Source organism: Lepisma saccharinum, chromosome 14 (assembly GCF_977018435.1).
Source record: "Lepisma saccharinum chromosome 14, izLepSacc3.1, whole genome shotgun sequence".
Taxonomy (NCBI): Eukaryota; Metazoa; Arthropoda; class Insecta; order Zygentoma; family Lepismatidae; genus Lepisma; species Lepisma saccharinum.
Genome location: NC_139242.1, coordinates 24,855,486 through 24,963,946, shown reverse-complemented (window position 1 = coordinate 24,963,946; position 108,461 = coordinate 24,855,486). Strand labels below are relative to the sequence as shown.

The 108,461-nt window shown below is 37.4% G+C and overlaps 1 protein-coding gene across 1 annotated transcript; it reads right to left on the bottom strand.

The window, feature by feature from the left end:
* Window positions 1-44,838: 44,838 nt before the first annotated feature.
* MED24 (mediator complex subunit 24) lies at window positions 44,839-108,244 on the bottom strand. The gene is made up of 19 exons (XM_083135260.1): window positions 108,093-108,244; window positions 106,105-106,230; window positions 105,149-105,250; window positions 100,774-101,008; window positions 95,231-95,330; window positions 92,859-93,027; window positions 88,645-88,798; window positions 85,677-85,875; window positions 83,746-83,884; window positions 65,978-66,208; window positions 63,230-63,402; window positions 60,038-60,215; window positions 57,841-57,944; window positions 54,950-55,042; window positions 51,660-51,810; window positions 50,070-50,209; window positions 49,766-49,913; window positions 47,062-47,352; window positions 44,839-45,054 (listed from the first exon to the last, which is right to left on the bottom strand). Exons 1-19 carry the CDS (start codon window positions 108,201-108,203, stop codon window positions 44,890-44,892), a joined length of 3,009 nt encoding a protein of 1,002 aa, XP_082991386.1. The 5' UTR covers window positions 108,204-108,244; the 3' UTR covers window positions 44,839-44,889.
* Window positions 108,245-108,461: the final 217 nt, after the last annotated feature.

The following is a 108,461-nucleotide window of genomic DNA, read 5'->3' as shown; positions in this document are numbered from 1 at the left end:
CTTATCAAACGCACCACAGACATACTGGAGACATAGTATACACAACGTCATAGTAAAATTTACTTAACCCGTGAAACAATACTCCAATTTTGGCGCTAATCACCAGTAAGGTTTACTTAGGCCATGAAAGGCTACTCTAATCTTATCACTGATTTCGTCATAGCTAGGTTCCAACATGCCCTCCAAGAGTACGCCGCTCTTATCTTATCTCTCTTGATAAGATAACCTGTTCCGAAGAACCTCTTTACTACTTATGGGTTAACAGGCGGCAATAGTAGTCGCGCTCAGCGTTTGTACAGCGAGAGATAACCAGAACAACAGTGCCCAAACAGGAGATTGTTTCAGGCAATAAATACATCGTCGTCTGAGGTAACAAGGAACATTCACGCCTGCCACACGTGACAGGGGGAGGCCGAGATGGACGAGGACACCACAACCGGAGGCGAATCTGCATGCCGTTGAAGACGAACCGAGTGTCAGCACAAGACAATTAGCAGCCAGGCGTAATGTGGACCACATGACTAGCTGGAGAGCGTTGCGTGACAACCGGTTGTACCCGTACCGTTTACAACGCGTGCAAGCAATGTCAGCAGCCGATTTCCCCGCACGAGTAGTGCTCTGTGATTGGTTTCGCCAGCAATGTGCAAACCCTGACTTTAGTGCAACTGTGCTGTTTTCCGATGAGACCTCCTTCGAACACGACCAGATTGTGAATTTCCACAATCAGCACGTATGGGCCGACGCGATTGTGCAATCACGTCATCAACTCCGGTTCGCCATCAATGTGTGGGCTGGCATTGTGGGTGATTGCTTGGTGGGGCCCTATGTGCTCCCCCCCCCCCACCAGGCTTAACAGACGGACATACAAAGCGTTCTTACGGGACACCTTACCTGTGTGAATGTTCGTCGGTTTCTGCATCGACATTTCCGTGGTAGATGGATCGGTAGAGGTGGACTCATTACGTGGCCTACACGCTCTCCAGACCTCAACCTACTAGACTTTCATTTGTGGGGACATTTAAAGGCTCTTGTGTATGCAACATCGGTGCACGATGCTGAGAGTCTTCGTGTCCATATTATGGACGGATGCGATACGATACGGAATTCTCCAGGGATTCACGAGCTCATCCGGGAGTGTATGCAACGGCGGGTTGCTGCATGTATCTGTGCACATGGCGGACATTTTGAGCATTTCTTGTGAATCTGTTTGTCTGTTACCTACAGGTCTGGTGTGCTATGTTCTGCTATGGGGTGTTGTGTAATGTAGTAGCATACGAACTGTAACGTGTCAATAAAGCGTTTCCTGATTAGGATGAGTTTCTCGAACCCCACCCCCCCCCTCAATTTTACCCGGGGTCAAAGCCAATGTCTCCCACCATGTTTTCTGCCAGTTCAGATGTTGGGTATGTAGCATCTGACAGCTTTTTCGACATTCCACACTACACCGCTTTCGCCTCATACACAGTGTGCAGCGTTTTCGAAAATGCGCTCTAACGCGTCAATGACGCATTTCCGGACCCTTGTTCATATGACATTATTTCATCGTCTCCATGTGAGGAATATGTCCCCCAAGTATCCACATAGGTAGGTACCGGGTGTCCCAGAAGTCTTTCCCTGATTACAAACTTCATTCATATCCGCTATATGCAAGGTAGAGATGTGAAAGTGGTGCCAAAATGTTGGAAAACTAACCAAGTTTTTTGTTGCAGGTTTGAGTAACGTAGCTGTCGTGTCATAGGCGTAGCTACGGGGTGTGCCGGGTGTGCTAGGCGCACCCTAATGGGCTGCTTTATCAAAGAGAATTAAAGACAGATATTTCAATAAGAGAGAAAATAAGCGGCAGTTTGTAAGAAGTTAAAAATGTCATTACTTGGTACAAACGTGTGCATTATCGCTGATGAAACGAGTGTATGTAGTTTTTCGATATTTTGATGTCATTGGAGAAAGAAGATATTTACTGCATTCTACTCTGTACTACAGCGCTTTTCTTCTATACCTGTCACAAGCTGCACGTGTGAGAGAGCTTTCTCCAAGCTTACCCAAGTTAAAACTAAATTAAGAGCAACTCAGAAGCAGGATAGATTGGAAGCCCTGCTCTTGCTATTTGTGGAACAGGAAAAAGCCTCGTCTATTGATGTAAATGAAGTTATTGATGAGTTTAAGAACATTGTACATTTTTACAGACATCACTTGTTATAGATGACGTGTATTTTGATGTATTTTTTTGTAACATTTATGAACATTTTATGTGTGTGTGTAATTTCTATGCAATTTGATATTTTCTACTACATATATTCAGAAATTTTCAACACTGTCATTTAGTGAATTTATATTCCTTTACAAACATCAGTGCAGTTAAAGAGCCAAGTGATTGTGTTGCAAAATATGCTATTACAAAGGCACAAGACCTCAATTTTTTCTTTGTGCACACCCAAATATAAAGTTCTAGCTACGCCTATGTGTAGCAGTGTCAATGCCCAGAAAACCGGAAATGTTCACAAATCAGGAAAAAGCTCAGCATGTCCTCTGGTATCACGAGACCCTGGTCACCAATAACAGTGCAGAGGAACTTTCAAATGTACAGAATTCTTTCGTCTAGAATATCTGCCATCAATAAGTTGGTATTTAAAAAATGGAATTTATCTTCATTCCCAAATCCTGTCAAGTCCAAGAAACATTGTATGGAAAGATGCCACCCGATGTCAAGAGCATTAATTCCGGATTCCTTGGCACTGACACTTCTACACTACAGCCACATTACTGAAACCTGCAACAAATAAACTTGGTTAGTTTTCCAAGATTTTGGCACCACTTTCACATCTCTACTTTGCATATAGCGGATATGAATAAAGTTTGTGATCAGGGAAAGACTTCTGGGACACCCGGTATATTTATGTTACACCCTGTATATTACAATTAATTATAATTGATTGTGTGTAATATGCTTACAAGAAAATTCGCAGCAGAAAATAGCTGTAAAAGTAACTAATAGTTACTAACAATTACCAGTAACTGGATTTGAGTTACTTTGTCAGCCAAGTAAAGTAACTATAATTCTGTTACTTTTACAGAGTAACTTTCGGAACACTGATCCACGGTTTACAAATTAAAATAAACCAGATTTTCTTGAGTTGGATCTTGAGTTTGTCTTTTATAGCTCGGCTGTACCTTTGGCATGCTAATGGGCGATTTTTTTCAAATTTTCGTCTCAATTCGAAAAACCTCTTGGATATTTCAAAATATGAAAAATTGCATACGCTTAGAATTGCTTCTAGAGCATTGAAGTGAATTCTCGTGTAGTTTTCTTTCACTGTTGTCTAGATATTATCAATAGTTTCGTGATTATATAAGTCTATTAAACTATTGATAATATCTAGACAACAGTGAAAGAAAACTACACGAAAATTCACGTCAATGCTTTAGAAGCAATTCTAAGCGTATACAATTTTTCATATTTTGAAATATCCAAGAGGTTTTTTGAATTGAGACGAAAATTTGAAAAAGTTCGGCCATTCGCATGCCAAAGGTCCGCAGACATGAGCTAATCGGGATTAAACCTACAGTTCAAAGTGGAATTTGAAAAACTATGTGCCTCCACCCGGTATCAAACCTGGGACCCCTTGATTACAAGGCGACAACGTTACCACTACTTCATTGAGGAGACTGAAATTTACTATGCAACTTCTTCAGACATAAGCGGACATCTAATTGATAATTTATAGATTTATTTGGCTTAAAGTAATTGCAAAACCAATCAATTAGTGGCAGCGGCGTAGTGTCCACGTAAGGCTTGTAAGTCCAGCTTACAAGCTGAAATTATTGAAGAAAACGTATTTTATTCCCGTATTTATCGCTTGAACACACATAGCAATATCAGACTTCAAGTTTAACTTTTAACGAAACAATTGAGGACTTGTTTTGATTCGAGTTGTTTCTCTGTAAGGCTTCTTGAAAGGACTTACGTGCGAGTGCATGGAAGAAATGATTTTGACTCGCCCACGGCCGGTGTGTTTGCTTACGTAGTATCTTCTCAACCAATGACAGGGCGCCCCGATTCTGACGCACTGTAATGCGCATTACGAGTGGGTGCTGCTATCTGGTGAGATTTCTGTCCCCGCTGCGTCTGTTTGCACGGTCGGAAGAGAACCAAGAAAATCGACTCCCGTGTTGTTTCAACAAAGCTTGACGTGCGGTGTAGCTAACAAAACGGGTGTCATTTTAAACGTGTAAACTAACTATTAAGTTCACAAAGAGATGGTTTAATGTTGGATATTACCTTCATTAGAAGCAGCGAAGTTAAAGATAAAAGAGGAATGTCTGGCAATTCTAGATCCGGCAGCGCCCGCAAAGTTAGGTGCGTGCATCCCAGTTGCCCGTAATGTTAAAAGCATGCGCGTAATACTTAGCGTTATGATTTACAGATATTTTTTTTTTTACCTTTTCCTTTGTCTAAGTTGCTTGATATGCTTTTCAAAATGTGCGCAAATATCGTAACCATGATAATGAGTAATATTTTCGAATGCATTTGCATTTGCAAATTGTATCTTACGCATTTCCCACAAATGGCTTTTTAGTGAAAGAAAAAGAATAATAAGAATAAAAATATGACATGGCCTTTCCAGAAGAAGAGTTTGTGTGCTTAACTAAGCTGTATGCGAAATTTGTCAATTGCTACCAGTTGAAAGTTGAGCTATAGGTAATTTATTCTGAAGCCGAATATCGAGTAAAGACTGTGTTTGAACTTCATGAGTACCTGCATACTACCCATTTGAATGAAGCTGTTGAACAAGTGTACAAACTAACAGAATTCTTCCTCACTGTTCCTGCCTCAAGCTCGTCGGTGGAAAAGTAGTTTTCTACACTGAAGAGGATTCACACATTTCAACGCAGCACACAGACTCGGGCAAGGAAATCTGACTCCATTGAAAAGGAGCTGCTAAAGACATTGACCAGAAACTCCCGATTCTACGACGACGTGATTGAGGTGTTCAGGCTAAAGGATCGTCGGATCGAGTTACAGTATAAATGAGAATTTTCATTAAGTAATACATAGGCTATTATTGTTAACATAGAGTGTGTGCATTTTATCTTTGAAATTGAGTATGCCCATGCATGACTTACATTCAAATATATTCTATTTCGTTAAGATATCTTTGGGTTTTCTTTATCCAATATTCAGATCAGGTTTATCTAAGGAAGCCTTACACCTTTCATAGAATCACGCTACGCCACTGATTAGTGGCAAATGTGAACCTGTGCTCTGTGGTTGCATAAATATTCAGGATGAAAACCCGTTTTTCGTGGGTTCGTAGCATCGGAACTACGTGTCAAACAAAAAAAATATTAAGGAAAATTATGACCTTTATAAAACGTGCTATCAAAGTTTGTACAGTGACAAGTTGTACGTGTTGTTTTACTATAGGGTGTAGGTACGAATATCTGGATTTCAAATTATCCAATATCAGTTTCGGATGCAACGGATAATGTGGATAATTAGGATATCCGGATAATCCTAATTAATCGGATGATCTTGAATATCCGGATAGTACAGATATCCGGATAATTCTGATAGAAGAGATTTGATGAAGGATTTGTACAAAATCCGTACAATGAAATACGAAAAAAACGAATAAAAGAATACGTGGATAGCCCGCAAAAAGTTTAAACGATAAATCTGTCCGGATAAAGCACACATTCGGATATCCGGACATTTCGTATTGTCCGGATAATTCGGATATCAGAATATCCCATATCCGGATAGAAAATTATCCGATGTCCGGATGACATTTTATCCGGATTTGGCCATCCCTAGTCTCGACATTCTGGTGGAGCAAGCACGTTTAACATACCCTTCAATTTTATACATAAAATTATTTGAACTAAAATTACAATTTAATTTTCTAATTTTCTTGTTTTGGATTTAAACGTAACAGATCAACTACAGATCAAATTTTTCACATCAGACAGACACTTCCCGTCGGAAGAAGGCCAAGGCGGAAAAATTGTTGTTCCCTCCGGCAGGAATTCCTTGTGGATCATGCCATCACTGTCAAAGAAAGTGATAAGCATCGTCTTGATGCGTGATTTTTACGCCTTGACCTTCTTCCGACGGGGTGATGCAGGAAAACGCCATTCCATGCTTTGGCGTTTCGTTTCAGGGTCGTACCTCACACACCAGCTCTCATCCTCTGTAGCAATGCATTGCAAGAAATTTGGATCTGAATCCTCCAGATTTCTTTCTCTTCCCACGCCTCAAAATCGATTCGAAAGGTCAGAGATTTGAGGATATTCCGGACATCCAACGGAACGTGACGAGGGTCTTGAACACCATCCCGAAAGAAGACTTTTCTAAAAGTTTCCAGGACATGTACAGCCGTTCTCAACGGTGCATAGCCATGAGAGGGGACTACTTCGAAGGACAGTAAGGTAGGTTTCATTAAGAATTCGTCTACTTTCGATATTCAGTATAATTCACCGAACTTTATTGTCAGAGGTTGTATGTCCATCAGCTATTCATTGATTTCAAAAAAGCATATGATTCGGTCAAAAGAGATAAATTATATAATGTATTAGTCGAGTTTGGAATACCTAAGAAGCTTGTTAGTATGATAAAAGTATGCACCAGTGAAACAGAAAGTAAAATTCGTGTGGGTATTAATGTGTCTGAAAAAATTTACAATTCATGATGGGTTAAAACAAGGAGATGCATTATCTCCATTGCTCTTTAATTTTGCCTTAGAATATGCTGTTAGGAAAGTAAAAGAAACTAACGAAGGACTAGAATTAAACGGTGTGACTCAGATGTTAGCATATGCAGATGATGTAGACTTATTAGGGGATGATATAAATACAATTAAGAATAATGCTAAAATATTTTTCAAAACTGCTAAAGAGATAGGTTTCTAAGTTAACAAAGATAAAACTAAATATATGCTTACAGGCCGAAACCAAGTGTTAGGTAATAATCAAAATCTAATTATTGATAACAACTCGTTTGAACCAGTTTCCAAATTCAAATACTTAGGAGTAATATTAACAAATGAAAATTATATTAAAGAGGAAATAAAAAGTAGGCTTAATTTAGGAAATGCATGTTACTTCTCTCTTCATAAACTTTTGCTTCTCGTTTAATATCTAAGAAACTAAAAGTTAAAATATACAAAACAGTAATTTTGCCTGTAGTATTATATGGATGTGAAACTTGGTCCCTTACATTGTGAGAGGAACATAAATTGAGAGTATTTGAAAATAAGATCCTTAGGAAAATATTTGGTCTCGTTTGTCCAGCTCCCAAAACGTTTCCCACTGTACGATTAACGTAGTTATTCCGTTTTTCAGGAGTTATTTTACGTAAACTCTCGAACAGTAAGTGTTCCGTTTCATTCATAGTAAATTTGTTGTTAAAGGATGCCACGTAATGTTCACTTCACTCCATACTAACTCAATAGGATTAAATTCACAATTATAAAGAGGCAAACTAAGAGCGGTATGCACTGTTTCACGAGCCAGGCAGTCAACTCTATGCTCATTGAATCCATGTTTTACATTGTTCACGATTTGGTGCAACGTGTCCATGAAAATTTGTGTTTGCTTTCCTCCGATTTTTCACTAGCCTTCTGCGAAAGCTACTTTGCCACAAGGTCCTTCATTTCCAGACGTTGCCATTGTACCTTTTATTTTTTTGCGAATGCTTCATTTTCATTCTGAATAATAATAATAAATAATAAAATTGTCTTTTCTAGAGCGGGATTGTTTTGGCCTCTAGGGCCGTTCTTACAACAGACCCTTGTCTGAAAGATTAATACAATACAATGGAATTAATATAGCACGCTCACTAACACCGGTCATTTGCATAACATCTGCAATTTTTGTGACAATTGAACTTACAGATTCGGTCGCAAATACGAATAAACATTCAACACACACACACACCCTTCTCCATGACTATTCAAAGGTTTCTCCTTAACATGCACTTTAAACACCTGTTCAGACGTCGCTTGGTGAGGACGCCATGACAACCAGCAGACGAGTATGGACTTGCGTTTGACCTCGCTTTGACCTACAATCACCTGTATGATTCTGATCAATGAACCCACGCACATTTCTTTTAAGCTTTGACTTGCAACAAAATTATCGTACCGAATACTCTTCATTTCAGCATGTTTTTCAGTATCTAATATTTGTAATAAATTTCTATGCACTGTACACACTGTAATATGCTTTAAGTAAGGAACTATATTTCTATGCTCAAACTTCGAACTTGCAGTTCGAAGGTGCGTTGCCATCCCGTATTCATTATCCGATTCCAAGTAAATCACACTACTGGTTTACATATCGTGTTTGTTTTAATTATTATTTATTTCACATTATTATATTGTGCAAGAAACCTAGCAATGTGACATATCTTTATTCTTCTATTGAATTTCTATCTTTTTTTTCGAGTGCAGACAGACACTGAAAGAGTGAACGCTGAAAGTTTGCAATGCTGACTTACGCCTGACTCCGTTGTTTATTATGTTCTAAAAACATATATACGTAAAAGCATCTACAGTAGCGGCGATTAGGGGGGCCGAGGGGGGCAGTTGCCCCCCCTTTTCGCCACTTTTGCCCCCGCACTATGCTAAACCTTATCTCGAAAGGGAAATATACTGTTCTTGCCCCTGTTGGCGCTATTGTGGAATGGTATTGTATTTAAGAAATCATATGTCGCACTTCAAGAAAGCGGACGTAAAAGGAATAAAAAATATATTTCGACTAGTAACTTTCTATCATGTCATGTGTAACATTCCAAATATTATATATTCAATTTGGGAATATTACTCGTACTTTTGGTACGTCTATAAAGTTTATTTCGGAGAAAATAAACTTTCTTCCGCAAAATACGATAGCGCTACGACTTTTAGATGGTGTTGCCATCTGCCGTAGATAAGCAAAACTATACTCCCCTCCCCCTTTTTTTTTCTTGCACGATTCTTGATCGTCAGTAACACAGTTCGCATCCGGTCTTCGAAACAGGCACATACAGTCGACTAGCAGCGGAGCAGGGATCGCCTTGTCTATACGCAATTCCTTCGCCCACGCATTGCAATGGTGAGATGGGAATACAACTTTGGAAGCCACGATTTCTAGACTCGTGAAGAGGCGCACGAATGCAGTTACGTGATCCATACCATGTGTTTGCGATTGTGATAAGGACCATCCGAAGGATTGCATTAAGGTATAGTGGACGTTTATAGATTTCGATCCTGTTGCCGACTTGCCCTTTTTGAACTGTACAATTACTCTCCTTTTTGTGTGATTATTCAGAGAACTGTTTGTTTCGGAGTTCTTCTCCAACACATTACCCCCCCCCCCTTTTTGACTCTTGGACATAAATTAACGTGCCGAATATATTGGTACAGTGCTTTCGTATAGTGAACTCCAATAATTTAGGCGTGCATTTTTTGGAACTGATAATGATAAGAAGTGAAAGTACGCCCAGCACGAAGCCTTAGACATTTCTACTCTAATATTTTCGTATAACAGTCCAATCCCAAAGAAAGAGCGATTAGCTATCTATTCTCATGCTCTTTGAAGACTGAACTATCGATTGCGACAAAAGAAAACAATGTGTTTTCCTTACATAAGGAATTGTCGAGTAGTCCCGGTTGAAAGATAGGAAGCAACGGTTTAAAACCGTGTTAGTCAAACGACCTTGCCCATTTTATGTAATTCTTCCCCTTTTTCCCGCTTTAATAAGTCATATCCCTGGAACACCTTAAGCAGTAGCCTCAAAGCCATGCACAATAAATATATTTATATATGTAGGGTATTTATGCTTGATTGTATGTAGTTGTTGAGGATTCCTTGTTATTGAAGAATACCTCCGTGGATTGTTATCGGCATTGTGTTGCCTTTTGTTAAATAGTACAGTTACGGGAATGTAGATTTGCAATGGATTTGTTCCAGGTACTCGTTTTATAAAGAATATTTCCCCTCTTAAAAAAGGAAAGGTTGAGGGTCACGTAATAATATATTTCTCGTGTTATTAGGAAGCCAAGATAGTCAAAAATTGTTGAAATAAAAGGAGGTTAAAATTGAAGTTTTCTTTCCTTTATGTTTTCTTGTTTGCTTCTGTCCCGTTAGAGTTAAATCGAGCATATTGAAAGAATGCAATATATATATATATAAATACAAATGTATGTTTTTGAATAAGAACTAGGATACTTTCCTTGAATGATTAAAGTCATTTACACCTTTTTGACTGTTCTCTCCCCCCCCTTTTTTGCTTCTTTTGAAGATTACGCCGAATGTTAAATTATGCATGCCTGTTTGATCAATTAGTATTAAGAGGGTTAAGTGTGAATAAGAATTTATTGGTGATGTCATTTGTTACAGGAACATTTCTGTTGACATCAGAAATAAGCAAAGTAGTAATTGGGACGGAATCTTCGCGATTTTTGACCGTTCCTCGGATTCCTGCGTCTAGCGGAACGCGGCGTTGCCTTTCTGTTGACGGTTTATAGGTTTGGAACTTATTTGCTCAACGGAAACGTAGCGTCGGAAGGTGTTTGTGACCCTTGCTTGGAGCAGGCACTAACAAAGGGTATATTTACCACGCGCTTCCATTAACTATACATTAACGTACCGGGTTAGTTAGTTGCCTTATCCAGACAAGCGTCATAAAGTTTTGGTACCAGAGCAGGTTTAGTGATTTACTTTACCTTTTTCAAGTAACTTTGCAGAAAGAAGAAATTTTTACACAACCCCCTCCCACAAATTTTTTTCCCTACTTAATTATTCTTGTATTTTTTTTCTTTTTTGACATAATGACTATCGATGTACCATCCCCGTATGAACAATCAACGTTACCGCCCCCTTCTCCCTCTGTTTTGGATTTCCTTCAAGGTGTCATTCTTCCACAAAATTCCTCGCCTTTACGAGAAACAATTCGTTTCCAGACGGCATCCTTCCTGTTTAAGGGAGTGTCTCCCATCACCGGTGAGGATCTTACCCCATTATATATTTTTTTTTTTACGGAACCTTGACTCTCCTGTGTCACCTGGGGTCTTGGCACATACACAGGTGGGTCAGACACTACATAATTCTGCTGCCCCCTAGACCTACTTATGTATCAACATTTTGGTTTTTTTTTCTCAATTCTTAAAATTGTCAACATAAGAAGTGTCTTAGATGTAAGGGTATTATGGTAATTTTTATATGTATTATTGTTATTAAGTGTATTATCCATATAAATGGGTCTATTTTTCAATACAATGTTTATGGAGTGATATTATGTAAAATTATTATTGTATATAGTTTGGGTATTTTGGTTAATCACAAATATTTGTAATGCATGCGCTCTGTAATGATGCTACTTCCTTCTCTTCCTTCCTTTCGTAGGTTGTAGTCTTAACTTTCCTGTTTCTCTTTCTAACTTCTACCTTTATTATTCTTGATTTGATTCCTTTCCTTTTCTTTTTTTGCATATTTTCACGTGGCTACTTCTATACTACAATTACGCCATGGGAAAATTCCGTTGCATCCTTGCTAGTGTGACCATCTTGCGACGAGTGTGTACTACGCCTCGGAACATTTCGTAGTGTTGCGCATCGCTTTAATTATTGTGTAGGCCTTTGCCTGGTAGTGATTGTGTTCTGGCGTCGCTCAGTTTGAAAACATTTTTGCTATCTGTTTTATTATTTGATCTAAATGTGATGAAATTGGTAATTTTTGCCTGTGTATGATCTCTTTGCAATATTGGATCCGGGATGGCCAATATGAGTTCAATGTTAAATTATATGTCTTGTGGACTTTGATATATCATCTTTGTTGATATCTATGTAGGCATTTTTAACCGGTATGTTATTATACCTTGATGGATTTCTTTTTGCCACTATTAATATTAATTTAACTATTCTGAGTGTTATACTCTGAGTTTGATATTTATATTATGTCTTGGTTCTATTTATCATATGTAACCCTTTAGGAACTTTTCCCTGCAGGTTCATTTTGGGGGATTGTATATTGTTGGTGTGTGTTTCTATTTTAATTGTATTTCTCTGCTCACGCCTGTATTTTGCGTTAAAGCTGAGAAAATGGTCGTGTTATAAATTATATATATTAGGGTGTTTGTTTTATGCATATTTTCATAACTTAAGTGCAACTCTTGGCTTGTAAGACTTTGAAGCTACTTGGTCGTTTAGGCCATTATTTCCTTGTTACTTTATTTTGCGGGCAATTTTTTTTCTTTTCCCAGGGCCCGGGAGTTTGTAACATTCCAAATATTATATATTCAATTTGGGAATATTACTCGTACTTTTGGTACGTCTATAAAGTTTATTTCGGAGAAAATAAACTTTCTTCCGCAAAATACGATAGCGCTACGACTTTTAGATGGTGTTGCCATCTGCCGTAGATAAGCAAAACTATACTCCCCTCCCCCTTTTTTTTTCTTGCACGATTCTTGATCGTCAGTAACACAGTTCGCATCCGGTCTTCGAAACAGGCACATACAGTCGACTAGCAGCGGAGCAGGGATCGCCTTGTCTATACGCAATTCCTTCGCCCACGCATTGCAATGGTGAGATGGGAATACAACTTTGGAAGCCACGATTTCTAGACTCGTGAAGAGGCGCACGAATGCAGTTACGTGATCCATACCATGTGTTTGCGATTGTGATAAGGACCATCCGAAGGATTGCATTAAGGTATAGTGGACGTTTATAGATTTCGATCCTGTTGCCGACTTGCCCTTTTTGAACTGTACAATTACTCTCCTTTTTGTGTGATTATTCAGAGAACTGTTTGTTTCGGAGTTCTTCTCCAACACATTACCCCCCCCCCCCTTTTTGACTCTTGGACATAAATTAACGTGCCGAATATATTGGTACAGTGCTTTCGTATAGTGAACTCCAATAATTTAGGCGTGCATTTTTTGGAACTGATAATGATAAGAAGTGAAAGTACGCCCAGCACGAAGCCTTAGACATTTCTACTCTAATATTTTCGTATAACAGTCCAATCCCAAAGAAAGAGCGATTAGCTATCTATTCTCATGCTCTTTGAAGACTGAACTATCGATTGCGACAAAAGAAAACAATGTGTTTTCCTTACATAAGGAATTGTCGAGTAGTCCCGGTTGAAAGATAGGAAGCAACGGTTTAAAACCGTGTTAGTCAAACGACCTTGCCCATTTTATGTAATTCTTCCCCTTTTTCCCGCTTTAATAAGTCATATCCCTGGAACACCTTAAGCAGTAGCCTCAAAGCCATGCACAATAAATATATTTATATATGTAGGGTATTTATGCTTGATTGTATGTAGTTGTTGAGGATTCCTTGTTATTGAAGAATACCTCCGTGGATTGTTATCGGCATTGTGTTGCCTTTTGTTAAATAGTACAGTTACGGGAATGTAGATTTGCAATGGATTTGTTCCAGGTACTCGTTTTATAAAGAATATTTCCCCTCTTAAAAAAGGAAAGGTTGAGGGTCACGTAATAATATATTTCTCGTGTTATTAGGAAGCCAAGATAGTCAAAAATTGTTGAAATAAAAGGAGGTTAAAATTGAAGTTTTCTTTCCTTTATGTTTTCTTGTTTGCTTCTGTCCCGTTAGAGTTAAATCGAGCATATTGAAAGAATGCAATATATATATATATAAATACAAATGTATGTTTTTGAATAAGAACTAGGATACTTTCCTTGAATGATTAAAGTCATTTACACCTTTTTGACTGTTCTCTCCCCCCCCTTTTTTGCTTCTTTTGAAGATTACGCCGAATGTTAAATTATGCATGCCTGTTTGATCAATTAGTATTAAGAGGGTTAAGTGTGAATAAGAATTTATTGGTGATGTCATTTGTTACAGGAACATTTCTGTTGACATCAGAAATAAGCAAAGTAGTAATTGGGACGGAATCTTCGTGATTTTTGACCGTTCCTCGGATTCCTGCGTCTAGCGGAACGCGGCGTTGCCTTTCTGTTGACGGTTTATAGGTTTGGAACTTATTTGCTCAACGGAAACGTAGCGTCGGAAGGTGTTTGTGACCCTTGCTTGGAGCAGGCACTAACAAAGGGTATATTTACCACGCGCTTCCATTAACTATACATTAACGTACCGGGTTAGTTAGTTGCCTTATCCAGACAAGCGTCATACATGCAATTGTTTTCAAAACTCTTTCTATTACATTTCCGTAAAGAAATTATGTTACAAATTCTAGAAAATTACTGGGACTACAATTCTACAACAAAACCTAAAGCGTAATTTAGGACGGCGAATGTGGGTCGAAGTAGAACTTGAGTATTGGTCGGGTATTGCATTTGAGAAAAATAGGACAACTTGCAACATAGTGGACTTTACACCTTGAGAGAGAGAGGGAAAAAAAGGAAATAGATTTGATGCAGTTCAACCACCTTACAGCCGCGGTACGGTGTCTGACTGCCATGCGGGAGACCGGGTGGGTAATGTAAGGTCGGAATTTTATAGGCCTTCTCGCCACATAAAGCGGCTCTGGGGCTAACCCAGCCTCAACGAGTCCCTGGGGGGGGGGGGATAAAGGCGGACTGAATCACATCACCTCCAAAATGGCTGATATCGAGAATGTGTGGGGTCCTACCCCCATCCCCTACCCCACCCCATCCCCTACAATGTGCCTTCAAGACACGATGCTATATGCACGGGGAACTTTACCTTTACCTATCAACCACCTTAGAGATATTTTCCTTGCTTGTTTATTGTTGCAAAGACTCCAGTTTGAAAGAAAAAAATCTGCGTAAATTTCCCTTGGTAAAAGCGACAGATGCCTAATTTGGAACATTCTAAGAATAAAGAGAATGTAAGGGAAAAGCGAAAAGGTACTAACGGCCTTGAGTTATTACAGAGTGTTCCTTGTATCCCGGACCGACAGAACGAACGTATATAAGGATACTGTCCTTTAACTACCAAATCACAACCACATGTTCACTTTGTGTGTGACCTTGACATATTTACAAACGCATGTGGAAGCCGCCAGCCAGATAACTCTCAAATAACTCGGTGCTTTTGAAATCCCAAAGCATCTGGACTGAATAGAACAAACACTGGATGTGAGGAACAAATATTTAAGCGACTTCTCAAAATTCATTGTACTACTTCAAATAAATATAACATCCTAAATAGTAAACCTTGTATTTCACATGAAATAATTCAAACAACTACCAACACTACTTCATTTCCTCATTGTACGCATGTGTACGGGAGTGAAGCTAGAATTTACGCGTATATATATGCAGAAACTCGAGGCTGAAACATCATTAGATCTCTTACTTATATTTGCGTTTTTCTGCCACTTTTGGCTAATCGCGGCGATAAGGATGAGTGGTGATTAGATGCTTGAAGAAGGGACACTCAGAAAAAAAAACACCATGCCCACGCCGAGATTTGAACCCCGGAACTTTGGCAGGTCTCTTACTGCCAACGTCCTTCCTTACTTAAACACACACACATACACACACACAACTCTGCCGCCTTTTCATTTTACATCCTCATTGTACAATAAATGGGATGCGTAGATCAGTGGCGCAGCAAGGGGAGGTACAGGGGTACAATGTACACCTTCAAATTTTTGGGATAAGAACCGAGAACATCATTTCAACGAAGTGATGAACCTTTCGTAAATTGTAGTGTTATAAACACCCAATTCTTCGTAAAATACGATAATTAAAGAAAAGAATGCACACTGTCAGAGAACCCATAGTCTTCTGTGATCTCATAAAAGTGCTTCTAAACTTTCGAAGGTCTCTTCTGTTTAAAAACTGGATGGACATTCCATTACTCAGCGACACTAATAGCTTGTTATTTTAACTGGTAACATTGGACACTAAGCTCCTACAACTCTTTTTTTTTTTTTTTTTTTTTTTTTTTTTTTGCGTAATGACAATGTAGCATCTCATCATCTACAGTGAAAATATATAAATTTAGAGTTGGAAACACTTCCAGAATGCACGTGCGCATGTGTGGCATACCTGCATCCATGGAGAGTTGGGAGTAGGTAATTAGTATACCATGGAGAATTGGCCGGTGCAGACATTTTAGTTGTAACGAAATTACATATAGCATTCTGAGTTGGGTCAGTAGTCATTTAATTTTGTTGTCTTAAGCGCAGGGATTTATTTCTAAAATAAGATATAACAACAGGTAAATTAGTGGGTTGAGTCGAACCCCACAGACCTATGTAATTTGGCGCCACTGCCATTCCAGATTTCGAGGTATCTACCCCGTTCGTCTCACTGGCTGAGCACGTTGGAGGATTTTTGCCTCCGAAAAGTTGGGGTCTCTAGAAAAGCCAATCCATGACAGAAACAGAAATAAACAAATGTCCTTCATCTCAAACTTCGAAATGCATAATTGGCCTTCAGTGCTGTGTTCCAGACATGTGTTTGGAACGAAAGTTTTATCTCCATAATTACCTCAACGTGTGTATTGAACTGCTGAATTTATTTACGAAGTAACGAGAAACGATGTATTTGCTTGTAAATTTCACACAATTTGTTTTATTTAGGAGTGTATTAAGCTCCATTTTAAAATTTATTTTCTTTTTTATTTTAGGAAGGTAATGAATGGTTCGCGAACTTTTTCAAAGTTTCAGAACAAACAAATATTCGTGCCGCAATTGCAACGGTAAAGGGGTGGCAAGGTGGGCAATGGCCTCCCTCCCCCAGTTTTAAGAAAAATACTTTGAATACAGAAGGTGGTTCGCAATCTATGGTAACAAGTTGCAAAGTAAAAATAAAAGTATTTTTCAGGGTGGCCAACAAGGCACATTTTCCCCCTTAATTGTGTTGCCCTCTTAAAAAAAAACCTTTGCTTCAATTTGAAGTTATCATGATAAATCATGCAATGATTTGCTTTTATTTTCTTCCCTTTTGTGCCACTTTTGACTAATTTGCGACGATGGGGATGAGTGATGATATGATGACATTGATGAATGGACACTCACAAATATCCACATCCAGGCCGGGATTCAAACCCGGGATCCGTAGCGTCGTAGCGCGATGTGCTAACCACTCCGCCACAGGGGCCGGCTTGAAGTTATCATGTTCATGTATTAATTAACATATATTATTGTGCGTGAAATGTATAACTATTGATTTACTTTCATTGTCCAGGGGAAGAGCGTGGCCCCCTAGCCTCCCCCTCCTTTCGGGAGTCCATGCGCTTGTTCTTTGTCGCTCGTTGAAAGTCACGGCCTCCTTTACGCAGAATAAAGATTACCGAAATTTTTGCACGTTCTCATTATTAATATAATTTAATATTTCAGCCAACCCATGACAAAATGATCCTACCAATTCAAAAAGTAAAGTTAGTCCAAATACTATTTAAACAGCATTAAACTGAAGCTTAAATCTATATTTTGATGAGCTAATCGAAGAATGTTTTAAATTTACAATTATGTTTTAAATTTAAGTAAGTCTTTAGTAACGTACATCAAGGAGTTTACATGTACCATAAAAGTGGTTAGTTGGAAACACTAACAGGAACAGCTGAGCAGTTGTTTCCTGCCACAACAATATAGTGGCAAGGAGCAGCTGATGTGAAATTTAATTTCTCTTTATGTTTTGTCAAATTCATTGTAGTAATCTTTGAATAACAGCTCTTTGAAATGATTGATCTGTTTGTCACACCCGGAATTAAATTGCTCTCGAAATTTCATTTAAATGAAAATTAGTCATCAGTTTAATACCAAATTACAACGAATCAGTTTTATAACTGAAGACTAAAATTGGTAAACGCTGTAAGTGCCACAAGAATTCAAACACCGTTTTCCACGTTAAACTGTGAAATGTGCCATGCTTGATAATGTGGTAAACGTAAAAAGTGGCTGGTAGCCCTCTAAGTAGTTCAAAGGGCGTGTAAAAAGGCACTAGTGTGAACGTTCGTACGGGCTGATGTACTGAATGATGCGATTTCCCAACACTTTCGCTTTTGGCACTTACAACGTTTATCACTTTTAGTCCTCAACTAACTCCCTCTACATGACTGAAGGCCTGTCGTTTCTCTGCAGTTAATTTTAACTGTGAAATAAGGGTTTCGGGTGTGACCAAAATGCATGGTTCCGAGTGTGACTTAACTTTCTTCAGGTTGATTCAATGGCTATGCACAAAAATAATTTAAACTCTGACAGTTACATGATGACAGTAAGGCTAAGCTCAAAATTTAGACTAGCCTAGATAGCTATTGTTGAACCACCTTATTGACAGAACGGGGATATAGCAGTAGACCCCTCTCACTTACCTAACGCATTCAATTTATATTGATTTTGCTAAAGCATTTGATTGAATTAACCATAATCTTCTTTTACGTAAGTTATCAAGTTATGGGTTCACAATTAATTTAATAAACTTATTCAAATCGTATCTTCAGAGAAGAAAGCAATATGTATATGAACAATCAATATCTCGTGAGTATTATTGGAGGTCTGGTGTGCCCCAAGGATCAAATCTTGGGCCTCTATTACTTGTTGTTTATACAGTACTGGCCAAAAGAGTGTCAACTTCGTGTTTTTTTCACAAACCTCTTGCCAATGTTATCCGATGAGGATGAATGTCGCATGATATGTTGTTGAGGATGTTTCTGATGTTCAACCCATGTATTTTGGTCGAAGTGTACCATTTTCACCATAATATTAAGGAATTACAAACTCCGCCGAAAAATTACTATTGTTCCTATCCATGCTGGTCAATGATTGTAACAATGTGTACCAGTCATTGTCCACTTTGTGTTCAGCATGACACATTTCTATGTTTTCAGAGTATGGGTACTCGCCGTGGATGCACCAATCTGTCTCCGGACATGCAGAGAGGCATTGCTAACAGACGCGTACAAGAGCGAACACTGCAGGAACTGGCGATACAGTTTGGAATCACTAGAAGTGCAGTATCGGAATTTCTGAGGCGGTGGAAGCAACAGGGAGGTGTTGTGAAGGAATCCCATATAGTACGACCCAGGATCACATCGAGACACGTCGACAGGACCATCCTCCGCATCAGCAGAAGCAACCCCAGACAGACGTCAGCCGACATTGCTCGGGAGCTATCATTCCCAACCACCCCGTCGCCATCTGGAAGGACCATCAGACGTCGTCTCCAAGCGGCTGGTCTCAATGGACGTCGGCCTGTCAAGAAACCGCTGATTTCGGCGAAGAATAAGAAGGCCAGACTTGCATGGGTAAAGCTCATCTGGCGTGGACCAGGAGAGAATGGAAAGATGTGGTCTGGAGTGATGAATCAAAGTATTGCCTCTTTGGAACAGACGGAATAGTGTGGATTAGACGTCCTGTCGGCCAGAGATTTGATCCCAAGTTTCAACTTCCCACAGTCAAGCATGGAGGGGGATCTGTGATGGTGTGGGGGTGTATCACTGTCAATGGCGTCGGCCTACTATGCCGAATCAAAGGTATTATAAACAGTTTCCAGTACGAGGACATACTGGAGAACACAATGAGACCATTTGCTCTCCAAACCCTTGGCCGTAACTTCACCCTCCAACAAGATAACGACCCAAAACACACATCCAAGCACATCAGCAACTGGTTCCGCCGCCGTCGCCTTAATGTTCTCGAGTGGCCCAGCCAATCCCCGGATCTCAATCCGATTGAGCACATGTGGAAGGAGTTGGAGCGTTGTCTGGCAAGGAAGAGAGCACGAAATGTTGATGAGAAGGTTGCTCAGTTGGAGGAGGAATGGAAGAAGATACCAGTCTCTTTTATCCACAACCTTATCGACTCCATGCCGCGTCGTTGCCAAGCAGTTATTGACGCCAAAGGCTTTGCCACAAAGTACTAGATGCTGTTTGTTAATTTTGTGTTGATCAACACCAGTTTTGACCTGTCCCGGTGAACTGAAGTGCAATATTTCTTTATGTACGATGGTGTGTATTTTTTTCTATTTACATAAATTTGTTCTTTTTTAGACCTTTTCACAGTTTGCCGAACCACTCGGTTATCAGTCGAATGTAATCCATTTGAAGATGTTTTGGTGCAAATATTGTGTAATTCTTGCAATAAATACCTCAGTTACAGCAAAAAAACCAAAAGTTGACACTCTTTTGGCCAGTACTGTAAATGATTTGCCATCTTATGTTAAAAATTCAAAATGCCTTATTTACGCTGATGTAAAATTATATATAAAGAAATTACTAGTGTAGAAGATACATTAAAACTTGAAGATGATCTAAATACATTATATGAATGGAGTTGTATCAATGATTTTTGTTTTAATATAAATAAGTGTTGCTTTATGCAGTTAACAAATAAGATAAATACTATTCATTATGCATACTCTGTAAATGGTCAATTGCTTCCTCAGGTATACGCAGTAAAAGACCTTGGTGTTTTTATGGATTCTTCCTTGGCGTTCATATTTCACATGCTGTTAATAACGCATATAAATTACTAGCCTTCGTTATTAGAAACACTAAGAATTTCAGAAATATAAACTGTATCACAACCATATACAACAGTATAGTAAGAAGTAGACATGAATATGCTTCTATTATATGGTCACCAATGTACAAATCGCATTAAAATACCGTGGAGAGAACACAGAAGATTTTTTTGAGGTATTTATATTATATAAAATGTAATAAGCCATTACAACACAATATGGTATATCAAAATTTTCTGCAACAATTTAATTTTAAGAGCCATTGTGATAGGTGGAATATTCTGTATCACTTATACTTACATAAAACTGTAAACGGTATATTAGACAATAGTTATTTCCTCAGTCAACTGCAATTCAATACGACAAAAATCAATTTACGTGGGCGAAACTTCCTGATTCCGAAAATACCTAAAAGTCAAAAATATAAAAGCAGCCCATTAAGTAGAATGTGTGATTTGTATAATACGCTTTCAATTAATAACCAGGCGTTAGATCTATCATTGCCATTCAAACTATACAGGGTGTCGCAAAACTCTTTCAACAACGCTTGGGTGCTGGTAGATATCATAAAACGAGTAACTTTTCCCTATAAAGTTTACCTCGAAAGCGCTTAGTTTCTGCGCTATAAGCGCTTAAATTCTATCCTGTACGTATGCAACCCAACACAGCAAACGCTTCCTCTGACATAACTACCAGGGCGCGTGGCAGGGTTGCCACTAGCATTCCTCATTAAGACAGACGACTTGAAAACAACAACTTGGGAGTCTTGCCTGAGCAAAATCCAAAACATTAATGGTACTTGCGATGTTGTAAGAAGCATTGACAGTATTTACAAACTGACCAAAACAAATTCAAGATTACTCATTCTACAATATCTCCATAAATGATTGATTGATTGATTTGGTTTATTTTAATTCGCTTTTCTGCCACCTTTGGCTAATCGCGAAGATGAGGATGATATGATGAAATAACAAATGACACCATTGTCTAAGCCAGGATTTAAACCCGAGACACCTGGCGCCATAGCGAGCTGTGCTAACCACATCACCACGGAGTGTTTCGTGTGTCATGCAATATCAACAACTGAAAGGGACACGTGACAGGCGAAATCCACGAACGAACAAATGTAAACATGATGTGTTTGCTGCCTCGTTTCGAACACGCAGACTGTAATGTTATTACAATTTTTTATTAGAAAATTTGTGAACTAGCGCTATTGCGAATCGAGTTCGTTATAAAAAGCAGGCAACCTCTATACTGAAAAGAAACAAAAATCTCCGGCAGATGAATATTCTTGAGCCAATACGGTGACTGAGTACGTTTAGTTTTCAACACATGACCTCTCTACCGAATGTTCCGGACACGTGTTACGACCTGGACAAAGGTGCAACTGGATCTTTCGTCCTCGTATTTACTATTTTCCTGAAAGTGCAGCAAAATTACGTACAATGAGAAGAATAGAAATTCACAGGAATTATCCAGGAAATTCATTCTAAATGTCAGAATCTCGCACGTTTGCTACAAAACGTTGTTTCCAGGGTGAACTAAAAGTTGTTATTTTGGTGCCTTCCAAAAATGTTACTCTTACATTTCAATGTCGATATCAAGTTGCTACAATGAATGATGAATATGTACAATATGTGTACTCAATGGTTTCCTTTTGATTATTTTTTTTCCACGTTCGATGATAAGAATGCGAAACAAAAACAAAATGAGAAAACTAGTTCCCATACATGAAAAGAGTGTAAATTACGAGGATTTCTCTTGATGTATGTACCAATATCAAACGATATCGTGAAGTGCGGAACAAACTAGTACAGGCAGTATGCACCGAACTCAATGTAATTTCTTTCAATGAAATATTAATTTCTTCCTAGAACTTCTATAATAGAGCATTCAAGATGAACCAGTTTGAGTGGAGAGAAAGAGAGAGAGAGAGAGAGTTTTTAATTCGCAGCATGTTCCTAGTATTGCAAACAGGCGCGTCGCCTGATAATGTTCACATGAGCACGTGAACACTCATGTATATGTTCTAAATTTCGTACATATTAAATGCACACACATATATTTCTTCGAAATAATACTTTTTTGATGTTCGGGTATACACACACAATTTAGTCTGATACGACGTCTTTCACGTCTGATAACTTTTTTTAGATAGTTGGTAACACTGACTCCCACTGTGTTCCACGGTTGCGATGAACACAATGGCTGTGTTGTGTGTTGTGAACTGGCAGCTAAGGGGCTGTTGGCCACTATACTAGGGCTACCATACGTCCTGGTTTTCCCGGACATGTCCTCTTTTCGGACCCTGAAATTTGCGTCCGGGCGGGTTTTTACTTTTTGTTAAAATGTCCGGGTTTTTACACTTATCCAATCATCATAGGTCAGAGATCACGAAGTTACAACTTCTCGAATCATTAAACGTCTGATGTTGGCAGTACTGGACGATGCGCTAAGCGTTAGTCGTTTGTTGTTACAGTTTCAAGTTCCGGTCGATGTGATTTCAGCGTCATTCGTTTGTTCGTGTTTCGAAGTGGAAGTTAGAGTTTGCGAACACGGTGTAAGCTACTAAAGCCCCTATCACACGGAACTGGATTTCTAGTAGGAATGCCCTAGTTGGCGCTGAACTAACTTTCTAGGTAGCAGTTATGGCCGCCTGGCTGATTGCTTGACTGGTTTGGAGGAATAGGACATGTTCTAATTCCTACTAACTTTCTTCGACTAGATTCTCTGGAACAGCCAATCACAGTAAAGTTTGGCCATGTGAAGATAATCTGTGAGTTTACAAAGTAGCGTTTTTTGTCTGTGGTTTCCGAGTGCATACAGCACAAAAGGCATGTTTACAATTGAAAAAGCTAAAATATTATTCCATACGTGTATAGTAAACGTTGTAAAGTATGTATTTAATCAGCGCCATTCTTCTCTACATACAACCATTTAATACGCAGCGATATTCCTCTCGGTTGAATAGTTATCGTATTTTAAAAGTGTGAAGTGATACGATGTTTACATCTCGCGCGGCCGCCATTATGGGAACGAAAGACTATCGACAAGTACGGTGTAACAAGTACCGTGTGAGGCGAAAACTACCAAATGGGTAGCCAGTCCAGCGTCAACCAGAGCATTCCTACCAGTGGCGTGCGGTGCTAAATCAGGCAGGGGAACAGGTGACATGCACTTGCCCCCTCCCCTCCCATACCTATCGTAATATAATACAGTAGACCAATGAAAATTCAACCCTTGTTGAAATGAACGAAATAAACATACGAAACATATGCTAAGAAATTTCAGAAGTCACATACATGAAGCACGTTAAAATTATGAAAATACCAATGTTAAAGCAAATATGATATAATGTAAAGAAAACATTAAAAACAAAATTGTTGATGCGCAACATAGGAAACATTAATAAAAGCAATTTATGAGTGATCAGAGAAAAAAAAATGTTTTGTCGAAACCGGTTTCATCTGTCTATTTGTAGATTATGTTGACATTTTTTTTATAGTTGAGCATTGTAATTCAAACGTCCTCAATGCAATAATGGCAATCAGGTGGCCGCCTTTTTTCATGACGTCCACTCATGGGCGTCCGGAAGGGGGCAAGGGGGGCCGTGTCCCCCCCGGAAAATAAAAGTCAACCAAAAATTATATATTTGTCACATATAATTTCATTTCAGCCACAATAATATGTGTTAATTATTGCATGAATATGATAAATTCAAATTTAAGCAATGTTTTTTTTTGCGGGTACAACACTATTATTGGGGAAAAGGTACCTTGCTTGCCCCCCCTGGAAAAAAATGCCTTCCTTTGCTTTCCCTGGAAAAAATCCTGTGGACGTCCATGCGTCCACTAGATTTGTAGAAATTGTGACAAAACCCGAACTGTTCCAAACTCCCTTCTCGGGAACAAACAAGGACAACAATAATTTGCCACTGGAAGAGTATACAGTTACAGAGTTGTAGTAACTTGTTTGAAAATGCCTTGTGTACGATTTAGTTTTAGTTTTTAATTCGGTTAGGATAGGTGTTGGTTTGCTGTCTTTTCTGTAAAGTTCAATGAACTAAAATCTTTCGTCTTCAACCGGTCGATCATACAACACTCGCAACATTCGCTTTGTCCTGCCGCTGCGTGCGTCTTGGGGCTGGTGGAACAGGTGGATGCGAGCTGTTCCCTCGGAAGCCATTTCGCAGCGTTCAGCCAAGGCATTTAGCAGACGCTTAGACTGTAGAAGATTTTTCCAGTTCGTTATGAATGACAGACGCAATTTTGCAATGAGATTAGGAAACTATAGACTTACTACACTCAAAACCATCACTACGACGCAATTAAAATTTAGCACATAGCAAAAACTCGAAGGAAAACGAATTCGCTATGTCTCTCGTAGGGAACAGCTAGAGAGTTCAGCTTCCGCGGCACCATGAGGATCGTTTATCTTCGCGCGTGGTCGGAAATACTCGGCAACAGACAGCAGAGAATGGGACGACCAGGGTAGGTGAACTAAACAAACGTCCAGTCACGGTGAAAGTTTTTCTTCGGCGTGTTGATTTCGGAAGAAAGAAGTGTTCTTATTATGTAATTATAGATAATTTAAATAGCTAAAAAGGGCGATAAGTAGAAGGGAACAGCCTGTTCCCTCTGTTCCATGGAGGGACCGCCACTGATTCCTACTGGATATCCAGTTCCGTGTGATTCAGGCTTAATATGACTAAAATAAAGTTCAACTTTACTAATGAGTTACAAGAAAAGTATTCATGTTTTAGACGTGGTAGAGACTATTTTGAGGGCGAGTGTATGGTTTGTAAACCCGGTACATATGTGCCTGTGGCAAACAAAGAGGGCTAGACTTGCAAACACACGTGGAGTGCGAGAAGCACCAAAGAGCCGTCAGAGGTGAAGCTTCATCTACAAAACTGACTCAGTTTTTCACGAAACCTGGCAGTGAACATGAAGATAAAATAATTTTATTTAATGGTGACAAATTGTATTTATGTAATGTTTTCGTGTTTGTGAATAAACTGATGGTGTGTGTGTGGCTTTCGAAGAAAATGTCCTCTTTTTAGCATTTCAAAATATGGTAGCCCTACACTATACCCCGAAAATGTTCACTGACCTGTGCGAACATTGTGGTGCGAACCCTGATCCAAGCGGCAATACTTCTTACATTCGGCACCAGGGCGCAGCATATACGTACAAGGCACGTGTAGGAGGACTCGAAAAGATCGGCGCTACATAGTTGCAACCTTTAGTGAGAAGTCGCTAAACCTGGCGGATTTTAAATTCCAGTGGGCGCTAAAATTCACGGAATAGTGACGACCGACTTTTCTTTAGAACCTAGTCTGCAGGAGTTACATAATATCTTTCAAAGTTTATATGATTTGCGCATGTGCGTCTAAGGGCAATTCAGACTGTGCAACTTCCTTTAGTAATCGACGTTTTTCATGCCAAGGAAATAACTCTCACCAACTTAAATTGCAAAGGAAAGTGCTGACTACATTTACATCAATTCAACGCGCATTTTTCTGGTAACTATACTCAGAATAGTATGGGGTCGTATGGCCTAAATAGTTGTTACCGAAAAAAGTTATCAATTGATATTAGTAAATCATTTTTACTATTCTCTACGTTATTAGAATATGCTTATTGTAAATAATAAAATATAACTTTCAGAAAACTAGAGCTGTATTTTTGCTACACATACATTTTCTTTTTTGAAGTTAGAAAGTTGAAATAATATATGCATTTAAATTATCACAATTGAAATTAAATGCATTTTTAATGTGCATATAAACGCACATACATTCAATAAACCTGGTGTAAGTTGTTCCCCACAGCATTATTTAAAAATACATTTTGTATTTTTCACCAGCAAATTTGATTCAGCGATATTTAATTAGCGCTTGTTGAAGATTTAGAAACATCTGCGTTTCAATTGTTGGCAACACTGCTGCTGTGGAAGAACTGCAAGGGAGCACGTTTGTTTTGGAAAGATCAAGTAACGTTAGTTTTTCGTGGCAACAAAAAAACCTATGCTCTTTGGCGGCAATGGGTAAAAGGCGGTTAGTGTCGATGTCGAGAGCAAGATATCTATTGACAAGCGGTTGGGTGAATGCACTGGCTTTCAGACGTGCGTGTGTGTTGTGCCGTGTGTGTATAGTGTAGTATTGTGTTTTGTACACTATGAATACTGTTAGGAGTTTGAAAGAAAAGTCATTTTCGCGATTGAGCGAAACAGAACGAACTCAAGTAAAAAGGATGGGCCCTCACCAGCCGACCACTACATTGTACAAGAGGTAAGTACTCCCAAATGCGTTATTAAAAGAACATTAAAAAATTACTGGTACAAGAAGTACAATTGGTTATGTGGGTGCAATGTTGTGAACGCGCAATTTTGTTTTCCTTGTTTATTGTTTGGAGGCGGCAATTCATGGACAAACACAGGACACATCCTGGGCGTTTGTTACCATTTGCTCATAAGACTCGCTTAAAAAGAGACTGCATCTGGATTGGAAAGATTCGTTTCGTGCAATGTATAAGATCAAGGATAGTAAATATGTTTGATTGATTGATTTGGTGCTTTAAGTCCACTTTATGCACAGTAAGGCTAATCGGAACTGGACCTACAGTTTTAAGTGGGATCCGAACCACTGTGTGCCTCCACCGGGTTTCGAACCGGAACCCCTCGATTACAAGGCGACGACGGGTAAATATGTTAATGACAACGACGAACAGATGTTACTATACGCTTTAAAGTATGTGCTGCGGCGCCCTGGGGCACCGTGATTAGCTTACAGGGGCTCAACGAAATGTTCCGATATTTTCACTGAATCGTTAGTCAATGCATGAATGTTTTAAATATCTGCTTATTTAGTACTTTTTTTTACATATAAAATGTTTCTGAATTTGAAATACGTGTTTAATTTTTAACGTAAGACAAGCAATCTTACAAGTAACTGAGCGTTGCAAGTGTTAGAGAGGGCTACATTCTGGGCGCCGCGGTAAAGTCTTGAAAAACTAAGGGAGCCGTGAAGCAAACAAGTTCGGGAACCCTTGCTTTAAATGGTCGGAAATCAATCTCTCTCTAAACCATTGCTAGGAGGAAAAATACGGAACACTAGGAAAGAAGGAATACAAGCAATGTCACATTGACTGATACTTCAATCACAAGCATCACAACCGAGTTATTGTGGGCGGGGCGAGGGGACATTCTGTACAATACCCAAATATCTTATACTATATACAAAATATTTTTTTCTGGACTGGAGGCGTCCTCCCCTCTGCCCAGGCACGTATCCAGGAATTCCTTTCGGGGGGGGGCTCAACACCATTCTTTTAAGGAGTATAGTAAGAACCTCACAATTGTATGTTAAAGACCAGTGGTGGCAATTGGGTTCCAAAATGGGGGGGGGGGTGCGGAGGGCATTGCAAGGAAAGTTTACTTTCTCTTGGTATTAAGAGGCCATAATGTTGAGGCAAGAAAATAAAAAATGGGGAGCAATTATCCCTTAAATCGTCGCCACTCTAAGGCTGACATTTTTCAGAACGTGAAATCGGAAAAATTTTTACCACTCCATTCCTCTGTTTCCATGCATTAACATTGTGTGCCGGAACCATCTCAGTATGTGTGTTTGTCCATTTCTTCTCATCAGGCATAAAAACATCTATGGTGTCTTAGAGTGTTTTTACGAAGCTGTTACACATGCACGGGATGGACAATCCAATCGACAACTCGAGATTCAAATTGTGGGCTGCCAACTGGACGCAGACAGCTCTCGAATATGTATCTCTGATTCGAACCTGAACACCACTAACGTGTCTTGTCCTCCCATGTTTGCAGCTCTTATAAAAGCCGAAACCCACCAAATTGTTCAGATTCAGGCCTTAGCACTCACAAGGGTTCAAAAATGCCTGTCACAGCTTCCGCTGTCTTGTCATATATCGGCACGAAACAAAGGAAGTCTTCTCGAATACGGCTAGATCACGAAACAGTTAATGCACAGTGAAAACCCTTCCATTCCCAACACATCTAATGTTTCGTCTCCCAGTATGATCAAATGCTTATTCATTTATCTCCAGTGAAAGACAGGAAAAAATGGCAAAATCAGGACTGACCACTAAAAATAGTATGCGTAACCCATCTCCCTTCCGAAAATCATGGGCACGCCACTCTTTATCTCGGACACATTTTTTAAAATCAACTCACCAGAAGTTTTTATCATTCCGTATTGGAGATTGAAGTAAGATGCGTTCTTCCTACAGGTTTGGATATGATGCTTTAGGGTGCTGTCGTCTGCCTGCCTTCACACCTAACCTTAACAAGGCCCTTTTGACTTGGATTTTCAAGACTTACTAGGAAGGTTTCAGAGCGAAAGGAACACGCGATAAATGTCGATTGGAATGGGCCAATCAACAGCAACGTTTCACACCGTAGCGACACAAAAGGCCGCACAAACCTAATTTCGCCTTGTGAAATCCTCAGGCGACACGGTGTGAAATCTCCCTTATTAGGCCACTGTCATTGTCACCTCGAAGTAGTAGCTCTTGTTGACCACCTCAATCGGTGGGAATGATCCTCAGTTTTCTCCTTCTCTCCTATATTTTCTGTGCTTGTTCACTATACAAGCAACACCTTACGATTTGATATACGCAGGACATGTAAGTTACTATGTAGACATTTTAACGAGAAATCGGTTGAAGTCAAGGATGGCTAGGTGGCTCAGTTGGTAGAGCCCTGATTCGGGTCCTGGTAGAGCCTGAAATTTTTGCATAAAATGTCTATACATATGTAACATCTTCTTGTTTTCTCTTCTCGACATTCATAAAATTTTTGGCTGTCTCTTTATGGTAGTTAAGTGTTTTAATGTGTTTTGAACCCAGTAGGCTTAAACAAAAGTATTTTTGTATACCATGAAATTCTCGGACTGCATATACGAAATTTAGTTCTGGCAAAACTAAATCATCACTCAAAACTTTGATTACCAGTTGATCTATGCAGCTTATTTCTGTTTTAATAAACCACTCCAATATCCGGTACTGCTGAAATATTCACTTCAGAGAGAGAGAGAGAGAGAGAGAGAGAGAGAGAGAGAGGCAGAGGCAGGCAGGCGCGCCTTGATCTCTTCGGCCCTCGACCCGAACTAGCACTACTTTAAGGCCCCGGAAGTTCTACTGTCGTCAATGTCTTCATTTTCGAATCACTGTCATTAATCGATTCTTCGTAGAGATGAACCGAAACACTGAATCCGCGTATTTATATCCTAATTATATTCTAAAACGTTCCGCAGATAAAACGATTCGTTAATATTGTCAGTAGTTGACACCTCTCATTCAAGAACGTACCCTCTCCCGCCTTCCAGAGATTAGAAATTACAACGAATCGCCCTACATGTCGCGCTACCTTTGTTGTGCAGCTTCCAAATGCTGACAAGTTTTTACATAGTGCTCAAGTGCGCTGCGACAACACCGAAAGCGCAAGAAAAGTTTACGTGCAATATTATCAACAACAGGGTTATAGAACATTCTCCGTCTTGCCTCGATAATTGTCTATCCTCTTAAATCAGCGTCACATTATTCAAAAAGCCAAAAACCTAATTTTATTTAGTGTAAAATAAAAAAATTCCTGGGGGGAGGGAGTCGAGCCACCTCAACCCCACCTTGGATACGTGCTATCAACAATAACAGGGTTATAGAACATTCTCCGTCTTGTCTCGATAATTATTTCTCACAAATTATCATCACATTATTCAAGAAGCAAAAATCCTAATTTTATCTAGTGTAAACAGAAAAAAATCCTGAATGGGGCTCGAGGCTCTGGATTCCCACCTTGGATACGTGCGATTGACAATAATAAGGTTACAGAACACTCTCCGTCTTGTTTCGATAATTATTTCTCTCAGATTTATAAATGTATTATCTTCACATTATTCAAGACGCCAAAAATCTAATTTTATCTAGTGTAAATTGAAAAATTTCCTGAGGGGGGGGGGGGGGCTCGAGTCACCTCATCCCCACCTTGGATACCTGCTATTAACAATAACAGGGGTATAAAACATGCTCCGTCTTGCCTCGATAATTATTTCTCTCCTTACATTATCTTCACATTATTCAAGAAGCCAAAAACCTAATTTTATCTAACGTAAACTGAAAAATTTCCTGGGGAGAGGGTCGAGCCCCCTGTGCCCCATCTTGGATACGTGCTATTATCAATAACAGGGTTACGGAACATTCTCCGTCTTGCCTCGATAATTATTTCTCTCCTTAAATTATTGTCACATTATTTTATTTCACACCACAAGAAACCAAAATCCTCATTTTATCTAGTGTAAACCTAAAACTTTCGGGGGGGGCTCGAGCCCCCTAAGCCCCCCCTCTGGATACGTGCCTGCCTCTGCCCGCTAACGATGCACGTGCTTTCAAAGCTGAATGAATGTCGTTCTTTAACATATGGTCGGTGTAATAGAAAGTAGATTGCGAAGTATGATAATCTTGCGTTGTACATACCTGAGATTGCATGTTATACTAATTAGTTTGCACTAGCCATCACTAATTGTAAATAATGTAATTAAAAGGGTGTTAATTGAATAAAAGAGTATTGTATTGCTTCAGATATAGCATGATTTTGGGGGGAAATTGTTGAAAATAAGTTGAACTGTTATTCTTACTTGTTCAATATTGAAGATGAAGTTACAAGGGAGAGTAGTAAATCTCCAATCAGTATAAAAAAATTATTGTGAACACACGTATGTGAACATCACGCGACGCCACTGATTGCAAATAGAATTTTCTTGAAACACACTTTTAAAACACATATTTTTTCTTACATGCATATCAGTTGTCGCTAAAATTTATAGGTTGCCACTGTTTTCTAAAATAAGTATTGTATGTTGGCTACTTGTGACTTTGGCCTCATAACGCTTTGGTTTGTGTTTCTTACGCGGGCGCTGTAGACACCAACCCCGACGGTTTCTTCGTATTGTGGATGACTTTGGATTTCCCCTATCTCACGTGTCTCTTGCAATTGTTGATATTGCATGATACACGAAACACTCCGTGGTGATGTGGTTAGCACAGCTCGCTATGGCGCCAGGTGTCTCGGGTTTAAATCCTGGCCTAGACAATGGTGTCATTTGTTATTTCATCATATCATCCTCATCTTCGCGATTAGCCAAAGATGGCAGAAAAGCGAATTAAAATAAACCAAATCAATCAATCAATTATGGAGATATTTTAGAATGAGTAATCTTGAATTTCAGTCTGCCCATTATTTGTCTTGGTCAGTTTATAAATACTGTCAATGCTTCTTACAACATCGCAAGTACCATTAATGTTTTGGATTTTGCTCAGGCAAGACTCCCAAGTTGTTGTTTTTAAGTCGTCTCTCTTAATGAGGAATGCTAGTGGCAACCTTGCCACGCGCCCCTGGTTTGCTGTGATGAGTTGCATACGTACAGGATAGATTTTAAGCGCTTATAGCGCAGAAACTAAGCGCTTTCGAGGTAAACTTTATAGGGAAAAGTTACTTGTTTTATGATATCTACCAGCACCCAAACGTTGTTGAAAGAGTTTTGCGACACCCTGTATAAAAAAAATGATCGAATCAGAATTATGACAACAAATACATTGTAATCACTTAGTTATCACTATTTTCTCCCATTATTTTCCATTGTAGTATTCTACAATTATATACTATCTATAGGTATTTAATATATGTAATTATTGCACAAGTCTATTGTACAAGTCTTTGATCTTCTATGGTGAAAGACAAGTGAAAGATCCAGATTGTTTAATTTGATTAGTGATTATGTAATTGATTACTTGTATTATCGGTAGATGTATGTTTGTACATTTGTATTTTTTTAAAACCAATCTGGTGTCTGTAATTGGAGGATTACCTCTGTTGAGGACAGTAAATAAATAAATGAATAAATTCTCTCTCCTATCCTGGTACCTCCCCACTTCCAGAATGCCACTCTCTCTTCCTCTAGCACCTCCTTCTCCCAACAATCCCCAAACGGAACTCCACGATCAGCCATGACTTCCTCCCGGCCAATGTCTCTCACTTTTCATTACTCAGCAATGACATTGCCCGATCGGAAGTCGCACCTGCATTTCTATTTCCAGATCTCCTTTTCTGTACACACTATTTTATTATCCCAAGCTGAATCAAAGCTACTTATCATCATCATCCTTTGCCGTTTCCTGCTCCTGGCTGGGTCGGCATAGATGTCAAGCCTCTCCATTTTCCCCTGGTCTTCCTCTCATTCCATGGTGTTCCAATCTTGACCCCTTCTCCTAACAATCTCCGCTATCTGCTTTTTCCACCTACATCTTGGTCTCCCCCTTGGCCTTATTCCCACGCCTTGTGCATGGTATCTTACTGGTAGTCTTTCTACATCCATCCTCTTCATGTGTCCGAACCATCTCATCTGTGCCTGATCTATTCTGTCCTGAAGCTTCACCACACCCACTGTCTGTCAGATCTCCTCATTCCTTACTCTATCCTTTCTAGTCTTCCCCTATATACTCCTAAAAAATCTCATCTCTACTGCCTGCATCTTTCTTTTGTCTCTCTCTGTCATTGTCCAAATCGGCACATAGTATGCGTTATATATTACCTTCTTGCATTTCATAGGTACATACCTGTTCCATATTAATCTTCGAACACTTTGATATAGTCCACCACCCATTTGTCCTCTTCTGTTTACCTCCTCATCTATTCTTCCACTTCTCTCAATTAAACTTCGTAGATATTTGAAGCTCTCCAATACCCTCAACTCTTCCGTGTTCATCTTTATCCTTGGTTCATTTCTGGTTCTGTTTCTTGTTGTTATTAGCACCTCACTCTTTTCTGCACTGAATTTCATTCCTGCTCTTCTGATTTCCTCATTCCAACTATCAAGCTGTCTCTGTACTTCTTCTAAGTCATCAGCAAACAACAGGGCTTTCATCTCCTCCTCTCCTATCTTGTTCCCCACCTCTTCATTAATTGCATCAATTGTAATTATGAAGAGCAGTGGAAAAAGAGTACTTCCCTGTTTTAGTCCATTACTTATACTGAACCACTCCGTTCTTCCCACTAGTGTCTTCCTGCCTCTTCTAAATCCATACTGTTCCTCTCTCATGACACACCATACTCGCCAATATATATATATATATATATATATATATATATATATATATATATATATATATATATAAGGTTCAACATTGGAATAATAATAATAATAATATCAATACATGAACAGCATGAGATTCTACGATGGTATACAATTGACACCTCTCAGGGCACGGGAGAATATTAAGATTTTCAGCCGAAACAAACTCAGAACTTTCATTTAACATATAGCTTCAGAATCTATTTATTACGACTATGCAGTTCATAATAAAAATGTACATAAGGGGTACAAAGGCAAAATAATGTCCACAAAATATATCAACTCAGTCAGAATAGACACACAATGACAAAATAATGTAAAAACATATAGACAATATCACGCCCCGAGACAGCGGTCTCGACAAGGGTTTAGGGTCCGTGACCCGACGACAAGAGATTAAACAAAGTCGTCCGCGCAGAGACCCTCTATAAGCGCCTGGGCGAAAACGAGATGTGTACAAACTAGAGGCCCGTAGCGTGTATTGCACCCCACACTAGTCCTCCACACGAACCTCACCCCTACGAGCACCAAGGCATCTCGGGAGCATGCACATGTCAAAATTCAACATTGAAATAATCACTCAAAATGGCAAATAAGCAACTACAAACTCCTCAGCGAGTGTCAGGGTACAACGAGTTGTGTATAGCAAGAGGGCCGTAAGGTGTATTGCACCCTAAACCGGTCCTTCACACGTGCCTCACCCCAACTAACACCAAGGAGAAACTAAGCAAAGCACAATAGACATTTATGCACTTCAAATTACAAATGAAAAATGGTTCCGAATCTGGGCCTACTGGCTCATATTTATACTCTTTTCGTCGCCACAGACGACTAAGCCAAGCGTCAGGTTAACCTTGCAGCAGGTTTTCGCATATGTAGATCCAAACGTGCGCGCAAGAATATAGTTCCACTGAGACGGGTTCTATTCCGACAAAACTGCATACTTGCAAGAAAACAGTTATTTAATTTGTAAAATACAGACAAAATAATACATCCATTAGCAGGTGTGGACTTGATCGGTTGCAATCACTGTGCAGACGAACTTGGATCCGCAGATTCGCCAACTGGAGTTTGTATTGAGCTGAGGAATCCCTGAAGCCCAAGTGCGAGTCGAGCAAGACTGAATACGTTCCAGAGCGCGTGGAATCCGTGATACCAGTGTTGCACATCCCACTATTTTAACCCTATGTTTATTGTGATTAATAATCGTGCTATACAGCGGCGAGAATGGCTGAATCAAGCAAGGTCTCCTGTTCAGCGAGTGTTATTGTGGGCTTCATCAGAAGGGAAAAGCTATTCAAATCAAGCAAGTTGTTTAAAATGCATAATCCTCCTTACGGAAACAAGATCAAAGTAAAACAGGGCGTGAGGTGATTTGCAGTCAATGGGCGCACGAACTGTATCCCGGGTGTTGAATCATTTGCGGTTTGAGTTTAGGAAGAGGAAACGATTGTTTGTTGTTTGACTACAAAAGAATGTCCCCGGTATTAAAAGATATCCCCGTGAGAAGAAACATGTTTATTATTTGGACCAGAAGTGCTTTCACTCTGGGAGGGGCGTGGGCGTTATATTGATTTTTTTTTTATATATACATCACCATGCAAAACCACCGCCAGGGCTGAAGAAACCGACGAGAAAGGGAGAGGGGAAGGGGGAGGCTTATTGTTTCACCCACTGACGACAATGACGTCTTTGTTGAAGACGCATATATTTACTGTTCCGTGCAAGGAAAGGGATGGATGATTAGCAAGAAATGGACAGACCAAGTTTTGAATCCTGGTTTAGTGAAGTGATTCATAAATTGTAACCAGAATAATAGCAGCAGACAATGCACCTGATTGTATATATCCACAATAACAAATCATACTTTTTTTTTTTTTTGCTGGTATAACTTGAAGTGCGTGTGTCTTACAGTAACAAAGGTTTTCATAAACGTATTTTTTTATAAACCAAAAACAATAATTTGTCATTAAATTCGAGAGGGCCTGTCGTTGTTTACTTATATCTTTGTTTATTTTTATTTTTGCGTGCTCGAAATATACACACACATGCCCATGGGCGTCCGGAAGGGGGGGCAAGGGGACCGTTCCCTCCCTGGAAAATGAAAGTCAACCAAAAATTATGTATTTCACACATATAATTTCATTTTAGCCACAATAATATGTGTTAATTATTGCATTAACACAATAAATTCAAATTTAAGCAATGTTATTAGGGAACTACACTCTTTTGGGGGAAATGTGACTTGTTTGCCCCCCTGGGAAAAATACTCTCATGTTTCGAAGATATTTCGCATTTATATTAAGTAATGACACATTTTTTAAAATAATTTATGCGCCGAAAGTACTTCTAAAATGTTATGTTTCAGGAGACAAAAAGAAACACAAATATATTCCGCTTGACATGCATGCGGGTTTTGATGTGTTGTGCGGTTGGCAATACTGTGGATTTTCTCAGTGTCTGCGATGTAAGCAGCTCGGCGGTTGAGGCAAGACTGGCACGGAAGATTCTGTGCTCAGTTCCCGCGCGGATTGATACATAAAACCTGCTGCAAGGTTAACCTGACGCTTGGCTTAGTATCGGAGTGGAAATCATATATGCAAAAGCGTGAAAAAACATTAATGCATTATAACAAAATGCATAAAAGACACATTAACAGCACAAAATTATAGAATGCATTTTAAAATTAAAATATTCTTTAAATAACTCAAAACTTTACTACAAAACTATAAAAACTATTAATGTGACGTCAGCTACAAGATTAACATATACAAGGTGGGACCGTATACTTCAACAGTCTGACGTCACTCAAAGATTTCGGAAGTAAATAAAATATAGAAATAAATCGAAATATGCAGCACAAATAAATTGCAAATTACACACAAACAATAACCAATAACATAAATTATCGCGTGCATAAAACTGCGTACGGAATATGTCCTTTCATTTCTACCAAAACACATACACACGATTCCATGGTGAACCATGAACACGTCACAAGAACTTCCGACATTGAGTTAAGTGTTCGTGTTAATCACACACAAATACGGCACCAACACAACAGTTCGGCACAATTACAATGTGCAAGGGCAAGCTTTCCCAACTAAAAAAAACACTATTCATAAGTCCGTAGTGGGAAAATAAACTTGCTCTCGATCTCGGTGCAACCAGGAAAGACAAGTTACTCATGTTCAGCTATGTTACTTCCCTTATTACTTTCTCTAATATTTTCTCGTACATCTTTGCTGAGTGGCACATAAGTGTTATTCCCCTGTAGTTTTTACATCCTTTCTGTCACCCTTCTTGAATATGGGAACTATTAATTCCTTTGTCCAATCTCTTGGCACTTCTCTCTCTTGCCACACTGTTTTCAACACTCTGTACACTGCACACCAATCACTCCTGCTCCTAGTATCATTTCAACTGGCACTTCATCTACTCCAGGTGCTCTGCCTCTTTTCATTCTCTTCAGAGCTTCCACTTCTTTCCATGTTAGATTCACTTTATCTTTCCTCTTTTCTTTTTCCTTCATTTCTGCATGTTTATTTCCTTTTTTCACATTCATCAATTTCTCGAAATGATTTCTCCACATTCTCCTTATTTCTTCTACAACGTTTTCCCTTTCATCCCTTAGCTTACAACTGTCTCCTCTTTCTCTTCTCCTTTCTCTCCCTAATCCATACAATACAACTTTCTTGTTCCCATCTACATCTTCTTCTAGCACTTTGGTCCATTCTTCCATCCACTTTCTTCTTTCCTCCTTTACTACTGTTCTTGCCTCTTTATTCTTTTCCACGTACTCTTTTCGTACATTTTGTGACTTAACTTTAAACCATTTTCTAAATGAATCATTTTTGTTTTTCACTGCCTCTTTCAACCATGATGTTTCTTTCTTCTCTTGCTTGTCCTTCCACATACCTTTTCAGCTGCTTCTACTAATTCTGTTTTAAATCTTGTCTTGATATTTCTCTTTTATCTTCTTATCCTTCAATTTCCACACTCTTATCCTTCTCTCTTGTTCCTCCCTCCCATCTTTTATTTTCCATCTCCTCACATCTCCTACTAGTAGTCCGTGGTCACTGTCTAAGTTCTCACTGGGTATTACTTTAATGTTGTTCATTTTCTTCTTCACCTCCTTGTTTACCTTGTTTACAGACTTTTGTTCATGATTCGAACTGTATCTTGTAATCTTATGGCTGTCATATTTCTTCTTAAACCAGCTATTACCTACTAACAGTCCGTTTCTCTTATAAAAGTGCAGTAGCCTCCTTCCCTCCTCATTCCTCTGTCCCCATCCATCTGCTCCAAGTACTTCCGTATATCCTTTCCTGTCTCTTCCCACTTGTGCATTAAAATCGCCCATCGCAATTTACCATTCCTTTCCTACGTGTTCTTCCAAGTTTTCTTCAAATTCTTCTTTCTCCTCCCTTGTACATCCTGTTTGTGGGGCAAACACTTGAATTATTTCTATTACTTTCCCTCTTACATTCATTTTTAGTTTTATAATTCTGTCATTTACCCTTTCTACTTCCTCACTTATTCCACTTCTGACTAAAAATCCAACCCCACGTCGTCTGCCCTCTTGAGTTCCTGCCCAGTACAGTTTATAATCTTTCCTCAATTTCATTTCTCCTCTTCCTTTCCATTTCGTTTTGCTCATCCTGTCAGTGTTCCAATATTCAATGTCCCTATTCATAGCCCATGTCGTCTCCAATTTCCAGTCCGGCTTGCTTCTTTCTTAACTCGATTTTTTTTTCGGCTGTCGGCTAATCGGGTCTGTCACACCCTACACCCGAGTGGTGGGGCCTACACCTGTGGGTTCTCAGGTACACCCTTGTTCTCTGTCAGGATGCCAATTCCCTTAGCCTTTCTGGGTCGCTCCAGGCCCACAAGGCAGTGGGGGCAAACACTTCTATGGCAGTGGTAATTCGCCATGTCACAAGGCTGTTGATGGGTATCTGTGGTATTTGTGGAGTATGTCCATGCTGCTGGACACCTTCCACACCCTGATAGCCTTGCCACCTCGGTCCAGTACTGCTTATTTGGGTTTCCCCTTATTCGCAGCTCCCCCTCATATCTGAGGGAGGTTTCACTATCTGCCACCTGTGGCCCGTCCAGTAGCTGAGGCTCGCACTGGTTATATGGATTCTTAATGGAATTCTGCTTACAGTTCTTTTTAGTAAAAGTTTCAACTTTTGTAGCATCAAATTACATGAAAATTGACTTCCTTACCTCACTGTAATCATTAATTTGACACACGAGTATTTTATATTAAAAACTACAGAACCATAAGTCACTGAAAATGGTGCAACAGTTTATATCATCCTCATTAGAAAGAGAAATTCAAAGTATAAAGTCTGCAGAAATTATCAAGTGTGATATGAGCTAAATACAGAAACTAGTCAGTCATAGAATACTCATGTCTCAGTCTTGGATGTTGCAGATGCTTTTTTCTTATTCTGAGGAAGAATCAGAGGCTAATGAGTCTGACCTCAAGTTCCCAGGTACCAGGCCCTTGTAGGCAGGTGTCAATTCATGGAATTGCTTAATGACAAAAGTAAAAGGAAAAACAAATAAATTGTGTTTGTCAGTCAGGAATCTCTACTAAAAAAAATTATAAAATTGACATTTCTGGAAGCATTTAGAAAATCTACGCCCATTGGAATGAAAGATTTAAACAGAGTTCTGTATACTTCCAAGCAGATTCCCTGATAAATATTCCAGTACTGAGGAGCTACTCTCCCCCATGGTTCAACAGCCCTTAAGAATCAAGGCTTACCTACTGACTGCCAACCTCACTCCAATATGCCTCACCAGAGGCGAGCAATCATCCAACCAGTTACGGGGTGAGGTGTGGTCAGCACGGCAAACCCCAAGTCATTGTTGTAAGTTCCCATGACCAGGTTACGCTAATCATTCATAGCTCCTAAATTTCCTCATGATGGTGGATGGCCAACGGTCCCATACACTGGCCGAAATATCTGGAGAAAAGTTGAAAACACTGCCCCCAATTAGACTCGAACCAAGTGCTTCCCTAGCTCAAGTCCAAACCCTGATGACTTAACCACATGGCCACAGTGCAGGACACTAGAGAGTTACTATTCCTGGAATGGTTTAATAATACAGATTAAGATCAAAGAGTAATGCAAAGGGTGATAAAGGTTGTCTTTTTACATTAAAATTTGAGTGTATACAAACAATGCTTAATACATTTATAATAAAATTGGTTGTTATTAAAATTAAGAAGTTGGGGAGGTTGATATTATTGAGTTAAAGTATTAGGTAAGTATTATGGTATTAAATGGGGTTAACAGATGAGATATTCACATAGGTCACACCCAGAACTTTTATAAAAAATAATAACAGTAAAAACAAAAATGTATTCTCTATAATAAACACGAGATGAGAGGTTACAATATACATTTCACAAAATAAATTATGATGGATAAGTTGTATCTCCGGGACACGCCACTCGCCTAAGAGACAGAAGGTAATAACTGGAAGTAATCCTACAGCCACAACGTGAGAGAACTAAGAGAGAAGATTGGGAAGAAACAGAGGAGAAAAAAGAAGAAAACAGACGAGGAAGAGAAGAGGAGAGAGAGAGAGAATTTGCTTCACATATAAATTTATGTCCACAGTACAAAAACACCAACAAATAGATGAATGGAACTAAGATGTGGAACTAAAAAAAAAACACCTCTTGGAAGAGAACAGCACAATGTAGACGCAACCTGGACCAGTTCATGAAGTTTTGAAATTCTACTTTTATTTCCAAGTGTTTGTAGTAGATGCCTTGAAATTTAGAAAAGTGAACGATGTCTGATTCCTACTATCGATTTTTGTAGTCTTAGTAGTTACACAGCAGAGACTATTTTTTCAGCGCCCCACATGCAGCAATAGCGGAATTAAAAACAAGCTTACATTTACAATTACGTTTGGGAAAATTGTTTAAAAGTTTTAAAATTTTCATCTAAATGCCATAAGATGAACAATTCCTGATATGAGTGTTACAATGATTCAGTGATGTCCCCAATGATAAATAGAGAGGTATTCGTAAAATACTAATGATATGATTTGTATGGTGAATAAGGGGTAAGCTGAGAAACATTGCACCATTAGAGAGAGACAAGAATTTGTGACGTGAGTGAAAGAGAAAGAGTGGAGACAAAGAACGAAAGAAAGAAGAGAAGGGGAATGTAAAGTGGAAGGAGAGGTAGAGGATAAAGAGAGAGAAGGGAGTGAGGGAGAGAGAGATAGAGAGAGAAAAAGGGAGAGGCCGAGAGAAATAGGAGAGAGAGAGAGAGAGAGAGAGATATCTAGTGAAAAAGGCTGAATTTTGTGCGGTAAAAATGTCTCAAAATCCATTTATCGGTTTCGGGATACTACGTTTAGTCACGGACACTTCAGGGTTGTAACAAACCCATTTGCTTTCATTCAGATCGTTACAAAACAGAAGTGTCCGTGATCGTACAGCTTGCAGAACAGATTGAAAACTTTCGAATGTAATCTAACTCTTGCCCTCTTGTCTTCATTTTAACCATTATTGTGGTCTCAGGCATTTCAGATTAAGAAATGAATGTAGTTTTTGTACCTCAAAGGGCATGATTTCCGCCAGAAGTGAACTGTTTTTTTCTGGAATCCGACACCACTGCTAAATATTTAACTAAATACTAGTTACATAATCAATATACCTGGTGATTTACCAATTTGTCTCATTGCTCAAAAAATGTAAATAATTTGAAACAAAGTTGGTGAAAGTCATGCATACGTCACACATAATTTCTCTAGAGAAAGGTTATGTACTACCCTGAACATCAAGATTTTCTTGTGTTGCAGAAGAGTTGATGATTGTGTGGAATTTGATTTCAGATAACTTTACTTATACAACATGATCGGGTTAAATTAAAGGGATCCACCACAATATTATACTGGTTTTTAAGAACTAAAGAAGATTCTGTAACAAATAATTTGCCAACACACGTAACAAATATGAACTGGGTGGACATTGAAATTCAAAATATGATTCAAACATTTTCAGGGTGCCTACCAAAATAACAAATCCAAAATTCTTGACTTTTTCTTTACCTTTCTTCCCCTCTTCTAGACATTTCTCCACTTATTCTTTACATTTATTTAATCGCCCCCTACTTAGGTATAGTTGGAAATTAAGAAAAAATAGATATTTTTATTCAAAACTGAAGCTGTACTTTAACAAGAGATTTAGAACTTGCTTTAATTATTAATGCATGTAAAAATTAATGCTTCAGACTTCATCCTGGATGGGAAATAACCACATTACTTTAATATTTTTACAAAACTTCATGCATATAAGAATGCAATTCTTAAAAAACAAAGAAAAAATCTTAACCACAACTCAAAAACAATTTTTAGATTTCCAAATATTCAATTTTATCAAATTCCAGTACAGGTATATAACAATGTAAATTCACTATCCCGTAAAAATAGCAAAAATTCTTGATCACAAGCATAATTCCTCGACTTTCTCTTGATTTTCTTGACCTATCTGTTGATTTCTTGACTGGTAGACACTCTTATTTAGAACCAGAACTGCAATTTGTATGATTTTAAAAACATATGTACAACATTTAAAGGTAAGATATATTTATATTTATTATGATGGTAAAAATGTATGTCTTTAATTAGCCAGAGAATACTTGGGATAATAAAATTTGTATATACATAATGCTTATAACTGAGTGAATTGAATTGTTTAAACTTTCACTTCATATAAACAATATACAGTGGTATAACTGTTGCTCCCCACACTCAGGAATTCCTGATAGGAAATGTCTGAGAAAAGGACTGGCACCTTTATGTTGTTTTGTGTATCGACTGCAAGTATATATATATATATATATAATGATGGTTGGATCTTTAGATCATATTATTGTAAATCTTTGTCTGAAGAAGACCCTGTGGAAAGTGGAAATGTTACGTTTTAGTGTATAATTTTTTCTATGATAAATTTTGCCTTGGTCAGCATTTGATTGTTTTTCTTTTTAACAATATACAGAGGCAGTAAATTATAAACTTTTTTGTAAAAATAAGTTTTCTTACATTATGTTCATGAAAATGAACATTTTTCATGCATCTTTTTGTAGCCCAAATTAACTTGGAATATAAAACATAAGTTTTATACATATAGATATTCTATTTTATTAGCTATATTTCTGGTGAAATATGTATTCTTAGTAACGAGCATACAATATAGAACAAAGAAACTGGATTTTAAAAAATCCAAGATTTTGGACCGAATATACAAACAGTTGAAAAAAAAAATCTGTATTCCATATCCTTATTCATATGACATAATAATAACTAGTTGTGCAATAGCCTTTACCTACAGACAGCTGGGCTCACTCCCACATGCCTCAGCAGATGTTGGCGATCATCAGAGTGATGTGTTGTTAGCACAAATCCCCAGTCCTTGTTGTAGGTTTCTATGACCGGATTACACTACTCATTTGTAGCTCCCCAATTTCCTTACAACGGTGGGTGGCCACCAGCCCCATACACTGGCCAAAATCTCAGGAGAAAAGTTATGCTTCCCCCAGGAGACTCGAACCAGCACAGGTTGCATAACCTGATCCCTTACACCACAACAGGTTATAATGAAAGTAAAGCTTTCAGTTTCATGATTTTCCATTTCAATCCCTGGCAGTAACCATAACACCTAACCTGCAGTGTCTCAGGACAATTTCTACATGTTTTAGGCTTCCAGAGGGCAAGAAACTACTCCTATTCACTGGCGCAAGCACCATCTTCAAAATGATGCATTGAAGCTCACTTCACCAGTGCTACAGCCTTGAGGTCATTTTGTAAATAACAGTTGATACCTCATGTATAATGTCTTAAAATTTTTGTCGGACTTTCAAGATTTTCATTGGACTCACCATTGTAATAACACACTATAAATACAGCTTCAACTTGTTTACAAGGACCATACCGAAAGTAATGAGCATTTTTGCAGGCAAATCTGTAACAGCAGAAGAATAAGCATTGTGTGTTAGGTGGCACCAACTGTTGTGTATCCTTGAGTGTTGTAAGACAACAGTATCTTTCATTAAGTGACCAGTATTACTCCCAACAAAATGGTAGACAACCATATATCATTTGGTCAGCATGTTGTTATTGAGGAAATTCCCGCTGCGAAAATTCACCATAAATTTCAGTGTGCCTATGAATATGTATGCATGGGTAGTAGTAGTGTTGGAAGATGGCTAAAACATTTTTAAAATGGGAACATGAGCATCCAGGATCAGTTTCTTAATGGTTAACCTCAAACAGCATGAACTGAATGCAACAAGGAGAGGGTTGGGGAGATTTTCTTGAACCTGGGAGACTTAATAATTCTGATCTTTAGGTCTGGATACTGTACAGTTCCATCATGCATTCCGGGATAAACATCCAGGAAGAAAGATCATCCTCCAGCACGACAATGATCGGCCACATTCAGTTCACTACACAGTGGAAGAAATTGACAAAATGGGGTAGGAAGTTCTTCCACACCCATTGTACATCCTTGATCTGGCACCATCAAATTGCCATCTGTTTAGATTTGTTAAGCATCAGATGAGAGACCAACGTTATGAGACAATGGAGGCAATTCAGAAAGAAGTGTGTCATTGTCTTTGGTGTGCTGGAACGGAGTTCTACCGCAGGGGTATAGTAAATCTTCCAGAATGGTGGGAAATATATGTACAAAGAAGTGGAGATTATTTAGAAAAGTAAATAAAGGACTGTAGGTAAAGGATATTTACTTCAATAGTACATCATAATTTACAAAAAAATATTGCTAAATACTTTTGATATTATCCTAGTATTCATATTTCTACCACAATTTTTCTCTCTACCCCCAGTAAGAGTTTTTCCAGACAATATGTTGTTTGTCAAGTTCAGACAATAGCACAGTGAGCAAGTTTCCTTAAATTCTCTTTATGCTCAGATAGGCTAAACAGGATTGAATCCACAGTCTAGGATAACACTGTATTATTTCTAGTTAAAATATGATGTTGGTTCTCCCTCTAGCTTATTTTATGACGTTGAGAAATGGTCAATTAAATCTTCTTGTTTCTAGATGAAGTTAATATTGCCATGACTTCACAGCTGTCTTTAAACCCAGGACCATTTACATTTTGACAGTCCATTACTATTGTATCCAGAAATGTCTCATGCTCCATAAAAAATAAAATAAAAGTGCAGATTGGACCAATAAAGTAGTTTCATTAGAAGTAAAAGAAAAGGAAAAGTAATATTTTACTAGACAAAAATAATTTATTTACATCACACTCAATACATGTAATACTTATGTCTGCATGATATCCCTTGCAGATGGCCTTAACATCATATTTCTCAAAAGACACAAATCTCTTGCAGTAGCCTTCCTTCCATGTACGATTTGAATGTCGTACAGTTTCAGCAACAGGTCTGTTGTGAAAAGGTCTGGGAATGATCTTAACAAACAAGGTACCTGAAATTAATAAATACTGTTAGGCACGATGAATACAAATGAATATTTGTAAACGCTTGATATGCTATACACAGGCAGTTGATGAGGATATGCAGATTATCAAAACGTTCACAATAACAAAACTTTAAAATATAAAAATAAAAAACTTCGAAGACCAGTTTGTCACACACATCAATTTTGCACATAAATTTTGTTCAGAATTAATGAAAATTTTGCATTTTGTATCATTCGCAGGATATTTGGACTATGTGAACGTTGACTTTTCTTCACGTTGATGTGTTGAAAATTTGCCTTTTCATTCTCAGAAGGGTCTCCCAGCAACATAGTGGTAATGTTGTCACCTTGTAATCAAGGGATCCTAGGTTTCATACCCAGTGGAGGCACAATGCACAGTGGTTCGGATCCAACTTTCAACTGTAGGTCCAGTTTTAATTAGTCTATCTGTGCATAAAGTGGATTTAAAACAATCATTCAAATAAACAATTCTTTCTCTGCTCCTTTCTTGACATTCGGCAGGGGAACTATTAAGCCCACCATTGGTGCATGGTGTATCTTGTACCATCCCTCCTGTCGAGAGGAAGTTATTGTCTCACCCATGATCACTTGCTACAAGAGCTGGACCCTCCAATATGCTCTGACTGTATTGGTATATTCTTAGGGATGGGACTGATTAATCGGTACTCTATCGGTATCGGCCGATATAGGCATATCGGTTTATCGGTAAAATTACAAATTATTTTACAGATCCAATATATCGATAAATATCTGATAAATCCGGGAACTTTTCTAACGATGGAAGTGGCCCCGGCGCCCACCCAGCGTCGAATAACATGGGTACCTGGGGGAAACCCTGGGGGGTAAAGGCGGTCAGGTGCGTGATGCTGATCACATCACCCCACTCACGACCGGATCAAGAAAGTGTGGGGCATTACCCCCACACCCCCTATACGCCTTCATGGCGTGGTGATAAGCACAGGGGAGCACTTTACCTTTTTTTTTTATCTGATAATTTAGTGCAATATTATGCCATTTTGTTGTAATTTTTATGGATAATTGACATGCCCTACTTTCTAAAAAAGTAAATGTCTAAATATGCAATTTCTTTTTCACTGCAGTCATCTTGAAACACACATTTATTAAGTAGGTCAATGAAACTTCCAGGTTCTTCAAGAACCATTTCTAATTTTATATCGGATCGGTATAATATCGGTTATCAGTATCGGCCAAAAATTCATATTGGCCCATTGATATTCTTCTCAAATATGCATATTTTACTTTCCTCAGACAAGCTTTTAATCTTCCCAACTATTTATCATCCCTGTTTGGAGATGACAACAATATTTTAACATATGTTTTTAGTCTTTTGAGAAGAATGGGTATCTTCCACTGTATCTGAGGAAGCTTTTACTACTCTTTACAGTCTTGTGTCATGTTTGTCCTTTGCAGGTCCCTGTACAACCTCTCACTTTTAACCTTTTTCAAAGGGACTTTTTACACCCTTATTTTAACTCTTAGGTAAGCATTTTAGATAGGATATTTTCCTGTGTACAATGAAGGGTGCAAAAAATTTATTTCATTCATTAATTTATTCTGAGATTGTCATTCATACAATGTTCATTCATTTGGATGATTGATTGGATTTGGTGTTTTAAGTCTACTTTATGCACAGCAAGGCTAATCGGGACTGGACATACAGTTTAAAGTGGGATCCGAACCACTATGTGCCTCAACCGGGTATTGAACCCAGGACCCCTTGATTACAAGGCGATGACGCTACCACTGTGCCATCGGGGAGGCCCTTTTTATTCAATCGGATGAAAAGTAAGTTTCCAAAATATCTGGATGCTGTGGAATTAGTGATCTAAAACTGACTGTATGATCAAATTTATTTGAGCTACTAATTCTGGAAAAGGTGCACATCTGTCAAGTTCTATCATGAAACTATCAAAAATGAGAAGCAATTTTTGTAACTGAAAGAGAAAGAATTATAATATGTCAATTACTTACCAAAGTGTTCGGCATGACCTGAAGAACCAGTCTTGTTCTGTCTCTACCACACTTCACGGCAAATTCGAGAAACTTGAAAACAAAATGAGTCTGTTGGGATACTTCGCCATCCTGCACAATGACAGAAAAGGCTTGGAATAAGCTGCTCAGGGCCATATGCAGAGGATCTTTAATCGGCTGAGTCGTGTTGTACACTGAGCTCGTTCCGCCGAACACCAACGTGGCATCTGCTGCTTCGGGAACTGCAGGGGCTAATCGGAGGATCTTTATCGGACTCACTCCATTCAAATCCTAATAGCAATAGAAAAAAAATATGGTTGGAAATATTAAAAATATGATACTCTGAAAGAACAATTATCACATGAAAACCCTTGCGTATTAATCTTGGTGGCATACTTTTCTTTTTCTTTTTAAATGGCAATGCAGTCTAAGGCCTTGGGCTTGGGGTACGGGATACATGCTGATTCGAGTCTCCTGGAGGAAGCATAACAACTTGTCTCCTGAGATTTCGGCCGTGTATGGGACCAGTGGCCACCCACCATCGTAAAGAAATTTGGGGAGCTTCAAATCAATAGCATAACCTGGCCATGGAAACCAACAACAATGACTGGGGGTTCATCATACTGACCACACATCACCTTGTAATTTGTTGAATGATCGCCCACCTCTGCTGAGGCATGTGGGAGTGAGGCCGAGAGTCACTAGGTAACCCTGACCCTCAAGGGCTGTTACGTCGCAGGTTATTATTGTTATTGTTATTACTTTTCTCTTTCACACTATGTTCAGTGACATGATGTCATATTCACAATCCCAGTCAAGTTCATATTATTTTAGCCAACATTAAATAGATTGTGCAATGCATTTTTTGCTCACAGCAAGACTCAAGCCCTGTAAAACTTTATCAATAACAGGGTGGCTACTCTAGGACCTTGATAAAATTCAATGATAATTCCTGGTTTTCAAGGCAAACTTTCCAAAAATTCAAGGGTACAAGATGTTTTCTCTGTTTCAACCTTACGTATTACCACCTCACACCACCCACACATAGATATTAACAATATAGAGGGTCTGTATGATTCCAATTTATCCAAAAATTCTAATTTAATTCAATTAAATGGTTTATATATATTTAATTTAAGGCGCGGAGTTTACATTTGCCATTCCACATACTCAGACTCGAAATACATCTACAAACACAAGTCACAAATATTACGGGATATACTAATCTACGAAAGATTGTTAATTGTATAAGAATTTCATATTCTAATTTACCTAATCAATCAGATAGATTGTTCTGCAAATGACACTAACAAAGCAAACGGATTGAGAGAACTCTGTTATATTTTCCAGCCAGCTCTCTTTTCTTCTCCTTCCTCCATAAAAATAAAAGCTAAACTGTGAAAAACGTGCCTCAGGGCATTAATAAACATGCATAAATTAAATGGGATTAGGATTAATAAAAGTTGCCGTTTTTCACGTCTATAGAGAAAAATTCACATAGAATTCACACATAATTCCTGGTGAGTTATAACATCTCCATTTTTAATATTCAATTTCATTTGCCTCAGTATTACAATTGGCCTTGTATCATTGTCAATTTTACAAGCTGCACAAGCAAGAGCGCTATGCCCTCATAGGGTATGGGAATTTGGTAAGCTAATCTATCCTTTCTCATCATGTAACAATCTATACATAACAATTCAATAAATAACAAACTTTTCAATAAATTACACCTATACTCAACTTACATATGTGAAATCTAATTGTGTATATTTTTACTATAAAACATTATTTGTACAGTATAAATATACTTTGATACACAATCAAAGGTTTTTAATTAGTCTTCATGTTTAAAATGTTAGTTATAATATTTTCAGTTATAGGGGGAAAAAGGTTATTTTACATGCCAATTAGATTTTTCCTATATAGAGATATGGCTACAAGAAATTACCTAATTTAACAGTAGGATTAAAGATTAGGATTAACTTAGAATATAAGGCACTTTTCATGAATTTATCATTAAATTAAAATCTAAACCTGCTCTTTTCAGACAAATCTGAATGCTGATCATCAAGAATATCACCTGATAGCATAATCATCTTCCAAAACTAGATAAATCCTGACTTTTAGATGTTTTTATGTATGATTTCTTGTGATCGTTACCTAGTTCGAGCACCAGGTCGACCTCTCCAGGGCACTTTTTTGTGTCATCCCTGACCTTTTGAGCAAATACTGTCAGTTTGTATCACATGGATTACAAAGACTAACTCTTCAAATAGATCTTTCATTCTCTTAAACCTCTTAACATATGGGGTTGTGCTATGAAATGGCAACAGCTCGAACTTCTGTCACCTGCCTAATTTCATGGGTGTGTTTAGAGATCCCTACTGATATCGCATTAGCTCATTTAACACATTTATGTCATACGTCTCTTGCTAAAACTTTATACAAGAGCTTTAATTTTTCTTAGATATTGAGGAATGTTAAATTATTTGAGATTGTATTTCTACTTCCATTAAAACCAGTGAACAATGTGCCCTTTTTTATTAAATTTTCAAAGAAAAAATAATAATATTCAAATTAGTTTAAATATCAGTTTTCCTATGAGATCTGGAATGACAATTTCATCAAATATTCATATATATCTCACAACTGGCTTCGTCGAATCAGAAGTTTATATCAGTGCCTTTCAAGTAGTACATACCTCTGTCTCCAAATCGCATCGATTTCTTTTGCGACTTGCAGGCCCTTGACTGCTTGTGGAATTGTTCTGAAACTCTACAGCTGCAAACACACAATAAGCACACAGCTTAGCTAAAGCTGATGCTTGGGGCTCCACTAGCTCTTCACTTCTGAAATGAAAGCAGTATTTTATATTAAACAAGCTGTTATTGTAGGTTGATCTTTTAAACAAACTTGCATAACAAACGTAATGGCTATGAGCATCATTGTAAAAAGATAGTTTTTTTAGTTACAAATATCCAGCATTGAGAAATCACACAACTTACTTCAACTGATTATGAAAATACTGAGGTAGAGTATGCAACAGCAATGCTAAAGTGCAGTGTTCAATGTCCAAGTGGAAAACAGCAAAGGCTAAATCCACGGCACGATCCAAATCTTCTCGATAACGAAATTTCAAAACCTCCTGAAACACAATACAACATACAATTAGTAAATTATATGATAAGAATGCAAGTCCAAGCAAATAATACAATCATACAATTTTCACACTTGATACTTCTGTTTCAGAATACTATAAAGAATATAAAAGTATAAACATTTCAGTTTAAAACTTCATTTCCAAGTTAATGGAATTTGAATGCTCTATATTAACCCATGCCATAATGCCCCTATAGTGCCACAGTCTACCTACTTTCTGCCAGCCTTACTTCCACCAGAGATGGGAAATCACCTAGTAATGGGGTGATGTGTGGTCAGCATGAACCCCCAGTCATTGATGTAGGTTTTCTACAACTGGATTACACAACTCTTCGTAGCTCCTCAATTTCCTCATGATGGTGGGTGGTCACCAGTCCCATACACAGACCAAAATCTCAGGAAAACTTGTTATGCTTCCCCCGGAAGACTCGAACTTGCATGCATCCATTAGCCAGAGTCCAAATGGCCACAGTGCGGGACATTTGAATCTACAAATTCTATTATTATAGGTGAACATAAAATACTCAACACTGATGAAAGTGCAAGTTCTAATCTGATTTCTTATTTCATTACTATAATAAAACAAATACACCTAAACATGTTTTATGTTCTACATTTGTTTATTATTTCAATCTTCAAGAAATCTCAGCAATGTTTACAATAACTCTTCATGAAAAAATAAATCAAAACATTGAAATATGGTCAATTTCTGTAACTAGATAGAAATTAAATTCAAGTAACATGATTCCGTTATGATTACACAAATTAACCAATTTGTTTTGCACAATATACTTATTGCATTTCTTTGTATTTCATTATACACATTTTCATAAATTTTGTGTTGTTCAATAATTTTGAACAAAATATTGTCATACACATTATTTAGAATATTATGGACCATGTCAGTCAATCAACTTAGTTAGGTGTTTGATCTTTCATCTATGTCATGTAATCACTCAAATTATTGTTATTAAACAAAACAAAATAAAAAATTAAATACTTTCAAGAAAAATAATCCCACAGCTAGAGAGTGAAGGGGACTGGATCCCTACAAGGATGTTAGCACACCAATCAGGGGTGTAAGGGGTGGCCTTCCACGTAGTATACCCAAATGTCAACCTCACTTCCACATTAGTACACCCTGCTGAAGACTAACGAGGCTCTGGCGACTGGCCCCATGGCCAGTATAATTTTGTTTGTATTGTCCAGTTCTTTTGTCCTTAAGTGTGCTGAGTGCCCGTTTACAGCCTCAGCTTTTAACAGAAGTCAGAACATTTCAAGATTTTTAATTATGCAACGTTAGAGTTGTTCTTTGTAATGATAAGGGGCTGGCCCCCGTATAATGTGACGGGAGCAAAATAGCCTAAGTGCTCCCATAATTTTAAAATCAAATTCAAATTCACACCAATCAGTGTTAAACAATGTTTCATACTTGCCTTTACTAAATTTGTAACGAACCACTGTGAGCCCCCGGTGTTAAGTAGGCTTTCCAAAGTATGTGTGGCTTCTATGGTGACCCATCCTCGCTGATGAACAGAAGCCCACACAGACTCTAATTGTTCACTAATAGGCTGTGTTGAGATAATACTGAAAAGCAAACAACAAATTCTGTAAGTAAACCATACACATTTGAAGGTAAATGTACGAAAAATCTACTCTTGGAAGTAGAGCTCAACTGACATCCAATCCTGACACCCTTACTGAAGTTTTTAAAGTTGTTTTGAGAATTTATAAATGTTAATATATATTTAAATATTCCATTGAAGTTATGTCACATCACTCTACAAGTTTTGCTCAAACAAAAATCATATTTTACATGTGAGATAATCAAAAAATTAACCCGACAGTTAGATTAAAAAATATGGATACTTGAGTTGGAACTCCAGTTAAAAATTAATCATAAAAACAAGTTCTCATTTAATTCTGCGTTAAACTATGGTAACCAATTTCTTTTCGAGCATGCCTCAATTTTTAATCATTGCGAGGACAAAAATAAGTGCTGGTTTTCTGGTGTTTTCCAAACGACCGTTCTCTTTGGAATTCCATAAATAAAATATTTGTAGTCTAATCGTGATGAAATTTGAATACAGTGCAGGTAGAAGGTTTTAAATACAATTCTTAATTTTCATTTTTTTTAATCGTCCAAAAGAAAATGTTATCAATAGGGCTCGGATAGTTCCGCACTAAAAAATGCAAAATACGCATGCAAATATGCACTAAAAAAGTGTAAAATATGCACTTTAAAAACCTGTTTAATTTATAAATGCTGTATATTACAAACTTGAAAGATTACATGCCAGGCAATGAATATGCATTATTCTGAATGCTCATTCGCTACACAGATTTTTTAAAATTAATATGGTTCTGCGTTAAATGAAACTCAATACACTACAGATCAAGATCATGATTGCATTTGATAACAACATGTCTCAAATTTTCGAACTTGAAACTCCTTCTGTTTTCAGCTAGAATAGTCTTATATTCAGAAAAACACGTTACAATTTGCAAGATACAAATGGACTGTATTTTAGGGCAACAAAGTCACACACATCAAGTTCCAGATCATCCACACATTGTCCATTTGCGATAAGAAACTTACACACGGTGTTGCCAGCTTAGTCGATTGTTGAGGTGAGAATGATGTACTTGCCACCTATCATACAATCCAGGAAAAAGTAAAGAAGACAGACAGAAAAGATAAAGAAAAGAGAAGCGAGGAGATGAAAAATAAATACAGTATATGCTCGGTGTTGGTTGTGGGTACAAAAATATGCACATCAAATTATATTCATACAAATATGCACCTGCATATGAAACATGCATTTTTAGTTAAAAATCCTTAAATATGCAAAATGCATAATTATCCGAGCCCTAGTTATCAATTTTGTGAAACAACCTTTTCTTGGTATTGTTTACTCCTACTCTTGTTCTGAAGTTAACTGCAGTTGTTTTTAAAACCCATTGTCATTGTCAATTCACAGTTAAATCGGCTTTACACAGATTAAATTTTAGTGAAAAAAAATGTGTGGGCCTCTCGGGTAAGTTTCTTGTATGGCAAAGGTGAGCAAAGGTTAAAACTGTCACTTAATCAAAAGATATATTTATGTTACACAATGCTTGTGTAAACAGAATTATGAACTTTGTATAATTTCCAAGCTAATTTGGCTCCGTGCAAGTTCCACGTTTTAGCAGAAATGCCGAAAAAGTTTCAGCTGGTATTGGTACATAAATCCAACAGATACTTTCTAATACTGATACCACCAGTATTATCCAATACCATCAACATCGGTATCGGCTCAGCCCTTGTTAAAACATGTTTCTATGAAGTCTTACTTTATCCTATGGATACCTACTTTTGTACTTTTAGTGCTGCAATCTCCAATATGCAAGTGCTCAAAAATTATTAGAGGCATGTATATTTTGTCCTTGATGGAAGCATGAAATGTGTTCATGGTTCATGTTTTTTGAAATGTGTGATATGTATTTTCCCACTATATTTTGTCAAGAAATTATGTGAAATGAATTGCAACATGTGAAAATGAAATTTAGAGCTTATTTATCAACACGAGACTTCATGAAGTCTGAATTATACTGTAAGCTAAGTAATTCACGGAAAATTGATTAATTCTGCTGTAAATATTTGAGAAGCAAAAATGAACTCCTTTACAAAGGAAGAAAGTTAATTATTTGATAACTGCATTAAAGTGCTGTTGTTGTATCCTCCAGAAGGAGAAAGGGGGGGGGGATACAATGGTTCGAAGATACGTGTCCGTTGGTCCGGTGAAAGCTTGGTAGCTAACTTCAAATAAATAAAGTTCGTACTTGAGGTTTTAAATATATATGTATATTGAACAAAGTTACTGGTGACACCACAATTACAGTTTGGTTACAGTTACCGTCACTCACATGTAGGTATTCACAAAACACTGTAGACACTTAGTTTTGACAGACAGTCCTTCAGACAGAGCACAAGGAATAATTTCCAAAGATATTTACCCGGCAGTTCCACAGTAGACTTGAATGGCGTATGGATGTACAACTGTATACTAACACAGAATTTTGGGTCTTTTATACAAAACTTAGGTTATTTACATGATCTATTACAAGTCATTAAGTTCTTTCTGTTTTTCTATTTCGACGGGTCTACGTGCGGAGTGCCATACCATGTTTTGACATTTGAAATAGTTTACCGACACCTGAGGGTTACCTGGTCAAGGTTACCAAAACATGTTTTGAACTTGACAGTTCCAGGTCCTGTTAAGCAAGAGGAAGAGGCCTCTGAACTATAATTACATTAAATCACTTTCGCTACCCTTTTACCTTAAATCTAACACAAACATTGACACATAAATTGACAGCTGTACTTCTCTTCTTTTTAACTAAGAATAATTGTTCATAAAAAAAGGATGGTTAAATCAAATTATAAACGAAAAGGTTGTCACCTACAACACTGTTAGAAGGAACATATTTATGTTGTTAATTAGTATTGTTTCTTAGATCAAAATTTAGGGTCATATTCATTTTACCACCTAAATGCCATTATATGCCACTTTTGATCCCGAAATGTGCCAGTTTTTGTACCAAAATCAAGATCTTTTATTCACCATAAATATTTGGCCTTAAAAATTATCCCTGAAGAAGGCAAGTGAACTGGTGAAATATACAATAACAACCTTAGAATGTGCCAAGGTAACTATTCCAATTCAATAACTGCAATAAAAATTACCTGTGAGACAGTGACATTGCTTTTGTCTTGGAATGTGTTGGTGGATGAACGTCATACTGCATTTTTCTTATTATCTGGAACATCAAGCCAGATCTGCAAGAAACGCATTATTTTTCTTTAAAAAATTGAATATTACACAATTATAAGAAATGTGTACTCTATAAATATAGGCACTTAATGTGTTTACATATCTGCATACATGTTTATTTAATTTGATTAAATTTGATAGTGGTCAATGAAATTAACTGAATTAAATGAACAGGCAAGCACGTATCATGTGTATATTTATATCTTATCTATAGTCCCATAACATGAATGTATACTATAATCGCAAATTGATAATTAGGGTAGGTATGATGCAATAATGTAGGTCAAGTGAAACCTAGATTGTATAGTTTTTCAAGAGACCAAACTGAAAAAATTAAAACAGGAAAATGTTTTATAAATTTTGCTACGTTGGGAATAGGGATGGCCAAAGTCAGATATTGGATAATTTTCTATCTGGATTTCAAATATCTGGATATTGGATATTCTGATATCCAGATACATACACATTATACAGATATCTGAATTATCCAAATATTCAGATTATCCGAATTATACAATATCCAGATATTAGGATTATCCAAAAATGTCTGGATATCCAAATGTGTGCATTATCTGGATAGTTTTATCGTTTATCCATTTTACATTCTATTCACATATTCTTCTATCAGTCATGTTCATATTTCAGAGTACGAATTTTCTACAAATCCTTCATCAAGTCTGTACTATCCGAATATTCCAATTATCTGGATATTCAGATTATCCAGATATCCACACTATCTGGATATTCAGAAATCCAAATTATCTGGATATTTGCATGCAAAATGGATATTGTATAATTTGAAATCCAGATATCCGTTACCTGGATATTGTGGCCATCCCTAGTTGGGACCGTAAAGATTGAATGTATAATTGAGGAAAATATAAAATCCAGGAATGTCAAATAGGGATTACCCTGTGATAGTTGATGTCAGAAGAATCATTGGAGTTTTAGTTGGGCACCATTCCAGAATTCAAACATCCTCTAAGGTCCACGAGAACAAGTCTCAACTTTAAAACAAGTTATTTCAGGAATTGGACAAGGATGTATTGTTACCACCAATGTATGCATACAGATGCATACATCTACTCACAAACACATATTTCACTTGAAGGGAGGACAAAGAATTGTACAAAGTAATGAATCATTGTCTACATATAAGATAATATTGTGCTTTATGTTTTGGCACTTGCTTCAGGAGAAAACAATCTAGTGACCATTGTACTTCATTTGAAGGTTGAAATGCAGAAGAATTTCAATATCTGGGCATGGAATATCACTATTTAGAAAAGAAAAAACTAGTCATAATGCTTGGAAAGTTTCAGCAGTCATCATGATTAGCTTCAGTTAACTTAAGTGAATTACAGTCAAAGTGTTAGTAAAGAAATTATTTACAAAGGATATTGTGAACTTCTTGTGTAAGTTAATAAGTATTTTTCTACGTATCTTATTTCAATAAAGACTAGGGATGGGACCGATTAATCAGTACTCTATTGGTATCAGCCGATATAGGCATATCGGTGTATCGGTTTATCGGTAAAATTAATCGATAAATATCTGATAATTTAGTGCAAAATTCTGCCATTTTGTTGTAATTTTTATGGATAATCTCCAAGCCCTAATTTCTAAAAAAGTAAATGTCTAAATATGCAATTTCATATCGGCCCATCCCTAATAAAAACCAAGGTCTTGGGTCAGTACATGTTTAATGCTTTCATTAGTGCATCATTGGTTGCCCATATGGGCCTCCCCAACAGCGTAGTGATATCATTGTCATCTTGCAATAAAGGGGTCCCACGTTTGATACTCGAAGAAACTGCATTTCACAGTGGTTCAGATCCTAATTTAAATTCCAGGTCCAGTCCCAATTAGCCTATATGTGCATAAAGTGGACTCAAAAACACCACGAAAAATAAACCTTTGTAATTTCAATTTTGTGTGTGCCACAAAAGGTGGATTGATTTAATTCAAGTGATTTTTTCTTAAAATCAGCTCTAAATAAATTTAAATAAATAATTTTTAGAGAATAATGTACAAAAGGATTTTGTAAATATCAGAATCACTTTTAGTAAAAGTACATTAATCTTGTAATCATTTAATGGTGTTTATTAGGCTCTAAAAAAGGGGGAAAAATGTATGTACTGATGGGGTGAAGCTCACACACAGGAAATATAATTAATATGTAAACTGTAAACACACTAAATTTCTCATGACTTAAAATTCAATAATTTTGTAGGCAAAAATAGCAAACATTTTTTGGTAGAAAAGTATACAAAATACTAACTATGTTGAACCGTAAATAGTGTCATTAAACTCTAAATAAACATGGCTGTTGCTATTTTGCAAACTATCATTTCAAAAACTGACAAATTTCAGCTACAAAGACTATAAAAAAATATTTTAAGTTACAATTATAGAGTAGATACTGAATGTTTTTTTTTTTAATTTTTACTGGATGAAAGTTACTGAAATTATTATAGTTCCACTCAACAAACATTTCCATAGCAGGTTCACACATACAGTATCAGAAACAGAAAAATGTATATTTACATATAATTTTTATTTGCTTTAATCAAACTGTTCAAATATTTTACAGGGCTGTTTACTAGAAAAAGCCTTTCTATAAAACATACATCTATATGTATGGTGCCAAAAATCATGCAAGCAATTCTAAGCGTGTTTTTCTTTAAAAATAAAAAAAAATCCATTTAAATAAAAAAAAGGATAACGCAAACATCTCAAAACAAACCACTGTATCTAATGATACACACAAAATAGAAAAGAAGAAAAATTGGATTCATGCTACCTTTCTTTATAATTGTCCTGCTGTGATAGCTCCTCATTTGATACAGAAGTTAAAAACTGCTGTACCATGTTCATGGGCTTGAGAAGAGCATCCAGGTGTAAAATCTAATTGAAGAAAATAATGAATTACGTAAATACCAAACCACAGTTTCACAGTAGTACAGGACATAAATTATGAAAACTCATGATGGCATTTTCCTAACTTTTCATTGTACCTTTGGGGGATGATAACAAGTGATGGGAAACTACTTGGGAATTGAAAATTGAATATCTCAGCTGTGATTATATCATTAGGGCAGGTTCAAAACTGAACTTCAACCTTTCAGTGCTACTTAGTTACTAAATTATTGAAATTCAACCTTTAGGTACTACTCACTGACTAAATTATTGAACTTTGATCTTCAGGTGCTACTTAGTGACTAAATTCTTGAACTTCAACCTTTAGGTGTTACTCTGTGACTAAATTATTGAACTTTGATCTTCAGGTTCTACTTAGCAACAAAATTATTAACTTTGATCTTCAGGTGTTATTTAGTAACTATTGAACTTTAATCTCCAGGTGCTACTTAGTAACTAAATTATTGAACTTCAACCTTTAGGTACTACTTAGTGACTATATTATTGAACTTTGATTTTCAGGTTCTACTTAGCATCTAAATTATTAACTTTGATCTTCAGGTGTTATTTAGTAACTATTAAACTTTAATCTTTAGGTGCTACTTAGTGACTAAATTATTGAAATTCAACCTTTAGGTACTACTCAGTGACTAAATTATTGAACTTTGATCTTCAGGTGCTACTTAGTGACTAAATTATTGAACTTCAACCTTTAGGTACTACTTAGTGACTATATTATTGAACTTCAGCTTCTGGTGCTACTTAGTGACTAAATTATTGAACTTTGTTCTTCAAGTACTACTTAGTGACTAATTTATTGAACTTTGTTATTCAAGTGCTACTTAGTAACTAAATTATTGTACTTCAACCTGTGACTAAATTATAACAGTTTGGTGTCAATGCTGAAAGCTTAGTTGCCAAAATATGATTCAATAGAAAAAAGTAGGGTTGAGCCGATGCCAATGTATAAGTATCTGCCAATATCAGGGGTACTGCTACTGGTAGGGTATGTATTTACTGATATTACTATATTAATAGCCAATACTTTTCTGGTGTTTTGATCATTTGCAGGGTCTGCAAAAATGTCACCTAACAGATGACAAGTTGGTTTTGGTTCATTAAAAAATTGAAATTGTGTATGCCAGATTCTACGTTGCAATCCAGGATAAAGCAATCTTTGCGATGGTTCTCTCATATATTTCAGCTAATAGATATCTAGTTTTGGAATAGCAAGCAGGTAAAGATCATAACATGTGGAAATATGGCATGTTTCTGTTAAACTTGTAACAATATGTAAAACACCCAAGTTACAATAAAATAAACTACATGATAGAATGAAAGCACTTGAACTTTTGTTTTAATGGCATTTTTTTACCATATCACTTATAAGTCCCAAGTTATTAGTACAGTAACACCTCGTTAATCCGTACTAATGGGGGATAAGTTGACCAGTTTAACGAAAGTCTGGATTAACTGAAATAACCTAAAAGAACAGTAGAAAGTGCATTAAAACTCCGTTTATAGCAACAAAACACGTTTATTATGGTGTATTTAAAGGGCATAGGCCTAAATACACTATACAGTACAGTACAAAGTCTGCGGGAAACAGAATTTCATCAGTGGTTGACTGCCTTTTCTTTAAAACCTTGCATTCTCCCCCCCCCTTTTTTTTTGCCTGTCCAGATTAAGCAAAGTCCAGCTTATCGGGGTTCGGATTAATGAGGTTTTACTGTATAAGTACTAACACTTTAAACTCAGTGCACACAGACATTAAGTAAAAATAAAATGAAGTGTCAAGGAAAAAAAAACAGGCGAGTCAAATTATGAAATGAAAGAAAGTATGTTGCACAGTAAAGCACAGCACCAAGAAATGACACCACTACCTTCATTATGACAGGGAAATTGTCTTTCCTGGTTTTTCCCCTTCAAATAAAAATAACATCAAAAATGAAATTCATGCTCAACAATGCAAAAATTTCGGTATGATATTTAATGAAAATGATGCCTTCAAATCAAGTTCTTAATCAATAGCATAGCACATATCAAAATATTCAGAAAACACAATGAACGAAAGCTAGTACCTGCATGTAGCTGCACAGCCACGCTGCAGCACAGACTGGTAGGCAGCACATTCGCGATCGCATTGCATCCAAAATTCGCTTCACGTCAGTGGCCAACAGTGCCCCGTTCTCCCAGGCCAACAGAACCTCTTTAATCGCAGCAGGTATATGAAGACACACCTCATTCCATTTGACTTGGCTGCAAAAAGAAGAAAATTGAAAATCATTCTTGTCACTTAAAATACCATTGCAACAATTATTATTACAGATGCATCTTTCAAATATCAGATAGCAACAGATAAACCTCAGACTTAGATTTAGGAACTCTCTCTGCCTGTAGGAACCTTGATTTTACGTTTTTCAGGGAACCAAGCTAAAAAAAATTAAAATGCTGGAAAATGTAAAATCGAGGAAAATTTTGTAAGACAAAATGCATTATTGCTAAAGCACGGCATGCTATGTGTTTTTTTATTATTGCAAAATTAAATTTAAAAAGTAAAATATTGTAGCAAGAACAAAAATGTAAAACTATTTTCCTGCAATTTGTGTTAGCATTTATGCAAATAATTAAATAAAACTGTCAAATATTGTAAATATTATTTTTTTATGGGTATGTCAACACTAAGGTTATTTGCACCTGTCTCATGTCCTTTCTTTACAAGTCTGTTGCGAACATTAACCCTCCGTAACCCATGCGGCGGCACTCTGCCGCCTTTTCTAAAATGTTGAATTTTTCTCCTTATCAGTGCAAGAATGGTCTGGAAAGCACTAGGAAACTAATCCTATGAAAATATAGAGGCGTCCCAACATTTTTTCTGGCATTTTTCAGTTGTTTACATGCCTCAAAAGTGACCGGTCCCCCTTAGGCGTCACTCAGTATCGCACATGGGAACGTTTCCTATCTTAAATCATATAATAGCACTCCAGCCATGAATTTGGGAGATATAAGAAAAATAAAACGACAATACGTTGTTCGGAATACAAATGAATTGTATGCAGAAAACATTGCAGTACCCATATGAAATGTCGGAGTTGTCAAAAATGTATTGAAAAGTGACAATATTGGATCAGTTTTCTTTGAGTTTGTATATCTCTTTTCACGTATATCTTGTAAAACAAGAAGAAACATATTGAGAATTGAAAATTTTAATATTTTTTAAGTATCTTCGGGTTGTATTTTACTCGTTTGATTGCTTTTTCAGCGAGTCAGCAACATTTTGACTGAGAATTTTGGAACAAATTGTTCCTTTCTAAGCCCATATAAGTTATATGATTTCAATTCGTTTTGAAAAATATGTTGAACGTTTTGGAAAACTACGTTGAAAAATTTGTGAATGATGAGTTCATTTTTTAGTTCCTTCATTATATGGCAAAATTTTAATTACGCATATTTTGGAAATAATATTTCGGTGCATTTGCTTCAAGGCTGGAAGCGTGTACTTCTGTGTCATTTCCTCGAATGTTTTTAGTTAATATAGTTTTAGTTGTAGTTTAGCTAATAAAAATGTCCGAAATGGACTGTTTGCATTCATATATATATCGTCTGATTTCCAGTAAGTGCTAGGGTAATTCAACATCAATTTGCATCAATAGTTCATCTAAATAAAGTTGGTTTTGATAAGGTGGCACTTAGTGCCGCATGCAGGACATTTGTGCTACTATGAGGGCACGGATGACGGAGGGTTAAAACACACCCAAGCCCTCGCCGGGACTCGAACCCGGGATCTCCGGATCAAAGCGAGCTTAGTCGACCACCCAACAGCGTGGCATAAAACTGTTAGGTTGGCCTCTTTATGTAAATACATAGCCTACTTTTTAATAAAAATGTTAATTGTTATCTAAAAAAACAAATGAGCAGACACACAAGACATACAAAGACTTTGAAACATTTTCTAAACTTTTTCATGTTACATTTCATTTGCATATAATAGCTGCTTAAAAACTGCTATACGAAGACGTAATGTTTATTTTTAAAAAAGGGAGGGAGTGAGTCATTCATTCATTTATTTCAGTGATCAGAGGCCCCCCCCCATTAATTTTGACAAGTCGGCACCCCTGATTCAGACATGCAACAATGATACAATGAATGAAGTACACCATGTTTCATAAGTCCATCTTGGATTTTGGAGTTTGGCTATGCATTAGCAAATCCACTTACAAGAGATGAAATCATGCCAATGGTTTCTGAAACCTCAGAAAATATGTAAACCAAAGTCTTCCCTATGACTTAAACAACTTAAATTAGTGCACCTGCTTCCATGTCAGGGTTTCAAATACGTACAGTGGTGGATCTATAGAGGAAATGTACAGGTTTGCTTTGTGACAGATGTCATGGCTAGTTACCCATTTCTCTGCTAGGAGGCAGTAGTGTGCAAACATGACATTTTCAGGTGAACACAAAGCTTTTTGTGTCCTGTGTAATTTTCTAAAACCAAATCAATTGTTACACTCCGTGTGACATTTTTCTGCAAGGTTATGTTAAAGATTGTGTTTACCAAAAGACTTACCAGAGAACATGGATGCAGTTGCTATCATCGACATTGATATGTAGGCATGAGCTAGATTACAGAGTCGACATTACCAGGGGAGAATATATCGAGCATTTGTAAGGTAGGTTAAAACTTCGATATTTCTCTTTTCACTGACATGCTCTCATTTCCATGAGTTTGCCCCTGAGCTACAGACTTCTCAAATCCTGGTGGGGGACTTATGAAGTGCCTTGTACTCAGTATGCTTAGCCACCAACACAGCAGTAACCATTTCTACAATTGCATGTACAATATACAATTTTCCGTTCTCAGATTTTACATTCTCCTGCATTATAATTCAATCCTCAGGGTCCTAATAGAGCGGACTTTACATTTTCTCATATTTTAGATTTTTTTACCTTGAACTCCTGAAAGAAGAACGTAAAATCGAGGTTCCATTGTATTTAAGCACACTTCTAGGAACTGTGCTGATCACACCATCTCCATCGTGTGGGGACCTGCTTGAACAATTCCCTAGCTCCTTCAGTGCAGGCACAATGCAAGTCTGCCCGATACTTAATGAAAACAGAAAATATTTAATATGAAGGTTTTCTACTATTATCAGAGAAAAACTATGCTTTGTCTAGACATCATTACATTACTGTTTTCATACAATTTGTAATATAGGATTAGTATCTGTCATGCAACAAGAATGATCACATATTTTTTAAATTAAAGAACAAACCTTGTAGTGAGATCACAGTCTGCTGAATTAAATTGAGAGAGTAGTGCATCTACAATGGCTGGATCACATCGTTCCAACATGAGATCGGGGGATTTAGCTCTCCCATTTTCAACCATGCACTCTCTTACCCACTGCACAAAAAAGGAATCGCCACTTTCTTCAGAGAGAACAACCTAAAAAAAATACATCTTATTTAGTCTAGCTTTGATATATTCACAGGCTTCATATTCAGTTTTCTTGGACATAAAGTAGGAAAAGTAAGACTTGGTTGAAAATATTATTTTGCATTACACGTTAAAAAAAAAATCTCTTTCATAACTGTTTTAGATTTTACATTAACGATTGCGTAAACTGCCATAGATGAAAATTCTCCTGCCAGCAATGTGGAAATATTACGTGCTTCTCGCTATCAGCCCCACCTTAGCACCAATTACCAGCAGCCACATAGATTACCCACTAATGATGACAACAAGCAACAAGGAAATGGTTTGGTATGCTAATATAGGTTGAGACCTTTCGAGCCAACGTGGCCAGTAGCACAGTAAGCTTGTTACATAAGGGTGTAAGCAGATGTATGAGTAGTGCTTCCTGGAAGAGAATTCTATTAGATCAGTGCTATGGGACATTATACCTTAATCTGTTCCATAAGTTAATAACCAGACAATGATTGAAATGTTACACTTACAATCCATGCATCACTAACTGCTGTACTTTTAAATAAGGCCAAGTTTTAGACATAATTAATGAGCATAATATGCATAATTATGTTTACATTCAAGTTACACAAATTTCATAATGATGCCTTCCTCATCTTATATGCGTGTGTTTAATCACAGGTCAAAAATTCACTAGTGTTATATTGCTATGTGTGCGCTTGGACGAAACAGCAATTGTTTAGTCAAAAATATTGTTTGTTAAAAGGCTATATAATGTGAGTACTTTAATTGGAAAACTTATATTGTGGTCTTATAACCATAGAAATGAGAAACTGATACCAGAGCTCTGTATTTTTACTCTAAAAGGATCTGTTGTATGGGTATCACTCGTACATCTTCACAGCCATTCCACATCTCTCCATCCTGTTTCCATCTCAAAACTCTGATTCCAGACATCATTCTTTTTTCAAAACCACCAACGCATCAACATGTCTCATACTAGTCCATTCTATTCTCAAGATGACATGTATTTTAGGTTGTACGTGTCCTCTACTTATCCTCTTACACATCCCTTTAGTCTGCCATACATTATTCACCAGATCACTTCCTCCTCTTTTATCCTCCCACGTTATTATTTCCACTATCTTCCGACGCCATCTTGAACCTCAACTTTCCTTCTATTTCAAGTTTCAAAATGGTTGCAACCAAATGAATTATGTCTAAAACACGAACGTATCTCAATTGCAAGAGAAACATTACAAAAACTATTTCATGCCATGAAAATAAACAAAGATTACAACTTACATTGATATTACCTTTGCGTGACTCTGAATTTCTATGGGTTATAAACTGTGAATTGACTACATACACAAACAAACAGTAAGCTATGCGAATCATATCATATGCGATATTCCGCCTATGAAAACTAACTATTGGCAATTTGGATGACATTAATATAATTTATTATGACTTTGAATATAATAAAAACTGCGGTAAAGAGCATATCGTAACGATCCGTAGTATCTTTTAATTATTATGGACAACGAACTCCCACTTCCAGTCATTCAACCATTGTTTTCCAATCAGGAAATATTCAGAAACATCACAGGAATGCAGTGTCAGACAGCACTGAAGCTCTTCCTGGTCATTAGCGGTATAAACATGTAAACAGACGAAATCCAGGAAGAGGCTACAGTCCTGACTGTGCATTTGTTTAGTAAATTGAATGGCAATAAATGTCTTGGAGGCAGAGAGTTCGGGGTGAGATCGAATTGAGTGATTGAGGAGCAAGTTACGATTGAATAGAGAGAGGAGGAGGTTCTAGGGAGAGCGTGTTAACGCTAGTCGCAAGTCAGACTCTACGTACAGTCACAGGCATAACCTCTCACGGCAGATCTTCAGTTGCAGTACAGAGACATGTATATCCTTACATTAGCCATGCTGATCCAGTCTTTAGGGGTGTGAAACTCAAGTGTCATGTGTTGCCATTCAAGTGTGTAAATTTAGTACCTCTAGCACCTTACCACCAAGCTCACCGCGAGCAGAGAGTGCTTTATCATCAAGGATGAATGATGACTAGTGAGCTACATTCCCAAAAGATCCCCCCATACCTAAGGGTATGAGACGGTATTTATCAAAATACGTTAATAAAAGCATATTGAAATTAAGAGAGATTACAGCTTTTGGTAAGTAGCATTTCCTGCGTACTTGTACTTTTTGAATTTAATCATTCAAAAATATGAGTTTGTACAATCAACATGAAAGTTGAATTTGAAGTTTTATTTCTTCATAAGAAATGCACAGGATTCTAAAAAGTATTTTTGATCCAATCTTTCAATGATTTTTTTTTGTTAATTAATGCCTTAGGGTTACACTTACAGTTACATCACAAGAAACGTAATACCTAGCTTTCCTTACATGTAATCTTAAATGTCTGTGTACATTTCAACAGAATTTTTAAAAAATGAACAATTTGTGGCAAAAGTGTAACTCTTCCCACTAAAGGCTCTATAAAGGTGCAAATATTTTATATACTTTAGTTACACTGTATTTTTCATCCTCAAATGTTTCTAAATGTTAATATCCTACATACCTCAGATCCGTACGTTTGCACAATGGAACACAACATGAGAAAAGAGATGTCAAAAAGCATGGCTCTTGTTTGAGACACTTTTGTTCCCTCAGACATCTGCTTGCTGAATTCGTTGAATTTAATTAGTTTGTTCACAAAAGTGCGAAGTTTCCCTTCAACTGTAGCCACAGCTAAGATCAACTCGAAACTTTTTCCTGTCAATACATGGCAGAGTACACCAAGCAGAGCATCCTAGGAAAAATCAGAACAACTTATATATACACAGCAATTTGTACACTGGGCATTCAATTAAGGATTCAGAACTTACCAATAAACAATTTATGATTTTTTATTTTTTCATCCAATGGCAAGAATAATACTAAAAAAATTGTCCATCACCATTTTCACTAAGTCTGTTTTCCACAACATGATGATCATGAATTGAAATTCAACATCAATAAGCAGAGGATAACATCATTTTCACATCAGCAGAATTCCATTCATAAAAGAACACAAGATGGAGAATACTTTGATTTTTATTTAGCATTGCTTTTCTGGCACTTTTGACTAATTGTGATTGATTGATTGAAGTGGTGTTTAAAGTCCACTTTATGCACAGAAAGGCTAATTGAGACTGGACCTACAGATTAAAGTGGGATCCAAACCACTGTGCCTTCACCGGGTATTAAACCCACGACCCCTTGATTACAAGGCGATGACGCTACCACTACGCCATCAGGGAGGCCTTGACTAATTGTGACAATGAGGATGAATGATGATATGATGAAATTGACGAAGGGACACTCACAAATAATACCCATGCACAGGCTGGAATTCAAAACTGGAACCCCTGGCGTCACAATTTGCTGTGCTAACCACTCTGCAATGGAGGTCGGCACAATGAAGAATAAAAAATCATGGAAATAGTTATCGAGAATTTGCCTACTATTATCTATGCCATTGGCTATACTACACAGAACCAAAAAGAATAAATGGAGTTTGTTTTGATGCAAAACCCTGATTGTGCAAATGTGAAGTTTGTGAAATACTGGAAAATAATTATAATTTATTTAGTGCTGTGTATTACATCTATATATATAAAACTGGATGTATGTGTGTATGTTTGTTCCGACATAAATGTAATTGGTGACCTTCACGATGACGGGAGGGAGGAAGGGAGGGAGGGGGAGGGAGGGAGGGAGGGAGGGGGAGGGAGGGAGGGAGGGAGGGAGAGAGAGAGAGAGAGAGAGAGAGAGAGAAAGATAGATATATATATATATATATATATATAGTAGTATTGGTACTAATATAAGCACCACTTATAAGTGTAGAAAAGAAGAGCTCAAATGATTAAACAACCCGATTTGCCTACACTTAAAACAATGCCACGAGGGGCATATGCCCTCAATTCTTCAGGTGTGATATGCACTTAATTTTAAGAAATTCTGAATTCTAGTGTAGAAAAGAAGAAGCCTCAACAGATAGATTTGCCTACACTTAAAACTAAGCCAAGTTCCCATATCATCTTATTGTTTACAGTGTGTTTTTCTGTCAAAATCCCAGGAATCTTGAATTCTAGTGTAGAAATGATGAGCCCCCCCTCAGATTGATTTCACCATGTGTACATTGATATAAAGCTCATAGCTCCTGGGTTCTGAGACCCAGTAGAGTGTGGTGCATAGCCCCATGGTTTTTATTGCCTTGTCATCAAGAAGCTTCTGGGTTTGAGTTCTGATAAAATGTGAAGCCTCCCCTGATTGCAAAGTGTTAATATTGTTGCCTTGTAAACAAGAGGCTCGGGTTTGAGTCCTGATAAAATGTGTAAGATTGAAATACATGTGGCAAAATAATATCTCCACACGTGAGATTTTGAGAATAATTACTGCTAGTTGATATACAACTGATAGCTCCCAGATCTGAAACCTGGTAAAGTGTGTTGTACAACAGCATAATAGAGCAAAATTATTTTATATTGGGGATTACCAGAGCCTAGTTATTGCTGTTGTCTGGGTATAAAAGCACCAGCTCAGCCACTAACTGCTGTTATAATTGTTTTGGAATAGTTCTGTTTTTTTGGACCAAGAAATTTTATATAAATAAACAATAAAAATGCCAAAACAAAAATATTGCAATCAATGTAATAAAAATATATCTAGTTCTAATTGGTCTAGGCACCGGCATATTTGTGACTCTAAGAAATGCAGAAAGGCCACAAAAATGTGTCCAAGATGCCATAAAATATTAAGCAAGGCATATTACAAATGGCACAAGTGTAATTCTTATGTACAGTCATCAAGATTGCCCTCACAACCATCTACATCTGGTCTGAAAAGAAAGCATGAAGCACCTGTTAATGCTGGATCGGCAAAGCAGCCACGCTATGCACCACCTATCCATAGCAGTTTTAATGGCCAATTAAGGGACCACTGTTTTGTATCAGAGCCAAGATGTGGTATTAAGAATTTTTTGAACAGTGTAAATCCTGATGTGCAGGCAAGACTAAATGCACAAAATGGTTCTTATAAGCTGTCCCTCAAATTGTTTACACAATATAAGAAACCAAATGGCACAAAATTTACACAGCCCCACATAACAGAAACTGTACCTGTATATTCAAATGCAAATTCAGACAAAATATTAAGCAGTTTGATAGATCAATTGAATATTAAACATTCTGAATTTGCAGCAAAAGAGTCTGGATGGAGCCTATGCGGTTCTCCACACAAGTTATATGTTAATATTTCTGAATTCAGCCCATTACAAGGATCTACATATTTGCCTTTACCTGCCAATATTAAAAATAAAAGAGCCGTGGTTAATATAGAAAATACCGACCAGAAATGCTTTTTGTGGTGTATTTTAGCTGCTTTGTATCCAGTTTCAAGGAATCCTCAGAGAATAAGTTATTATAAACAACATGAGCATGATTTTGACGAAGCAATGGAGGGTTTAGAATATCCAATGTCTGTTCAGAATATTGATAAATTTGAAAAAAAAAGGCCAGGAATATCAATGGTAAACAATTATCTATTAATGTTTTTATTTGTTCTACTGGCCGTGGCAATTGCTTGATAGCACCTCTCAGAATCAGTACATTTGATGATGATTCTGCTGTTCCGATTGATCTGCTCTTAATTGAAGGGGATGATACACACCATTACACTCTGATACATAATCTTGAAGCTTTAGTGAGAACACAACTAGACAAATTTAAAAGAATATACAAGTTGTGCAGAAGATGTTTAACTGTTTTTGATGGTAGAAAAATGGTGAATGGGGTTCGTGAAAAAATGCAGAAATTGCTAAAAACAAATTAATTGAACATTTAAAATACTGTGGCAACTATAAACCTGTTCATATGGTGATGCCAATGCCAAGTGAAAATGCAAAATTCAAAAAGTTTGAAGCCTTGTTGGAACACCCAGCATATATAGTCTGTGATTTTGAATCAAACCTCAAACCCCTTGCATTCTGTAGCCCAGACCCTGAGGAATCTTCAATTACATCATATCAATTACATGAACCCTCCAGTTTTTGTTATGTGGTTGTACAGGATGGGGTTGTTAGTAAAGAAGATTTATACACAGGAGCAGATGCCATCAAAGAATTTGCACATAGAATAGAAAATGAGTGCCATGACATAGCATCTAATGTCTTATTAAAATCAAAACCCATGTTGCCTTTAACAGAGAAACAGATTGAAGATTTCAACAATGCAGAAAAATGCCCGGTATGTGATTCGGAATTTTCAGATATAAATATCAAGGTACATCACCATTCTCATACAGATGGTAAATTCTTAATGGCCCTGTGTAATAGCTGTAATATTAAGATCCAGAGACCAAAATTTGTCCCCATATTTTGCCATGGTGCATCCAATTATGATTTTCATCATTTGATCAGGTACAAGGGATTTGACAAGGAGAATTTAAATATTTTAGCAGAAAATGATGAAAAATATATATCTATTAGCAAAATAATTAAAGTTAATGGTGTTCCTATTCACTTAAGATTTCTTGATTCATACAGAATTCTGTCTGCTAGCCTGGCTACACTGGCCACTCAATTATCTGATGATCAATTCAAAATCACATGTGCTTTGTTTCCAAATCAGGACCTGAAATTAATTAGGCGGAAGGGTGTATATCCATATGATTATGTTACAGATTTTTCTAAATTTGATGAGTGTTCTCTGCCACCACAACAAGAGTTTTACAGCAAAATCAGAGCATCTGGAATCACTGATGAAGATTATCACCATGCCCAGTTGATGTGGAACAATTTAAAATGCCAGACATTTGGTGATTATCACAATGCATATTTAAAACTTGATGTCACTCTCTTAGCTGATATACTGCAGGCATTCAGAAAATCTTCCATGAAAAATTATAAGCTGGATCCAATGTATTTTTACAGTGCTCCGGGCCTAGCATGGTCTGCAATGTTTTTAAACACTAAAATGCAATTGGATCTGATCCAAGATCAAGATATGTATCTGTTTATGGAACAATGTATAAGAGGGGGCATGGTGCAATGTTCTCAGAGATATGTCAGAGCAAATAACAAATATATTCCTGATTATGATCCAGCACTGACATCAAATTATATACTGTATGTGGATGCAAACAGCCTGTATGGTTATGCTATGATGGATAAACTGCCATATGCAGGGCTTGAGTGGGTTGAAGATTTCAATATTGAAGATCTTCAGGACTTTGATGACAGTGACTATGGCCTCTTCTTAGAGGTTGATCTGACAATTCCTGATGATTTACACAACAAATTTTCTGATCTGCCCCCAATTCCTGAGGTTAAGTGTTCACCTGGCTCTAAACAGAAGAAATTGATGATGACACTGGAGCCAAAACAGGGCTATGTCTTATATTACAAAAACCTCCAGTTCCTGATGCATCATGGTGTTCAAGTGACCAAAATTGGCAAAGTTTTGAGGTTCAGGCACTCAAGATGGTTGAAGCCATATATTGATACAAACACAGAGCTTCGAACATCTGCAATGAGCCAATTTGATAAATCTTTGTTTAAATTGATGGTCAATTCTGTGTATGGCAAAACCATTGAAAATGTCAGAAAACATACCGATGTTAAAATAATTACTGACCCCAGCCGGAGCAAAAAATTGATAGCAAAGCCAAACTTCAATTACAGAAGAATTTATGATGAAAATATGGCACTTTTCAATATGAAAAAAAACAAAGATTAAGTTTGATAAGCCTATTTATGTAGGGGCTGTGATATTGGAATTGGCCAAATTACACATGTTAAAATTGTATTATGATGTGTTGAAGCCTTTTTATAAGAATCGTGTAAAACTGATGTACATGGACACGGATAGTTTTATTCTTGATATTCAGACAGAAGATGTTTATCAAGATATGTCACAGCCTGAATTGCTTGAATATTTTGATAGCAGTGAACATACAAGGATTCAACCCCACAACAAAAAGGTGCCTGGCAAGTTAAAAGATGAGACACTTGGTGATGTTATTGTGGCATTTGCTGGGTTAAGGGCCAAGATGTACAGTTTTGAAACATGTAGTGGTGCTGTTGCCAAAAAAGCCAAGGGCATTGGCAAAGTAACTGTGGACAAAGAGCTTGAATTTGAAGATTACAAAAATTGCCTCAAATCATGTAGCACAATCAGAACATCAGAAAATAGAATTCAGAGTGTGGATCACTTATTGACTACAAATGTTGTAAGAAAAATGGCTCTGGACCCACATGATGATAAGAGATGCATTTTGTCATGTGGCATACATACTCTACCATGGGGGCATTGTGATTTGAAAAATGGCAATCAATGCCCAATTACAGAGCATGATTTGAAATAAATAAACATGCCTATGAACTTATTTGGGTTCAAAAAACAGGCTGTTATGGACCTGCCAACACCAGCACCCTCTCCTGATATAATATCTAAACTAAGTGCTTTGTTAATTATTCACCTGAACAGCATACTTACAGATGTTGATGATGAAACAGGTAAAATATTGTACATATTTAACAATAATTTAAATCATTACCAATTACCTGTAGGTGGTCAATTGCAATTTATTACAACTCCTGAGGGTGATGTCAAAATTTCAGTAGGGAGAAATATTTATAGAATTAAGCACTCAAACATGATTTCTGGCACTGTTTATACTGTTTCTGCTGGTGACTGCTTATATATTGAGGTCCCTGGATCCTATGACAAGCTTATACCTTTTTTTATAGAATTAAGAATCAGATATTCAATAATAAATAACTACTAAAACAAAAATGCCTAATGATATATTTGGCCATACAAGACATGAAGATCACAGTGATGAGATTCTGATGCTTGATGTCAGAGTCAAGAAATAAGAAGTGATTTACAAGCTTTACAAACCACACTCAATGCCAGTCTTCAATTAGAAATTACAAATTTACAATCACAATGCATGGACCCTCTTCTTAAAATTGATTCTGAACTCAAATTGCTACTTCAGAAATATACTGACTTGGCCACATTGGATAATTTTCAAAGTTTAGAAGAGGCTGTAGCAGCTCTTCAAGCCAAATTTAAGACCCAGGCCACCAACTCTGAGCAATTGAAACAGCAATTGGAAGAGCAGATTAATAATGTCCAGACACAGCTCCAAACAATTGTCAAAAGCATAAAATCACAAGAAGATTTTGATCTAGTGATTTCCACTCTAAAGGAACAGATTCAATCATTACAGATACCTAATCTGGACCCCTTGAACAATGCCATAGCCGAGGTTAAAGAAAAAATTGAGACACTTGAAAATTTTATGAACAACTTGCCATCTTCTGATGCTTTGAGTGCAATAACTCGGAGTGTTGCCAACATTAAGCTGCAACTTGAAACATATGAAGATTTTGGAAAAATTCAAAGTACCATAACCCATCTTGAGGGTACAATAGCAGCAGTGCAAAGTGATTTGGCAAATGTACAAGAATCTCTAGAATCCCGATTGCCTGGGATTGTAGATACCCTTGTCAGTGTCCAGCAACAAATCACAAAGCTTGAAAACCTCAACACTGAATCTGAGCTATCTCATTTTCATCACTTGATCGATGATATCCAAACAAAACTTGAAATTTTACAACAATCAACACCCTCTCAGGCAGATATAGCCCTGCTCCAAAATGCTATGCGTGGTGTGGCTGATGCTTCTGAATTAAATGATGTAAAATTGGCACTTGAATCTTTGCAAAATACTGTATCAAATCTGCCTACATCACAGGAACTTAAAAATATTAAGAGAGCAGTGAATCGCATATTGAAATCAGAAGATATCAAGAATATCCAGACAGAGATCAAACAACTTACTCAGAGAGTGGCCACTCTTCCAACCAATCAACATATTAATGAACTGCATGCCCTGTTTGAGGATATCAGAAGACAGGTCCATGATCTTACTGCTCAAAATTCAAAATTGGCAGTTGTTGAAAATTTGCAGCAAATTGTAGCTAATATCAAGCAACAGCTAGGGGCCATGGAATCCAATCAAGCAAATGCTCTGTCTGTTTTTGCCACCCAGCTACAAGAAATTGTGCAAAAATACAAGAAACTTGTTGTGGACATAAAAATCAAGCCAGGCCATGATGATGTTGTTAGGACCATCAATGAGCACCTTGAATCTGTAACAAGCAGATTGCTTACAGCAGAAAAAGAAATAACAGGCATAATTGAAAATCCTAAACATACAGCAATTCTTGAATTGTACAGCATCCCCAACCAAGAATATGATTCACCATTTACACCAGGAGGCAAAATATATAAGCTGTCCCCTGCACAATTTTATTACCAATTCTTTGTTGGGGGCACACTGAGACCAATCAAGATCAAATATTGGCTTCAACCACAGGCACACCACTACCCTACCTTATCAATAACAAATGCTGATAACAAAGCAAAAATCACCAGTGTAGAGTTAGAGGATTTTACAGACCCCAATACATTAGAAACAGCCTATGCTGAAGATGATGGCTCTCTGGAATTTAAAATGCAAATAGGGGACAAATTATATTTAGAAAATCCTGTAGTATCAGCTGCTGAACACCCTATAGTTGCAATATTCTTGTTTACATATTATGTCTAGACAAATTATTGTTGATGAATTACACAGACAAGCCAGACATAATTATAAGAGACTGCCAGTAGTTACAAAAGGCATAAATGATTTATGGCAGTGAGACTTAGTGGAAATGGCAAGTGGACAGCTGAAAAACTTAGACAAAATCAACAAGGGCTACAAGTATCTACTCACTGTCATAGATACATTTTCAAAATTTGCCTGGGCTGTGCCACTTAAATCCAAGACTGGAAAATGTGTTACAGAAGCCTTCAGGACAATCATCAATCAGAGTGGAAGATCACCGCGCTATTTGCAAACAGATAATGGCAAAGAATTTTATAATTCTGTGTTCCAACAATTTATTAAAAGCCAGGCAATACAACATTACTCGAGTTACAGTGATCTCAAGGCCTCAATTGTAGAGAGATTCAACAAAACCCTAAAAAATCTTATGTATAAACAATTTACACTTCAAGGTAATTATAAATGGCTTAATATTCTTCCAGAACTTCTACATAAATATAACAACTCGGTCCATTCCACAATCAACATGAAACCCTCTGAAGTAACTTCATCTGATGAGCAAAAATTGATCAGAACTGTTTATTATCCTAGATACCAGCCAACAACAAGAAAAGCCAAATACCAGGTGGGTGATCAAGTAAGAATCAGCAAATATAAGCACTTATTCAAAAGAGGCTTTACAAGAAACTGGAGCACAGAATTATTTACAGTGGCTCAAGTTAAGCCTGGGACCCTTAACACATATATAATAAAAGACCACCGAGGAAAAATTCTCAAAGGCAGGTTCTATGAAGAAGAACTCACCAAAACTAAACAGCCTGACACATATCTCATAGAAAAAATCATCCGCAGAAAAGGCAACAAGTTATTTGTCAAATGGCTAGGACTTCCAGAACACAGCTGGATCGATGCAGACAAAATAATAATATGAACACCTGGGATGTTATAAAGAGGCTGCCAGAACCTGAACAGCAGATTAAGAAAAATGGCAACTTGCTGCCTGATAATATTAGATGTCTTATTGTTGGGCCATCAGCTTGTGGTAAAACTACACTAATGATTGATAATTTTTTATTGGCACCCAACTGGTTAGACTGGAAAAACAGGCACTTGTATGTCTTCTCTAAGAGCTTGGAACAATTAAAATATCAGCAGCTGATGAAGCTATATGATGGATTGGATATTGCCACTTTTGAACCAGATGTTAAGCCACTTCATGAATGTCTCGATAATTCTGTTGTTGTGTTTGATGACATTATTCTGGATAATCAAAACAAGGTTAGAAATTTCTTTACACAGGGCCGACACAAAAACATAGATTGTTTCTACCTGGCACAGCCTTTTTCTAAAATTCCGAAGCAGCTGATCCGAGACAACAGCAATTTTATATGTGTGTTTCATCAAGATCATACCAACCTCAAACACATACATGATGAATATGTAGGTGGGGACTTGAGCTACAATGATTTTTCCAAGTTTTGCAGTACGTGCTGGAACCAGGACAGTTATGGGTTTGTCACAATTGATATGACAAGAACACCTAATACTGGCAAATACAGAAATAAAATCAACAATTTTCTAGACATTGAAACATATATAAATAACCATGAAAAGGCCAATTATTGATGATCTTAAATTAAAAGATTATCTTGTAAAAAGATTTAAGGGATGGAAATCAGAGAACCGAGGAATTTATGAAAAACACAAACAAACAGAACAGCCTATTATTGATGCTATTAGTGAATTAGGTAAAAATATCAAAACTGTTACAGAGCAAAATCAAAATTTGATCACAGAGCTTGTACCTGTAGCTGCAAGGAACATATTAGATTATCCGATCACCTCACTTTCCAGTATTCATACACCTAGTCCTGTTGCTCCTCGAAGAATTGAAGCTAGTCAGGATCCTATTGAATTGGGTCTTCTTGCTCAAAAATATTTAACCACACCTAAAGACAACAAAGATGAGGTCTTTGGCTTATATGCTGACACAGAGCGTGATGGTAGCATCATACATAGAATTGGCAATTTCAGAGTAACATTTATGGGAGATGATATAATTGTATATTCAGAATCTCATCTTGGAGAAAGAGGTGCTTTTGTTAAGTATCCCGGCACACCTGGATTGTGGGAACTGATGACTAGGAAAAGGCCTGGCAGCTATACAGATCAAGATTATGATTATTACAAAGAAATATTAATAAAATCAGATGCTCTATACCAGAACAATGATCCCACACAAAAAAGAGTCAAGTCTAGCAGTGGAGCAAAATACAACAATTTAATCAAGCCCATATGGTCACAAATCAAGACAGGTAGTGGAATCAAACAATACAACACCCTGCCTAAAGAATTTGTGTGGGTTGATGATGTCAGGAAACTTGTAGATAGGTTATTGGTGATAGCTGGGGAGGAAAATGCTGGCAACCACAATTTTTACAATGAAAAGGTTGGAATTATGGACATGATAAGCACCAAATTGTCTAATTTTATAGTGAATGACACTAAGGGGATTGGATATCTTATAAAAATTATTAATACTTTACCACCTAAATTTTGGAATATTTCTGAGGGTCGGGGGCTTGTTAATGACATTATAAACAAGCTGCCATTTGAACTACACATTCCAGGCTATCAGTATTGTGGTCCCGGCACAAAATTGGACCATAGATTAAACAGAGGTGATCCTGGTGTTAATCCTCTAGATGCTGCTTGTAGAGACCATGACATAGCATACAACACACATTCTGATCTTGACAAGAGACATGTTGCAGACAAGAAATTAGAAGAGGCTGCATTTGGTAGATTTGTAAGCAAAGATGCTTCTTTAAGTGAAAAAATAGCAGCATTGGGGACCACCATAGCTATGAACACCAAACAAAAACTGGGGTGGGGGCTGTGAATATGTATATAATAAACCTACAATGAAGGCCAAGGGTGTTATGTATCAGGTACCTTATGCAGGTCTTAAATCTCTTAAAACTATTGACAGTCTTTTAACCAAAAAGCAGCGCAAGAAAAAAAATTCTTGTCTTGCAAAGGGGCATGGTATGAAATTGTTGCTTAGTACCCCCCAATTAAAAAAATTACAGCAATCAAGAAAAAAATCACATGTGGGGGGATTTATATTTACTATCCCTGCCATCTTAGCTGCTCTCGGGGCTGTTGGGAGCTTGGCTGGGGGATCAGCTGCCATAGCAAAAACAGTAATAGATGCCAAGAAGAATAAGGCAGAATTAGATGAATTGAAGCGCCATAACCTGGCCATAGAGAAACAAGGCAAAGGTGTAAGAGAGCCATGAATAAGTTAAAAAAAACAAGAGCCGCTTACAAACCAAGATATTGAAGCTTTAATCAAGCCACTGGGCATCAAACATTTTAGAGGTGTGTACATGTCTGATTCTTTACCAGAACAACCACTCAACAAAGAGTGTGGCATTGTTAATTTGGATAAGTACAAAAATCAGGGCACTCACTGGATCTGTTATCTTAAATATTTAAAAGATGAGGCATTTGTGTTTGATTCATTTGGAGGTGTTCCACCTGAAAATTTAATAAAATATCTAAATTCAGCTAATCTTTATTACAATAATGCCCGTGTTCAAAATTTCAAAGATGTTAATTGCGGACATTTGTGTTTATCTGTTGTTAGATATATGTCTCAAATAAATAAACCATAAAATTGAAAATTTTCAAAAAGCCTTGTGGTATTTAAAACATCATGGGGGTATTCCATCTCACCAGCCAAAATTCAATATTGAAACTCAAATTACATGATGACATAGTGTATCCCAAAACAATAGCTCTCAGAGCATTTTATGGCATGTACTTGATCCCTAATATTACACACCACAACAACACAATTGCAGTAGGGGATCAAAAAATTGTCATCACTCCAGGGCAATATAATCTATCTACTCTAAATGCTCAATTACCCAGAGGTGTAGTGTTAAGTCAAAATTCTGTCACTCACAGAGTAGAGATTGTATCTGCTACAGAAACAGTGGATCTGGGTACTATAGGAGAGCTGTTAGGCTTTGAGAACAACACAAAACTTGAACCAGCCATCAAACACACTGCTATTAATATACCTAAATTCTTGGCCATAGAGACTCTGAATATTCACTGTAATGTGGCCGAGGGTATGATCACCAAATCAAATGGCATAGGCACTCACAAACAAACTGGGATCATTGCAACATTCAAACCTAACTCTGAATTTATGGAGCCCATCATCTACACTCCATCCCCAACATTATATTTTCCTGTGTGCCACAACAGAATAGACTACATTGAATTGATGGTCACTAATGAAAAAGAAGAATTAGTTGATTTTGCTGGAGCCACAACAACTGCAATCATAGAAATTAATATTTAAATAAAAGTACATACAAGAAAAAAATGGAAAATATTGAGAGTTATGAGCTACAATCATTCCCCCCAAACAGGAGGACCTTTGCAAATTTAAATCAACCCAACACAGAGATTGAGGTTGATCTTGATGTAGGGGATGGCTTTATACACCCCCACAGAGCAGATCTATACATCAAATTTGATGTTGTAAAGCTCGATGGAACAGATTATCCTGCAAATTCAAATATAAGATTGGTGGACAATTTTGTGCCGCATCTGTTCTCTGAAATTGAGATCAGAAAGCATGGTGTTGTTATAAACAGAGTAGATTATCCCGGCATTACCTCCACAGCTTTGGCCACACTAAAATTATCCAAAACCGAGGCTTCTTACTACAAAATAGGTGGATTTGAGGCTGGTGAAAAAATTATATCTAAGAGCCACACAGTGCTGTTCCCCATGCGCCTGTTGCCAGGATTCTTCTCAGATTACAAAGATATTATGTGGAAGGGTGGTTTAAGAATTACATTTAGAAGAGCTGCCAATGATAATAATGCTTTGATGAGGTACAGTACAATAAACTCTACCGGGGCAGCTCTGCCTAATACCCTACCTGATGAAGGCAAATGCATTATTCAGACTATGGAGCTAAGAATCCCGGTTGTTGAATATGAGGCCAGTTATGCTCTTAAATACAAAGCAGATATAATAAAAAATCCACAGATTCCTCTACAATTTTATACATATCAATGTGTACAGAAGCCCGCCGCTGGTACTTATTATGAGTTTGATGCTACAAATTCATTCTCCAGTATACAATATGACATGCCGGATTTTGTGGTGGTACTGTTTCAGACTGGAAGAAACAATAATCAGGAAAAAAATTCCAGTAAATTTGATAACTGCAACATCAAGAACATATATCTTAAAAATGGCAGAAATGAGGTATTTCCTAGAGAAAATTATAATTTAGACATGTCCAAGGATGATTTTCTTAAATTATATGAGGCATTTTCATCATACAAAAGGGTCACTACTGACAATACTGACATGTATTACACACCAGATGAATTCAAAGCACAGAGACCCATGTTTGTCATCAACACTTCAAAAAGGAAACAAGTTGTGGTTAATGACAGGACAAACATTAAAATTATCTGTGAATTCCACGAAACACTCCCTGATGACACCATATGTAGTGTTATTCTCATAGGTGAAAAATCATATGTTTATGATGTAAGAAATGAGAGAGTCACAGAGCAATTCTAGAGGGCCGACTCAAACACAGAAACTTCCTGATTACAAGGCAATAATACCAACATTTTGCCATCAGGAAGGCCCACACACACTATCAGGTTTGAAACCTTGGGGCCTCTTTATTATAAAACATATAAGCCATGGAACTATGTCTACCGCACCTCTGCAATTATTTTGCAGGAAAGCTCAAACACAGAAATATGCAATAAATATTCTGTAAGTTACACACTTGGTATATATTTTCTCAACAAGGCAAAACCAGAATTGTGCTCAGGCGGCTTGCCCTGTCATGCAATAGGGCATTCTCCTTACTAAGAATTTCCCTTGGAGTTAATGACAGGATGGATGGCATGCCAGCAGATATAATCTCCCAGACATGTATGATTTATTGCTGGCCGGGACATGGGACTGATGAAAAGATTAGAAAAAACATGCAAGCAATATGCACATCTGCCCTTGCCTTAATGTATTGATTTGTAAGTTGAAGAGCATAAAAATAAAAGCATATAGACAATAAACTGAGAGATTCAGCCTTTGTACAGTGGGATCCATGAGTATTACCATGCAAATTGTCCATAATTATTTTTATTATTTTTTTTCTTACATTCTATGTGTTTTTAAGAGATGCATTTTTATGTATGCTGGTGCAGAAATTGTCAACAGCTTGTTCTGAATTTTCTTTTAATTCTTGAAACTCTTATTGGGTCAAAAAAAATGCACGAACATGGTGATGGACAATTTGCACGGTAATACTCATGGATCCCACTGTACACACGGTGAAATCAATCTGAGGGGGGGCTCATCATTTCTACACTAGAATTCAAGATTCCTGGGATTTTGACAGAAAAACACACTGTAAACAATAAGATATGGGAACTTGGCTTAGTTTTAAGTGTAGGCAAATCTATCTGTTGAGGCTTCTTCTTTTCTACACTAGAATTCAGAATTTCTTAAAATTAAGTGCATATCACACCTGAAGAATTGAGGGCATATGTGTCTCGTGGCATTGTTTTAAGTGTAGGCAAATCGGGTTGTTTAATCATTTGAGCTCTTCTTTTCTACACTTATAAGTGGTGCTTATATTAGTACCAATACTACTATATATATATATATATATATATATATAACGAGTGTCCGAAAAGTCACGCAACCCGGTGTTTACGACCGTATAACGGAATAGCGAAACTGAATGAGAAGAAACGCTTTCTGCCAAGAGAATGCCCTGTATATTGGGAAAATTTAGAGAGACAAACATATGTAAGAACATGCATGTTTTAATAACAAATAAGCAAAGTGTTGCCAAAGGCGGAATAAAAATATTTGCAAATCGTGTATATTGATGCACAGAACTCACTGAGGTAAATTATTGCAACATTTCACAATACCAACGAACAATTTGGATGGCCATCTATTGAATTTGACAGAAAAAGAACTTCGACGAAGTTTCAAAAACATTGCAGAAGAGAATAAATGGGCTGCTCCAAAAATCGATGTTTTCACAAAATTACGAGGGACACTGGCAACACTGTTGGTGTCACGTGTCACTAACAGACGTGTTTCACCTCAGGCTATCACACTAAGGCACTTTTAACGACAAAGGAGAAAGTTGGTTATTCTCGAACATATGCAATAAATTACATACACCTTGCAACCCTGAAATGTGGTTTCGATTGGATAGGTATGTCAACAGCCAAAATTCCAGGCATTGGTCGACAGAAAACCCACATCAGTTGCATAAACTACCCTTGCACTCTCCGAAAATCGGTGTATGGTGTGGAATATCGCGACGTCGTATTGTGGGACCGTTATTCTTTGAGACAACAGTGGATACTGCTGTGTACGGGGATCTCATAATGCAATTTGTTGCTCTTCTGGAAGAAGACGAACGTGATGTTTGGCTTCAACAAGATGGAGCAACTTGCCATACATCTAATGAATCTCTTCGTATGCTGAGATAATTTTTTGGTGATCGTCTAATATCCAAGGATTTATGGCCCAGTCGCTCGTCCGATTTAACATCTGGAGATTTTTTTCTGTGGGGTTACTTAAAGGGGAAAGTATACCAAACGGGACCCAGAACATTGGAGGAGCTGAAACGAAACATTACACAGGAAATTAATAATATCGGTGCTGCAACCCTCAGGAAGGTATCTGAGAACATGATCAAGCGAACCAACTTATGTATCCAAGAAAATAAGGGCCTCCTCGATGGCAGAGTGGTAGCGTCGTCGCCTTGTAATCAAGGGGTCCCGGGTTCGATACCCAGTGGAGGTACATAGTGGTTCGGATCCCACTTTAAACTGTAGGTCCAGTCCCGATTAGCCTTACTGTGCATAAAGTGGACTTAAAACACCAAATCAACAACAACAACAACAGTATCCAAGAAAATGGTGGACACTTCAAACATTTGCTTTAATTTGTAGCGATACCCACATTTCAGGGTTGCAAGGTGTATGTAATTTATTGCATATGTTCGAGAATAACCAACTTTCTCCTTTGTCGTTAAAAGTGCCTTAGTGTGATAGCCTGAGGTGAAACACGTCTGTTAGTGACACGTGACACCAACAGTGTTGCCAGTGTCCCTCGTAATATTGTGAAAACATCGATTTTTGGAGCAGCCCATTTATTCTCTTCTGCAATGTTTTTGAAACTTCGTTGAAGTTCTTTTTCTGTCAAATTCAATAGATGGCCATCCAAATTGTTCGTTGGTATTGTGAAATGTTGCAATAATTTACCTCAGTGAGTTCTGTGCATCAATATACACGATTTGCAAATATTTTTTTTCCGCCTTTGGCAACACTTTGCTTATTTGTTATTAAAACATGCATGTTCTTACATATGTTTGTCTCTCTAAATTTTCCCAATATACAGGGCATTCTCTTGGCAGAAAGCGTTTCTTCTCATTCAGTTTCGCTATTCCGTTATACGGTCGTAAACACCGGGTTGCGTGACTTTTCGGACACTCTGTATATATATATATATACACACACACATACACACCGTGTCCCAAAAGTCCGGTAACACTTTTATTAATTCTTTATACAAAAACAACAAGTGATATAGCTGTCGTGTATATGTCATATGGAAGAGTATCTCAAATGGGTTTTTTTAATGTATGAGTTCACAATGCCTCGATATGGGAATCATGTGTAACACGACATATGTCTACGTGGTAATCAAATTCTTGCCATACTCTTTGGAGCATATCTCTGTCAAGAATTTTATTACCGTGTAGACATACGTCGTGTTACACATGATTCCCATATCGAGGCATTGTGAACTCATACATTAAAAAAAAAACATTTGAGATACTCTTTCATATGACATATACACGAAAGCTATATCACTTGTAGTTTTTGTGTAATGAATTAATAAAAGTGATACCGGACTTTTGAGACACGGTGTATATATATATACACACACACACGCACACACTTGCTTTTTCGATCACAATCAACAAGTCACAGGGGCAGTCTATTATGTACTGCAGAGTGGATTTAAGATCGCCATGTTTCTCCAAGGGACAATTTTATGTTGCTTGCTCAAGTGTGGGTTCACCAAAGAATTTATTTATTCTTACTCTTGTTGGTGAAACTGAAAATGTTGTTTATAATCAGGTTTTGAGTTAAATTAATATTACAGTGAATTTGTAAAAGATTCTACTTTATAATTTGAATACTGTACTTATACTTTTAAATACATGTAAATAAAATTATTTACATTTTACACTATAGTTAGAATTCATCATTTTCCTGTCTAATAGAAGATTGGATAAATAAATACCTGGGCAATGCCGGGCAATCAGCTAGTGCAGGAATAAAAATAAATGTATTATGACAATGTATGAAAGATATGCTAATACAATTACTATTATTGTTATTAGATGTATAAAATGAACACAACGTCAAAGTGGGAAATTAAACTGAACAATAATGATTTATTTAAGAACTAGCAAAATGAAATAAAAGTTACAAAAAATGGAGGCAGTGTCAGGAATTGTTCTTAGGAACCAATTTCAAGCTGCTGAATTTGACCAAATACTGTAAATCAATTCTCTGCCTAAAAACTCACCTGTACTTTTGAATAATCAGCATCCAGCGTTTTAAGTATCCTCACCAGGGTTGGTTCTGCACGAATAATAACATTTGGTATGGAAGTTGTTTGTGACACTGCTTGATCTGATTTCTGTATCCCCACAGTCAACCCCACTCTAGAAAAGAAAATGACGCAAATAATAGTTCCATTTACTCTATTACTGATATTGTTATCGGTCTCCAAAGCTCCAAAGCCAGATAACAGCAGAGACTGGGCTTGATGCACCAATCTCATGTGTTACCAGTGGAAAGCAGCTTGGTAGCCCATAGCACTTCCTACTGTTTTTATAAAAGCAATATAATGACTAAGAAGCATAGCCAAATGGTTATCGTTCTCGCCGTTGGTGTGAGCTGTTCCTAGTTCTATTCACGGTGGGAGCTTCAAAATTTTGGTATTGACCCAGCATTGTGAGGACAATTGAGGAGCTACTTGAAAATAAGTAGTAGTGGGCTCCGGTCTTGAAAGCCAAAAACAACAGTGATGGTAATCGATGCACTGACTATGTATCATCTGATAGAAAAAGCTACTTAGTAGGCTCCGGCCCTTAGAGGGCTGTTGTGTCACAGATTTTAGTTTTAGTACCAACTTATACCACCAGCCTTGTACATAAACAATAAGGAAAAGAGAATAAATTTGTGTGTGTGTGTGTATTCTCATTTTGCATTGATCAAGGGGTCCTGGGTTCAATATGTGGTGGAGGCACATAGTGGTTTCGAATCCACTTTAAACTGTGGGTCCAGTCCCAATTAGCCTTTCTGTGCATAAAGTGGGCTTAAAAAACAAACTCATTTTGCATTGACTTTCCATCTCTTTATGCTAATTATAACAACTGATAAGGTGAAATTGATGATGAGACACAATGAAACCTCCATGCCTAAACCATGACTCGAACCTGTGACCCCTAGTGGTGGCACTGTGAGTCCAGCACTAAAAATGCTTGGCAACGGAGGTAGCTAAATGTATATGTGTTTGTGTGAAATGTTATAAATCTAATCAAAGCATAATATATAGGGTGTCCGAAAAAGAACTCCGGGGGTTTGGAGATTAAATATTTTTATTAGATTGAGATTCAGAATCATACACAGCATATAAAATTAAAATATAATATCTCAAGTTTCATTCCCTATTAGTGTAACTCAATGTGTGTATTATTAAAAGCAGTATTCTACCTCAGACCACACACAGCTAAACAGATTGTTGTAAATTGTTTTTTTGCTGCCTTTATTCACTGGCACAGGGAAGCATACTATGGTGCTTGCAATGTTTCCCTTCATCTGTCATGTGCAAGATTTAGTTCAAGTGTTCACTGCTAGATGCCAGCACTTCCAGATGTTGGGAAGATGGGTAGAGAAACGTCCCATTGTGTGGTGCCCACAAAGTCACGCCAATGGATTTCCTCTTCTGGGGCTGAGTTAAAGACCTTGTGTATCAGGGAAAAATCCAGCCCCTTCATCATCTGCGCCAGCAAAGAAAGGCAGCAACAGACATAATCTACAATGATCTGCTTACTTCAGTGTGGTTTGAGGTATATCGCTTTGATGTCTGTTGTGCTGTTAATATTTCACGGATTGAGTTGCACTAATAGAAAATGGAACTTGCGATATTATACATTTATTTTATGTGCTGTGAATGATTCTGATTCCTAATCTAATAAAAATATTGAAATCTCCAAAGCCACGGATTTCTTCTTCACACACCCTGTATATCGAGTGAAAATATGGTTTAATGAATAACATCAATTTTTTAAATTCACATCTTACACAAATATATAATAATTCCAACACTTGCAAAAAACTAAATTTATTCGCCTAAATGTTGAACTAAGCAATAATACCTGAGAATCACATTTTATTTTTACATCATTACTATTTGTAAAATGAGCATACTATACTAATTTACCAACCTACCTCTTCTTTGTGTACTGTTCAACATTTTTTTCAGTTACCAAACCAACTTTCAACAACTCATTCAACAGGCACTCCATGCAATTGCAGCTACATTTTGCATCGATTATATCCAACAAGGGAGTATATTGAAGTAATAATTCAAAGGAGTCAACAACATCTTGTGAAAATCCAGTGTTTTCAGCGGAACTTCCAGTCTCACCTGGAAATAAAAATAATATGGGAAGTTTATTTAACACATTGGGGTCTCACGACGGGCATAGCCCGCAGTGCACTAAAAGTTAATGTGGACGAACGACGGGCATAGCCCATCCTGCGGTATACAATCGCCTTGCTGATTGAACGACGGGCTATGCTCGTACTTCGTCTCATGACCGTGTTCATTCAAGCCCCTCTGTTGAAATTCCGACCGCTAGGTGACTCATGTGCTATTTTTATCTTGCACCTGCGACTGTTTGTTGTCGCGTTGATGTACTGTGCATTGTTTAGAATGGCGTAATTAGATCCAGACTGCATAGAGGATTCCACCTCAGAGTTTGAAGTTAGAGACTATTTTGATGATGGAGATGAATTTGAAGATTTGAAAGGTAGGTTATATTCGTAATAATTATTGTCGACAATATAAACAGTGTTGCAACCTCTAGTATTTTATGAATGAAGTGAGAAGAGGTAATTTTTTTGGGTCTATTCATCTTTCCTCTTGCTTGATTCTCCTACATGCACTGATGTATTTTTAGTTTTTCCATTTATTATTTTGTATAGTGTATGTCAAATGAAAATTTATTTTATTTATTTAGTTTATTTATTTATTTGTTTAATTTTTACAGATGACGCAGAACCAACTGATACATCGTCTGGTCCTGTCCTGCAGCCACTTTTTCATACAAAAGATAATTACTTGTAATTTGTAATTATTTTTTGTTATGTGCACATAAGATGTATTCTTATGCAAGATTGAAAAGATGTATTGATAGTTTATGTAGTTAATTATTGAAATTTCCAGATTACGAACTTAAAATATCTCTATATTAACATTTGTTACAATGTTGTACTTTTTTCTTCTTCACAAAACATTGCTGAAAAAAATATTAAAAAATGTCTGAAAATAAAAAGAAAATTTAACAAATTTTTGTTCATTGAAAAGAGGAAGTTTTGTAGATTTAAGAAATATGTGGTAAATAAAAACAAATTAAAAATATTTTTTTTATATTTTTTTTGAAAAACAACCAAAAACCGCAGACCAGAGGTAACAATGCTGTATCATGAGGCCAGACCCGAATGTGTTAAGGTAAACAAAATTACAACAAAATACAAAACAAGTAATGTAATCAATGTAATTGTTACAATTGGAAACCTGCTGATCTGGTGTGTTGTTCTATTTTGTTTATTTGATATTTGTCAGGTGTGGGGTACATCCAGGTGCTAACACGTTGCGAAAATTGGTTGCTAACAGCCTAAATCTACTGTAGCCTCCTAGCCTAACAACATAGACATTATTAGAATTCCAATTGTGACAATAATGCATATAAGTTGGTTAGGAAGGTTAAGTTTTGTGCTATCTCCACTTGTTTGAGAAATAAAATTTTCGCCAATTGTCAGCAGCTGGATTTGCCCTGCACCCAACCCATTTCATATCTGTCAGGTTCAGGAGTTCATATTGTTGAATGTTTGTACATGCTTTTGCCTTATGTTTTATATATTGGATCGGTACAACTATAAGTAATTATTACTGATAAACGTGATACAAGGTGTGGCTAGAAAAAAAAACGGATTGATGTTGCTGTCGACAAACGGCAAGCACGTCAAGGATAAGCGGTGCATGGGTGTATAACGTGATATCTTGCCTATCGGCTGTGAGATTGCCCAAGGTGAGAGGCACTCAGTTCTTCTGCAGTTTGTGGACGAAGTGAACCGTACATCTGTGCTCCGTCGGAAAAGAAATTAAGTGTGAAAGTGGAACAGCGTATCAATCTGAAGTTTCTTATCAAACTCGGAAAATCCACCACAGAAACTTGTGGTTTGTTGAAGGAAGTGCACGGAGATGTGTGTTTATCACGCACTCAAGTATTTAAGTAGTTTCTAAGGTTTAGAGAGGGACGAGAAGTGATTGCGACAACAAGCGTCCTGGACGGTCTTGCACGTCAAAAACGGAATCAAACATTGCAAATGTCGGTGAATTGATTCGAATTGTGTACCCGAAGGTCAAACTGTCAACCAACAATATTTCATTACGATGCTAATGACCCTTTGTGGGCGAGTAAGAAGACGACGACCTGATTTGTGGAAAAGCAAGTCATAGATTCTTCATCAGGACAATGATTCTGCCCACACGGCATTGTCAGTCAAAGCTTTATTGGCCAAGTAAGGGATCCCAGTGTTAGAACACCCTATTTGCCGGATCTCGCTCCGTGCAACTTTTTTTATTCCCAAAGGTCAAATCAGCACTGAAAGGAACCAGATTTAAGACCGTAGAATGTGTGAAAACAAAAGCGACGGAGGTCATGAACATGGTTTCGGAAAATGATTTCCAGATCTGTCTCCAGCAATGGAAGATTTGTATGGAGCGTTGTATCGATAATGCAGGGGAGTACTTTCAAGGGGATAATGTTCATATTGTACAAAATAACCAATAAAAGATTTTGTAGCAACAGTCCAGTATTTTTCTAGCCACACCTCGTATATCAGTATGCCTATGTCAGTTGATCCTGATAGGAGCATTCAGCAAACCCAAAACAATAGAAGCATGCTAAGAAACAGTGTAGCAAGTTCCAATGAGGATTGTGGCAGTGCCCACTGAAATTAACAGAACAGTAAGAAAAACCAGTTGCATGGATAAGTGAGTACAGTGGCACTTAGAGCTATTACGTTTAATGTGTAAAAAAACGTGGTGATGCATTATTTTATTAGAAACAAGGTAAAATTCATAAATGGGAAATGAACAGGTTCTGATGTATTTGGAAATATTACTTACCATTCACAGTGACATGCAACTGTTTCATGATCAATGGGATCTTAAGTAACGTAAATGCACCCCACTGGGATTCCTCATTGGTTCCAAGAACATCGTTCAAACTTATCAGACAGGCTCGCATCACCTCGCAATAGAGTCTCTGCATGCTGTAACCCTGTTCGAGATATAGTTTTATGTATAGATTTATAGGCATAATTTATAACAGGCAATAACAAATCATATTAAAATTCTTACCCATTAATAGTGGTTCGGATCACACTTTAAACTGTAGGTCCAGTCCCGATTAGCCTTAGTGTGCATAAAGTGAACTTAAAACACCAACTCAATCAATCAATCTTCCCTATTAATACTCTATATGTAGCATCATGAACTTAGCATATCCTAATGTGATTGAATTTGTTCATAGGTGGCGATCTCTGTGGCAGAATGGTTAGTGCAGCACCCTATGATGCCAGGGGTCCCAGGTTTTAATCCCGACCTGAGCATGGGGGTACTTTGTGTGTGTCCCTTCATCAATTTCATTATATTATCACTCATCCTCACTGAAATTAGCCAAAACTGGCAAAAAAGCATTGCTAAATAATAATCAAATCGTTCATAGGTGAACAGTTATAGCCTTCATGAGGATTAACTTACTAAAACAATTGCAAAATATATGTGCTGTTTAAAATTGAAAGGAAAGATTAAAATGGTCAGTATGTTATTCTTGAGAAATGTAAATAATTGAATGGTTATGAATACAGAGAACAAGTGGCTTGCAATGTGCAGCTAATTTTAATAATGAAGTACAGTCAACTCTTGATACAACGACCTTTCACAATTCCCGGAAAAAGGGTAGTTATTTCGAAGGGGTCATTATTGGAATTTGCACCAATTTTCAGCTTAAAGGAAGCTCAAACGGACACCATTTATCCTGGTAGTTATGCACAGAATGCATGTTGTGAGAAGGCAAATAGAACTTGAAAACATTTTCACAAAAAAGGATTTAAAGTAATGTTATTTTCTTTTAATTGTGCACAGTCGTTGCTCTTCCACGAAATTTTTACAATTCTAGTTCATGAGAAACTCGTTTGCACTGAAACCTATGGAAAGGAAAACAATCTCTCGCTTATTGCAAGCGAAACTCGAAGAATCTTGACACCAGTCACACTGGCGCCAGCAAAAGTCGGGAGATAATCTGGCAGAATAAATGTTGGATTATAATGGATCTACTAGAGCATTGTCTGTTATAACATTAACTTGTAAGATAGGATCTGTGTAAAATACATCAATAAAAAGTCACGTTTTCTTTCTTTCAACCAACTTCACATTCATCCCCCCTCCCCAATTCCAGGGAGCAGTTCAAACTCTTTCTCGACTTGCATTGTAATCCAGCCTGAAAAAGGAAACACGCAAGTGATCTGTTTGCACTCAATGCATATTCTAGGACACATTAAACAGCGTCTCACTCAATAATCATTCGGGTTTGGAATTGGTTTAATTTTAAACTGTATATTTAGACTGGATTAGCCCATCAGCATAAAATGAACTCAAAACAAGCTTAATGAAACCTGCACATTTTCACATATCAAAATGGTAGATCGTTATTTACTCTCACCTTAATTGACGATTTAATGTTGGATTTAGGAGTATTCTCGATGTCAAACACCCGCTCCTCCAAAAGTTTTCCCCTTGAACAATGTCTTTTTTTAATCGGTCTCAGCGACCATTCCACTTTTTTTTTTCACGTGAATGGTTCTGAAGAAAAGCTGATGCAAATTAAATTTACAGTTTTACTTTTTTTTACTCTTGTTTTCCTTTCTGGAGATCGAATTTCGTTATCGTCAAATCAAAACAACTTTGCGAGATTCAAAACAATAACTTTTTCCTTGGTGCTGGATGAGTCATTGCTGTTATCGGCAAGCAAGAGCCTTGCAGACGCTATATAAACAAAACACTGGTACCAGCTGCAGCGTAAAAACAAGGAGACAGGCTGGAAGTTCGAGCAACAGGTGCCGGAAGTGAAAAATCCTGGCATTTTAAAGATAACGCAACTGTTGAAGACGGTACTTTTAACAGCAGTGTAAAGAAGAAAGAAATGACCCTTGCTTTACGTTTTACCATGCGACAAGCAATATTTCCTATGCAGACAACAGCATTAAAAAAAAATAGAACATGAATTCTGCAATTATCAACATTGCCCTGCACACCAGTGGCAGAGAATGAGCTGGGGAAAGGGGGTTTCAGGTCACTTTTTTTACTTGTTCTATGTTTTTGTTCGATTTCAAGAATATATCCAGAACTGGTTGTTCCATTTTAGACGTCAAAGGAAAAGAAGAGGGGTGGGTCCACTTCCACCCTCGCCTGTAATCAGCATCCCCCCCCCCCCCACGTTTGCTGACAGGAAAAGAGGGAGAAGTCAGTCAGCCAACGCAACACTTGTTTGGCAAATATTATGACATTGACACAATTAGGAAAACATATGAAGTGGGAAGCGGGAGTTATGATGTACGTAAGATCGAAGTAAACTTTTGTGGAAACCTGGATGACAACACATTAAGCGGGTTGACGATCTTTAGTTGGCCTATGTGGCTTTGATTATCTTTAACAGTTTCGTTTTTTATGAAGTGTTACAGGGAACAAAGAACACGTTTTGAATGAAAGTGGTTACCGGAAGTTGTCGGCTACAAGACCAAGAGTTGCTCACTCACGGGAACCTGCTGAACTCTACGTCAGAGCTGGACAGATGGGCCAGACTTCTGTATTTTGGAACACTCCTGCGATTTTATCTCTCATGGTGGTGTATTTATCAATGAATGAGCTTGACCTGCCATACACATTGGCAAATACTGCAAGTCCAGCAGTCATTTCGGGCTGCTCCCCCCCGCCCCCTACCCTGCGAGATTTCAGCAGCTCTTAGGAAAGGAAACAAGTCAAGGCTGATTTAAAATAACATCCAAGCTCATTCGATCTTCTCTTCTCGCCTACCCAAGAGCAAGCGTGGCAAAACAAGCCTGGCACATTGGGTAGCAGCCGTCAGGTGCGGGGTAACATTGGTGCGCTTGAGGGAGGGGAAGGCAGAGGTCAAGTGCTATTGGATATCACTCAAGCATCTATTTTTAGTTCAAACCCAATTGTGAGCGGTAGAACACTCGTGAAGGGAATGAGTGAAAAAAAACAACGATTTTTCGATCGATTTCCTTTAATTTTTCAACTTTTTTTCCAAATTTTTCAACATTTTTCAAATCTTTTCAACTTTTTTCTAAATTTTTCACGGTACCCGGGAAAAGGGTCATTACTTCGAGAGGGTTGTTATACCTGGGGTCGTAGAATCAAATGTTGACTGTATGAACAATAAAGAAATGCTGCAATTTTTATTTATTGCAGTAGCTCTTTCACACGTAAAGTAAAAAAAAAGAAGGTAAAGTGCTCCCCTGTGCATAGCACCATGCCATGAAGGCGTGTAGGGGGTGTGGGGGTAACGCCCCACACTTTCTTGATCCGGTCGTGAGTGGGGGTGATGTGATCAGCATCACACCCCAATAAATGTTCTAGAAACACTTTTCTGCAAAGAGAAAATTATATAGATGCAGATTTAAACAATACAATACAATGTAATAAAAAATTGACAATGTTTGGAAAAAATATACATAAAATAGACGCATAAAGCTAAGAGACTGCTTGATTTATTCGCTTATGTAATCACTTATGCTGAAACACCATACGTTTGTCTGAAATTTTCACTTATTTTTCAGGACTTAATACTATTATAATATGTTCATATCAAATTTACAAATAAATATCAAATAAGTGGAGAAGGAACTTCTTTTCAGAAATTCTGTTGTTTTGTTTACATTAACTTTATTCTTACAGAGAATGGAGAATAGTGTCATTACCATGAGGTGGACAGCAGATAGTGCCCAAAATATGTGAATCTGAATTTTTCAATATCAATCACACGGTGTGCATTACTATATATTTTTTTTAAAAAATAATAATTATATCACTCCACAAAATTTTTGAAGCAAAACCTCATGGAAAAAAAATCACAAAAAAGATGTTTAATGTGTGACGCTTTTAATTTTTTTGCTATTATTGCCACCAGATAATCTGTTGACATGTTTTTTAGTCCAATTTAATAATATACAAAGTCATTCTGTATCTAAACTTTCCTCTCTTTCCAAAACAAAGAAAATAGAAGAGATTTATGAGATGCGAAAAACAATATTACTTACTTTTAGTCTCTGCACCATCAATATTTCATTTACAAACACCTGAGTATCAGAACTTGGATTTAATAAAACTTCAACTGTTAAAAGGGGTTGTAAGCAGTAAGTGACAGGTTCTACTGATTCAGATCTCTCTCCGTTCTCCTGATCTTCTGGATCCAAATGATGTAGTTTTCTATAATGTGCACGGAAAAAGCAACAAATTTACAAATAAAAATATTACATATATGAAATTAATTTAATTTCAGTATTAATATTCTACACTGACAGTTTCTTAAAATGCCAACAGATGATTTCACATACAGATCTGATTCAGACAGGCAAAAATTTCATGAAGAATATAAATGCATTCTTTCTTCTTGCTAAGTACAGGGTGCATATAAAGTACTCCCTCTGTCCCATAATTATAGTCCGGTATGCCAAAATGGTAACTTTTTATTTATGTTCTTTTGGATATTTGATCGGCCAATTTGTACTGATCCTTGAGTAATAACGTTGTATGACTCATTCCCGTGTTTCATTTTCTTCTTCTGTATACACCAATGTCACAGTTTGTATATCAGACAATTATTATCGGACACCAAACAAGTGTACCGGACAATAATTATGGGACAGAGGGAGTACCAAGTTTAAAAAAAAAAAATCTGTATCATACAGAAATGAAGGTATACTTGGGAAAATATTTGTTTTCTATTTTGTTTATTATTGTGGTATCTTTGCCTGCAGATGTGTTCTGAACTTGTAATAGGTCATATTGACCATATCTTGCATGGTGGAGTGGTTAGCCAGGAGTCACATGTTCAAATTCCAACCTGGATGTTCTTTGTGACTGTCCCCTCATCAATTTCATCACATCATCATCAACATTGTGATTAGCCAAAAGTAGCAGAAAAGCAAAGCTAAATAACAAAAATCAAATCAAATCAGATCATACAAGAGACTTGTTGGACACCCTGAACTGTACACAGCTATGACTCCGATGAAAAAAATATATAATTAGAAATTTACTACAGAAAAGCAGTATACACAAATTATGCCTATTCATGAAAACAAACTCAAAATATCAAACTTATGCACATAATTCCACACTAACTATACACTGTATTTACTCATGTATAATGCACACCCTTTTTCATGAACTTTTACCACTTAAAACTGTGGTGCATAATGCATATTATCCACAGAATAATTTGGACAGCCAACATGAAACCGTGCATATTTTCACTATGTCACTGTGTATAACAGGTATAAACCCGGGTAAATCACCTAAAATTACACCGGAAATATTTCGTGAACAACAATAAATATTGAAAAACTGCCTTTGCAGGGGCTCATGTAATTAGTGGACACAATACATTCAACTACGTAAGGAAGTACGATTTTCAACACAAACTTATGTTTATTTAAATGGAAACCTCATTTGAAAGTACAGAAAAATTAATTAATGACCTTTGTTACATTGTAATATGTCAAGTAGTTCTCAAGTAATTGTAACCCACATCCCCACTATGCCTGTCAGCAGAGCCAAGCATAAATACCGTCGTGCACACAGCCTGCATGCTTGTGCTGCATTTTTCCTACACTTTCCATAGATAATAATCTTCTCGGCCTTTCCAGTCTGAAAATACTATTTTCTCAGCAACAGTTCTGACGTACGTGCACTATCACAAACGTCTGGTTAATCTACTTTGTTACAACCTTGCTTTATTTGTTAAATTTGGTAAATCAATTTGCAAGAAAGAAAAAAATACATAAGGTGCAAACTTAAAGATTTGTCATGACCAAACGAGAAGAGTAGATTGTTCTGATGTACTAAAAATTATGACATAAATGAATTAATGCAAATTAAAAATTAGGAAGACGTTAATGTACTAACATTTATGTATGTAACTGATGGTGCAATGTTTAAAATTTGTACTTTTTAATTAACAAATATTTGAAAATACTCAGAAAGATGTATCAGAATCTTTTAGTTTGTCAAAGCTTACTCATGTATAAACTACACATTTTATTGTAACCTGCAGTTGTTGGAACACAAGTGAAAGCACTGGGATGGTAAACACAGTGGAGGGAGGTTGCATAGGTTGGTGATTCATTGTATACAAGAAGATATTCTCCTCTTCATCCACATAGCAACAGGTGACCCATTGAATGGGTATGATGTCGTTCGCTCTTGATCAGCATAGCTTTACAACCTACAACTATGAAAGTAATTTCTTGAACTTGAATTGTACTGGGCAAAATATATGAGATATAATTCATCGTCACTTTTCCCCATCAAAAACCAGGGTGTGCATTATACATGCATAAATACAGTATAAAGGGACAGTGAGAATAAAAAAAAATTACATTTTTAACCTCTTATGTTTTCAGCATACCTTAATGTTTCTTCCATTGATACACTTGGCTTGAAAGATGATGCCTGGCTCAGTAGCGTCTCAACTTCCTTACACTTTTTTATTACCTCATGATACAAGTCTACAAATGAAAGTAAGAGGAGGTTAAAAATGGGTAATCAATACAGTACATTTAATCTAAGGGAGCTTTCAGACTGAAGCTATGTCACTTGGAAATGAACTTCAGAAATAAATGCAACCTTTCACACTGAAGAGACAGGACAAGCTGCACGTGCTGCTTTTCAGTTGTGTGTCACTCAAACTGGGCTGTTTTCTCATTCTCTCTGTGGGTTGCACATGCACAGTAAATGTTTCTTTACAGAGTTGAGATGACAGTGTAGCTTTTCACTTTGGTCTCAAAGCTGCCTTAGAATTGATCTATTTTTGAATGATAACCAATAAAGATGTATAAAATACTGTCCATGTGCTGCAATTACTATAACCTAACTGTGCTGGATGTTGTTTGGTTTTATATTAAGCAGATTTAGATGTAGATCTTGGTTATTGTTAGGGGCACCATGTTAACAACCCCAAGACTGAGCACAATTGCAATTTTAATTGTCCTTACCATGGGGTACCCCCTATCAATACCCAACATGTACGTCCGAAGCTGTGTTATAACTAGGGATGACAAAATCCGGATATTCTGATATCTGGATAACAAAATTGTCCAGTTATCCAAATTGTCTGTATATCCAAATTATCCAGACATCCGATATTTGGATTATCCTACTTATCTGGAAATTCAGATTATCCAAATGTGAGCATTATCCAGACAGATTTATCGTTTATCTGTTTTACGGGCTATTCATATGTGCTTTTATTCATAATTTTGATATTTCACTGAATGGATTTTCTACAAATACTTCATCAAATCTGTTCTATCTGGCTATCTGAATTATTCAGATACAGTCAACTCTCGATTCTACGACCCCGGGTATAACGACCCTCTCGAAGTAACGACCCTTCTCCCGGGAACCGTGAAAAATTTAGAAAAATTTGGAAAAAAAAAGTTGAAAAATTGAAGGAAATCGGCCGAAAAATGCGTTGTTTTTTCCACCACTCATTCCCTTTACGAGCGCTCTACCGCCCACAATTAGGTCTGAACTAAAAATAGACACCACCACACCATGCTTGAGTGATATCCAATAGCACTTGACCTCTGCCCTCCCCTCCCTCAAGCGCACCAATGTTACCCCGCACCCGACTGCCGCTACCCAACGTTCCAGGCTTGTTTTGCCACGCTTGCTCTTGGATAGGCGAGAAGAGAAGATCGTATGTGCTTCGATGTTATTTTAAATCGACTTGACTTGTTTCCTTGTCCTAAGAGCTGCTGAAAACTCGCAGGTGAGGAGGGGGGGAGCAGCCCGAAATTACTGCTGGACTTGCAGTCTTTGCCAATGTGTATGGCAGGTCAAGCTCTTTCATCGATAAATACACCACCTTGAGAGATAAGATCGCAGGAATGTTCGAAAATACAGATGCGTGGCGCCTGGAAGTCTGGCCCATCTGTCCAGCTCTGACCTAGAGTTCAACAGGTTCCCGTGAGTGACCAACTTTCGGCCTTGTAGCCGACAACTTCCGGTAATCGCTTTAATTCAAAACGTGTTCTTTGTTCCCTGCAACACTTCATAAAAAAGCGAAACTGTTAGAGATAATCAAAACCACATAGGTGAATTAAAGATCGTCAACCTGCTTAATGCGTTGTCATCCAGGTTTCCACAAAAGTTTACTTCGATCTTACGTGCATCATAACTCCCGTTTCCCACTTCATACGTTTTCATAATTGTGTCGATGTCGTCATATGTCGGTGTTCCGTTGGCTGACTGACTTCTCCCTCTTTTCCTGTCAGCAAACGTGGGGGGGGGGGGGGTGATACAGATTGTTTCAGCCACGATTTTCTTGCTGATGCGGGCTGATTACAGGCGAGGGTGGAAAAGGAACCACCCCTCTTCCTTTCCTTTGACGTCTAAAATGGGGCAACCAGTTCTGAATATATTCTTGAAAACGAACAAAAACCATAGAACAAGTAAAAATAAAAAATAAAAAAAAGTGACCCTCTACCCTTTCCCCAGCTCATTCTCCGCCAATGGTGTGCACGGCAATGTTGATAATTGCAGATTTCAGTTGTTTTTTTTATTTATTTATTATTATTATTTTTTAATGCTGTTGTCTGCATTGGAAATATTGCCCGTATTATCGTCTGTTGCATGGTAAAACGTAAAGCAAGGGTCATTTCTTTCTTCTTTACACTGCTGTTAAAAGTTCCGTCTTCGACAGGAAGACAGTTGCGTTATCTTTAAAATACTGGGACTTTTCTCTTCCGCCACCTGTTGCTCGAACTTCCAGCCGGGCTCCTTGTTTTTACGATGCAGCTGGCGCCAATGTTTTGTCTAGCGTCTGCAAAGCTCTCGCTTGCCGATAACGGCGATGACTCATCCAGCGCCAAGGCAAAAGTTATTGTTTTGAATCTCGCAAAGATGTTTTGATTTGACGATAACGAAATTCGATCTCCAGAACGGAAAACAAGAGTTAAAATAACTTCATGTTCTGCACCTTCTGATAAGCAAATCTGTAAATTTAATTTGCATCGGCTTTTCTTCAGAACCATTCATGTGGAGGAAAAAAAAAGTGTGTTCAATGTAGGAATGGTCGCTGAGACTGATTAATAAGACATTATTCAAGGGGAAAACGTTTGGAAGGGTGGGTGTTTGACATCGAGAATACTCCTAAATCCAACATTAAATCGTCGATTAACGTGAGAGTAAATAATGATCTACCATTTTGATATGTGAAAATGCGCAGTTTCATAAAGCTTGTTTTCAGTTCATTTTATGCTGATGGGCTAATTGGGACTAAATATATAGTTTTAAGTGAAATTCAATTCCAAACCCGAATGATTATCGACTGCCACGCTGTTTAATGACTTGTCCTAGAATACGCATTGGGTGAAAACAGATCGCAAGTTGCACGTTTCCTTTTTCACGCTGGATTACAATGCAAGTCAAGGAAGGAGTTTGGACTGCTCCCTTGAATGGGGAAGGAGGGAGAATGAAGTTGGTTGAAGCAAAGAAATGTGACTCTTTTTTACGATGTATTTTACACAGCCGAACCAGAACGAAAATTACAGCCCTGCCTTCATTTTTTTTTTACTAGTACCTAGAGAGGTTGTGTTGTTTCTCCCGAGAGATCTAATCTTACCAGTTAATCTTGTAACAGACGATGCTCCAGTAAACCCGTATAAAATCCAACATTCATTCTGCCCGATTATCTCCCGACTTTTGCTGGCACCAGTCTGACTGGTGTCAAGATTCTTCGAGTTTCGCTTGCAATAAGAGAGAGATTGTTTTCCTTTCCATTGGTCTCAGAGCAAACGGGTTTCTCATGAACTAGAATTGTAAGAATTTCCTGGAAAAGCAACGACTGTGCACAATTGAAACAAAGTAACATTATTTTAAATTCTCTTTTGTGAAAACTTTTTCATGTTCTATTTTCCTTCTCACAACACGCATCCTGTGTATAACAGGTTGTATAACTACCAGGATAAATGGTGTTACCATCTCCTAGGCATCTTTGAGTCCGTTTGAGCTCCCTTTAAGCTGAAAATTGGTGCAAATTCCAATAACGACCCCTTCGAAATAACGACCCTTTTCCCGGGAACTGTGAAAGGTCGTTGAATCGAGAGTTGACTGTATTTGGATTATCTGGATATCTCATCATCGTCCTGCCTCTCGCTGGGTCGGCATAGAACTAAGCCTCTCCATTTTTTCCTGGTCTTCCACCACTCCTCTCTTTCCATGGTGTTTATGGACCGTAGTGCACACGGAGCCGTCATTTTGTTATATTTCTGTTTCATTTGTGCCAGATTGATGGAATCATTATTAATTTTGCCACCAGAGGTCAATAGAATCAGTTACGCAATGATGTAATAAGGAAGCCTCGGTGCGACCTCGCAGCCCTTCAGGCAGCACATTTTGGATTCTGATCCAGGAAGAGGAAGTTGTCTTCCTGAACGTAGACACTTTGTGAAGGTGTCCGAGGAACCACGATATGGAGGAGAAGGATAAGTACTTTCCGTAATGTTTTAAGTTCCGATCTTGCACTCACTCACTCATTCAATTATATTTTGTTCATAATCTTTCTCTTCTATACTACGTGAAGAAGTGACTTGACAGTCAAAAGACAGATTTAGTTCATTATTAATTAGTTAAACGAATATCCATCAAACTGGCCTAAGTGAGAAGACAATGTTTTTCTTTCAGCGAGTTTATGGTCGAACAAACTTTATTTATGTAGTCCAATTGTGCTTGCACATTATGTAAATAAACTCACATAATCTGGAACAGTGCTGTATCTGTACATTTGAATAGCATAGCTGCCCCATAGCAAATAAGTAGACCTTTAAGGTGGAAATCTTCCACTGCGTGTTTACTTCAAGGTCCGTATGTATTAAACAAGCCAGTTTAACGTGCATATGTTCCAATCTTGTCCTCTTCTCCTAACACTCTCCACTATCTGCTCTTTCCACCGACATCTTGGTCTCCCGAATTCTCCATATATTCAGATTATCCATTGCATCTGAAATGGACATCGGATAAATAGAAATCCGGATATCCATTATCTGTATTTTGTGGCCATCCCTAGTAATAACCGAAAAGTATCTAGCATTTCTTGAAAAAGAAAATGTGGGGTTTTCAAAACGTAGAGTCTACATGGTTGAGAAAGAGTTTAAACAGTCTTTCTTGGTATATGCAAATACACTGTGTCTTTGATCTCCAGACGTGTACAAGCTAAGGAATAATGAGAAACTGAATTGGCTACAGTGGTTCCACATTCTGAGCGTCCCTTCATCTGTTTCATCTAAGCATGATTAAATTTCATTGTCATGATTAGCCTAGAGAGGTAGAAAAGTGACATAAAATAACAAAGATAAAAATACGTATTTATTATTCATCAATAATTTTCAAAATTACAACTAAGTTTTAAGATGGGAAAGTGATGAGTGTACAGTGGAATGCACAAATATTAACAAGCAAACTGTCAGTCACAATTTTGAGCCTCCCTGATGGTGCACTGGTAGCGTCGTCACCTTGTAATCAAAGGGTTCCGGGTTCGATTCGTGGTGGAGGCACATAGTGGTTCGGATCCCACTTTAAACTGTAGGTCCAGTCCCGATTAGCCTTAATGTGCATAAAGTGGACTTAAAACACCAATTCAATCAATCAATCAGTCACAATTTGGGTCATTTCTTTCAGTATTTTTAAGAAATAATTTGCACTGGTTTTGGTGAGCGGGTTTCAGCTACTTTGTTAGTGTCTTGTTACAATTCTTGAACTTCACACTACATAGAATACAGTGAATGAACGCAGTGATGGACAATTTGCATGGTAATATTTATGGATCCCAATGTACTAGTAGCATGTCAAATCTTCGTGAAGAAATGGAAAAATACTGAAAATGTGTAAGTTACGTATTGTATTGCATTTAAAACTAAACTTAAGGTAGTTTAAGTCTCTGCCACCTACCTCTGTCATCCTGCTTCGCAAGATACAGCATAGCAACCATGAAGTCACACTTCAGCATTTCATTCAATATTGAAACTGGTTTCTCAAGGATGATAACATGCTCTGGACTGTTCTTCAACTCAGCAAGCTTATTTAATGCATGCAGAATGCACGTGAGGAGCCAGTGCACTACCGACAGAACGGATGCAGCGAGAAGCAACCCTTCATCTGGTTTCCCGCGGCACGTAATCCTGTTCTATAACAAGAAATAGATTTACTTGATAATCATGTCTGGGCACTAGAATGACTATATCTATATACATGGTCTGCTGTTCCAAAAGTAATGAGACATTTTTTTAGGGCCAGTCAGAAGGGGCGAGGGATGGATCTACTTGGGGGGATGGTTGGTGGGGATGTCAGGTATAACATCTGATGCAACTCAGTTGTCTCCAAGCTGTTCTAGCATTCGAATCGCCAGCAAACTGAGAAGCAGTTTTAGTGTTGCATCATGGTCGAAAATGCAATGCGACAAAAGTTTGTGTCCACGTCGGTAAATCTGCTACCAAGTTGAGTGCACACTTGAAATGCTAAGACAAGCTTATGAGATGAGAGTTTATTTAAAGCACAAGTGTGCAGGTGGCACAAGGCATTCAAAGAAGGATCAGAAGATGCGGAGGACGAACAACGCTCAGGGCATCCATTAACATCCAGAACTGCCGACCAAATGTGACTCACGTGAAGTCTGTTTTGGACTCTGACCGACGTTTGAGTGTGAGGTTAATCGTAGATACGGTACGACTGCCGAGATCTGCTGTGTGTCATATCATTTTGGAAGATTTGAACATTCAGACACCTGGTTTCTCCACAACGACAATGTGCCAACTCACTCATCATGGCAGGTAAAGGAATTTCTGGCAAAGTTTCCGCCAGTGATTTATCCACACACCCCTAACACCTCCCACCCCCCAAGCACAAAAGTGGAACATCCCCCCTGTAGGGGGTGTAAATATGGATTTTTATATTAACAATATAATGACAATACTTCAACATTAACAGAGAGGAACTATTTATAGCTCTACAAGAAGCGTAGTCCAATGGACATTTCGATCAACTAAAACCAAAATGTCAAGGAACGAGGGTGGAATATGTAGCATGGCCATTTCCTGGAAACACTGTCTCCATTCGGTCAGCTCTAGAGAAGGGACATTGCCATCTGGAAAATGTCAAACTGACCTCTCGCCCTCCTTACAGAGAGCACATACCGCACACGGTGTTGACAGTTCAGCATTTGAATACCTAAATAAATATTTCTTAAATACGTTAAATTTAACCCCTGAGTTCAATGAAATTTACATTTTCTTGCATTTTCCTTTCGATTCTTTCATGTGAAAAATGTACGATAAAAGTAAGGGGAGAAATTGAAAGATACAGGTTTAACTCCTTACAGTGAATTCTATTACTACGTATAACAACACTATCTTTCTGTAACTTGGGCGGGATGGATGATTTTGCAGTGGTGGAGAAAAGAACAGTCAAATGCCTTAGGCCTCAGGTCAGTCTCGGTGTAGCATCTTAGTTCGTGTGTTGTTGTTCTGCTTAGTGTAACAATTTCGGAAACTTTACTGCAAAACTGGCTGGAGAAAGTAGAAAAAATGAAACCAGACAGAAAGAAACCGAAAGTGGTGAGTAGAAAAGCAGTGACACTATATGTAGGTATAATTTCTTTGAACAATATGCATAAAGTACCAATATAAAATTTACTGACTGAGTATTCGATATAAAACTGCAAGTATTCCATGAAGAACCTAAGTGATTCATTCATGCCTATAGTTGATGTATGTGACTATTTTTGTGGCTCTAAGATTTCTTACTTTTGTAAAAGAAATTATATATTAGAAAGAGAGATGTAAAGGGGGTGGGGTCCACATGGGGTGGTTGCCTGGGTGCTAAGGACAAATGGGGTGCCGAATAAGCAAAACAGATAAAAATAGAAAAGCGTTAACGTCGTAGTGCTCTGTGAAATTACTGGTACCCTATTAAATTAAAGTTATTGTCAGTTTGCAAAGATATGGATTTAGTAAGAGTTGTCTTCCTCTTGTTATCTAGTTGGTTCCCTGACATAATGACATATTTAATTTTTTCCAACTTTTCAGAAGAAGCACAGGAAGTATAAAGAATTAAACAAAAAAAGAAATTTAATTTATATCAAGTCCCAAATTTGCATCTGACCATAGGTGCACCAGTTTGGGCATGACAGTGCTTGCCACTGCCTACTGGAAAATGTGGAGAAATGTGGATAGCATTCATTGCTTTCATTGTGCTCTTTGTGCTGAAAAGTGAAAGAAATGCTATTCAATTTTTAAATAATTGAAAATAAAGAATTACCTCAATTTAGAAGTGAAAATTCCTTGCCTTCCCTTTGCAGTTAACATGCTATGCGTTTATTTGCACATGTTATTTAGTTTCCCTTTAAGGCAAAGAGGCACATGACTCCTAATTCCCTAGTCTCTTGTTCGACATTTGAAAGATACACTCTCAATAGCGCCAAGCGTATTTTCTAAAGTTTTGTAACGGTATAATATGCAATTCAATATGCAATTCCTTGACCGATTTGGTTCAAAACCAATACCAGGTATCTATCAAACATGCATCCCAACTTGCCACTATATTTTAAAGTCTTCATGGCTATGCTCTAAATATATAGAGAGTTTCATTACATAATTTCAGTTTGTGAATCTTTGTTTAAACAGAGATTTGAAAACATCAGCAGAATTTGGAACTCACTCGCTACATAGAACTATTAAAATTATATAGATGCATATTTTCTAACTGAAGCTAGAACAGGAGGGGGCAGGGGGCATGTGCTGAGGTAAAGAGGATGTCATTCGACGCTGGGTGGGCACCAGGGCCGCTTCCAACGTTAGAAAAGTTCCCGGATTTGAATCAAGTACTGAACATTATCGAAAAGCAATATTCGAAACGTTAGACTGAAATGTTAACATTATCACAAAAATCTATTTTTCATCTTTTCCTGCATTAAACATATTTTTTCTTCTGAAATCTTACGTGAAGGGAAGGGGGAGGGGTTAATCTCTGGAAACATCTATGAACAAATTGAATTAGGGCAAACATTTTAAAAACGGTCCAAAATATGCGCTTAACATCCCCAAAACTTACACCCCGCAAAAGTTGACAACCCCCCCCCCCCCCCAAGGGAAAAATCCTGGATAAACCCCTGGTTTCCGCCTCAACCGTACATCACGGTCCTAGCCCCGGTCTACTTCTTATTGTTCCAGAGGCTCAAATTCAGCCTGAAAAGACACCGTTTTAGGCTGCGAAGAGTGCTCTGAAAGGCATCTCCGGTCAAAACTTCCTGCGCTGCTACGAAGAGTGTCAGCAATGCTGTAACAGCTGTACTGACGCTCAAAGATGCTACTTTCAAGAATATTAAGTGTATTTGAACCTAATTTCAATAAAACTATTTTTTCAGAATTAGTCTCATTACTTTTGGGACAGACCTTGTATCTAATTGAATTGCTTCAACTGAATTGGTAAGAGCACCAGCACTGGTATCAGAATGGGCTAAAAATGGTATGTTATATACAAAGTGCTGTACAAACAAAACAAACACAGGTAGTAATATAATTAAGCCTTGTTTCCATATTAAAAACACTAAGTTGCTGACCAAGGCAGATTTATTAAGAAATATAAACACTTAACAAGTAATGTTTCAACCCTGTATCAGGGTCTTCCTCAGACGAACTAAACTAAAATGAGGAAATACAGATACAGAAAGATATATACACATAGCAGGGTGACTAGCCACACAAAAACAAATCATGTTGACAGTCCTTATCTTGGACGATTTCTCCAAAGGAAATAAATACACATCATCTCTTGACAGTTGACTAATGGGTCTACCACACTGACAGGTGATTGACAGGTCAAGATTAGCCAGAGTCTGGAACTACCTGTTTATCATTCCCCCACCCCTCCTGCCTTTTTGGATATGGATGAATACCTCCTCCCTGGACTACTTCTCTTCTCTTTCTTCCTTGTTCATTCTTCTACTTTTTCCATCCTTCCTTCTTCTCATCCTTTCACCTTTCTCTAACATATTCTTCCATTCCTTATTTATCTTTGAGTCCGCCATTCCAATTCATGATGTCTTCTCCTTTCTTCTCTATTTCTTTGGCCTCCTTCCATGTGTATGTTATGTTTCTGTATCTGTATTTCGTCATTTTAGTTTAGTTCTTCGTCTGAGGAAGACCCTGATACAGGGTTGAAATGTTACTTGTTAAGTGTTTATATTTCTTAATAAATCCGCCTTGGTCAGCAACTTAGTGTTTTTAAATACAGGTACACTAAAATGTAACAAAAAAAGTGAATGCTTTACCTGAATAGTTTCCAAAAACTCCAGAAGACTTATGATGCAGTGAGGTTTATGGAATCCATCATATTTACTAATTCTTTGAAGAACAGCGGCGTATGAAACAAGCTGCATAAAGATAGATTAAAGAACAAATCAATAGCTGTTCAAGATGACTGTGGTTTAAAATAACACCTTCTTTTAAAGTATTTAAAATCAGGATACAAGACAAACACAAAAGACACAAAGGTAGGTGATTTTGGCGCAGCTCTGGAGGTATCCAAGCTTCTGAAAGCAAACTTAAGAAAAACAGAAGCAGCAGGGGGTACCCTGCAGTAGTTGGACAGCGCACACGAATTGGTGCAAATTGCAAGTTCAATCCCCGCCACCTATTAGCATTGCAGCTATTAGCTATAAAATAAAATTTCATTATTGGACAATGATCACTGCCCACTTTTCAAACAACACCATCTCAACAGTATAACAATTATCATGAACATTACTAATCAGAGTGTGGCAAATTTAATATTTCATCTCTTTCTTGTGTGTGCATTTTGCCACAGTGGTCTAGTCTGTAAGCGTCTGACTGCCACACAGGAGACCTGGGTTTGATTCCCAGGGTGGGTGATCTACTAATGTTGGAATATTTCCAGCCTTGATACCTGGGGACAACCCTGGAGGATAAAGGTGTTGATCACATCACCTCCAAAACGGGCAAGAGAATATGTGGGGCCCTAGATGTGCATTCATGGCATGGTGCTATATGCAAGGGGAACTTTACCTTCACCTTACGTATTGCTTGCATTGTAGAATTATGATGCAATAGAGCTAACATAACTAAAAATAAATGTACTTTAAATGCTTGTAACAACCACAAATTACAAGATGAATAATTAATTACTTCATGCAGATAAATTCATTTCTTCATGTATACATCAAACTTTAAGTTACATATTAAAAAAAAACAAAAAAACTGTACAGACCTGAGAACTCAAGGAGTGTTTTAAATATGACAGCACTAGCTGATTTGGTCCCGGGCCAACAAGGGCTTGTTGTAAGATACAATCTGCAAGATTGTAAACATCACCACTTACACCTCGAGGAAGGACCTGCAGATGTATAATATTTCAAATATAAATCATTATGTGAATAAAAGCACAGATAAAAACAATAACAGAAGGTTACAGATTGGAAATACCTGGAATTTATATTTGGAACACTTTGAATTAAAATATAACAGCAGCAGTCTGTTTAAAATGTGATATTTTACTTTCTATTTCTCCAGACATATGAACAATTTACAAAAAATATTGTTTCCCTTTCATGAGAACTCAAATTATCATCACTGCTTATATGTTCCAATATAATCTGCTACCTTTAAGGTATATCTAGATTAGTCCATTTTTTACTTTAAGATGCTTGGGCTCCTGGGTTCAAATCCCGGCCTAGGCATGAGTGTGTTTGTGAGGGTCCCTTCATGAATTTCATCACTCATCTTCAGCTTCACGGTTAGCCAAAGTAGTAGAAAATGCAAAGTGAAATAAACCAATCCTTTTTTTTCTATCACTGGCGGCCAGTCCAACTATCTATTTCTAGCAGTTGTCTTCATAAAACTGTAATCTTGGTTATGAAGTAAATTCTGCATGAGTAACATCGCCTGCACCAATGTTGCCAAGCATAATGCTACTTTTGCATGTTTGTGTGCTCTATCTTTCTAACCAAACAACCAATTACTTTATTCAAGAATTATTTTTGAAGCTTTATTCCTTTTTTGTTAACTCTTATTTCTTTATCTTCGCTGCCAGAGAAACTAACTATTATTATAAGTTTGACATGCAGAGTATATGGTACTCGTTTGTTTCATCTCAAAAGCAGAATTCAGGCTTTCCTGATGGAGTAGTGGTAACACTGTCATCTTGCAATTGAGGGGTTCCGGCTTCAATACTCAGTGGAGAATAATAGTGGTTCGTAACCCACTTTAAACTGTAGGTGGAAAATCCCAATTAGCCATTCTGTGCTTAAAGTGGACTTTAAAAAAAGAAGCAGCATTCAGCTTCTTGAGACATGGAAGTACACAATGTCAGCTGAACGCAACTGAGCGCATCAATGATTCTTTGCTTTCTGGCCATGAGTATAATACTCAATTACATACATATGAAACAACCATAAAATTGTTTTTAAGCAGTTCTGCATGTGCTATTTACCTTATTTTTTTATTGTGCAGAATAAGGGTGTGGCTAAGAATCACTGGCCCAATACCTGATAAAATAATCCAAATTGCCCCCACCATAATGCATCTGTGAAAGCTAAAAAAATAATGTTGATATAAAACATAATCTCATAAAACATGCACTGACCCTCGTGGCAGTGTGGCTAGCACATCGTGCTACGATGCCAGGGTCCCGGGTTCGAATCCTGACCTGGGCATGGATATTTGTAAGTGTCCATTCAGCAATTTCATCACATCATCCTCATCTTCGCAAATTAGCCAAAAGTGGCACAAAAAGCGAAGTAAAATAAAGCAAATCAATCATAAAACATCCAAAATTTTATCCTTTCTTACTTGTCACTGGCACCCACATGTTTACAATGAAAACAAGTTTTGGAAACACTGACATTGGCATCCGGAAAGGAGGGGGGGACATGGGGAGGTTGGAAAAACAACATTACCATAAAGTTATATATTACACACATATATTTCATTTCAGTCAGTAATTTTGTTAATTATTGGAAGAGTGTTGAAGGAACCTGATAACTTCAATCTAAAGAAGTGTTTTTAGAAGGGGCAACACTATCATGGGGGTTAATATGCCATGTATGCCCCCCCAAAAAAAAAATACCTTGCTTTGGCCTCCCTGGGAAAAATCCTGCGAACGTCCATGAACTCTGATGTTTTGTTTCCATGTTATGGCACTTCAATATGCCATATTTTTTAAACAATGAACATTTAAAGCTGATGTGATATGCTTACTGTTTTAATCTGTATTCCCCATTGAAGATCAGTCCATCTCTCACGCCAAGCACGAAGTAGCAATGCTCTCAAACTGCTGGTTTTACTCGTTACTTTGGTCTCCATTGTCATATTTACAATTGTCTCTACCTGGTGTATAAGATGTGCAAATTGGTCCTGAAACACAATGAATAAAATAGTAAAACAATTCAAATCATACATAAAAATAAGTATTTCTATTGAAGCATGATACAATGAATCCACCTTGTTATATGCATGGTACAGTCACGGACACTTCTGGGTTGTGATGATTCTATTGACCTTCAATGGTATCGTTACAACCCAGAAGTATCTGTGACTGTACAACAGGCCTCTGAAGGACTGCAAAAC

Coding starts and splice junctions, on each gene's coding strand:
- MED24 (XM_083135260.1), bottom strand. CDS start 108,203: ATGACAATGGAGACCAAAGTAACGAGTAAAACCAGCAGTTTGAGAGCA. Junction 105,251..106,104: donor AACACTCCTTGAGTTCTCAG/GTCTGTACAGTT, acceptor ATCTTTATGCAG/CTTGTTTCATACGCCGCTGT. Junction 88,799..92,858: donor TGATGGTGCAGAGACTAAAA/GTAAGTAATATT, acceptor TATCTCGAACAG/GGTTACAGCATGCAGAGACT.